Source organism: Oenanthe melanoleuca, chromosome 5 (assembly GCF_029582105.1).
Source record: "Oenanthe melanoleuca isolate GR-GAL-2019-014 chromosome 5, OMel1.0, whole genome shotgun sequence".
Classification (NCBI taxonomy): Eukaryota; Metazoa; Chordata; class Aves; order Passeriformes; family Muscicapidae; genus Oenanthe; species Oenanthe melanoleuca.
In genome coordinates, this window is record NC_079339.1 from 44,341,876 (window position 1) to 44,486,054 (window position 144,179).

The 144,179-nt window shown below is 38.3% G+C and overlaps 2 protein-coding genes across 2 annotated transcripts; both read left to right on the forward strand.

Annotated features, from left to right (window-relative positions):
• Window positions 1-31,275: 31,275 nt before the first annotated feature.
• On the forward strand, window positions 31,276-67,561 carry TDP1 (tyrosyl-DNA phosphodiesterase 1). The gene is made up of 16 exons (XM_056493494.1): window positions 31,276-31,348; window positions 32,001-32,551; window positions 33,999-34,042; window positions 34,708-34,763; window positions 36,723-36,819; window positions 37,327-37,361; window positions 38,449-38,541; window positions 40,045-40,215; window positions 41,796-41,874; window positions 43,148-43,333; window positions 44,071-44,119; window positions 44,813-44,879; window positions 47,778-47,885; window positions 49,365-49,467; window positions 56,490-56,604; window positions 67,089-67,561. The coding sequence occupies exons 2-16, from the start codon at window positions 32,005-32,007 to the stop codon at window positions 67,160-67,162; spliced, it is 1,824 nt and encodes a 607-aa protein (XP_056349469.1). The 5' UTR covers window positions 31,276-31,348; window positions 32,001-32,004; the 3' UTR covers window positions 67,163-67,561.
• Window positions 67,562-71,063: 3,502 nt separating this feature from the next.
• KCNK13 (potassium two pore domain channel subfamily K member 13) lies at window positions 71,064-114,464 on the forward strand. Its single transcript, XM_056493158.1, has 2 exons — window positions 71,064-71,473; window positions 112,878-114,464. Exons 1-2 carry the CDS (start codon window positions 71,134-71,136, stop codon window positions 113,768-113,770), a joined length of 1,233 nt encoding a protein of 410 aa, XP_056349133.1. The 5' UTR covers window positions 71,064-71,133; the 3' UTR covers window positions 113,771-114,464.
• The last annotated feature ends 29,715 nt before the right edge of the window (window positions 114,465-144,179 follow it).

Consider the following 144,179-nt stretch of genomic DNA (forward strand, 5'->3'; position numbering starts at 1 on the left):
ACAGTGGAATGTTTCATTCCATTTAAAAAACTGATATATGAATTTAATAACTGATCATAGACAGATTCATAAAGAAGAAATATAGCTGGCAAACAGATGGTCTAGTCTGGAACTGGAGGTCTGTGTTCAGTTACTGGCGCTTCTATTTGTTCCATGTGTGACACTAGCCAAGCCATTTCATCTATTTTCTGTTTCAACCTTCTTGCTTACAACACAGAGAGAATGCAACCCTTCCCTCCCCAAACCTGTCTCATTATACACATTAGGAGTGGCTGGAAGGTACTCAGATCATAGCCTGAGGACATAAAAGTTCCTAAGAAATTTATGACACTCAACACTAAGGTAATTCATAACGCAATAGCCTGAATTAGCCAAATCTTAGCATTAAAAATGCAAGAAAACTAACTTTCTGAATTCCATTGGCAGGTTTCTTATGATCACAGAAGAAACTGCTCATTGTTTTTAATAACAAAAGGGAAAATATTTACAGAAAATTAATGCAGCTTTTGTGCACTCTGATTTTTTTTCTTCATTGCTGATTGGCTGCTTGAAAAGCAGTATATGTAAATACAGAATGGCTAGGCTGCCTAATTCTCCCTGGAAAGTTAGGCACATTATGAAGGGAATTTCATGTTTGTAGAAGAATAGTTTCCCTGCATTTCCAAATGAGAAGATATTTTTTTAATTTGGAACTCCAAAATCCAGTTGCTGTAAGACAAAGAACATCATAGTTTCAGGATATCAATTATGATAAAATCAGTGTAATATTGTCCCAACTGAGATAATAAAAAAACTTGAAAACTTTATGGGAAAAGATAATATCTTTTATCAGACAGCCAGATAAATCAGGTGAGATTTCAGGCATACAAGTTCTCCAAATCTTGGTTCTTTTATTTAAAAAATTTCAGTTTTATACACACATGCACGTGCGCGCGCACACACACACACACACACACAACATTACATTCAAGATAATAATTTAAGTAGAAGTAAGATAAAAGGGAGTTTAAAAAAAAAACAAAGAAATTTTAAAAATGAAAGTAGCATAGGCTAGATTTTAGCACGTTTGGAGGCCACCAATGAAACTTCTTTTAAGTGTCACATTTACACAGCTATGGAACATAAAACATTTAGCTATAGTGAAAAATGAGAATGAATGGTCAAAATATTAAAAGATCAACTATATTTGACTTATTCAATTCTTACTAAAGCTAATAAAGATACTACTTCTCAATTTCTATGAAGAAACTAGATTTGAATTTTTATTTTGTTAGCATGTGACTATAATGGTAGAATGTTTGAAGGAAAAATGTTTGCTTAGCTTCATTCTACAAAAGAAATTTTATTCATTGCATCTGACCAGCTTTATCCATTTGTGAAGAACATAGTGCATTTAATGTTTTAGAAATTACACTTTCAAAGATCATCAGTCCAATAGAACAAAACATTGAAGTGCTGAAAAGCATATAGCTGTCCATGAATTCAGGTGGGTAATTGTGCAAGATAAACATTACACATTTGCAGCAAATGGTATTTACCCTCATACATTCCAACCCTTTTTTTTATAGAGACGAGTCATGCTTTTAATTTGCATATCCTCACATTTTTATTATGTGAACCAATGAAGCAATAAATTTGTTTGTATCAAAGGAAAAGTTATGCCTATTGAAACTTTAGTGATAGCAGCATCACAATTCACATTTAACCTGATAACTATGAAAGAGAACAAGGAAACTAAATTCAAAGACACACTCAGATAAAAAAATATACTGTTAGTCCTTTACTGTGACCTTCTGATTAGTAGATTGTTCACAGGTCCTAAGTTCAGTGTATTTTCCAATAGTTACAGCACTTATTAAGTATTTCTGTGCAGACAACATTGTTTAAATAATAATTTTTTGTATTAATTATTTTAGAGAAAGAAAAACAACCTTTCACATGTATGAATGGTCCAGAAAGCAAATATGCAAACTAATAAAAAAAATCAGTTTAAAATTTCATCATAGTTTGAAGAAATATGCTACCGGGTTCTTTTCCATTTATAGCGGCATTTGCAGCCCATTATCATTCTTTAATTTTTTCCTTTCTCTAAATTAGTATTCATCTTTCCAGACTATTGTTTAAATCTTCAATGCTGTTAAAGAAAACATATTTCCTTCCTTCCTTCCTTCCTTCCTTCCTTCCTTCCTTCCTTCCTTCCTTCCTTCCTTCCTTCCTTCCTTCCTTCCTTCCTTCCTTCCTTCCTTCCTTCCTTCCTTCCTCCCTCCCTCCCTCCCTCCCTCCCCTCCCCTCCCCTCCCCTCCCCTCCCCTCTGGTTTATTTATTTATCAGTTTATCAGTTGTTGCTCCAAATGCTTACTGTTTGGTTAGGATATTTAAAAGGTCCTTATTAAAACAAATACCTCATTTTGAGGCAGTGAAAAATTCAAGAGAGAGAGAGAAGTAATAAATATTCAGATTTAAGTGACAAAATTCTTGACGCACAAAATAAGACTGAAAAGGAAGGTCCAAAGAAGGTTTTATTGTCTTTCAAAATAGGACCCACTTCTGGAACACTTCCATTATTTATATTGCCAGGTATTTAAATATATTTTCAGAACTGAATTGAGTATTATTTTGCCTAAGTATAACAGCCTACACCCATTTTTTCAAAATGCAGAAACATGTTTGAAATTAACCCCTGTCTGACAACAGTGGAATTATTATTTTACCTTGTAGTGGCTTTAAAAAATCTAAAATTCAACTGGTTAAAGACAGGTTATTAATAGATTAATGAGATTAAAACTAAAATGGCTTGCTCTTATCATCTAGGCCCCAAAATTTCCAAACAAAAATGCCTCTGATGAAATAAATTACAAAGTTTGGCTTTACAACCAGTCAATCTTGTTTTTTATCTTAGATAAAACTGCTTTATTTTCACAAGTTTTGAAGAAATAAGAATTGCTTTCCATGGGATAGGTATCTATATATTCATTAAATGTTTTAATGAGCTGACTAAGATAAATTGATGAAAGGCAATGGCTTTGATCATAAAGTACTGTTTTACTCTTGGAAAACATCTCCTTCACCACAACCTTGAATTATATAGTTAAGGAATATCACTTTACATTTTATACTGCTAAGTTACAACAGAATCATTTTATACTGTTTATGTCTGAGATATTTCCACAACACCAATATGTTGCAAGTAATAAACATTTAAAAACCTAAACTTTAGTTTAGGAGACTCACTAGTAAGAAAGTTTTGTGGCGAAGATAAAGGATCAGACTGATTTACAAAAATCCACTCCTGAAACACATCTTGTGATGAGCAGTTAACCATTCTGTGGGAGGGCCCAGATGACCACTCATACCTCCCTGAGTCTCAGCTGTATTAAGAGCTAATTTTTTCCTCACAAGAAACAAGAAATTGGATACTCCTGTCTATGCACATCAACTATATAATTTAGGAATGTTTTAAAATTTTTATTAATATTATACCTGCTTCAGAAGTGGAAAAAACTCTGATTTTTTTCCATGAGCTATAACAAATTGCAATATAGAGTAGATGAAGTTAGTAAAGGACTTACTTAAACATATATTGAATGCATTCCATCCCTCACAGACCTTAGCCCCTTGAATGAAGAAATCTAAATTTAACAGTAGGGTTAGCTGCAGGCCTAGCTACAAAAAGTAACATTTTCTTTTCACATACAATTCCATGGTCATAGATAAAGAACTGAAGATACAATTCCTACCCAGAATCTTCGTGAACAACACAGAAATGAAAAAAATCCAGACACTTAGCACTACATATCAAACAGTCCAGAGCTCAACTATGAAACTGGTTTATTGGAGAAAAGCTAGTATAAACCATCAGATTAGATTCTGGTTGCAAACAAAATTAAATATTTTATTTGACTACTCCCCTCATCAGTCTCACATGCCTATAAACATGGAGGCAGAGTCTATGATGGAAAGATGCAAATTTTACTACTGATTTCATTCAGCATGTCATGATGTTTCTTGCATTATTTCTCTCATATGGTAAATTGAAGTAAAAGTTACTTCTTTAGACTGATGAACAAAGAAAATAAAACAAACTATAAATATAAGAAAAAGTATAAAGTTGTAAAAAAATGTATCAAAGATTTGGCACAGTCCCAGATCATCCTAAGAATGGAACTAATTGTGAACAAAGCCAACATACATAAAGCAAATGATTCCTAGAATGGCAGAAACTCACTAATCAAAAGATTTGCATAATAATCATCCATCTGTATGATGCACCATATGGCAAACAAGACTGTAATTTCACTAAATATGTTTTCCAGGGGAAACAGGTTGCTTGCGTTTTCAACTAAGTGAAAAAAATCCCCCAACCTAGTCATAAATGGCTGATACACCCAAGTCAGGGAAAACTTTTGATGTAAGTATGAGGAAAGCATGGAAAGCAGCATGTTGCAAGAATCACACACTCTGAAAAATATATTTCATGTGTATAACAGAATATGTAAAAAAACAATTTCAAGAGGAAGAAAAGCAGTGAGCTACTGGCAATGAATTACATGTTCTAATCTTCATTGTATTTGTTAACAAACATAATTTCAAATTACTAATGTATAAAACAATGAATTCCAGCTTTGCTTTTCAGAGTTGGATCTGTGCAAATAAAATGAACACTTCAATATTACTTTCACACACGCATTTGAAATAACAAAATATAATCAAGATTATACATGTAGGGATAAGAGTCAGAACTCCTGTATCTGTTTATGTAAATTCTGAGGATATTAATATTGACAGCTTCTTCAGGAAGAGAATCAAACTGTAGAATATCTATAAAAACCATGTACCAGTCTTCCTATATTTAAATAGCTGTGCTTCACCAGAAACATGAGTTCATTGATTTTATAGCAAACAACAATTTCAACAAAGCAATACTTTCAATATGGATTTTAGGAATGCTGGGGAACAGCACGCTTCCCCTTTTTAACCATTGATGAGACAGGCTTGTGGGAAAAATATTTAAACAGACTATTCTAGGCATTATAGCATATAAATCCATTGCTTGTCTTTTACAAATTCAGCTGCTTAGAGAAATGTTCAATCAAGGACACCTCAAGACAAGGAAAAACTTGCTTCCATTGAGGGTGGCAGAGCACTGGAACGGCTGCCAAGAAGGCTGTGGAGTCTTCCTCTCTGGAGACATTCAGAGCCTACTTGGATGAGTTCCTGCTCTAGATGACAGTGCCTTGGCTAAATTAGATCTCCAGACATCCCTTCCAATCCTAATGATTTTGTGATTCCTGATGATAAAATATTACTCAATTTAAACTATTATCCAGTAAGCTTTTATATATTACTAGTGTCTAAGGAAAGTATATTAGGAACATGGTTTTGAAAAACCTTCTTCTGACCTTTAATAACATCATATTTTTAATTTTCAAAATTGGAGCACAGAATTTCAAATTGTTATCAGGATCAGCAGAGTCCATAAAGGTTCTTCAATTTTAACCACTTGAAGAATTCAATTGTAATGCTTCTGGAGAACCTCAACATTTCCAGTACTTATTTTATATATATATATATTTATATATATTTTTATATATATATATATATATATACAAAAGATATTAATAGGTTTATGTGGACAAGAAATTTCCCATATTAAACTTGAGATCTTCAGCCATACCCAGTACATGTAAAAGAAACTGCTTCAGGCTTCACATTTTTCTTGTAGCTTGCAGAACTCCTGCTACTGATTATGTATCTTTATGAAAGAGAAGATGTGGGTAAGATAATCAGTATTGTCAGGTAATCATGAAAAAATACACACATAGGGCAGGTAGGGGATTCTAGCCAAAGAAAGTCTTTTTACTGACACAGTTTTCTGAACTTCTTATATGGTTGCACATATCTATCATGTTCATTTTAATGAGCTGAACAAAAAGGTTACATTTTTGACCTCCAGAGCTCGAAGATCAAGTTATCACAGTTTTACCTCTTGTTAAAAAACTCTGCAATCTATTCATATCATGGACATTATATGACCAATTGTTATAATGCAAATTGGGAAAATTCTGAAATGTGAGTCAAAGTAACATGTTGCCTACAGGTTCAGTGTCCATAATTGATCCATCTTTAAATAATTACCATATCACCTATAACCCTGCCAACACATGCTTTAAGACTCAGGATTCTCTGGAGAGAATTGTGTTTTATTACTAATTGCTGTAGAGAGAAGAAGATGGAAGGAGAAGGCAGCTGGCTTTAGCTCTGCTTCTTTTTCAATGGTAGCATAAAAAATGGGTAATTATTTCCTTTTCTGCTTGTCTTCAGTGTTTTTAGGTTTTATCAGTGCCCACCTTTATCTAACCATGTAGCAAGACTAACTGCAGGTTAGTACCAGGTCTCCAATGACAAAACTTCAAACTGCCTAATTTTAGCAGCAATGGTGAAGTAATTTCAGTTTGCACTCTACTTTGCTTTATGAGGAAAGTTAATGAAGGTGAGACACACACAGAACCTGAGGCAAAATACAACCCCCCATGTAATTATTTCAAAAAGATGGCAGGAACCATGCAGTAGCTCTGAATTTGTTTCCTTTTGCTAAAGGACATAGATCCATGCACACTGAGTAATAGAACAATGATACTGAATGTCTTTGAAAATGGATGTTATAATGGTTGGTTAAACAGAGGGAAAAAAGACCTGTCCTAGGAAAAGAGAATGACTTTGGGGTCCCTATATCTGTCAACACTCATAAACTCTGTGTTCAGTTTATGTTTCACCTACAGATTTTATGTGTTATCTTCTGTATGACTCATTTCTGTGACTCAGTTTTCTATCTGTCAAATGAGAATTAAACCCCATATTTATTTTCCTTCTCATTTCCCTCAGTTCTGGTACAATTCCATTTGAAAATATAACAATGTAAAGAACCTGGATATACTGTCATAGTTCATATTGCCTCTAAATGGTAGCTGTAAAAAGGATGGTCTTCCCTGTAACTTATAAAAAACACTAATGGTACTTTATAATGGTCCAGAAAGCTCAGTTTTGAGCCAAAGACATACCAGACACTTCAGAAACTTGTTAACCAAACAGCATTATTAAAACTGTATTTAAATGTCATTCCTTTTGTCCAAGCTACATAAGATGGGAACCCTCAAGGGCACTTATGCTTCATTATTGGCATATGACCTTGAATTTAAAGCAGACGGTTGGTTTTGACCCAGATCTAGAAATGATACATTTGCATCTCACAGGACTGTCTCACTAGCATCATTTACAGTGCTGCTGCTAGGAAAGATCTTGGCTATACATCTACATCATCCTGTGAGCCTGCTACAAGGGCCTGAGGAGTATCTAGAAGACATTCTCTGAGAAAGTGAGCCATGCCTATGGATGTGCTCAGAAGCTGGGTGCACCATTACACACACTCATAAAGGCTGTCTGAGGGTTACCACACAGATTAATATGTTAATCTGACTAATGGCAAGTGTTTCTAAAAGCAAAATGAACAAATTACTTGCCTTCTGCTACTGGAACTGCTGGCTATGTGAGGAAAGGCTGAATAAGCAAGTTTGCTCAGCTTTGAGAAAAGAAGGCTTAGAGGAGACCTTATTATCATGTTTCAGTATATAGAGGACAGCTGCAAACAAGATGAAGACTCCCTTTTTGCAAGAAATTGCATAGAAAAGATGAGTGGTAATGGGTACAAGTTACTCCTAAGGAGATTCCAATTGGTCACAAAAAGAAATTTTTGCACAATGAGAAAAATCGGCCCTTGGAATAATCTTCCCAAGGAAGTGGTGGATTCCCCTATGATGGACACTTAAAAGACCTAAAAAAAATAGGGTGTTGAAACATGCTACCTAGACTATGCTTTTGCCAATAAAGGTTGGAGACCAGGTGATCCTTGAGGTCCCTTCCAACCTGGTACTTTATGTACATGGTAGAGTTCTTTAAGACAATATTATAGTGAAATCACCCTCTGGGAGTAATACAAAATTGGATTCCCATTCAAAATCCAACACTTCACAGGCTAATTTTCCTACTCAACAACAGAAAAATTAGCCATCACATGGGTCCAGGAATGGACACAGAAGCATCACATTCTACTTCTTCTATCTTTGGTAAGGACTTTTATAAGCTGCAATTATCACAAGATTGATTATTCCCTCCAATCAAAGCACATGGCTATGTCTGCTTTAACAAACATGTTTTTAAGGAATCTCCTTCTTCTCGGGTTAGAACTACTGTTTCTACAACAGGAAGTCTGTTACTTTTGGAGAGATTTTTACTATTAAAAAATATATTATCAAGGAAGTTAAATGAAAGAGAATGTGAGGGTTTGGAAGTGCTTTAAGTCTAAATGCCTCTTATCAGCTCTGTAAGAACTAATACTTTACAGAATTTTTATCTTAAACATAAGCCAAATGTCTGGGTATTTTATTGCGTACCTGTGAAAATGGAATCCTGCCTGTGTTTCTTAATGCCCAGTTCAGAGCAGCATTTGTTGATCAATTGATTCTTGATTCAGCATATGCTGAAGTACCAGTGCAGCTGTTAAAATCAATGGATCTCAGTAAGAGTGCATCACTGATTTATCTATGTACAGGCCTACAATCGGAATATATATTTGTACAAGATTTAATGAAAGATTGAACAGTCGATCAGAAGTCAAATCCAAACTAGATAGTCATTATGGCAGAATACTTTTCTGCTTGCTGTTTTCTCTAGGCAACAACATGAGTGTGAGATGGCTAAGGTTTGGTAATGCAGCCTAAGCAATGAGATACCCATTTACAACTGATGAATACTGGCACAAATTCAGATAAAGATTGAATTTATACACAAGACTGATAAAGAAAGTCTTGGCTCTCTGACCTCTGTGACATCTGAAAACCTTTGGGTTTTCCAATGGCACCAAGTTTTCTATTGAAAATATTATTTACAACCTTGTCTCATCTATGTCAGTGCTAACATTTGGCCATTCTCTCCCTATATTTAGGAAAGCTGAAAGCTAGTTCCAAACTCAAAGACCTTTTATGATCCTTAAATATGGAGAAACTGTTTCGATGTTCATAGCATAACATTACTACACCTCCCAAAATCTGCAAACAAGAGCAAAGAGAAAAAAACAAAGCAAAAGAAAATGTTTTCTTCATCTGAAGAACACTAAAAAGATGACAGATATTTTACCATGAGATCACCACATTTTACTTATATGAAATGAAAGAAAGACACCCTCTTATACAAAGAGATTTGTGATGTGCAGATGAGAAGTACTATATACTAATCTGGTATTTTTTAGGAAGTTTCCACTAATCAGGCTCTCCAGAATAATATCTTTTTCTACCTTTGATTAAAAAATATTGTGTCTTCCACTAATGTTTACAGAGAAGTAAAAAGGCTAATATTTTATAGACTTTTTATAAAAAATTCTTAACCATTTTAAAGACAGTTAAGTGAATAACTGTACTATAAAATATTATTTCTAAGAATTAGAAAATAAGGCTTTAGGAGAAAAAACATGGACACACTCTTTGGAGAAGCGATGCAGAGACAGGCAAATTGGATTCTTGCTAAAAAAAATGGTTTTATTTCAAATGCTCATTTCCTAAGTAACTGAAGTAATTAAAACTCTGTGATAATTCTATGTTGCCAAATAAACTTTTATTGTGTTTTCCATTTATTATTTTGTGGAAGTGTTTTACATTTTTTTTATAGTCAATTCACATTTTCAAATTTATTTTCCCATAGAGTAAGCTATATTATAGTGAGGCATTATTACAGAGGAAGTTGCTGCCTATTTTTTTTCTAGCTAATGTTATAGGGAAAAAATCCATCTACAAAGAATAAAAAAAAGTTTAAATATTTGTCTCAACATTCTTTAAATCTGAATTTTTTTCACCATCTTTGCTTTTCTCACCTTTTTTGTATTTCTGGTTATTATCCATACCATGCCATGCACATGCCTTTTTCCTTTAATTACTTTTTGTACTCACTCATTCATCCACACTTTTACTGCCTGTTGCTAAGCAACATGCATAACATTAGGATATACATTCATTTATCTTTAAACACATTCTATTTCCTGTTTGTGTCATTCTTTTTCAGTATTTTTTTCCATTCCATCCTGCTGTTACTTCCACATTTTTTCACACCTTGTTCAGAGTAACTTGCCTATGAATACCCATAGAATTTTTAAAATAATTCCTAAACAGGCAATATAGTTTAGTATGCAGTGTTGATAGTATTTCTTAGATTTTCATCTCTTTAATTAAAAAGAAAGATAATGCACAAAATATTGTGTATGAAGAAATGTATCTGTTAATTTGGACCCAAGTGCAAAGCACAAACAAGAGAAAAACTATCAAAAATAGACCTGCAGGAAGGGTAGAAGACACCATGAGCTAGTACCCAAGATGGACCTTGTTTCATAAATATGAACCAATTGCTTCATCCATTAGGAAACAGAAGACTGGTGCCATATGCTTCTTTTAAGATACATAGAATAGCAAACAGGTTAACTTCAGTAAGCTTTCTCTGGAAGACTGTTAAGACTTCCTATAGAGACATCACAGGTGTCTACTTTCAAGCATTCATATTAATACTAAAAACTGAAAATTCTTGGCCATAAACCATTACAGAATATGAAAGAAATTCAATCACCTGCCATCCTTCAGTCTCCTATAACTCTATTCATTTATGTTCCCTGACATTCTTTCAGAGTCATGGAATAATTTAATAAATTCTCTTCAAAAAGCCACTCAGGGTTATAGCAGGCTAGAAGGGGGTTAATAAGGTTGTAAGGAATTAGCCTTGCCAATAAAAGATGCTGTCAGTATCAATCCAATTTTCTCTTCTAGAAAAAAATTACTTAGAGGAGCAGAAACAAGTTGTTTAATGAGTAGAGAAATAATGAATCTAGCCTTCCACAGACTTGCTTCCTCTACCTACCACAATAACCTGATTCCACAGTGAATTCTCACTTTACAACATTTCTAGTTCTCCTCATGTGTCTCAACCTTTTTTTTCCCTTGTTCTTTGGCTGATTAAGAAACACTACGTCATAATTGATTGAAGCTTTAGCTATGTTTAAAAATTTTAAATATGTAAGAAATGAGTAAAAACAGGCTTAACAGATAATTTGATTCTGTTTCTCAGACTGAATTTCTGCCTCAGATGGAAAATAATATATGTTGCTGAATTATAGAAACCTAGGAAGATTTAGCTTCTATTTGTCTGCAGTTTGGTTGAAATTGGATAATGTGTTAAAAATAATTAAGACAGGATAGGCAGAAAGTGTGAACGCATTAGAATTGCTTCCCTAGAAAACTAAAACGGTATACAATGACAAAAAAATAGAGTTCGTATTGATCAAAAATCACCATATAGAATGAAAAGCCAAGGTGTCTCCCTACTCCACAATAGGTAGCATGTTGCAATTTGCTCCAGCTACCTCCTTAAGTCCTTCTTCTACATGTCAGCATATACACAGTGCCTTCAAAGGGCTTTTAACTCTGCCTTTAACTTGGCACTGAATTATACAATAAAGATTGACCTCTTAAATCAATACAATATTCAAGCACTGACAAAAATACTCTGTACCCCTCTGTGAAAGCACGCCAAATGGCACCATCCACAGGCAATGAACAAGATCTTTAATAAATTGCAGTTATGTGATATGTCAGTCTTGAATCACTCTTTTGACACAAAGAAGAAAGCTTTATTCTTTGGCATGGAACTTCATCTCTACCAAGTTTTTCTACTTATTCAAAAAATCTTGTTCCACTTTATACATGTCTTCCTGCAGTAAGAAGCATTAAAACTTTAAAAGGGCTGAGGAGGAAGGTAGTAGAAACCAGAAATTCCATCGATACAACAATTTCTCCTAAGATTTTTTCTAATACATTATACCATTCACATGGGAACACTGTTTGGCAACCCCAGCCTCAGCAAACAAAGAAACCAAACCAAAGGTCCCATATCCCTCTGGTCACCAAAAGTAAATCACAGCTGGATATGGCTGGACATCTACCATCATGCTGGATTTTCCTGAATTTTCAGAAGTTTAAACCCACTTAAACTAAATGAACTTGTTTCATTATTCCCTTTTAAAGCTGCAGTCATTGATAAAATTTCCCGTAACATCTAAAAGGCTTTATACTATTGGCCTGGGTTTGGCAGAGATTTTTTTTCCCTAGTATAGCTGATACAGTGCTGTGTTTTGGATTCAGTATGAGAATCATGTTGATAGCACGCTGATGTTTCTGTTGTTGCTGTGCAGTGTTTGCCCTAAGCCAAGGACTTTTCTGTTTCCTGTGCTCTGACAGTGAGCAGGTGCTCAAGAAGCCAGGAGGGAGCATGCCCAGGATAGGAGACCTGAACTAGCCAAAAGGATATTCCATTCCATAGAGAATCATGCCCAGTATATAAACTGGTGGAATTGGCTGGTAGGAGCCAATCACTGCTAGGAAACAGGCTTAGTGTCACTGAGTGGTGAGCAATGTATTAAAAGTCACTTGATCCTCTCTGGTGTTATTCCTCCGTTCTCCTTTTTATTATTATTCCAATAATTATTTTACTTTGTTTCAATTATCAATATGTTCTTTTCTCATCCTGACTCACCACTCCCCTGGGGGTGCAGTGACCAAGCAGCTGTGGGGTACTTTGTTTCCAGCTGGAATTAAACTATGACAGTCATCAAGTCACAAGACTATGAAGGAGATGACATGAGACTAGGAGTCTGTATATGGTCTTTTGTTACATTGAAAGTTCATGAAGATCTGAAAATGAAAAAACATATGCACTAAATAAGCAATAAATGGATGTAATTGCCTCTGTAGGCTTCATTATGCATTCAGTTCATCAAGATAACACCAATTCATGCCAGTGGAAAAATCTAATCAAGTTTCATTAAAATCTTTTAAAGTTTTATGGCGTTCTCACCATATTCCTTGACATTAATTATTGAGTTCTGGACTTTAATTAGAATTCGTTGCTACTAAAAACTAAATTAAAAAAAGAATAGGAAGAAGTTATTTTCAGCTTCTGCATAGGTATTCCACCCCTAAAAGTGCAAGTATAAAGCAAGTTAAAATACAAAAACGTCCACTATTACAACCATTACTATGAAGAACTGTTAACATGTAAGAACAGCACTTCCCAAATCCATTAGTCTAACTACAGACACTGCTCAGGGGAAATCAATGATCTTTGAGTACTGATAATATTAGTCACTTGACTTCAGAAACTACTAAAATTCATAACCTCCTGAGTTATCTGTAGGCATATATGTGAAGTATGATTATTGTCTACTGTCTTCTAAGGGAGGGACATAAGAAAAGCAAAAGGAAATTCACTACGAGAGAGGGCTGATGGTGAAAATCCTGCAGTCTCAAGCAGTCAGGATTTCAAATGCATGAGAAACAGAGGAAAGAGTTTGTAAAACAGTATGGCTGTGCTATGTACATCCATGAAAAAAGCATAGCACATATTTACTAAAATAAATAGAAAAAAAGACCACTAAGATGAGGGCCAGAGAAGAAATTAGTTAATTAAGTCTTGTTATTGAGATGCATCTTTGACTCCTTACTGACCATTTTACTAGATGACTCCAGACATGAATCCATTTGAAGTGTTTATGAAGCACAGTTTGCCAGCATGAAAATGTTTATCTGAAGACTGTAATAATCTTCCAACATAAGAAGCCAGGAGGAAAAGAACAAAGAGTAGATGTTCTCTTTCTTTCAAATAAAGCATAATACGCCCTTTAAAATTACACTAAATTGCTACTGTTTTTTCAGAATTACTATTTTTTCACTATAAAATTAATATTTTAAAAATCAATTTGGTCCTTAAATGGGAATAACACTCATGCTAAAAAATTCTAGTCACAGTGTATTATGTATATCTATGCATAAGCAGAAGACAATGACACTATGTATTTACATTCCCTAACTTAGGTAAAGAATTAATATTACATTTGGCATTGTAGTGCATATACCATATTAACATTATTCAGGGGAGAAAAACCCAGCAGATAAAAACCAATAGAAGGAAGAAGAGATTTGCTGCCAAGTTTGTGATTTAGATGTAAGACAAGTATCTTAGAATTTATTAGATAAAGCAAGACACACAGTTAGTTGCAGCAGACAAGACAAATCAAAGCTATCCGTCAAGAAAACAAGGGCTGTTAATTTGCTCATTTCCTAGAATTATTTGATTCCAAAAGAGATTAACAGTGCTAAGAGTTTACAATCAGGGGACAAAGACACAATATAAGACAGTAGACAGACTGACTAAGAATATGCTAAAAATAAAAATCCTTAATACAAGGTAGTTACAAAAAAATCATTATTTTGCTATGGTAAATGTCCTTACTAGTAAAATTACAGAGATCATTGATTGCTTTCTCAACAGCAAAACTGCATTCTGAATAGAGGAATTGGCTTGCTTTCAATAAGGCTCATAAATAGCTTGGAGAATAACACTTTGAACCATGAAGAACTTGAAATTATTTCTTTACCTGTTTCTGCAGGCCATTTGGCAATATAATGTGTTGGGTTGTCTTGACAGTAAGATCTGAATTGGTCTCCATATGCAGTTTTGAGTGTAGAAACACAACCTCTCCATGTGTCTGAGCAATTCCAAGGTTGTTCTCTACTGCTTGAACAGTATAAACATATTCTAATGCCTTCTCCTTCTACTAATTCCAACAACAGGATTTCAATAGTCAATCAAGTAATTGAAACATGAAAAGTAAAACTTTGGCTTTCTTGAAATTGGTTTAAACTTTCCAAAACAATTATTCTGTACTTCTTTTAATCAAATTCTATAAAGAAAATACTTGAACTGGTACAAGAGACTCCACAATGGATAAAACCCACAGCTCTATTTGTGAAGGAAGTCTTGGTGAATTCTAGATTGTTAGCAGCCAGCTGGAACTTGAGAAGGAAAAAAAGAGGGGTATCTCTGCTTCTAAGCTAACCAGTCTGGGTATCAGCAATGTGCCTTAAAGCACTAAGCCTATGGGTACTTGATTATTATCTTAGAGGAAAACAACCTGAAAAGAGACAAAAACCAGATCCAAACTATTGAACTAATTTGTCAATATATAAAGTTAAACACAGGTATATACTGCATGAATACACCGCAATATTCATACAGTATACAAGGCATAGCTCATATCAAGATAGAAAGATTATGTCATGCCTAGTAGTCCTAACAGAGGACCCAGGGCATTGGTGATACATCAGATTTTTACAAAAGGTTAATTTTGTCTTGTTAATATCTATCTGGGTACAAATCTAAGTAATGAGGTCACATCAGTTTATTCCCATACCATATCATATGATTATAGAATTGGAAATTTAAAGCTTCAACAGAATTGGCAGGGCCTGAAAATAAATAAATAAAAATAATCAATTTAGAAACGACTATGCAGAGAATACAATTTCAGCTGTTGTTCAACTAATTCTAGGATACACAACCTGAACAAGGACAGTTCCTGACTGAAATGGAATATTGAGGAGCTAGGGAATCTTCTCTTGAAAATAAGTTTATTTCAAGAGAATTTGCAAAAGGTATAAGGGATTTGGAGGAAAATATAAACAGACACATTTAAAAATGCAGATATGTTAAACTTTCAGGATTTATGGCATTATGCTTTTCAAACTTCTGAGAGAAATATTACAAGAAAATAATATAAAGTTACTGATCATATCAAACAATTCTGGGAATAGTTGAACTAACAATTCCTGATTCCTTGTATATTTGTATGTTATGACTGACAAAGTATAGAATGAGATGAAATCTTTGTCTAAACCTTCTCCACAATTGGGTCTTCATGAGGTCTTGCTTCCATGAAGACTCTGGTGCTTGCTAAGGTTCATTAACTCATGTAACACCCCTTTCCTCCATCGGGGCACTTGCAGCATCTCTCTCTTCTTTGCTTACCTATTTTTATAAAACTTACAGAAGTAAAATAATTTCTTTGATTTTAGCTCTCACTGAAACCAGCCTATAAGCTCCCCAGGTATCAGTAGATGGACACCCATTATTCTAAAAGCCTCATAAGAAGACAGCTAAGAATCCCACAGATATTCTTGTAAAGTTGGAACAGGAATGTTTTAAAAAATTTTGCTCAGTTCAGGAATATAAGGATTTCTAAGAGCACAGATATAATTTAAATGCAATCAATAGCATCCATAACTTAAACTAAATACTTTAAATGCTAAAGATGAAGGGACACAGTGCAGCTGTGTTATAAAGAGTACATGCTGCCACTTAAATTTATTAAATTAAATAGTAACTTAGTTTGTCACGATAAAAACAAGTGCTTTCATCAGGTATTTTTCAAAATACTTGTTAGCTTAAGTTTTGTTAGGATAGCATTACAATGTCCTCTTTTTAATTGTGCTACATTTCTGACGTTGATTCATTTTCTCAAAATGCAGGAGAGACTGCAAGATAAGAGAAAAAATCTAAATCCAAAGAAAACTAGTTAACTATTTGGCATAAGACTGTTCTTTTATTATGCCATAGACTGGCTTATTTTTATTTTTGTCATGTTTTTTTCCTACCATAAAGGGACCCTGGACTTTGCAAACACTTCTTTGCTACTGCAAAGGAGTTATTGCTATTTATATTATTCATACTATTTGTACTATATTATTCTGTATTCTCTGTGGGGTTTTGCCTCAGTCTTTAACAACACTGGTGGACCTTGGGCTGCTCAGGCCCTTTCACTCGGATGAGTGTGGGAACAGTGAGTTTCCCTTTGTGGACAAAATTGTAATGGATCAGCAATATTTGCTGAATGTTCACAGGAACATGTGGCCTGATAGGATTCATCCCAGAGCTCTAAAAGAACTGGCAAATGTTATGGCAGGATCCCACTCTGTCATCTGCCAAGGATCTTGGGAGTCTGAGGAGTCCCTGCTGACTGAATGCCAGCCAATGTTACTCCTATCTATAAAAAGACTCTGAGGAAAGATGCATAAAACTACACTTAGTCTAACCTCAGTTCTTGGAAAAAATATTGAGATCATCATTCTTGGTGATATTGAAAGTTATTTATAGAATACCACAATCACCAGGCACACTCAGTGCAAATTCACAAGGACAAAGTCTTGTTTAAACAATTTGATACCACTCTATGATATGGTCACACACCTAGTGGATGAAGGGGAGGCAGGGGATGTAGTTTTTCTGGATTTTAATAAGTCCTTTTATACTGTTCATTCCAGACAAGTTGTCCAACTGTGGAATTTACAATTTAGAATGAACAGTTTTATTGTGTACTGGGTGAAGCAGTGGCTGAAGGGCTGAGCTTGAAGGGTAGTGGGTAGGCCGGCATCTGGCTGGTGCCTGGTCACCAGTGGTGTGCCTCAGGTTCAATTCTAGGGCCAGGTCTGTTCAATATATTCATCAATGAACAGGATAAAGGAATTGAATGTACCATTAGCAGGTTTACTGATGATACCCATCTGGGAGCTGCTGTTGACTCTCTTGAGGAACAGAAGACAATGGCAGAGGGATCTAGATAGATTGGGGCTTTGAACAATGACTGATAGGAGAAAATTTAACATGTCACAATGCCAAATTCTGCACTAGGACAGAGTAGGGCCAGATGCTAGTACAGTCTGGGACAAGAGTGGCTGGATATCAGCCCTATAGAGGGGGTGCTAGCTGGCAGCAGCTCAGCCTGAGTCAGCTGTGTGCCTGGGCAGCCAGGAGCGTGAACTCCATCCTGTGGTGCCTCAGCACAAGCAGCTGCCCAGCAAACATCGTTATCCCACTGTACTCAGCAGTCCTGTGGCCTCATCTTGAGTCCTGTGTGCTGTTCTCATCGCTCTCTCAGGATGGGGAATGGAAAGGGAGGTGCTGATCCCTTCTCCTTGTGATGCAGGAGAATGCAGGATGCTTTGAATGGTTCAAAGCTCCATCAGGAGACTTCAGACAGGGCGTTCTTTACCGAGAGAGTGGTCAAACCCTGCAACGGGCTTCCTAGAGAGGAGATGGATCAGCCTATCAGCATACATCACAAATTGCACTTCAAATAGAAGATGCAGAGCTTAGATTGAAAATAAATATTTAGTTCTTAATTCTGGAGAAAAACCTGTTTTTAATAAAATGCATGCTCTGAAAGAGCTTAAGTAATAATTTTCCATTCAGGGTAAAGGTTCAGCTTTGGATGAAAATGAGCATGAACTGTTGTAATCTAATGGCTGTTTAATAGTTTATTTGAAATGAGTTTGGTTGGGTCAGTCTTTTTTCCAGTTTCTATCATCCAATGTGATTAAAAAATCATCAACATCTGTGTGGATAGTCCCTGTAAGGACATCACCAAACTGAATAAATATAAGCTATTGCTAAAAGATTTAATTCACATTTGAGGCATGTTGGCAGGTGCACTGCTATTACCACAGATGTTAATCATAATAATTAAAAAAAAAATCCTTGATGTCTATTTTATAGCTGCCACATTCTAATAGTTATTATATGTCACAGTTTTATCAAATCTGAAAGAAAATAGCTTGAAAGAAGAGTCCTGAGGATATGACTGGCTAAGCACTTCCTATGACATTAATATATTTTAGTAAGTTGTACTACCATGAATGTATTATGGCAACTGACCACATGCATATCCCTACTTGAAGCAATACAAAATAAAATGGATTCATAATAAATAAGAATGGTCTCTGTTAAAACAATTTACTCTGAACCCAAAGGGCCAATGAAAGAAAATCAGTGTGAAAGGCAGGAGTGATAACCACGAGATAGGAACCTGTGGCTTATTTAAATTTGCTAGCATAATTTTAAATACTTGTTTGGTCATACTCTCAAAAATAGAAAGTACAAATTTTAAATTTAAATAAGAATTTAAATTCATAACTCAAAATTGAAACATTGATTTCATGTAGTAATTTTGTCTAAATTAGAAAAAATATATGTTGAACTATTTAGAAGGAATAAATGTGTGTGTGGCACACTGTATTAACACTCGCATGTTATGTTTTGCTTTCAAACCTGAAAAAATACATACCTGTACTTATGCAAAATTTTCTTTAGAAAAAGTAATAAGCAAAAAAGTTCAGATTTTTAAATGAATTTTCTGTAGGATTGGGATAACAAACAGACTTGGGTTATATCTGCTAAAAATTCTATGTAAAATTTTTGTTAGGATGTTTTGGTGTCAGATTTATCTATAGTAGTAGTGACTAGGATAGGGGCAATAGTTTTAACTGTTAAGACAGTAGATTTAGCTCTGCTGCAAGGAAGAATTTTTACAGCGAGGGTTGTGAGACACTGGAACGGGTTGCTCAGAGAAGTTGTAGATGCCCCACACCTGGAAACGCTCAAGGCTCTCATCAGCCTGGTATAGTGGAAGGTGTCCAAGTCCAGGGAGTTGGACTAGATCATGCTTAAATGTTCTTTCAATCTAAACCAGTCTATGATTTTTTTACGTCATACTCAGCAATTAAAGTTTGGGGAACAGACAAGGAAGGAAGGGAATTTTGTGGTTATAGAGTTTATCTTCCCAAGTAACAATTAGCTGTGCTGCTCTCCAGGAAGCAGCTAAACATCTGCCTGCTGATGAGAAGTTGTGAATAAATTCTGTATTCTGCTTTGCTTGCATGCACAGCTTTGCTTCTCTCGTTAAAGTGTCCTCATCACAACCCACGAGTTTTCTTCCTCTCGCTCTTCTGATTCTCTCCCCCGTCCCACTGTGGGGGTAGTCAGTGAGTCACTGGCTGGGGTCAACCCACCACAAATAGCAAAGCATCTTGTTAAGTAATTGGATGACAGAATTGGCAACAGAGTTAGAGATAAGAAAAGCAAAACAAAACTCATTAGTACTACTACTACCCAAAAGATATATCTATCTTTAGGTGTTAACTCGTGTTTTCTTGCAAAGTATCATCCCACTTACACAGAACCTGGGACAAATACACTCTTAATTAATGTGCTGGTTCCCTGTGCAATGAATTATGAAACAGATACTGCCTTGAAAAAGAACTTGTGTTAGGGTACAGCCTCTCAATACAATGAACACTCAATTCGATTCTTGCTCCCCATAACATTCCTAGTATTTTTTTTAGGTAAATAACAAGGATCTCCTCTTAATTCCCCAATTCCTCCCTCACAAACAGAGGGAAACAGAGGCAGTATTTCAAGACAGCTGCTGCATTTTTGTCCACTTCACAAATACCAGCTAAGAACAGGTAGGAAAAGTCGGATAAATTTTCCTTTCTGTCTTCCTTGGGTGGGATACTGGTTAGAGAAAACCTTTCTTAATTCTAGTCCCTGACAGGAAATGGTAAATAAAGATGCTGAGACAGGTCCCTTACATTCTGATGTGCAATCTGGTTTGTATCTTCTTTTACCAATGTTAGGGCAACGGTATATTATTTTTGGGCATGGGACAAGCTTTTAACCCATGATTGAAAAAAAAAAAATACACTGACATGCAGAGGTAGAGAGAAAATGGATCTTTTCTATTAGATATGGTCCTCAAGAGATAAGGAAAAAGACTTGTATAGGTGATGAAGTGTGATAATAGGAAAGGCTGCAAGACAGTTGCTTAAGAAACAAGAACAACAAAGGGATAAACTACTGCAGGCATCACCAGAGCTGGAATGACATTGTACTGTGTACTATGTTTCCATAGCAACTAGCCATAGGAAGATGAATGTCTCATATTCACTGTGCTCTGCAGTACATGTCTATAAATCAAACTTGCATAAAAGAGCATAAGATTTCTTCCATGGGGTGGCTCTGAAAAACAGGTTATTTTCTCATTACTAGATAATTATATGAAAGAAATATGAGGCAATTAGGTCATTTTTCTGTATGGAAAGTACCAATACATACAAAAGTACTAATATACTTCTGCTGTGAGACATATCAATCTAAAGGCACAGTAGCATAAAAAGCCGATCATGGATGCTTTCTTTTCTTCCTAAAGGTCTGAGTTATGCTTCCTAGATTTAAAAACTGTACAGGAATTTTCTGACTACTTTTGGTTTGTAAGGCATTCTTCATCATTTATAGGTTCATCCACATTGACATGTGGTTGGTTTTCAGCTTACCTCTGTTACTATTGTCATTATCATGCTCTAAGACTTCAGCATAAAAATAAACTGTTTTTCTGAGCAAATGTTACAGCTAGGACAAAATTTTTTCAGCATCTGTAATTAATAATATTGTATAATTCGAATATGACATTCATATTCATAACAAAAAAGGAAAATAGTTTTTTAAGAATTTGAATCCCACTTTAAAAGACATGTTCACTGACAGAAGGCCATTCATCACAAATAACTGTTGTAAAGAACTAGACACACTTCATATACATGTAGCAACTTGAAGATCAGCAGCAATAGTATAAAACAATTCTTCTGTGTGCTTCCCATTACAGAGAACCCCACCATGAAAGACCATATAATTTACCTTAGCAGCCACTTCTGCAACTCCTGTGTCAAGAATGTTGAGTTTTTATGGTACAATGGCATTCTAATCAGGTGCACATCAGGTGCATAATAAACCCTTGATCATTTTGTTGAATATGGTTGCAATATTAGATCAGAAACAAATGTTACTCTACTGTTCAGGCAAGATTACAATGAGTTAATACAATCAAATATAAACTGAAAACCTGTCCACATTCTCTGAACTTCAGCAACAGCTGTATGCAGTATATTACTGACATTTGTACAAAAACAACCCCTGAGGAGAAAGAACATCTACATTAAATATTATTTTATCAGTCTGAGATGAGATTAGATATGTTCCTCAAGAGATTAAAGTAAATTCAGTACAAGTAACAGGCCACAAACTCTGCAGCAAGTTTGCAAGGCCTGAGGCTTTTCAGGCTTTGCCTGAATTTGCTTGACCTGCCCTGGAGATTCTACTTGCCTATATCTGTTACAATAGTTCTTTCAAGGATCAGGCGGCTATGCCTAATTTGTTCTCCTTAACTTGATACAGGATAAACATAACTTTCCACAGATAGTAGTAACAAGAATTTCTCCTATGTAAAATTACATATTTATGTAGAGAAATATAGGCCTGGCATGACAGCAGATGTAAAGACGTGGCATAAGGAGTAGTAAAGGCATGGAAATTTAAGATACAGGGCACAGCCCAACACTGTAGGACCACGACTAAAAACTCATGGTCAGTTAAAGACATGCAGACACAGCAACTGGACAAAAATATTTTTATTTAAGAACAATATCTAAAATATATAGTATGTGCCATATATTGGAAATTAGGATGCAATGTGATCTTGTAGACCTCAGAAGAAAGAAGAAGATGTAAACTGGGTGGGCAATATATTTCAATAACCCAAAGCAGATGCTAGAGAGAGAAGAAAACATGAATATTATACTTCTTCTGGTGAAGAAGTTGGGATAATAGAAATTTACTCTACCATGCCTGCCCTGAACCTATCCATTTGAGGCCTGAGAGGAACAGTGGAAGATAGAGAGTAACTATAGAGAAAGGGATAGGTAATAGGAGATAACATAATTAACTGCATTGAGACATTTTGCTGTATAGTATTTTTTATCCTTTTTTTTTTCAGTGATTAAATCTGTACTAAAATAATTATTTTATTAGACTGTTAAGGTTTTAGTATATAGTAAAAATAAATACTGGCTTTAAGTGTCAGGTAAGTCTCCTTTGTAGCCATATAAAGATTTTGAGAATAACAGCAGCTTACAGGTGGGTTACAGAATAAGATAAGAAAAATATAAGAATAATCCAGAATAAACCATTATTCTTTCTTGCTATATTATATTGAACATTTAAAGATTTTTTCTTATATTAATATTGCATATTAATAATGCATATATATGAATGATAAATAAAATTATTGCATTTTCAAGCAAAAAGTTTAAAAAAATTAGTTCAACATGTATGGATGCCCTTATTAGGAGCATTTTGCATACCTACAAATCAAGTCTACTTTCTCTGAAAGCTAAATTACTCTGGTGGGGCCCTTCACTCCTCATGCAAATCAGTTACTGGTGTTATTCCTTCCTTGTGTTCTGCATAGGTTGAATACACTTGTTTCCAATTTTACATCTCAGAATATGTTGAGAATTACACTCCATAGCAGAAAATTCCCTGCTCTGTATGGTAAGTAGACAAGTTAAGTATGAATGTGCCTTTGACCTTTTTCCTACTTCCCTTCTGTTCCTGCATTTGTGACATCAGCCACAGACTTTGCTTATTCTGCAACATTTTACTTAAAGTATAAGAAAATAACGAATGCAACAATGCATTCCAAATTAAAGGAACCAGCAGCTGACAAGGTTTGAAGACAGCATTTCCACTAAAGAGAAAATATTATAAATGAACATAAAAAAACTAATTTCATTTAACAATATCAAAAACCTCTGAAACATACAAATTAAGCTTTTTCCCCTCTTTGCCATATATACCTATGTTTTCCTTTAGACTTGGAATGCTTTTTAAAGTTTAATTTCTCAGTCTTCATCACTGACTGTACTATGGGGAACATCACAGGGCTCACAGGATACAAACTGCATTTATTACAGATGAAATTAAACTGAAGGATACTCTCCTGGCACATACTCAAAGGACTTCACCTTCTAGGGATCAGTCTGTTGACCAGACTAGAATTATGCCAAGTAACCCCCTCAATACAGATATTGGGTCCCCATCATAAACTTTTTGCTCTACAGACCTGATCCCTCTGTCCTCTATTAATTGCTAATACACAGATAATTTTAGAACTCACATTTGATCAGTTATCACATTTATCATATCTTCTAAGTATTGTACATTATTTTACTTAACATAAAACATAAAAGAAATATTTTCAAATTATTTTCAGTCCCAAAATTTAATTTTGATCTCTGTGGTAAAAAGAGGGAAGAACAAGAAACTTATCTACAAATATGAAAATACATATGCTTCATTTGTTACAACAATCCATTGTAATATAGATTCTGTGTCACAAATACATGAAACTTCTGACAAATATCCATGTCCAAAATATTTCTTTCTTTTCATATGGAATTAATCCAATTCTATAGATCAATTTAGGGCAAAAGTCATAGCTCTGTTTCCCTAAATAAAGCTCAACATTCATACATTTGAACCAATCTCAGCTTGCAAGAAACCTCACCACTACTACCTTGCAATATGCACTCCTGTTTAACTTAATTTTTTTGAGACAGCTCTTGAACAGGGGTTTCCTGATGAGAGGAGGAAAATGTAAAAGCAAGTAGTTTTAAGCTTAAGAAACAGTACAGGCAACAAATTGCCTTCTGTACCTGTTAATATTTATTATTTAGTTATTATTTTTTAAAATCCTATTTATAAAATTTATGTTAATTATTACATTATTTACACATTAATTTGTGTATAATCTTTATTAATAAAGGCATTGAAACAGTAATAGCGCTGAAGCTTTTATCTTCAGCTGCATGACAGAATCTAATAATTTCAATTAACTGAAGCAACAAAAAGACTGCTATCTAGGAATATGGATCAATTTGTTAATCTTACCTGGTGGCTTCAAATATGATTTTTTCAGATAACTTAAGAGAAATGGAACTGAAAGCTCTCTTGAAGTCTTCAAAAGCCAAAAATCCTCTATCTTTTAGATCAAGAATAGGCAAGAGTAAAATAATGTAAGTTATGGTATTTTTTAAAACTAGTTAAAGCAATGTTTGCATGTAAGCTAATCAATTCCCAGTTCTGAAATGATGATAGATTCTAAGTTACTACATTAGCAAAATGTTTTAGAAAGGCTATAAAATAAAGATGAACAATCTAAAACAGATTTTATACTGACTATTCCCTTTTGCCACTGTGAACTCTGTTCAAAATTAATGTGCCTATGTCTACAACTCTCTATTTTGTCTTCATTTTAAAAGGAGACATTTTGAAAAATTAAACAAACAAATTGAAAATTTTGAAAACCTTTGAAAAATTAAACTATAAGATATACAAAACTACACTTCAAATCTACCCTTTTCATTGACAGCTTAGGTATTCTGAACATTTTGTTTCAGATTTTTTGTTTTTTGACAAATGTTACAATCCACTTATTCAAATTATTAGTTCAATTTAATACTGAGGAATGCATCACAGCAGAGCAATATCAGCTGATCAATTACTAAGGTTATGAATGAATTCACTTCCAGAGCCATCTGGAAAATCAAGCATCTCAAACAAGGCTACTGCATACTGTGTGCAGCAGACAGCAAGACAAATAAAAGCACAGTACTTGAAACAGTTAAGTCCTTTGAAACAACTCACTAAAAATAACACTTGAAAAGCTACTTTTAGTTCATGGAAAAAAGCTGAATGCATGCTTATCAGATCATCCCAACATCTGATCTGCCATATGCTTCACTTTCCCTCTTTTCAAGGACCATAGTCCTCTCTGAAATCAGGAAGGCAGAGGATCTGAAAATCCATCAGCTCAGAGGTTCCTGATAAAGTTTTCCCTTTTTCATTTTGGTGATGGGACATCCTCTGCTGTTTAACAGGAATAGAAAAGAATCTCCACATCTACTTCTCAATGAGAATGAGGAAAAAACCCTAGTTGCTTTGGTTTCCCTTCCTCGGTCTGTTACAAGAATTAAAAAAGATCTATAGCCACAGCCAAGGAAATTGGTAAAACCTGTGGCATAATCCAAGTGGGAAAAGATGAGTCAGAGACATAACGAGAGGCAGTAACAACAAATAGGTGGGGAGAATGGCCAGAGATTTCCTCTAATAGCTGGAGGAGCTCCTACTACCACAGAACTCCAGCTGTAGTAGCTGCAGTCCACAGACCCTGCTTTTATTCATAGTCATAGCAACACCATCTTTATTAGTTTAGTACTGCTTTATTTAACTTTTCTGCATGCAGGATATCTCGTCTTATTTCCTTCAGGTATTCTGTTTTGCTTAATTGCTTCAGAATTAAATTAATATTTCAAATATTAAGAAGAACAAATTCTTATGTTGCATATCAAGAGCTGTAAATACTTACTTGTTTCATTGCTGTATAACTGTGCAACCAACTTTGTGCTCATAAGATTTAACAAACTTTTCAAATAATAGACCTAAAAAAATGTAAAATTAAATAAATCTCGCTGCCAAAAAAAACCAAACACCAGTTTCATTTTTCTCCTTAAACATACACACAACTAAGGCCTACTGATTATGAATAGTTTTAATTATATAAATAAAAATAAAGCTGAAATAATAACGTTCAAAATTGGAGCATAATCATGAAAACATTTCAGTATAGTTTAATTTTTCTCACATATTTTCTACACTTGAGTATAATGCTACTGTTTACCTCTACCTTTTTCTTGTTACCTGCCATCTCATGTTCCTTTACACTGGAGAGAAACCTGGACTTTTCTAAGCCAATAGCATTTGCATGCCATGGATAAAGATCCATGCTGCATAAACAATCTACCTGGCATCATTCCCAGAAGCAAAGTCTGAAATAATGTATAACCCCAGTTACAGATTCCTGTGAAATTCATAATAAAATTGAGTGCAAAACTGAATTGGTTATTCCTTCTGTATGCTATATGAAAGTATTTACTTGCACATTCATCTTACCATTCTAATGAACAGAAAATTAAAGAAATTAAAATGTAAATCTAGTTTGTAAGCTCTTAATTGGCCATTTATTCCAAAATCTAAGTAAAACATAAATGTTAAGAAACAAAAATCTGACCCCCAAAAGTTAAGGCCTCTCCATAAAACATGCAAAAATCCTCATAGAAAAATTCAGCAGATGATTTTTTTTTTTTGGCAAAGGGATTCTTCTTCAGTTTCAATATGTAAACACAGATGAATACTCTTTTCTCATAATTTCTCATATATTACTTATGTTCATTTTAAACAAATTAGTTTCCTTGAGAAGGCAAGATGACTGTATCCTAAAGGAATTTTTCCTTTATCTAGTAACATAACAAAAGCTCTGCACTTCTTTTTCTTTTGATTCATTCATATTCTCTTCTTTCTGCAGTGGTTCAAAAGCACAACTCTTTCAGCTCCACCTGCTGTCTCAATTCAAATCTATCTACCAGTGTACAGATTTCCAGCACCACTTTGCTTATTTCTTCTTGGAAAATCATATATTAAGAACTATTACCATCTCAGTTTCCAGGATTACACAGTCTTGCTGCTCTCAACTGCTAGGTTCTGCACATGCACCATTTCTATAATAACAGAGGTTGTCCAAACATGCTGAACTTGCCTGCATGAGCAGCTTTCTATTCAATTGGATAACTGTGGAAATGAAACGATAAAAAGCAGTATAAGCTTTCCATCCATTTATTCCTTCTCTTTCAGAGTAACATAAGAGCCCAGAAAATTATAGTATACAATTTTCCTTTTATAGAATGACTCCTATAATGGAGTCCCGCCTATTCATTGATTTGGAGAGCTGCTGATTCATGTGCTACTAGAACAGGCTGTAAAGCTATGACAACACACAATAAGGACATCTAAAAGCCATTAGGTATTAATAAATTCATGATCTTTGTATCTTAGTTCACTATTTCAGGTTCATACATTCATGTGGTTTTTTTCTCTTGGGAAAAAAAAAAAAAACAACAAAATAAACAGTATTTATATTTATTTTGTATTTATTGCCTAAATTAAAGATTTACAAGTAAGGGTGTGTTTTAATGAGCACCTGCTTTAGCATCAACACTAGAGTAAACAGAAGCAGCTTCCATAATGCCTTTCAAATATATTGATACAAATACCTGTGGAGCCATGTGGCAAAAGGGAAGACGGAATTTATTAACAAAAGTAATTTCAGTTTTTTGCTACTTCATTTTTGTATTAATAATTTGTCCAATAAGACTTGCCACATGACCCCACAAACAGAAGTTTGAGTGTAATTGGTAAAGTCAAGGACAACAAAACCCAAGCAGGACTATATAAATGAAAAGCTTACTTATTGAATTATGGTGTAGGACTCCAGTATTTTCCCAAGTTAATAGTGTATCATTATAATTAAAATTTTCATCACTTACCAGCTTGAACACTAAAAATTACTAAATACTTTTCTCTGTCATTAATCAATATAATGTTGCTATTAAGAAATGCCACTTTGAGTGGCAAGAATAAGTTCAAGCCAAACATACCATAGAAGCACTAAAAGCATTACAAAACTATATGAAATCTCTTTAATAGCCAGGGTCAGCTCATTTATAGAATCAAGATTAGAATCATAGCACTATTTAAGTTGGAAAAGACTCTTAAGATCTTTTAGGCCAACTGTTAACCCAGCACAGCACCTCTACTCTGGATGTCAGGGTTTTCTGCTGCTGGCATCTTGTTACTCAGCAGCTGTCAGCCTGCTGGTGTCCTGTGAAGGTACAGTGTTGGGTGAAGGAAAACATTGGACACTGGGGGCCTGGCCTCCCAGGAACAGTGTAGAGAGTGCTTTAAGTGAGATCTAAATGTAACAGTACCAGGAAGGAAACTTCATCTTGGGAAATTATGTATTTTAAAGACTAGAATTCCTGCAGTTCCCTTTTCATTTACAAGACTAAATGCTAGCAGCTAGTTAGCTGAATGGTTGTTGAAATATAAGAGCATTTTAGATTACTTCAAATAATTTTGGGGGAAAGAAGATCACTGAACCAAACTGTTAGAGAAAGAAAAAAACCAAAGTCCCACAGACTCCTATAACATAGCTAGTTCCCAGAAATTACAGTATTTGTATGCAAATATACATACAGTATCAGTTCAACTATGAGTTTAATCCCTGTCTACATTTTTCCATTATTTGCCTCAGAAGGTTGAATTTTAAACATTAAAATTACATAAAGTTCAAAATTTCTATTAATAACCACACTAAAATAATATTTTACAAACAATATAGCTTTTTATAACAAATAATTTAGAAAAAATAAGGTGGATTAGGAATATGATTCAAATTCTTAGAGCTCACCTTTTCCAATGAAGAGTTCATTCACGACATCTAGTGGGTAAAGTTAGTATTACTTTTTATAGAATAAATGAAAATGTGACCAAAAACATGCAGCAATAATTTAATAAAAATTCAGTTGCTTGATTGCAGTTGATGATGTAAAGAAATTGCCATTTCTACTGAAAAAATTGTTAGTATGTAGCACGGTTGAAAAAGTTTCACCTTAAGAAATAATGCGTGCACACTATTTCCCATCTCTTGCAAAAGCAATTGAAAGGAGTCTCTTTACCAGGGCTGTTCTTAATTTCCAAAAAAATAGAAGGGCTGTTCCTATAGCCTAGTGAATTTTGCTAACAAAGCCATATGCACAATAACATGCTTAAGAACTGGATCTTAATAATCAACTTTTAGGATTGCAACATCTGTGTTTGGTTCCTCTTTGGTGCACAGAGAAGGTTGTGTTTCTTAGAACCAGATTAAAAACCACATGCACATTGAAAGAAACACACATGACCTAGTCATCAGCAAAAGCAAAACATGTGGCTGTGCTACAAACCTTACCTAATGCACCCTAGCAGAAGCCACAAAAAAAAATCTGCCTCCCCAGGGACCTTTTAGGGATCTTCACAATGAGCAGTAATTGAGTAAAGGGCAAGAGCTGCTGGAATTGGGCCCATTTAAGGAGCTAGCAAAACCACTAGATGACAGAATCAGCACTAGAACAAAGGTTTCTTAATTTTTATGCAGCTGCACAGACAAAATGGTCTAACAGGTGGTCACAGTAGTGCCTAAAGCCACAGCAGGTGTGACTTGGCATCTTTTCAGGAAGAAATAACTAAACCTGTATCTTCTGTCTTCCCAGGAGTCCTCTACCTCTATTCTCTTTCCAAGCAGATGCCATCAGTGACTCCTGCACAGAGTCTGCTCTTGTTTAAATGCCTTAAGCATGTTTTGAGTACTCCTGCTGGAAGAAACATCCAGGGAATTTGACAGAACACTTAATTTTTATATAGTAAAAATAGCTAGGAGAAGACAGATATGGAAGAAGCTGAGCATTTTTTGATTCATAATTCAACAGCTAAGACTCATGTTAGAAGCCTTAAGCATTTTTAGATCTGGCCATAGTTCATTGAGAAAATGTTTACCCACAACTGAAATGCATCAAAAATTCCTCCTTTCATAGTTTACTAAAACATTTTGTGGGTTTTACTCTAAATTATCGTAGATGGAATTTTGTTTACGACCTCATCAAGACAGTTTTTGTAAAATATGTATTTAATTTAAAAAATACTAATAATTAGTCACAAATGGTCATTGGGTAAGAAGATTGCTGAAGCTGGAGAAGAAAAGATTATTAATCCTTTGTACACTTTATATATATAGAACACTTCATAGTAGATTGGTCTCATTTATTGACATGCCATGAGAAAGACAGACTAACAGACACAGTGTGTATTCTGAAATCTTTTGTGTTCTTCATATTCTTTTTAAATTCACTTGTACTTACTTGAGTAAAAATCATACTGCTACATTCTATGTGCTTATAATGAAAAAGCTTTTTGCAAACTTAGAATACATACTACAGACTTCCAGAAAAGAAATCACATGAAATTTGCTTCTACTAGACCATAACCTTTTCTTGAAAAAAAACCAGATAGTTTTAATTCTCAGTTACGTCACTATACAGACCGAAACTGTGAGGAGAGAGTGTGATGAAAGTGTAGTCAGAAGCCATTAAATCTTCTGAAGTACTTGCAAAAAACAAAAAAAAAAGCATTTCTAGGGCTATACTTGGAGACTACGCACATAACATACAAAACCATCCAAGAGCATTTCCTACAGAACACCTTCAGCAAGGGTTGAGCATTTTAGGAAAAAGCAGTATACACAACTCTGAGGACAAGCATTAAGAAGAGACCAGCTGAATTTTCAGGAAAGCTTTTCCAGGAGTAGCCTGCCGTGCTGGCGCTTCCAGAATTTGTTACCTGCAGCCACAAGCTTACGATAAATTAAGAGTAACAAGAACTGCTCAGCAGCGCGCTTTGATGCGGGCCGCGCTCCTCCTTTGATTAATTTTACACCTGCCTTCCCGAAGTCCTCACGCAGTTATCTCATTAGCGGGGCACTTCAGACACAGTAATTAGCAGCGCGCCGAACGAACCATTATGCAAATTCCGCACCTGCCCATAACCAATGCTAAGGTCAAAGGAAGGCTGGTTAGAGTGAGCCCGCTCCCCGAGCCGTGCCCGCTTTGCCGGCGCAGCCCCCGGAGCCGCCCGACGCCTCACGGCGGCCGCGCGCCGCGGGCTCAGGGGCGGGGCCGGGGGGGCGGGGCTGGGCGGGGCCGGGGCCGGGGCCGGGCCTGGGCCTGTTCTCGCTGCACAGCGCGGACGCTGCCGGCCGGGCGGCGGGTTGGTGAGTGAGCGGTGGTGGGGGTTCGCCGGGCTGCGGGGCCGGAGCGGCTGCCGGGGCTCTTTGGTGCCTTGGCCCGTGCCGCGCCTCCGCCGGCCCCGGGCGCTGCCTTCGCTGCGGGGCGGCGGCAGGAGCCGCGGCCGCGCGGCCTGTGGGGGCGGCGGTGCCGGGTTCTGCCGCGCGGTTTAGCGGGCAGGCGGCGGAGGGGCTCCCCGGGAGCAGTGGGGTGACGGAGGGAGGCCGCGGTCCCGGAGTGTTCAGCAGAGGCTGCCGGAAAGCGCCGCCCCGGCCCGGCCCGCGCTCCTGAATCCGCTCAGCAGAGCGCGCTGGATCGCTCAGCCAAGGGGAAATATCTGTATCGTGCAAATCGCACATGATTTTCTGAATGCTTTCCCACAGGCGCCTCTATCTTAGCCCGTTTTCCATGTGCAGGTTTTCACATTTGCTGCTTCCTATTTCATGGTTGCCCCCATTGCACGTGTTTCTTTGTTTCCCGGGCACAGAAACAAGCCATGTACACGTTGAAATTTCTCGGAGATTCTGCCAAATACCAAAGGACAGTTTCCTAGTAATAAACAAATAGAAACTAGGAAGGGAGGCGGACTTGAGAATAACAAAAACGTACAATTTTTATTTTGTGTTTTTTCATCCCTAGGAACATGCTTCAGGAAGGCGCACACGGTAAATGGACAATATCTAGCAGTGATGAAAGTGCCGAGGAAAATTCTGATAGTGAAAAACCATGTACGTCTTCACTGTCAGATGCTGCATGTGGTAAAACAAGTGACCCACAATATCCGTGCTCTGAAGCTAGGAAAGCTGCTCACAAGAGAAAAGCTTCTCCCCTGAAGTTCACTGATACAAGTCTTTCCACAGAAACACCTCCAGCAGTAAAACAGCGACCAAGCCAAGAAGGCTCAGGCTGGTGTCTTTCTAGTAGTGATGAAGAGCTTGAAGATCAGCAAAATCATGCACACAAAGAAACAGTGAAAGAAGAAAAATATGATGTGCCCAAAGAAAATCCTTTGAATCTTTGCAAAGATGACAAACTCTTAGAGGATGTGAAAGAAGAGGAGTATAATGTAACACCCAGTGAAGCCCAAGATACCTGGGATTTGGTGACTGGAGGCAATCCTTTCAGGTTTTTTCTCACTAAAGTCAGTGGAATTGAACAGAACTATAATTCTGGAGCCCTGCACATAAAAGGTGAACAAGTGGCTTCTATTAGAAGAGAGCTTTTGGGAGAAAGCAATAGAATGCTTATTTTTACTTTGTGGGTATTTTTAAATGCCTGTATTTCTTGGTGACACCAAGTCGTATTCTAACATGCAAGTTTTTAGAAATTGGCTCTGTTATCTGGACCTTTCTCTTTTAGAAGTACTGTGTTAAAGCATTATTTGCTGATGCTTTGTTGTAACTTGAGTTAGGCTGCAGAAAGCCAACGTGTATTTAGCCAAGGTTAGTTGTGCTGCTTCTTATTGCTGTTTTCCCCTGAGCTAATCCGGGGAAAACGACTTGTCTTTGTGGCACTTAAAGGGGTGTTTTTCTTGGGTGCATAACTCCCTGAGTAGTTGCTGACTGGTTTGGACCTAGTAATTGACTGTTACTAGATGCAGTACTTCTGGAGTTCTGTGTCTGGGGTTCATGGAGCCATTTAAATTCAGCTGTCCATCAGTCAAGATGGAATGGAGTCTTTGGTGTACAATACTAATGCTTCAGGAATGCTCTGTTAGTTGTCATTTCATGTAAGGGGGAAGAGCTTTGTGCACCTGTAAACATCCCTGTAGTTAGAAATAAAATCTTATACATCACAAGACAGAATCAGAAACTAGTATTAATAAGAGAATTGTGTACAAAAATACAATAAAACAAGGCAGAAAAAACTGTAGTCTTTGAGGGAGAAGAAATTACTCAAGACCTATACAATTAGGTTGTAACTTTTCCTCAACCTCATGCCTGTTAGCACAAGCAGATGTCAGCGATTTCAGTTGCTTTACTACAGAATGTTTTTATATGCTTTGTGAATTTGTGGCTTTTGGCCTATCCTGCTAGGTGATTAGTTGAGCTGGTGGACAGGCAGTATTCTTTCTTTGTTTAACCTGCTAAACCAGATTTCTATAGAGCTAGGGCATTAAATAATTTGGGCATCCTGGAAATTACTTGTAGGGTATGTTTTAAAGTTGGTGCTGTGCTTCAGTTGTTATAAATCCCCAGCTGGATTAGTTTCCTGTGTTACTGTGATTGAACTATGGGTATACATATCCCACAATCAGTCTGTAGCAGATAAATAAGCATTAACTGTGCCCGTATTGCTGCTACCCTGCCACAGTTCCTCTATTCTTCAAGCTCACTAGAAGGAGAGAGAGTAGTTTAGTGCCACCTTCCCAACATGATGTTGGACTTTTTCCTAATCAGCTTTTAAAAGTTGTTTTCTGCTTTGAGAGGATTATTAATTTTTAAAAGCATATGATCCTAAGTGATTCACAGGAGAGTCAATGACTTGAATACTTGGAACAGTAAACTTGTGAATGTTCATAGACCTGGTGTAACAGAGGCAATCTGGCCCTTGTGCTGTGGTAGTTATCAAGCTGTTCAAGATGCAAAATGTTTACTTGAAGTCTTTTATTTATTTATGTTTTAATATTTTTAATAGATATTTTGTCTCCTCTTTTTGGAACTCTCGTATCTTCTGCCCAGGTGAGTTTCCTGTTTGCCAAACTGATTTCACTTGCTTGTTTCACTTCATTAATCTTAAACTTGATAATCCACACTTGTGCTACATAGCTGATACTAACAGGGAACCTCGTTAAAATACAGAGGGAATTCTAAATGTTTTCAGCTGTTGAACGATTTATTGAAATATAAACACCGTCTTATGTTCTGCTGTAGAATTCAGGCAATTGTAAGACTACTCCTGTTTTTGAGGAATGTGCAACTGAGAAGCATGTATTTATGTTCATTTGAATGAAGTTTTTTGAAAGAGAGAACACTTTGCAATCTAGGAATGGTATCTTTGTTATTGCCTAGAAGCTTTTGCTATCATTCATGATATAAATACATGGTGAAGAGATGTTCCTTGAACCTGAGCTTTTACATTATATGCACGTGATTCTTTTTTTTCCTGCATGGTAAATTTTATGAGCACTAATGCACACTTTTGAGAAATTTAAATTCATTCTTGAATTGTTAAAGAGAAATGAAAGGATGTGAAAGTCAAAAATACACCTGTTTTTAGAATCTGCTATATATGATGTAAATAGTAATGTGTGATGACTTTATGTAGAAAGCTTTTTTGCTATAGTTTATTGATCTAGCTGGTTTTTTCTTTTTAATGAGTCTGTTTTCTTTTTCTTACATACAAGTTTAACTACTGTATTGATGTGGGATGGCTTGTAAGACAGTACCCACAGGAATTCAGGTATGTTTATTTTACAAAGGTGAAATGATGAAATTTCCAGATAATTTCTGTTTGTACAAGGTCCTGTTATAACTGAATGGTTAACACTTCTTTGCAGTGCAGATGATTGTTACCAATTTGATATGCATACTCTTAGTTTTCTTTCTACTCTTATTCCACAGTTACAGTTCTCTGATTTCTTGACTCTTTTCCAGACTAGTAAATAATCAGAGTTCAGGATAGCTGGTTTCTAATTATTATTGGTTAACACTGAGGAGGTCCCATGGTGGCCACAATGACATGGCAGTAGATGACCTGTAAAGATGGAACAAGTAGCTTTTTGCCATACAGTTTACTGAGTCAAGAGCCAGGTAGTGCCAGTCAAGTGCCAGATAGAGAAAGGAGAGAATGTTGGAAGGGCACAAGAAAACTGTGTGTAAAGGATCAGGATGATTTCATGGATATGATCTAGAAAGTTGATGGATATTGTCATAAAAACAATTCTTGTATGCTTGAAATTCCTTTCTGATAATTGCAACTCCTGCAGATGAAGTGAGCATATAATATGCCTTTTTTTTTTTTTTTTTTTTTTTTTTCATTCTGCTGGGAATGCAGTAGAGCCAGAGTTCACAGAATCACAGAGTGGATAAGGTTGGAAGGACCACAGTGGGTTAGGCAGCACACCATTCATTGTGGGATCCTCCACTACACGTGTCAGAAAACTGTCATCGATGCTGTCAGGGAACTTCCTGTACTGTTTATGCTTTGCTGGTTGATTCTCCAGCAGATGTCAGGGTAGTTAGTCCCTCACAAGAACCAGGATCTGAGGCTGCTTGTACTGCTGCTGTAGAAGGCCTCATCCACTGAGTCCTGCTGATCAGACGGCAGACAGCAAACACCCACAACAGTGTCACTCTTACTCATCTGCTCTTTTATCCTAACCCATAATATCTTGATTGATATGTTTAAGTGTTGCTTCGTGTAGAAAGCAACTCCACTACTGCACCTTCCTGCCTTTCCTAAACAGCATGTAGCCCTTCATGACAATATTTCAGTTGTGTGAGCTATCCCACCATGTCTCTAATTACAATGAGATCAAAGCCCTGTGACCACACACAGATCTCCAGTTCCTCCTGTTTGTACTGTGGTATGCAGGTGCTTTATAGAAGTATTTGAGTGTGCCAGTATCCCAGTGGGGTGTGAAGGGATGCCCAATAGTCCTGTCTTGTGTTTATGTATTTGGCTGCTTGTACTCTCTGCAGTTATCTCCATCCTGTCCCACCATTCCCTGTAAAGGCAGGAGAGAAAAGAGCACAATTTCTGCTCCAGGTGTCTTGACCGGTTGTTCCAAGGTCCTGAGGTCCCTCTTGCTTGCCTGCAGTCTTGTTGGGAGTTTGTTGGTACTCACTTGAAAAATACATAATAATCAGTGGGCAGAGCCAGGCTGGGAATTTTCTTGGTCGTGACTCTTACCTGGATCCCAGAGAGGCAACACACCTCTATGGATTAGATCTGGTTGGCAAGACCAGGAGTTTAGTTTTAGGAAGAAAACACCCAATTACTGCCAGAATAGACCCTTTTCCCTATCAATCTTCCATCTTCTCTGTAAGATAATAATTGCTAAATTGTCTTAGATCCACATTGTATATATCAGTGCTTTTGTGAGCTTGTATTTGTCTGTTTCCAGCTATAGGGAGAGAAGTTTTTTTCATGATCTTGTAATAAAAGTTTTTATTTTCCTACCTGCTTTACTCCACACTTCTTATTTCCCTTTTTTATTTCTTTTACAATTTTCCAGGTCTGTTCTTTAGGGGTTCTATTGTAGTTACTGCTATTTTGAGTTAGTTGATAAGGCCTGTTGATTTCAGTGCCATCTTTCTGCTGGACTATCAGATTTAGCGGCCAGATTTCCGTGAAGGAATGGTTTAGGCTAATTGCTGATTCACTTGGTGTTTTAATGGTAATCTCCTTTTGTTTAAGGAAGAAGCCATTGCTGATAGTTCACGGTGAGAAGAGAGAATCCAAAGCTGAACTAATTGCACAAGCACGGCCTTATGAGAATATTAGCTTTTGCCAGGTAATTTATATTGTATCATCCTTTGGTTGAAGTTAAGCTGTCTCTTACACTCAGTCTTGTTACTGATAAAAAGACACACCTTATATGGGAAGTTTTTTGATACACTTTGATGTATATTCATACTGGAGTCATAGGAACATGGTAACGATGATCCTGGTCAGATGCCATTATGGTAGGCTTCACCCACAAATGTTTGTATAGAGCAGCTGCCCACAGAAATGTCACAGGGCTCAGAGAAGAGCTGCTCACCTTTTGTGGCACAAATTCTGGAACAGTTCCAGCAAAAGTGTCATTACCATTTAAAGTCTAGCTTGTAGTAATTGGAGAGTGCATTAGAATTATTGGAAGGAAGAGAATGTATTTTGTGATCTATCCACTAGAGAGCAGTGAAATTAAACAAAATAAGAAGCAATGCACAATTTTGAATTTTAATTAATTAATTGCATTAATTTTTCCACAATTAAAATTTGCACAGCAATTTTTGATTACCAACTTTTAATTTTGTAGGCTAAACTGGATATTGCATTTGGAACTCACCATACGTAAGTAACACTATGAAGCAGAAAGGTCTGCAGCAAAACTCAGTTTCATAGGTGTTGTTGAGTCTTAAAGCTTCCATAAACAGCTTCTATTTAAAAATGACAGCATTGTTGTAGTTTAATGAGACAAATTAACTATTGAGTAGATATGAGATGTGCAAGTTAAACAGTTGAAGTTGATCTGGTCTAAGACAGGTGGACTGCAGGTCCTGGCTCTTAACTCACGCGTTAATACCAAAACATTAATGCAAACTTAATCAGTCATGGGCATAGGACCGACACAACACTGATTTACTGGTCATGATTTTCAGTTCATATGAAGAATCTGTGAATCTGGGGGTCCTCTCAAAGAATAATCTTGAATTGGATGTAATAGAAGTGTCACAAAGCAAATTTTGTAAGTAGAAATCTACAGATAAGAACAGATAGTATGTCTGTTTTAGCAAAGGTCTTTTGGGCTCAGTTTTGGTTTCACATCTCATGCTTTGGGATCACATGGATATGTGTCTTTACCCAGCTGATGAAAACTTTGATATGAAAATCTGAGCAATTTTTTTACAAAAGAAACAGATGTGTATGTTTATCTCAGTTACTAGTTTTAAAATTCCTTTGTGCTATAGCTTGAGTTAAGAATAAAATATAAAAAGCCTTTTTGCCATCACAATGGTTAGCTATATACATACTTTCTTTTAAAGTAAAAGTCAGTTTAAGAGAAAGTAACTTTAGGTTTTAATGAATTCAGCTATAAGTAAAAGCCTTTCAGTGTTCCTTAGTTGTTTTTCTGACTCTGAAAAGAGAAATGTATCTGAGGAACTATACAAATATAGGAGGTGTTCTGCAAGTATTCACTTTGTTGTGGGTAATTAGTTGCATAAGATCTTAAGCTGTACTCTGGAATAAAATGTATGGGGATAGACTAATGACTAGCGTGTGAGCTTGGCTTGCACATGGATTAAAGTCTAAGTGCTTGCATGATGCAGAACAAATTTTTGAAAATAATTACCTTGGAGCTTTCTAATGAATTGCTAATTTATCTCCCACTCTCAGTATACTTGAAATAGATGAAGAGTTATATATCTTTTTTTTAAAGGAAAATGATGTTGTTGCTATATGAAGAAGGTCTTCGAGTTGTGATACATACATCCAATCTTATTGCTGAAGATTGGCACCAGAAAACTCAGGGGTAAGCAACAATCCCTGGCAGGTGAATGTTTAATACTTTCTATAGGTATTTGCTACTGCTGGAGATGTGTTATTATGTGATCCAGTATTGCAAGCCTTGCACTCTTAAGATAGAGCTATTCTAAAACAAAAATTTTAAAAATTGGACATAGAATGCTGGTAGCTAAGTCTGAACTCTGCTTGCTTTCTCCTGTTAACAAAACTATGTCCCAATTGGCTGATAGCTTAAAATCAGTCTGACTGATACAAAATTTTATTATGCTGTGCTGTCTTTTCATGAAAAACTTCATACCTATAAAGTATGCCATTTATATGGATGTGAAGTGAATATTTAAAAATTATCTTAATAGTGCATGAATAATGTGGATGTACAAATGTTCTGGTTTTGTTGTGATTGTATCTAGAATGTAGTCTGATAAATGTTGGACATGATTGGTTCTGTAATACAGTAGATGACCTAGTATTTGCCCAGTATCCTTTCCTGAGAAAGAATTTTTTTCCTTTTTTATTTTTTGGTAGAAGTTTTTAAACTTAATGACTAGCTTAGGACATAGTTTTGTTGAGAGCACAAAAAATTAAGTGGCATATTAATATAAGGGTCCTCAACCTCTTCAGTTTTTTGGCTATTTTTATGGGAGCATTTTTTAGTTAGATGACCACAATCAATCAGGGTATAAAGTTTCTTCAAACTAATGGAAAGTTGCTTTTCAGAAGTTACTGTCACTTTGACATCCATTTTGCTGCCATTAAATATGACAGGATTTTGAGACTACTTGTCTGAGACAAGCTCTTAGAGTGTCAAAAATAGCCACTGATTTTTTTGCCTTTAAATCTTATGGGTGGCTTTAGTATCTTGTGAAAGCTAAGAAGGCATGAAAATACCTACTGGGATACTTAACAAGTTCCTCTACTTGTCAAATATGAGAAATAGTTTTCTTTTTTAGCTTTTGCATACTGCAGTATTATGGAGTAACACAGTATGGTGATTCCGCATTTCAAAGCGTAGTATCAACACCTTGTAAAGTTGATAAAGCAGAATCTTTGGTCCCCATAGCTGCAGCAATGTGTGACTGGAAAGAAATGCTAAATGTTTTCCCTGTATAGTGCCCAACCTATTTTACTCTGATGGAGGTTCTTGAGAGGCAGCCTGTTACTGTGTGCTACTCTTCAATTGATATAAACCTTTCAGATGCTTTAACTGGTGATTTTCTATGCAGTTGTGGAAACCATTAGTTTAGCAGAGCACAATGCAGTTTTCTATTCCTATTGAAATTGTTGATGAGAGGATTGTTGTTTTCATTTGAAAGTATCTGTTTTATGATTTCAAGTATGAGCTGAATTTGTAGATGTGAAGACAAGACATCTATCATTAGTATCACATGAATCTGTGAAGTATTTGTTTAGGACCTTCAGATGTGCTTTACTCAAGTACTAAACCCATGTGTTATTAATGTGTGGTGTGCTTGTTTATATGGCTGATTTTTTTTCTTTTTTTTCTTTTAAGAATATGGCTAAGCCCTTTATATCCGAGGCTACCTAATGGAGCATCTGGTTCTGCTGGTGAATCTGCAACTAATTTTAAATCTGACCTAATAAGTTACTTGGCAGCTTACAGTTCTCCTGCACTCAAGGAATGGATAGATCTGATTCAAGAACATGATTTATCAGAAACAAGGTATATATAATGTTAAATTTTTTGTAACTTGCATGTATTGGCTCTTTTTTTTTTTTTTTTCTAAAAATTAAATATCCATGTTAAGATCTGTTAGACCTTGTGCTTATTTTTTAAGGTAATCTTGTTTCAGGCTTGAGTGATCAAACATGACTCTATGCAGTTTTAAAAAATTTCGCATGTGTCGATTATGTCAGATTGACCAACTTTGAATTTTATAAGCATGCATTTTAAAAGAAGAAAAGAAGATGCACTTTACAGAAGGTAGCTGTAAAGTAATAAGGACTTGCTTTCATTCGAGCTAGTCTGGATCAAGGATTTACTCCAGTAATACTACCAGTGGAAAAAAACCCCTGTGTTGTATACGGTTTGTCATGTAAGAGTGATTATATAAGAAAAGATTACTGGGATGGGGTTTTAGTCAGAATAGGTTTCTGTTAGAAAGGCAGAGTTTAATCCACATACATATCTGTAGAATTTTGCCTATAGCAGATGTGGATTGGTTTTGGTGGGCAGTGTTGTATCTAACTAGTCTTGGAATTGTCTTCTCTATTATCACATTGCTGGTATTACTTAAGAATAATTCAGGATGCTTAATTTACTTCTTATAAGTAGTTCCACTTAAATATGAGCATTTACTTCAGAAAGTATAAATCTCCCTGGCAACTTAATTGCTGTTTTATAATCTGAACAAAAATTTATGAAAAGAAAAGCTGAAAATGGTCAAATACTATGGTGGAAATAGACAGTGAAACCTTGTCTAGTTTATACAATAAAAAGTGCTTTTATCTTTACATGTAATCTTAAAAGATTGGAGAGGGTGAAAAAAAAAATGTATGTACTTTATAATCAGGTGAGCTAATAGCTGCTCTGATTGAATTGATCATCAGCATGAGTTTTAACAGATGAGTTGGGCCCTAGTTGATAGGAGTTTCTGCATGAGCTAGGAAACAGTCACTTGTTAGGATAAGGATTGCTATTTGATTTGCTGAGGGGGGCATTCAGTCATGAATAGTTAGGCATGACATGCATGCTGTAGGGAATAGCTTCTTAAAGCATCTGTTTGTTGTGACTTTAGGCAGCTCTACTCCCTATTTTCAGGGCAAAGTCAAATAGGTTACTAAACCCATTATTAGGAAGTGTTGAAAAAGCTGTAGTTTGCTTCTGAGCTTTTAGGTGCCCAGATGAAAACTCATACCTGAATCTGCTGATTTGGGTGTAGTAGATTTGCTTTATTCAAAATTACATGCCCGGTTATGTGCCAGACAAGCTATTTGTGTGTATTGCTAACATTATCTATCTTCTTCATTTTTGTACACTGAAAACATGTAGTTCTTGTCTCTGCCATAGAACAGCCTGGTGATGCATGACAGCCATTACAGATGCTGATAATAAATTATACAGCTGAAAATCCACTTTTCTTTATATTATAAATCCCATTTATAATGGGAGAGATATTAAATATTTCTGATTGCATTTGAGTATTCAATCGTGCTAGTAAGTTTTACTGAAATACTTTGCTACTTTACAAACTAAAGAACTTGAGATTTACAAAAAATCTGTTGTTTTTTTTCTTTTTTTAGAGTGTATCTGCTTGGTTCTACCCCTGGACGATTCCAAAGCAGTGATAAAGAAAAGTGGGGCCATCTTAGGCTCAGAAAGGTACTGAAACTGTAACCTTTTTAGTTAATGTCCCTTAAAATCTAAAAAGAATTTTGGAGGGAATTCTTCAGTTCCTTCCAATTTTTCCAGCTGTCATCATCAGTCTTCTACTACATTGTTACAGTTAAAGTTAGCAATAACATATATAAACTTGCTACTTAGATGTTAACTACATTTATTTAGGTAAGCCATAATGGTAAATCTTCAAGATTGCATGTATCAAGTGTGTATTTGTAGGGACTCTTCTTGTTTAGTTTGGACCCTTTTTTTTTTTTTCCTTTAGAATTTGATGAGGTATTTCAATTCATCTATTAAGTGCTTCTCATTATTGGAGAATTTTTAACTTGCACCTCACCTCCTGCTGAAGTGCTGAAGTCATTATTTCAAGTATTGTAGTGATTTTTATATGAAACTAATGCTGTCTGTGGCAAACTTCTGTGACATACAGAATATTTATGTATCACACTGCTTTTCAACATGAGGTTACTCTTCTAGAAGTCCCTTTGCTCACTAAGAGCTTGTCCTTTCTAGTCCATGTTGTCTGATATTTTTTGCCTAGTTAGACATAGAATGAAGAAAAAGCTTGTAAGGGAGAAAGATGGTCTTGTGGCAGATGTTTCTGTGATTTAAAAAGGGTTTTAGTGACAGTGCGAATAGGTGTGATGATACTATGGTGATGACTGAAGCCATTAGATTGTGTGTTTGCTCTAGAGTGGGGTAAAGGTAGCAACTACATACAATTTAGTATCTGTCTACATCCATCTGTTTTTAATGTGACTTTAAATTCCATTCACAGCTGAAGAAGTCCTCTAAAAGGATCGTTTCAATTTTCTCTTCAATTGTTCTTTTTTCCCCTCTTATTGTAGGCTTCTATTGTAGCTGGGTGCCATGGCTTTAGGATACAAGAGGAATTTTATGGCCAGCAACCACCAAATATAAAAAATGTTTGGTTGTTTTATTTATTGTGACTTCTGAAGCTAATGTTTTATGTTTTTAGAGAGAACTGCTAACATTCTTTTCACCCATTATTTAATGGTTGGCTTTGGTGCTTTTGGGTAAAACTTGCAATTCTTAATGTGGAAGTGAGTTTATTTGGAAAGCCTGGTGAATTTTTTTTTTTTTAATTGCAGAGTTAAATATGCAGTATGAATGTTAATCTCCTTCATTATCAGAACTGAATTATAGAGGATTTATTATATCAAAAGTGATATCAAACTGATTAAGGTATTCTTTGTGTATTGAAGTCTAACAGTGTTTTAATTCCCCTCACCAGCTTTTGAAGGAGCATGCTTTGTCAATACCAGCACAGGAATCCTGGCCTCTTGTTGGGCAGTTCTCAAGCATCGGTTCAATGGGAGCTGATGGGTCCAAATGGCTATGCTCAGAGTTCCAGGAGAGCCTGGTGGCTGCAGGCAGCGGTGTCACAACTTTCCGTAAATGTGATGTCCCAATCCATTTGGTATGTCTTTGAGATCCTTTATTTAACACTTACTAGTTTGTTTTGGATATCTTAGTCATTGGTTGCTTTTAACTTTTGGAAGACAGTAGTGGAGTTTTCATCATGAAATTGTATATATGCCACTTAATGCTGTTCAGCTGTGTGTGGTTTGCTATAAAAATGTACCATAATTTCCTAGATGATATATTATCTCATCAAAATTATCTTCTCATTCTATAGCTTGTTTTCCATTGGGTTTTATAGATGCAGCTATTTTTCCTACTGAGATGGAATTGAATCCTTAGTCATTAATACCTTTGGTTATTAGCAGAATTAAGGGGAGGAGCAGAAAAGTTTGTGGCAGGAGCTTGTTAAATCAAGGAAAAATGATGGTCAAACTATGCCTTTACCATGTGCTAATTGCCCCTGCCTACTCATCTCTCGTATTTGAAGTTGAGACTAAAATCTCATAAAATGATGCTAAGAGCTAGCTTTGGCTGCTCTTAAAGTGGCTGAAGCAGTATTGCTTGAGACTTGCTAGCTAATTTTTGTTAGCTGTGTAAGAGTGGTAAAAATACTAGACTTTGTGTTACTGGCACAATTATAGTTGAAAGCTGCAGTGTAAATTTATTAATTCTGAAAAATGAATCTTTTAATATTTTTTCTCAAGTTTTCTTCAAGGTGTTTGCTTGAAAATTGACGGCCTGTCTATTTAGAGCTGTGTTATTAAAGTTACTTTTTGTTTTACCTCCATGAAGGTTTATCCTACTGTGAACAATGTGAGGCAAAGTCTAGAAGGCTATCCTGGTAAGCATACGAATCCCCATTTATGATGAATTACATGACTTGGTGCAAATGAACAGTTCTGTGGACTCCTGCAGTTAGTGAATTCCTGAGAGTAGTGAAGCTTTTGTAATGGGTTCTTATGGTGTCTTCGTGTTGAATACAGTAGGCTTTGCATCATGCTTTTACTATACAACACTAATGTAATTCAGTATGCTTGGCTGATTCTTCTTAAATCTGTTTCAAGAAATCACAATGTGCATTAGCCAAAGGCCAAATCAATACAAATGTAACTTCATCATAGAAATTTGCTTTTTTTAATAATATTGTTTGGGATTTATAAGGCTTATTCTTTTTTCTGAAAGCTTGGTTTGTTCCCTCTAGTTCGTACGGGTATGGGTTTATTTTCTCTAGTTTGTATGGGTAATTCCAATCTGTTGATACCAAGTAGTATCATATAAAAAAAGCTACCCATAGTTGTCCCTATATATAGTTTCTGTTTTTCCTAGTGTAATGTGCTGTGTAGTGTTTAGGAACTTTCTAAATTATAAGAATGGAAAAATCCCCAGCAAGTATATACCATTTTATACTACTGGAGCATTTCACAATTTCTTGAAAGTAACTCATGAAGGTAGGACAGATAGCATATTCCCTAAGATGTTTGCTGCTTTTAGAATTTAAAAAATAAATATACATGTTCTATTTTTTTTCCTTAAGCTGGTGGCTCACTTCCATACAGTATACAGACAGCACAGAAACAGCTGTGGTTGCATTCCTATTTTCAGTAAGTAGAACTCAGTTATTTGGGTTGTTTGGTTGCTTTTTTTTTTTATGTAGACTGTGTTTAATATTACAGTGCTGTAATGTTTGAGTCTTAAAAGCAAATCAGTGGAAGTGGTTACAAGTATGATATTCCTAAACTCCTTAAAATAAAGGTATTTAGTTTCTTATCTGCTGGGTTAAAAGAAAACATGCTGTTTACCTATAAAGATTATATGGGATAATGTTGCTACTGGATTTATGTTTCTGTAAACTTTTCTATAATGTTTCCTTCTCTGAGCAGGAATAATGCTACTCCCTTTTTTTTTAACTTACAGTTGTTTTTCACTTTCCCCACTTGTGCCTCTTTATTAATGGGATTTCAACTGAGCCACAGGACTAGGGAGGCTTTTTTTGGTGGTTGCTTAATTTTTTTCTTCTAAGTACAGCAGTCTTGCTGCAAAAATTCTCAGTCCCTTATGGCAATATCTTTTGTTAAAGATGCCTGACATTTTCTATTAAGAATTTCTATTTCCATTTGCTACTAGTTGTGCCAAATTCTAACAGTCTGACACATTCCATGCCAGATGTCTCCCGCAGGCTGAATTGTTAAAAACTTATGCATGTTTAGAGAACAATGGGAAAAGTTGTTTTGCAAAGATCAAAAAACATTAATAGAACTTGTAACCTCTTACAAGACCACAACTTCCCATTCCTTTCATCAGAAACTTTTAACTCTTCTGGGCGGAAGTTGCTCTGATAAGAAAATTCACTGAGTAAGATTGTGTTCAGTTGGGTATATATTCAGGGGACTGAAATAGAATTGCTAGTGGCAGAGAGCATCCTCCATTCTAGAAAGTGATTGCTGCTGTGAACCTTGCTGGTCAATGTCTAAGGAATGGAACTCAGGCAGAAAGCAAGTGAGGCTTTGTTTCCTGCCTTTAAACTGTGTCCTTTGAACACATTCAGCAAAGGAAAAAAGCTGCAATCAACTTGAAGCTTTCAAGATTGTTCAGTCGTGATACAAAAAGCAAAAAAAATCGTAAATCTTGGGGTGTTTGTGCAGTCTTAATTCAGTTTCTATAGTCATACTTCATGAGAATCTTACTGCATAAAAGATTTAAGCTTTTTTCAGCTAGTCTCTTATTTAGTACATGCTGTCCTACTAGGAAAAACATGGCTGAAATATATGTTCCCCTTTCTGATCTTAACTTTCTAAAATAGAAGTTGCAATCACTTCTGATGAAATCAAGCTGCAGTTAGAGTACTTTAGGTAATATAAGTAAGGCACACAACTTATATCTGTCCTGAGCTAAGGAGGCAAAAAGGCAGTAGACTGAGATAGTATCTCAGAATAACTGCAGTTAGTGGTGAGGGGAGGAGTTTGTCCCAGAGTAAAACAGTAAAAAGCAAATTTATTTTAAATTCCCAGTTCTACTATTTTTCCTGGTTTTCATTTTTACAATTTTATTGGGGTTACCTAATTATTTTGGTCCCATAAACTTCAAGATGCTTGCCTAAACTGTCAGTTGTGAGAGAAGCTATTAACTGGGGTGGTTGAGTCATGATTCAGCCTTACAATCTGTATGTATGGAAAGTGTGGAGTTTGTAGGGGAAGACAAGTTTAGTCAGCTAATTCCTTATCATATATATCTTAATCTGTCCTATAGAAACAGATTTTGATGCAAGCTTGCATCAAAATATAAAGTCTAGTTTGCATCAAACATGCAAAGTGTTTCAGCCCTTTCCCTTTATGAATACAGGACCAGTTCTCAGAGGTTTTTTCCTTCATCAGGGGAGATACATTCAAGTTCTCCTAGAGAAAAACCCCTGTGTGTGTGTGTCTATGCTCTCTTCTTAGGTGACTTCCATACAAAACCAGCACAGGTTGTTAAGGTAACTAGGTCCTCACCCATGAAATACAAAGCCTCTTAGTTTCAAGTGCACTGTATGTGTTAGTCCTAAAAGTCAACATAGGTAAATAATTCCAGCCTTTCCAAGTCAGTCTGCTCAGGCTTTTAGAGGAACACAGTGCACTTAAGTTTTTCAGAGATAATTGATTCTTTTTGATTTGCCTATTAGAGGAGAATGCTAAGTTCGGGAAACAGGATTGTGACAACTGAAACCAGAATCTTCCTTCAAATCTGGGGAAAAAAAAAGTCTGATGTGTTAAGAAGCTTTCTTCCTGAATTTGGGTGAGGACTAAGAGCTGTTAACATAAAGTGCTTCTTAATGCTGTGACTAAACACCTTCAATTATGTACATGCATTTACTGCTTGGAGTTTAGTTCTGTAACATTGATACTGAGTTAATCCAGCTGTGGCTTGTTATTTTAAACTAGTTTTTTTAATATAGGTATATTACACATATATACACATAGGGAATACACATAGATGTATTCTCTTAACCCTCACATTTCTCAGTTGCTTAGAGGCACAGAAAGGGGAAGAGGAAGAGTAGCAGCAACAATCTACCAGTTGCTCCTGCCTTTATGTCATGGATAATAAATTGTAATAAACTTGGGAAATACTATGAGGTTTAGTTTGGTGCCAAACTCAGTTGCTTAAAGTCGTAATCACTGGTAGTCTTCAAAGAACATATATTGGCCAGAAGTTTAGACTTGTTTTGTTCCTTGAGTGCTATCTGGAATGGAGGAATGGAAAAAAACTTGTTAGGGAAACCTGACACACTGAGGAGAATATTTCTCTGGATTGGTTGTAAGGAAAAAAAACTGCCCTTCTGACTACTAGTAGAATTTTTAACAGTTCATTTAAATGTGGTGTTTTAAGATTTTCTCTAGGAGAACTAACTGTTGAGTATGACAAGTATAAGTAGTGTTCCTGAAATTATGGTGCTGTAGTATGGTATTTTTTAGACCTCAAAATAAAACCATGTATGAAAAGAATTCCCTTTGCTTTTCTAGCAAATGGTCAGCAGAAGTCACAGGTCGAACTCACGCTATACCTCACATTAAGACATACATGAGACTCTCTCCTGACTTCCAGAAGATTGCATGGTTCTTGGTAACAAGGTAAACATCTAACCAGTGCAGCTCTCACTTAAGAACTTCATATATGGGGGGTTTTTGTCAGCTGTAGGCCTGGGCGAGTTACTTCCATAACCCTCAAAACACTTCAATTAGTAATATGAATTTTTGTCCATATTTAATGTTTCTCCATTGCATTGCCCTATTTGAGGCTGCAGATTGAACTGATTGTCAGGATCTGTTGGTAATTACACTAAAATCTTGTCTGAGTTGTGACTGCCAGTTTTGGGGTTCAACACCAAGTTTCTTTAAGATATGCTGTGGTATGAATGTACTGGTTCCTAGAAAATTAGGTACACTTTGGGTTAGCTGAAGTAATCATTGGGCTGCCCTACTGTTATAAAATATACAGATACCTAGAATTTGGAATATGATCTTTTGTCAGATTGAGTTGTTTAGTAGTCTGCCTTGAAGTATAAGCTTTATATATCTGTGGTTTAGTTGTTAAAGAAGCCAAAAGAGGAAGCAAGAAATTTCTTGACTTGCAGGGAGAATGTCTTGTTGTGAGCAAAAAGTACAGATATATTTCAGTTTTGCCAAAACTGATTTTTATGCAACCCTATATTCTACAGATTATGATCTGTCCTTACTCTTAAATGCTCAGTTACCTTTATAATTTTTTCTCTTTATATTTGGTCTCTTTAAATTTCATTACTCATTGCTACTGTTGCCTGCAATAGTGGTAGCAATTAATGTGCTTTTTAAAAGGTTCTAAGTAATTTAAATGTGATGCTCACTCCACCTAATACAGAAATTCATTGTTGTTTTTTCTTCTCATGTGTCTTCTGTTCCACCATCTGCTGTTACCAAACATCATCCACTATGTCCATCATTTGAAACATAATGTGTAAATTTTGTATTGTGCTATAGAAGTAGGTTTTGACAGAATTGCATATATTTTTTACTCCCAAATTGATCTACTTTGTAGTAGATACTGATGAAAGATGGTGCTGAATAGCAAATTGAAACAACCTCTTTGATAAGTATTTGTTTTCATAAATAGATCAAAGAAAAAAATGCCGAGAGCAAAAGATTTTGTAACATTTTGTACTAAAATTCAAAATGCAAACCCACTCTGTACTAAATGTATTGTAACTAGTCATAATTGACCTAGCCTTTAATCTTCTTAAGTCATCAAATTTAAGCTATTTACCAGTACCAAATTCCTTTCTGAAATGTGCAGAGAAGATTCAAAAGACTGAATTTGTCTTGTAGATGTGTATGACATAAATAGGCTTGTATAATTATCCACATGTGTTGTATGAATGTTTTTTTATATATTGTCTCTTGCTCCCACTGTGCTGTAAAAATAGCAATAAGGAATAGCAGCCAAGTCACTTTTTGTGAGAAGACTATTCTGATTGAAATTAAGTTCTGCTAGAAGGATGTTGCTACACTATGTTATTTAAATGTTTTCTGCCCTGAAGATTGTGCCTCACTAGTAAACTTTGTTTCTTTTCACAGTGCCAATCTATCTAAAGCAGCTTGGGGAGCTCTGGAGAAAAATGGCAGCCAACTGATGATCCGTTCTTATGAACTTGGAGTTCTTTTCTTGCCTTCGGCATTTGTAAGTTCATAGTTTGAGCACAAATCCTGGGATATGATGAAACTCTGCAAATATATATGAATATAAGCATAACTGAATAATCCAATCAGTAGGTTCTGTATTTCCAGATTAGAGAATTAAAAGGAAATGGAATTTGTGAGGTATTCATGGAGTCTTGTTTTCCTACACAGCAGGTATGGATTTTGTATTGCTGCGACTTTTTTTCTTACTGACAGACAATAATATTTAAAATTGTAACGTATACTCTAAACATTACTGGAAAGGATGATCAAATCTCTTCTTTTGTACTTTTTTTAAACTAGGCTGTGAGTGCATATTCTCATTGAAGTAAGGTGTGTGTGTGTGTTGTAACTTGAGAAATGATTCCTAATGTTGCACCAGTCACTGTTCTTGCTCATTCTCTGAAATGCATTTGCAGTCATGTGACTGTCTCTTGATATCAAGTTCCTTATTGAACTACACTTTCTGGTTTTTAGCCCTCTAAGAAATCCTGTGGTAGAAAATTGTGGTCCTTAATTGTACATTGTATTTAAGAAAAAAGCTTCTTTTCATTGTTTAGGTTGGATTTTGTCTGTTACTTGATGGGAAGAGATGCAAGGTTTTTGTTACGTGGCTGATTCTTCCTTCTCTTTGGTGAGCTGACAGTACCAAAATGTTCTCAACAGCATTTAGTCTGTGATGACAAACCATTAAAACTTCTTCCTGAGTGAAATTCCTTCTTTCCAGGGAAGAAACTGCAGGTTTCTCTGGAAAAGCGTTTGTATGCTAAAAGTCCTTAGAAATATTTTGCTGATGAAGAGTATTTATTTTCTAGATAGTTCACAGATGATCACATGATGTTCTGTCATTTCTGCTGATTAGTAATGTAGTCCCAAATGAAAATTTACTAATATTATGACATTGTAAAAATGTTTGCCTACCCTAACTGGATAACTGTCGTCTCCTGAGAGTGCATATTTAGATTGATGGTTTCTGACTGCAGCTAAAGTACTCCTATATCTCACTCTTGAAATTTATAATGAGTTTGCATAGTAGTCAGGTCTCTGATATCATGAACCTTAGAGATTTTTCTCTCTAGCATGGTTTATGTGGAAGAAAACATGTTTATCAGAGCGAGACAAGAAAGAATCCTATAGCGTCTTATAGTGGGAAGCATTGTTATTTATATCAGTGAGCTCTAAAATAAGAAAAACCATTTGTATAAACAACTATTAGTAACAGAAAAATGAAGCACTGGGCAAACAAAGTTGTGGAAAAAATTGACTGGCTTTTCTGTCCATACTTCAAATAGGTAGGCAAAAAAAAAAGTTACTCATTTTAAAGTTTTGTTTTCTTGCATTGAAAGATGCAAGAACTGTGATGCCTAATCATCCTTTCCATACCTCTCCAGACACCTTTATCTTTGTCTAGACTGAAGTTCTTATCCTGCTGAGTTATTCCTGGAGGGAAGATTTTTTGATCAATTCTACTTCTTTTCTCAATTTTTTTTCCTCTGTATCATTTGGGTTGGGAGGGTGGTAAGTAGAGGGACAAAGGTTGTACTTAAAATGCAGATATAATTCTAAAGAAACAGATCCAGGTATAAAGCTATTACACAATGGTGTTCTCAAGGTTCTCCTCATTTGGTCTCTGTGGCCTGCTGTATTTTTACAAAGCAGTGTGTAACAGGTTAGCTAACCTTGGTGGGAATACAATGCTTTCTCTCTACAGCCCTCACTTCTCATCTTTGTGAATTATAGAAAGCTCCTATGCTTTCTATAATTTCTACAGCTTTTAGATGGCTGTACTAAAACCTGTCAGTGTGCACAGGACAGTCTCATATTTGAGTTTCAGACCTCTCAGAGCACAACTTAATTGAAACTCTTTTAAAACTCGCAAGGATATGTAACAGTACATCTTTTGGAAGAGAATACTTAGTTCTTTTTCTCCCAGTTTCCTACGTATTCATAATTAATTGTGAAGACTGGCAACTGGAAGAGAGCAAGTCTCTGGATTAGTCACATGTGGGAGCAAAGCAGGGAGAGACACTGCAGCTGCTTTTCTTTCTTCCCTGAGCAGTAATGCCTGCAGACTCTTGGTAACAAGGAGACAGTCAGACAAATACTGATAATGGACTTATGTACATGCAGTCATCTGATACTCAAGTTACACTGCTTAGTTTATGAATTTCTTATGCATATGCCCTGCAGTTAACTCTCCATAAAAAGTGCTTCTTTGATAATTTAGTCTGCTTGTCACACTGCTTTTAGAATGCTATGTGGCAGAGTAGTTAAGATAACAGAGAACTGGGAATAGACTAAGTTTTTTAGAAACAGAAATTTGTTTACAGGTAAAGTTATGTAAATTATAAACCACATGAAGTGCTTTGAAACATAACTGAGCTTTCCTATGCCTCGAGGGACTCACTATGCTCTAGCTATCAGAATGCTGAATTAATACTGCCAGTTTCTGATAGTTCTGTTTCTTTAGGTTATTTCATGCAGTTTTATCACAAAGTTCATTACACATATTCTGGTAGAAGATAAGACTTAGCATCATAAAATCACAGAATCATTTAGGCTGGAAAAAGACCTTTAAGATCATATAATCCAGCCATTAAAATATCCCTGCCAGTGGTGAAAGTCGAACCCATGTGCCAGAAGAGATTGGAGCCTTAATCCTGCACCTGAGACTACTTGGCCACACTACCCTGGTATATTTGCATAGCACACAATTCTTAAGAACTCCTCTAGCTCTGCAGTTTGTGCCTTCTATTTTTTGCTGAATACAAATTTGGAAGTGGGTCGTTCCTCACTTGCTATCAGCTGACTGCCAGTTTTTGTCTTTTTTAAAAAATGCTTCCAGAATTATGCTTTGAGGTTGGGTTCTGGCCTGGTGTGCTAATACAGATTCTCAGAAATATGTTGAATGGTTGTTCTCAATATAGCAGCAGCTGTTAACATTTACAGTTTTAGTGTTTAGACAAAAATCAGCTGATGCTGGCATTAGATCACAAGCTTCTTGATCAAAATACATATTGAGTAAAAAATAACGTTTAGAAGAAAGATTGTCCTGTGTTTGAACTACATTTCCCTTTCCATCTCTATTTCTCACCTCCTACATCTACACTCTCTTTTTCAACTTGCTCTTTCAGCTCCTGGGGATTCCTTTCCAGAGGCTGAGATAAAGTACATCTTTTAACAGGTAAAACATATAGTGAGAACAGAATGACCAAAAAGCATGGAGTTCTGGGAAGCATGTTCTAGTTATTAGTTTGTTTGAAAAATCTTAGAAGTGACTAATGGAAAGGCTTTTAAGTAAATGGTTCTTCCTCACAGCTTCTGTGTCTGATAGGATGCTAAGATAAATTAAGCTTGACCTGTAAATCAGTATAAAAATTTGTGAAATACTTAAATCTTTTTAGAGGTTTGAGATTTTAGAGGTTTAGAGGTTGAGTATGGCACTGGCTCAGTCACCTTTTAGAAATACAAGCTCAGAAAAATATAACAGATGCTATTAAACTGAAAACTTAGCCATAATTGCCTACCTAGTGCTATTAAATGAGATGTATTTATTAACATTTCGAAATGTAAGCAGCAGTCAAAAAGTAAAATAAAGCTGCAGAGGGAAAAATTCTGAAAGAATAGAATATGGCTGAGGAAAATGTACAAGTCAGACAAAATTATTTTAGGCAAGATCCTGCTGGTTTGTTTTTTGGAAACAGCAATGAGAGCTGTCAGCATTCAGGAAATGCTCAAAACAGACAAAGTGTGTGACTTACTTCAATTTCTGTGTGAAGATAGACACATGAGTTATTTTTAAAAGCATGTGAATCTCCTTAGAGAGCCTTGTTAAAGAATGTATTCCACAAGATAGATGCTTACTCCAGGGTGTTTTGAGGAAACTAAATGTCTTAGATTAATATTTCCTGAATGGAAGATCTCTATAAGTTAAATTCTAACAGACAAATAAAACAATTTTAGGATGAACTGGTAGAGTCAAGCAGCATTTGAGGACAGCATCAGAGTCTTTCAGAGGAGAGGAAAATATATTTGCTGAGTACTGAGGAAGAACAAGACAGAGGAAAGCAAAGTGGTAGAATAAGAGAAGGAAGCAAAATGCCTGAAAAGAAAGATGCTGAAGAAATAACAGGGCATGGAGTGTAGAAGAAATTAAGCAGAAACAAAAATATTGCTAGGTTGAAGAAAACAATGGATAACAGGGTGAAAAAAATACAAGCGAAAAATGTCCTTGCTTTGTAGGTAGAGGCTGAAGTAGGTTGTGTTTTACATTGTGCTTTGTGATAGCTAGGATTTCACAAATGTCCAACTCAGAATGGTGCCATGCAGCAGCTTTGTAATTTTGGTGTTGATCAGGCATATGAAGTTTGTTGTAGCATAAGAACTATCTCACAATACAGCAGAGAAACCTTCTCTGCTGTTCCACATTTCTTCCATAGGTGATGTAGAAGACAAAAAAAGCTCACAGGATGTCTGGGCAATCAAACCTCACACATGTCACATACATGCTGACAACTAAAATGTCATCTTGTGAGTAGTATCTAGGAATACACACCACCCAGACCCTCCCATCAATTGCAACCTGACTGCTGTGAGTTGTGAAAATAAATCTCTTGGCACCACCACCACTTACACAATTCCTGTTGTTTGTGAGCTATAGAATCCCTGGCGTATTCCATGTTCTTTCCACTACAAATGGTTATTTGCATTTTTACATGAAATTTCTACCAATCCCTGAGTGATTCAAATTCATTGGATGTAAGGCTATACAACTTGATCGTTTCATTTTGTCGAAGTAATTATAAATTTTTTCCAATCATTTCCAAACCCTTAGATGTTTATGAGCTTTCAAAAATAATCTTGCATATTTACATTGGTTCGTTTTGAACATATTACTTGTTACCTCAAGGCTAAACTCAAAAAAATGCTGTAGCCTGGTTTTAATGAAGACTTATCAAAATACCTGACTTGAATGGTATAAGAAAGGGAAGTTCAAACTGGATTTTCTTTCACGCAGTCCTTTAGCATGGACCTTGTTTCTTTGTTTCCTCTGTTCTTTCATTTAAAAGGCAGTGGCTTTTGCCTAGTCCTTGAAATAACATAAAATGTTTCTTACATTCTAACCTATAGTTTGCTCTTACTATAGGTCATGAGACCCAATATTCATCTATATTCTAAAGGAGAATTAGGACTGCTGTCTGACATTGTCTTTGTAAGATCTCCTTTTTCTAGGTTACTATTCTTCCTGAATATTAAAGAAAAGGCACAAGGCTGCATTGATTCCCATGCTTTGTGTGGTCATGTGGATGTTACTGTCTCCAACTTAAAAAAACATTTGATGGCGTAGAACTTCAGAGAAGAAAGACTTCTAGTATTATATATATAGATAGGACTCTAGATTCGGTGTGTGTGTTTGAATACCACAGGACTTTTTAGTGGTAGTTAGGATGCTTGCTTATACTATCACAAAACAGTAATGCTGTAGAACATATAGTGATGAACCATAGAGCTTGAATGAAGTGCAAGTTAATATTTGGACATGAGCTGGTGATGTGCACTCGCAGCCCAGAAAGCCAGTTGTGTCCTGGTCTGCCTCCAGAGCAGTGTGGGCAGCAGGGCAAGGGAGGGGATTCTGCCCCTCTTCTCTGCTCTGATGAGACGCACCTGCAGTGCTGCATCCAGCTCTGGGGTTCCAGCACAGGAATGACCTGTTGGACTGAGTCCAGAGAAGAGACACAGAAATTGTCAGAGGTGGAACACCTCTCCTGTGAGGAAAGACAGGGAGTGCTTGGGATTGTTCAGCCTGGAGAAGAGAATGCTCCAAGGAAACATTATTGCATCCTTTTAGTACCTAAAGGGGGCTTCTAAGAACAGTGAGGACAGACTTTTCAATAGGAACTGTAGGGACAGGACAAGGGGCAGTGGTTCTAAATTAGAAGAGTGTGTACTTAGACTTGATCTAAGGAAGAAATTCTTTACTGTGAGGGTAGTGAAACGTTGGCACAGGTTGCCCCGAGAAGTGGTAGATACCCCGTTCCTGGGAATCCCAGGATCGGGTTGGATGGGGCTCTGAGCAACCTGCTACTAGTGGAAGGTGTCCCTGCCCAGTGTACAGAGGTTGAACTAGATGATCTTTGAAGATCCCTTCCAACCCAAACTATTATTTGATTTTAAAAAGAAAAATAGTTGTCAGTAATATCTTATAAATAAATAACTTCATAGCCTTTAAATTTCTAGTCTGTTCTAATCAAACTGTACTTGATTGACAGCAAGCTATTTGAAATCTCAGAACTAAGAGATTTTGCTTTTGTGTAACTTGTTACAGTTGGGATCCAATTTCTCTGGAGAAGTAGCTAAGCAATACCATTTGCCCAAGTTACTTGAATCACTTTAATCTCTCTACCTTTGTACTGCATTTGCATTGCATTTTTTCTTTTTATAGTCCTTAACCTTGTTTGACAGTAATGTTGTCATTCTGATATAGGGTAGTCTTTGAAGCTTTTCTGCAAGCAGTTTCAAATCTTCATTCAATTTTTTTGTGTCCATGGATTATGTTACTTAAGATGTCTGAAAAGCATGGATTTGAAGATTGGCTTCTATAATGCAAAGTGATTTCTAGTTTAGTCTGTGCGACGTACTGAGCATCCAGTAAATGTGGTTAGAACGAAACTAAGCAGCAGAGAGAAATTTTTAGAAACTTTTTACTTTAGTTAAATATTAAACACCAAAGGAGATCACCTAATGAACATGAAAATAAATTGGTATGCATGTAAGGGCCTGAGAGGGCAGAATATATCCAATGTGGACCCACATCTGGGGCCAAGCCAATGGATGTTAGAAAAAGAGAGGAGCTGAAATAGAAGTAAGAGAAGCTGAGTTTTTAAGACATGAAAGTGCTTCATGAAGTATCTAATCTCAGTAAAGGAGGCAAAAAGTTTTGTTCATTAAAATAGCTCACTGAGAAAGCATCTACTGTAGATTGCTAATAAATCTTTTCTTCTATATGTTTCCCTTCTCTTACAGGGATTGGACAAAGGTTACTTTCATGTAGGAAGAAAAAAGTTTCCAGAAGGGAAAGACTCAGCAACATATTTTCCTGTACCTTACGACCTGCCACCAGAACAGTATGGAAGCAAAGGTAAGGTGTGACTTCAGAGGAAAAATAGGCTTGTAGTCTACATGAGGCAAGCTAATTGAGAACTGAGTCAGTTGAATACTGATGTGTTCCAAAGATTTTAGCTTTTTTATGGAGTGATTCTTATATGCATTAAGAAAATTGATATTCTTCATGGAATAAAGTGATTTTTTGCAGAACTAATAGGGGAAGGAGCGTTGAAAAGGGAGTGTTTGGAAGAGAGCAGGCATGAGCTAAAAACAGTCCTCTAGAAGAGGAATGTGAAAGAAATACTGTAGTGCAAATATAAAAGAATTCCTGTAAATCAGAAGAAAGAAGAGTTGCTTTTCCTCCATTTTATATTTCATAACACTTGAAGAGGTGTACAAAATATCAACTGTCGCAGTTTCTGAGATCATCTCTAGAACATGCAAATCAGGAAAGTGATAAGTGAGTGCGGCTGTGGGGTGGTGGCTGAAAAATATAAAAATATATTGAGGATAATGATGATGTGCAACCTGCAATATTTGGAAAGAGTAAATTTTTATATTTTTGTCCTTAAAACAAATGTCAAAAGACTGTAACTTCCTTTTTGAGAAGCCTTCTAAGGCCAAGACAGCATCTAGGAAAGCATCTAGCATCTAAGACAGCATCTAGGACAGAGCTTGAAATAGGAGTAACATAGTTTATAGAAACTCAAATGTTTCAGTAAGTCTTTGAACTAATGTATGGTGTGGGGAGAAACAACATTTAAAATCTAAAAAGTCAACAGACTTTATAATAAAATCTTACATAGTAAATAAAAGTGAAGGCACAGGGTGATTGAAGCTCTGCTGCAGGATCAGACTTTTGAGCTTGATACTACTTCCTGTAGTTGAAGTAAGATGGCTTCAGCAGCATATTCTGCATTAGGTGACCTGTAGTAAACACCAAGCATGAGGCTTCCTCTGTTGGCTTGACCTCAGTTTTTTACCTGTACACTTTCACTCATCTGTGCTTTTCAAACACAGCTCTGTGCAGTTGATCCACTTTTTTCTATTTGGTGGAAAGCCTTCCTTCCTTAGACAGTTTGTAGCCATTTATGGAAATGTCTTGTGATTCAGGCCACCAAGTTTTTGTACAGTGGCTCCAAGCTCCTGTTTGCTATCCATGCTGCATGCATTGGTATAGTGCCATGTCTGCTTGGCTGTTGACCGTGTCACTTTTTTATGGAACAAGTCTTAAGTGCTTTGCAGCATTTCACAGGTATTTTCCTGTTGGTTCCTAGTGAAGCAGCAGCGCTTGACCCTTATGTGTTGCTCAAAACTCCATCCTCTTCCACTTCTACATCTAGATTAAAGCCCTTCCTTGAAGTTCTGGCCAGCTTGTTGGCAAAGAGGCACATGCCCCACTTAGATGAATCCCTTCAGCTTCCAATAAGCCTGGCTTCTCACTGGTAGAAGCATGTTCACACAAGTCCAGACTTTAAATGCAGCTACATAGCCAAGCATTCACCTCCTCAGTATGATGCATATTCTGTAGCTTCTGGAGAAATGGATTGTTCTGCTCTAAGATATTAGTACTTACCTGAAAGACCTCTTAAGTGGTTTCAGTTTTCCCAGAGAAGAAATACTGTTCTAATGTAGAAATGATAATGCAAACTGTTATGATGTTTGATTCAGTATAAAACACAATCTGAGTACTGTTACTGTTGTGTCAGGGAGCAGAGGCAGGGATTGTGCTGGGCTTACAAGCTAATGACAGGGTAAAAATATACTACACCTATATCAATTGGCTGTTGTGCTCTGGGATATGTATGCACTGTCTGCTTGTTAACCAGTGCTCAAACCTGGTGGGTTTAGGAAGATTTTTCTAAGTGGTCATACTTAAATTTTTTGAGATTTTAAAACAGATTACCAGAATCCATGTATATTCTCAAATGTCTCATTTACTATCTTCCTTGTGCATGAATGTGCTTGTACAGTTGATATTGTACTTGGTTTAATTCCAACATTTAACCTATTGTGTCAGTAAATGTTATGCATATTTCAACTAAATGTAAAGGTTTTTTTCCAAATAACTTTTTTCACTTTCTGCATGGAAAACTTACTTCTCTAGAGAACTGGTTTGACTGTAGTTCTGGTTTTGGGTCTTAGCTTGCTCTGGTGATATGCACATATGTCAGAATTTAGATTGTCTAGGCTTTGGCAGTAGAAATGAAGCCAGCTGCCTATGCTGTTTCACATCTCTTTCCTGAATATTCTTTTTTCAGTTTGTCAGCCTCCTGGTGGAAATGATGTTGAAAGAATTCTCATGTTGAGGGAGGGACTCATAAAATAATCTGTCCTTAACAATACAGTTGTCAGCTCCCAAAGTCTCTGGAGTGTGATATAAATAGTTTTATTTTAATAAAGTCTTGAGAAGGAAAAATGCAAGTAATTACCCTTTCCCCAAAGAAACCATATTGACTGATCCTTATAATTGAAGGAGAAAAGGCTCTGGGGAATTTTCCTTGAACTCAGATTCTCTAACCACGGGAAAACAAAGTACATGTCACTTTCATATAATCAGAAAAATCCTACTAGGGGCAAGAGAAAGGAGAAGTGGGCAGAATAGTGAAGAGATGGTTAGGAACAGGGCCATGCATACATTTGCCATGAAGTTCTACTTGGAAGATTCCAAAATTTAAAAAGAAGACATCTTTTCTTGTACTTGTACAAATTCTAATAATGGATTAGATATACTTAGAGGAATCTATAATCTATTATTATATAATGTAACAAAATTAAAGAGAAGCAGTTTCATAGTTTGTGGAAATAATTTAATTGCAGGGATTCTTTGTCATTCTGTCACAAAGGCTTTCTGTGATGCTAATTGATGTTTGTCATATTGGACAGGACTTCAGCATGAAAATGGTTACATGTGAAATAAATGCATCTTGAAGAGATGCTAAAAGAGATGATTAAAATATATCTCAGGACATACAATGACAAACTTACCAGTAAATTATGTAAATAATTTGTTTCAGCCATAATAATTAATGAGGTTGATTCACAGTCTTTTCAAGTCCATTAAGTTCAATAGTAATGAAATAATTTGGCCTCTCTCCTACTTTTCTTGCATCAATATAACAGGGAGGAAAAAGATAAAGAAGTCTTGTCCTACTTTGCCTCATTAGTCAGTGAGTTTCATTCTAAAACTCAAGTTTTAGGCAAAACAGAAAAACAGGATCTCTTGGAGAAAGAGTCATGAAGATTTTCTTCTTGCTTTTCTTCCAGAAATTTCTAATGAGTATAAGTTGAGATCATTGTGAGACAGAACTTCTTGGATTTGTACTGATTTTTCTCTCCTAGAGAGATGGATTGTCCCTCACTGAAACATAGTCATAGGCTAAACTGTATTCATTGAAGGGTTCATTGATGTGTGTTAAGATGTCACCAGTAGGAAAACTACAATATTTAAAATGATAATATGACACATATTTAAAATTTTGCCATTGCTTTCACTTAATTTCCAGCTGTATTTCAGGCTTGCACAGAGACATGCTGTACAACACATGAACAGGTAAACTCTACCTGCTTCTGCCAGCCAGAGTCATTTGATCTCCCTGAAGCGAACAAAGAATAAAATTTACCTGAGTCTCAAACCATTGCTGGTAGCACCATAGGCACTTGAAGTTCCAGTTGGGAGTTTATAAAATATCTTCTGTGAGAGAAATCATACCGGAAATATTTTAAGTATCTTATTTTGGCTACATAGGATGATTTAAAAACAAACAAATAATCAAAAAAAGCCAACCCCCCCAATCATAGCTACCAGCAAACACAATAATGCTTGGAAAAATAGGTTTGTACCTAAAAATAGCTAGAAAATTATTATATAATCAATTAGCTCAATGAATAGCCAATCTATGGTTTGTATCTATTGTAGAATATATTGTTGTATTATAGTACACTAGTTTGGGCTACTTCATTTGGTGTTTTTCCTAGTGAGTTGCACTTAAATTTCTAGTTAGGGATAAGTGTGATGAGATTTCTGTTTAATTTGCTTTGTTTTCTGCTTTTTAAAGGGAGACCTCAGCAGGTGAAACATTCCTCTGCATTATTATTCTACCAGATTTTAGATTTATTAATCATGTGTACTTGCTGCCGAACTCTTAAGCACTATGGAAAAGGGGATGAACTAAAAATAGATCTATCAGCAGTTCTTTGAGTTATGACTAGGTTACTAGAAAGAATTTATAAAAGCTTTTTCTGAGCTTTTAGTCAAAATGCTCTGAAATTTCTTAAACCCTTTGGAAGAGAACCCTGTAAAATAGAGGGGTAAATGCATTCTAATATACAAGCTGTTTCTCATTTAATTTTCTCTTAAGTGTATATATTGAGATCAAAGAAAGAAACTAGTATTTGAATAATAGTATATAGAAGATAAATGTGTATGCAAGAAAATAAGATAGATGCCAATTCAGTTGAGATGACCCTAGAGTGAAGCTATGTGTTAGTCTCTCTACATGCCAATTACGTGAATTACCTTAGTTGTTTTGCCCTTTGTTGAAGATTTCTTTCCTGAATAATTATCACAACTTGTAAAAATGTATTAAGATGTATTTCATTATGTTCCAGTGGGAAACTCTATTTTACCCTTGGTAAGCGGGGGCTAAAGCTGTCAAATCTCATGCTGGAAAAATTGAGTTCAGACATTGTGCAGAAATTGACAGTCCATTTAATTCATTAGTTCTCTAGCTGAAGTTTTCAACCTCTGACAGCACTGATTTTGTTAAGGATGCACAAAAGGATCTTTAACCTATCTCACAAGAGTAGCTCTCTCCCTTGTGAAGGGCCCTGCTCACTGTTCAATGTTCCACTGCCACACTTACATGGAAAAGCAAACTCGCCTGTTTCTCATAACTTCAGATATTCAGTGCTTGATATTTTGTCTGATTTTCAATGAGTGGGAATTGGGAGTATGGTGAAATTACATTTGGTAAATATTTATAGTGATTTCAGGAAACTGTAGTAACACTGCATCTCATTTATTACATATAATGTGTTACTCTGGATAAAAGGAAAAAAGACTTCATGGCATATTTGCCTCCAGCTCTGGTAGGCTTAGGTATTTATGTTTAACCTGTTACCTAAAGAGTTGAAAGAATTTTCATTTATCCTGCTTTGTGCTAGTGGCACAGTTCTTTAAAAAAGAGATTGGTGTTTTGTCCAGTAAAGCTATAGGAATTCTTTGTTACTCTAAACTCCCTCACAGGGACCTGCTGTATCCTCAGGAGGTCATATAAGTTCTGGGAAAATGTCACTGTAATGGTCTCTACCTTTCTCTTGCCTTTGTTTCTTGTTCTGAGTTCTAGAATGCTCCACTACTTTCTCTGTCAAGTAGTTACATTTTTTTTTTTAAGAAATTAACATAGAAGACTTATGGGAAAGTAACTAATATATTTCAATAACCACCTTTTTTTCTAATTAATGTTGTATAGCTACTTGAAATCTGTGTACTTCCTAGGGTTTGAAAGAACTAAACTAGCAATGTTGTTTATGAATTTTTAGAGAACTTCAAGTACTTTCAGCGTGATTAATATGGTACAAAGTTTTAAGAGAATGTCCTTTCTTCTTAGTAGATGACAACTAGAAGCTAGTCTAGTTTCTAGCAATTCTAATGCATTAAACAGAAAATATTTCACTTATTTAATATTTAGAGCAATGGTAAATAGAAATCAGAGTATGTTTGGAAGTTTTGTTTTCAATTTTTTCAAGCAACAAGTGTATATTGCCACTGTAAATCATAGCCCAGGGTGAGGAAGCCAGTGTTGGAACCAGTCTCATTTCTATCGGTCTCAGTTTCCTTCCTTGCCAGAACCAAAAGCATTATTATTGAGTGCTAAACCTGCAGTTTGAGATTGAAGCTTTCTTAATGCAGCTTGACATCAGACACTGCCTCAGAGTCCAAGTGTAACATTTGAGTACACTTGTTCTCCCAGCTGTTTATTCATTACCACTGCATGAGAAGAAACTCAAGTTACAGAGTCACTATTTAGTTTGGCCACTTCTATGTAATATTATGATAGGGTTGCAGACCAGAAGGAGCCACTTGACTATCTGATTTGCCACATGTTACTAGCCAACTTCTTTGAGCTCAAAGCTTATGCTTGGCTAAGGGAGATGTGCTTCAGATTATTAGGTGAAAGCACTCTCATGAAATGGCAAATTCACCAGATGGTTGGTGTTTTGCTTCAATAGTTGGTCAATTCAAGAATTTTAAAATGCAGTTTGGTTTGGGTATTCTTTTTCATGGTAGATGTATGATGCCCAGTCTAGTTTTGGAACTTATATATGATTTGAGCCATCTTGTGCAGAATGCAAGATTTGTAGTTTATGTCTGAGGAAATTAACAGTATGACTGACATGCTGATAGATCAGAGTTAAGGTTGCACAGAGGACTTTTACCTGGACATTTTTCCTTTAGACTATTTCTTCACAAGTGCTTTAAATTACCAGCAAAAAAGAGTCATATTATGCATACTTGCATGTTTCCTTGCTGCAGGGAATAACATGCATATTTTTCATCTGGCAGTTTTAAAATAAAGAATAATATCATTCCTATTGTAACATGACAAAGGATCTCATTAATTTTTAGCAGGTAACATTTGTTGTGTGTACATGTACATTATTAACTCTTTTCACATTGCTGTTTTGAGCAATTGCAGTTGATTGCCTCCAATAGTCAGCTGAACAGCAGAAGGCCATTTGTTGGCAGCAGATGTATCTTTAGGGCAAAAAATTTAAAGAATTAAAAAGAATTTCTCGTGGCTGACAGTACTTCTCAATATCTAGATAAATAATTCATATAGATACACCAATCTGCTGAAAGCCTCTATAGATAATCAACAGATTCAGGCTGTCATAGTAAAAAGACTATTGCAAAGCTCAATGTATCAATGATACTAAGATAAATAAAACCTATAAACAAGCAGTATAATTTGAGAGTTCCTTGGAAGGGAAGCTGAAAATTATCCAGTCTGGTATTTGGGAATCATGCACACAATAGCCTATCTTACTTAGTAAGATACCATTATAAATAAAATTTCCTTGTGTTTTTAACAGTACTGAGATTTTTATTTTCTTGTAGAATCTTTTAAATGAGTACTACCATTTTGTTGTATAACAATATCTTCTCATTGAGTTCCTGTCATCACATCTCAGCTGCAATATTATTATTATCTCTCTTACCAACACAAGTTGCTTGCTTGGAATTCACTTCATTTGTGATTTAGGTATTACACAGTTTACTGACTGAGCAAATCATCTGTTGGGTGGAGGGAATTTGAAACTGCTAATTCATAATTATTTCGAGGGGTTTTTTATAACAGTTTGGGGAAGGTCTCAGAAAAGTGCAAAATACTTTTTTTTTTTTCTTCATCACATCAGCACTTTGAAACAGCAAATCCTGTGTTTAAAACTGCAGTACTGGATTGTGCTTTTTTTCTTTTTTTTTTTTTTTCCAAACAAGTGGTCATTGTCCTGGCCTTCAGAAACAGTCACTTTATTTGTGAATATTCATATAGATCCCACATCTATTCCCCATCTGCCTTTCCTCCTTCTTGAGATCTTTAACTATGATTTTTGCATTGAGAGGAACAAGATTAGTTCTTTTTCAAATGCTATGCTCATCCAGAGGGAGGGGACAAGAGAGACTGAGATGTAGTGTGCACCTTTTGCAAATGCTTAAGGAAGAACTTTCCAGATTCATGCAGCTGGGAGTGAGTTTGCCATGTGTATGCAGAATGACTTGAAGAACTCTGGTAGAGGTAAGAATGCAGTCTTACAGTGCAAAACACACCCGTAGGAAGAGGATCACTAAGGTGCTTTCATTGTGTTTTATACTTTTCTATACAATTGTATGTTTCTGGTTTTGACTGTACTGCCATCTGTCATATTTATGAGAACATGAAGGCTTGAGGTGGCCTGCCAGCCTGGATTTTTTGAGTGATATTCAAGTGTCACTCAAAAAGAACTTATTCTCCAGAGCCTTTCTACCTTTAAGTAAAATGTGGTAGTCTATTCAGGTGTGAGAGAATGTTTAAAAATCTGAGTATAACTGAAATAGTGCTTCACCTGAGCTTTCAGATAATGTTTAAGTAGCAGTGGGACTGGAATGGCCTCATTTATTTTATTGGGTGCTGACTCTACTGCTGGAGTTCTGCTGCTTGCAAATGAGGCAAGAGCAAAGCTGTGGTACCAGCCCAGTAGATAACACCAACTCCAGTGAGGTGCAGCTGAGACAAAGTTGGGGTATGAGAAATGAAGCACTGATGTTGAAGTGTGTGGAAGGTAGGTATGTTAAAGGCACTTTAAAAGTTATTTTATGGGGCTTTTGTTTCCTCCCCCCAAGAAGATAAAAATAATTAACTTTAAGAAACTTGGCAGTCATTTTCATGTGCAACAGTAAGCAGCTACCATCATATGGTGTTTGTATACAGTCATTGTCTGATATAGATCCTATTAAAGGTGATGAATAATTTTAAATTGAACCTGACATTTTATAAATAACTGAATTATAATTTGTATCAACAATAGTTCTACACATGACTGTTAAAATACTGTCAGCTGTTTTATAAAATCAACAGCTTCCCATTAACAGAACAAAGTTCCAAGTACAATAATAGCTACCTTGAACAAATTTTATTTAGATAGCTACAATTAGAAAGAACTAAATTAGGTATTGAGGCCTCTCAGCATGTGTTAAGGGGGGGACTGAAGTTATTTCTGTACATCTTAAGTTTTCTTCTGCCTGCATGTTTTGCTGAATTAAGCAGAGTAACTGCCAGATGGTAGGGAAGTAGGGAAGATGGATAGGTCTAAGCTGCATAATATACTCTTGAGTGGCAGATTCCAGTGCTTGAGTGGCACTGGATTTATTCTGATGTCAGAGATAGAGGTCAGTGTTCAAATCTGAACATATGTTTGAAATCCTTAATGCTTTTCCGAACATTTGCTTTATTCTGTTCCCATTTTTTTTAACTGGTAATGTTTACTGTCTCGTAAGGTATTCTCCTAAAATACAAAAGATACACATGACTCTCCAGTAGGAGACTGATAAACAAGCTCAGGGAAATAATGGTGCTTTTTTTTTCTTTTTAAGAGATGACTCAAAGTCTAGATATCCTGCAGTTGAGCCAGAAACCTAGAGAACTTTCTTGGCAGTACTATAGTACTATAGTTTCTTCCAGTTTCTGATGCCTTTTTTCTTTATATGCTTTGAAATCACCTGTCCATTCTAAGAAAAAGCCAGCCAACTACCCTCCTAGTGTCTTCCTGCTGACAGACACATTTTAAAACATTTGCGTAGCTGGGATATGTTTTACTGCAACATATGGAACTACAGTATGAGAATTAAGGACACTCTAGTAGTGAATAAAGATGAGCACTTAGTAGCAATGGTCCCTCTGCCCCATGTTTAATTGCCGTGGTACTTGTCACAGTGTGCTGTTGTGTAATCTATATAACCCTTCATTACTGTTTTTGTCACTTTCTTACTCTCCTCGCCACAATAATTCTCACTTCCTGTATTGTCAGAGTGGTCATTGGATCCTGTAAATTTAAAATTGGATAAAAGTAATCTCAGTCAATAGCTATTCCTGTCATACTTGGTACAATTCAGTTTAATCTATGCATATTACAGATTAATGTCATTGTATTCCTTCAGGACTCATTTTGTACAGGGAGAGAAGAAGCAGGCTAGATTTATATAAATTTCTTAATTGAGAAAACTCGCTGAAAAAATGATTAAAGGATTTTTCTCTATTTCAGTAGGAGTAGCCTGCAAGAAGTAGAATAATACCTTGGATTCACAGAATAGCTGCATTTCTGCCACATGTATGGTAGGATGAAGAGTACAGAGCAGATTGCAGAGCTAGCAGCATAGAGCAGGTTGCAGAGCTACCAGTTAATTCCTGGTGTGTTGCATTTTCTCTTACCCAAGAGTGGAAAGAGCTTCTGTGTTCTAAGAAGTGGGAGGGAGGGAACTGTGTGGTGCAAACCTGTTGCTCATCTGAAGGTGTAATGTTTAAGAAGTGAGGGGTAAATGTGAATTTTTCAGAGGTCAGGCAGTGTCATTCTGAATTCTTATTGTGACATTATTAATAAATTGTGAAAATATTAATATGTAATTCCATTGGGTTAAGATAGATGCAGCACAAAACTTGCTGGCACTAGACCAAACCAAATTTGGCTGCATTACTGTACTTGTATCTTGTCTGAAATAGAATTCTTATACAGCTGGTGAGCATATTGGGTTATAACTATATTTAAAATAATATCTGGGGGAAAGCAAACTGTATCTTACAGATTAAAAAAAAAAAAAAACCTGAACAAAAATTTCCACTGAAGTGAAATTGCACATGATGTTAATTGAAAATCGGTGGGAATTTTGACCTTCTTCTTCCTCCAAAGGAAAAAGAGGAAGAGAACTGAATTTTGTATTTGATAGCTTTGTCATGAGTGTGTTTTTGTTTTGGTTCACAGATCAACCATGGATTTGGAATATTCCTTACACTGATGCCCCTGATACACATGGAAATATGTGGGTTCCATCATAAATGTTTCCAATATCCTGTCATGTTCCACTTGCTGACACTGAGCCTGCAGTGCTACTTGGAAAAACTGCTTGTTTCTGTTCTGTAAGCTGTAATGTCTGCTATAATGGCTAATTTGTAGTTGAAACATTTAAATGTTAATAAGGGAGAGATTCTTGGAAAATCTATAACCATATTATTACAAGAGAACTTGCTTTTTTGATTACTTTTTTATATGCTTTTTCTTTACTCTGGTTCCTAATATGGTTTTCAAGATGAGAACTGTTCTCTGAGAGTCTCTCTGAATTTATAGCTGTAATTAATTTAAAAACTACTGTTCTGCAAGACTGTCAGTTGACTCCAGTAGCTGGAATAACAGTTTTATGTAAAACTCAAGTAAAAATAAAGGCAATCTTGTTAATATATCCTTTGTTCTGTCTTCTAAATGTGTACATTTCAGATTGGGTTGGAACTTGTATCTTGCAAGTGTACCACCAGGTGTTTGATAAAATCAACAGCATCCCAATAATGGAGCACATTGCTTGTATCAAAAGTAGCGTGGCCAGTGGGACCAGGGCAGTGATCGTCCCCCCATATTCAGCACTGGTGAGGCCACACCTCGAGTGCTGTGTCCAATTCTGGGCCCCTCATGACAAGAAAGACATTGAGAGGCTGTAACATGTCCAGAGAAGGGCAATGGAGAGGGTGGAGGGTCTGGAACACAAGTCTTCTGAGGAGTAACTGGAGAAGCTAGGAATGTTTAGCATGAAGGAATCTCAGTAGAGATCTTACTGCTCTCTACAATTACCTGCAAGGTTGTAACCAGGTGGGAATCAGCCTCTTCTCCCAGGTAACAAGCAAGGGAAGAAGATGAGCCTTCAGTTTCACCAGGGAAGGTTTAGATTGGATATTAGGGAAAAATTCTTCACTGAGGATTGTCATGCATTGGAGCAGACTGCCCAGGGAAGTGGTGGAGTCACCATCCCTGGAGGTATTTAAAGATGTGTGGATGTAACACTTAGTGATATGGGTTATTGGTAGACTTGGTAGTATTTTGTTAATGTTTGGACTAAAAAGAATTTATTTTTTTCTTTTCTATTGTTTTACAATTGTGCTAAGCCTCACTATCACCAATATGTTATCACTAAATGGCTGCACACACAGACATTAGGGAGCTGTGTGCTTGTGGTGCTGAGGGGTAGGGAAAACAGCATGTTAGGTGATAGTGATGCACAAGTGACTGTACTGAGGGTAATGGCATTGCATTCAGGGCTCAAGCTCACAAGATGTTCACTTTGATTTGGAGTTAATTTAAATGTCAACAACATGTTTAGCCACTTTTTTACCTGAAACTAAAAGTTACTTTTGTTTGGGGTTTTTTGGTTTTTTTTTGTTTTGTTTTGTTTTTTGCTTATGCCAGTGAACACACTGCATCTCTTTATTCCACCAGGCTGAAATGTTATGGATAGCTGACTGATTACACTGCACACTCCAGTTTTTCCAGCTATTTACCCAAGAGCAGTGTAATGGTGACCATTTTACAAGAAAGTATTCTTTAGAATAAACCATATTCTCGATTTCTTTTTCAAGATTCTGGTCAATATCAACTTGCTCCTGTTCTATGCTTTAATAGAGAGCACATCCTTTAAAAGCCACATTCTGAAGAGATGATTAAGTCACTGCCAAGATCCAAGTTAACAACTGAAGGGAATTAGCAATTTTTGATGATCAGTGACAGTAGTACACGTGTCTTTCAGAACTGTGCCAGATGATCTTACTTGCATTCATGCAATAACTATTTCTATGCCCAAGGCAAACACAAAAATTACTGTTCCACACTAACAAAATAATATGTAAATAAGGAAGAACTCAATAACCTTGAATAATTTGCCTTGGATATTCCTGTGACTAGTGTTATTGTTGTTCATATTCCTTTGGGCAATCACACTGATATCATAGTTGCAAGCAGCTAAAGGTTCTTTTTCCCACTGTGCTGATCCCAAGCCACCCTTGAGCAGATTTGATGGATGGAGCCATTGATGTGGACAGAGGTGCTCACTCAATTCTGCTGTCTTTGCTGGTTAAGAGTGTAGTGATTGAGTTCTGTCTTCCTTCTGACTGGCAAAGGGAAATTGGTTTCGTTGTTGTTTTTTTTTTTTTTTTTTTCTTCTAACAGGAACTGCCAATAATTTTAAAGATACATGAGCATTTTTTTTAATGGAAGCGTGTGGTTACCTTTAGCACTTGGCACAATCTGGTTAGTTTGGCTGGCATCTCATCTTCCTATTTTTGGCTATTTAATGTCTTCCAGTATTGCTGCTAGTTTTAATTTCCACACTAAAGTCTATGCTAAAGACTAATTAAGAGGAAAGAAAAACCTGCACTATGATGTATCACCTATGAATAACAACAAATAGGAAAAAAGTTAAAGATGGCTCCCATTTATCCCTGCTGGTTTACTGTCCAACATAAGAAAAGGACTTATTTTTCTCTGTGCCTACTGTTCTAGTAGTTGTTGTCACACAGGTGGTGATCCTCCCAAATGCTGGCATTGCACAGTGCACCCCTAGGGCTCAGACCAATACTCAAATATACCTCAGGCTGAGACAATCAATGGTTCTATCACAGAGTGTACAATTATCTGCCATTAAGGGAGATTTCTAAGATCTTAGTGTTCATTCCCATTGCATTTTCACTGCAACACAATTATTAGAAAATTGAGGGGGGGGTGGGAAGGGAAATGGGTGTTATAGTTCATTAACCTGCTTTCTAAAAAAATATATGTAGGTTGTCCGTCCCTGAAAAGAATGTATTTGTATACTATTATGTTTAGCAGAGCTGAATTCCAGTGCCCCAATTATTTAAAAGTACAAATCAGCACTGTAGCAATTACCAGATATTGCTGAGTTTAGCTTTTTCTTCTTATAGTGAGAATAGTATTTCCAGAAAATTTTGATCAAGAGCTCTGTTCCTTGAACCTGCAAATAACACATCATAAAACCACATTGCAGCTGGACAGGCTGCTTCTGTCTTCCCTAAACAATTTCCCTTCGACTACCATGCGCTGGAGGACAGAGATATAACGCCTTGTCGGGAAGGCAGTGGATAACCAGACCTGCGGAGAAGGAGTTGTCCTCCTTTGGTAAAGGCGCTAATTTTTATTGCCTTGATGGGTTAGGGTATATCATGGACTGGCGGGTTTCATGGCCGGTCTCTAGAAAAGGCCCCATTGCCTCGGGCTCTCCTCGGCCCCACAGCCCATGGCCGGTACCTGAGGGCGGGAAGGGGGAGAGCCCCCCGCTCCTCTGAGGGCTGGAGGCTGGGAAGGGGAAGAGCCCCCCGCTCCTCTGAGAGCTGGAGCCGCGGGGCAGCTGGCCTCGGCCAGCCCGCTCTGCCGCAGCCGGCAGTGGGCTCGGGGGCGGCGGCCGCGCCTCTGCTGATGGGAGCCGCTCCCGGGAGCCCGGCCCGGCCGGGCCCGCGGCTCCCCCGAGGCCATGGTGCGGCCGGCCCGGGGGACCGGGCGGCGGAGCCCCGCGGCGAAGCGGGAGGGCGGGGGGCGAGCTGCCGCCGGTCCCGCCTCGCCCCCCGCGGCAGGCAGGAGGCGCCTGGCGGTGCCTGTCCCTGCGCCCCGCTCCGACGTGCTCGGGGCGGGGGCAGGAAGGGGATATGAAAGTGGCGGGGACGGGAGCCCCGCGCGGCGGGCGCTGGGGCTGAGGGGCTCTTGCAAGACGGGACGGGACGAGAGGCTCCCTCACCCGCAGGATGCTCGGCAGCCCGAAGCGCGTCCGCCGCGGCGCCGTGCCGGAGCCGCGCCCTGCCCCCGGGGCCAAGGTGCCGGCCGGCTCCCGGGAGCGCCGCTCGCCGCCGCCGGGCTCCGCGGCGCCCTGAGCCCCGGGCCCCGCGCACGGCTGCCGGGCGGCGCCGTGATGCCCGGCGGCGGCAGCCGGGCCCCGACGTAGCGTGGCGGCGCGGCAGCCCGGTCCCGCGGGCGGAGGATGGCGTGTCGCGGCGCCTGCTGCTGCTCCAGCGCGGGTCGCCTCAACGCGGACAACGCGCGGTTCCTCCTGCTGGCGGTGCTGATCGTGCTCTACATGCTGTGCGGCGCCGCCGTCTTCTCGGCCATCGAGCTGCCCACGGAGCGGGAGGCTAAGGAGCGCTGGGAGGAACGCCTGGAGAACTTCACCCGGCGCCACAACCTCAGCCGTGCCGAGCTCCGGCACTTCCTCCGGGAATACGAGGAGGCGAGCGTGGCCGGCATCCGCGTCGATGACATCCGGCCCCGGTGGGATTTCACCGGCGCTTTCTACTTCGTGGGTACCGTCGTTTCTACTATCGGTGAGCGGCGGGACGGGCGGGCACCGGGGCGGCGGCGGGGCTGGGGCTGGGTGCCCAGCGATGCGCTGTTCCTCTCCTCCTCGCAGCTCGCAGCGGCTCGTGGCGGTGCCCGGGCACGGTCCGGTCTCTTCGCTGCTCCTTTTTCTGCCTTGTGCCTGTCGAAGAGCCGCTGCCGCGGGCGCGCCGCTGGCGGGGCGCCCCAGAAGCACCGGGCAGCCCGGCGGGCGCTGGGGCCGAGCTCCGGGCTGGCGGGGCAGCGGACCCAAGGATGCTCTTCCCAGGTGCCATTTCTGGGAAATGTTATAGAAAATCTTAGATCTCGGGTTTTCGTAGGTTGTACACTCAGAAGGGCCCTTTCTGAGGGTCGTCTGGTCTTAACAAGAACCATTAAATAGTTATTGTGGTGTCCAGCTGCAAAGTGTACAACTTGGAAAGACTGGATTTCAAACCACTCGGCTTTTTACTCCTTCAGGCTTTTCAAGGCAGAACCATCAAGTCGGTGGGCGCAGCTTATTTCACTTGTGAATAAACCCAAGTTTATTCAGGCTGAAGGAGCCTTCAGGGGGAGGTGATACTGAATAGAAATTCCGAGCAGTCTGACAGGTGTACATTAAGATGAAAAGAGATAGCACCGGGACCTGACATAGCACCCCAGGGAGCCCATCGGTGTCAACAGAGAGGCTTCATTTAGGCATCTGCAGACAGCTAAAAGCCTCGGAGGAAGGGAGCTTTCTGTAGTTAAAGACAGGCAATCTGTATGCAGTTATCACTGTGACAAATGAGGTCACTAAATCTTATTAATGGTATAGCCAATTCACATCAGTCTCTCTCCTCGAATGAAATGTACTTTGAGGTATGGTTATTTAATTCTTCAGGGAATCTCCATTAACAGGTTTTGGGTTTTTTGTCTGAAAAGGAGTGAGCTCCTCCAAAAGCTCACTTTGGTTTCAATCAACCCACATAATGTAGTGTCCCTTTTGCCTAGAAATCAAGTGGTAGTAGTAATATCTCAGGATGTGAGAGATCAAGCAATTTCTTTCTCAGTCAGGACTTGAAGCAATTCCTGTGTCTCATCCCAGTGCCCTGCCCACCAGGGAATAATTTTAAGGTGAGACTCTCAGTGTTTTCTGTTGAAACTATTCCACTTTGCATAGCCTCATAAAATATCTGCAGACCAGAAAATAAAACAAAATCTAAGTCCCAATTTGCACTTCAGCAAATGTTTATGTGTTTTATACAGAGACATACAGCATTAGGTAGGCTCTGGGTGTTCAGCAGCATTAGACTGTAGGGTCACAGTCATCATCAAGTGCTCTGATGTCCAAAGACTTCTGTCATACCTTGGCACTGTAGTGCCTCCAAGAAGTAGGGAGCTGGAATAAAATATATCTTGTAAAACCACGTGTCATGAGCAGCTTCTCAAACTGACCTATGATATTCCTGCCCTTTTCACAGGCCGCTGGAAGTTGGAGGGGATCCCTGGAGATTGTCTGGTCCAACCCCCACACTCCAAGCAGGGTCAGTGACAGCCAGCTGCTCAGGGCTGCATCCTGTTGGAGTTTGGGTATCTCTCTTGGTGGAGACTCCACAATCTCTCAGGACAAGTTGTGCCAGTGTTTGACCAACCTCACATTAAAAGAGGGTCTTTTTCTCCTATTCAAATAGAATTTCATGTATTTCAATTTGCACATGTTGCTTCTTGTCTTCTCTATGTGAACTGTGTGAACAGTGAGGCAAAGGAGGAAATTATATCATCTTCACAAAATGAGATACATTTTCTGCAGAAACTGTCAAAATTTGCATCCTTCCTCTCTGCAGAAAGTCACAGCAAATTGGGCTGGAGGTGTAAGGTCTTGGTACAAGGTGAGAAAAAAAATTTGTCAACTGATAGATTGCTGAGGCCCAAAAGGTAAAAATGTCTGGAGTAAAGGCTGGGATTTTTACCATAGACAGCAATGAGCAACCACATGATGTATTGTACAGAAGGGATAGAAGGAGACATAGCATCTTCTTTAAGCAGCCTCCTAGAAAGGGCTGCTGATGGAAGTGTTGTTTGCTATTAGGAAAATCTGTATGGAGTGAAACAATCACAGTGTCCATGTTACAGCCATGTCATGGAGTGAAGGAAGGAGTTCTGAAAAGCGTCAGAAAGTGCATTTCCTCATTTTCACCTGTCAGTTCAGCTCCTGCTAATTGGAGTTGCAGCTGTGCAAAAGAAAAGTGTGTATGATAATGCCCAGCAGACCACCAAGGTTGTTAAACCCAGAGGGCTGGACAACTGCTTGTAGCCTTGAGTTCACCCTGTCTTTCCTGTGTATAGACTGAACAAAGAGTGGCAGTTGCACTGAATGCTCTGCCTGGGGCCATGGCCAAGCTTACTTCTGGTGTCTCAGAGACCAAATGATCTGCTCTTACCTAACAGTACCATAATTGCCTGAAGTATTTAGAATCATAGAATTGTAGAATGTCCTGTGTTGAAAGGGATCCACAAGGATCATCGAGTCCAACTCCTGAATGCACAGGACATCCCAAGAGTCACACCATGTGCCTGAGAGCAGTGTCCACACTCTTATTGAACTCTGTCAGGCTTGGTTCTGTGACCACTTCCCTGGGGAGCCTGTTCCAATGCCCAACCAACCCCTGGGTGAAGAACCTTTTTTCTAATATCCAATCTAAATTGCCCCGACACAGCTTCAGGTCATTCCCTCAGTCCAGTCACTGGTCGTGAGAGTGTCTGAGGATCAGTGCCTGACCCTCCCCTTTCTTTCACAAGGAAGTTGCAGACTGCAAGGGGGTGTCCCCTCAGTCTCCTGGCTGAACAGACCAAGTGACCTCAGCTGCTCCTCATAGAGTTCCCCTCGAGGCCCTTCATGATATTCATGATCCTCCTTTAGCTGATCTCTAACAGCTTAATATCTCTTTTATGCTGTGGTGTCCAATGCTGCACACATGCTGCAAACAGCTCTAATAATTCAAAATGGTCTGCTTTAGCCATTGAGCCATAAGTAAGAAAGGCATGTCTAGAGCAAAAAGTTTTTTAGGGAAGCTGCAAGTAAACTGAAGCTGTTTACTTGTCTTACAGAGACTACCATGTAGTTGTCAACTCATTGAAGTTGTAATTGCCACCAGCCTTGGATTGCATCTGCTAATAGACTAGAACACTGCCCACCTTTGAAAGTGGATGCTCAAGTGGATGGTTTACTCTAACTTTACCAAAAGCTTTCTATAATATATGACAGATCTGTATAAAGCAAAGATGTAGAGAAAATGTGAAAAGGAGAACATTGGTTATAACGACAGGAAAAAAGCAAATCATGTTATAGAAAGGAGGTATAAAATTAAAGCAACCTGGAAGTCTTGCTTTTATAAGCAAGATCTAAAAAAGGTACACATGTGATGGTCTAGCATCTTCTCTCTTGGACACTGGTTAAAATAAAAGTTAAGCCATAGGGTTATAATCCACAAGGTTAGGGGAAAGGCCAGGTCTGGTCTCACATGTAAATTTTCTTAATTCTATTAGTGCCAGTCATCCAGTTTTACAGAAGATATCTAAAATAAATCACATGAATTTATATGTCCTAATGTGCCTGTTCCCTGACTAGATTAAAATAGCTGACGTGTCAAGTTCAAAGGTTCATACTTCTACTATTAGTGTTGAAATTTTGGTGAAATAAATCCCACCCTGTCAAAATCTACAGATGGACACTCAGGCAGCAGCAGAACCAGATCAGCAACCCACTGTTGACACTGTTGATTGTAACTTCTCTGCCACAGGTTCTGTCTCTCTCATTTAAATGAAATCAGCAAGTAGTTAAAAGCACTCAAACTCTGTAAAGGAAATCACCTTATCACTTAACACTCTCTTAAGAACATCAGGATTAGGTTTTGTGTGAGGAGTTGGCATGTTCCAGGGCATGACTTCATAATATTATGGGGATTTCTCTTCTTCCAGGTGAATATGCTGGGAGCTGAGCACGAATTCCCTAGTAAGCTTTTGAAACATATAAGCAACTTAAGAAATAAACGTTCCTGGTTTTGACTTTTACCTAGTAAGTGTAGAAGGCAACTTCTATGACCGTGGAGTGGCAGAGTTCATTATTCTTTAGAGGGAAAGGAAGAAGTACAGAAAACCAGGGGATTTTGAGAGCAAAACTTTAAATACAGACCTGCCTGCAGTTTGGAATCTCAGAGGAACCAAAACTAAAGAAAAATTATTTAAGGGGGACTATCAGAGTCCTGGACAAAAGATATGAATGCTGGTGGCTCAAGGGATCCAAATGTGAAATATAGAAGGAGGACAGGAACTATAGTAAAAGACAAATGTTAAATTTTAAGCTAATTTTTGTCACAAGAAGGAAACATACAGAAAATGGATAGAAAATTAGATCAGTGAAGGTGAATAAAAGTAATAAAATGGAAATAAAGGAACAGATACAAAATTATGCTATTTGCAAGGGGTGTCATGGGTAATGTGAATTGGTTCATCAGCACAATGGTGATGAGAAAGACTCAGAAAAACATTGGTCTGCTGTATAGAAAAGAGGAAGAGCTCTCAACGAATGATTCGAAGAAGGCTGAAACGTGTAATGGTTTTTTCTGTATCAGTCTTCTGAAAAGGTCAGCTCTGAACTGCTGTGTGGTACAATTAACACTTGTAAGAAAGGGGAAAGTAAAAGAACAGGTTAGAATCCCTAAATCTGTCAGATCTTTTTAAATCATTTAAGCTAATTCAACTGCATTCTAGAATATTCAAAGAAATTACTAAAGCAATGATGAGCACTTTGGCAAATACTCGAAGGGTTTGAAATTCCAGGCAAGTTAAAATGACAAACATATTGTCAGTCTTTAAAAAAGAAATGATGATAGGAAGAAATAGAAAAGAATGGGCTTCAATTGCAACAAAAAAGATTCAGATTGTACATGAGAAAAAGTTTTCTAGATGAAGTGAAGCAAGTGTACAGTGTAGGAATGACGTAGAGATTTCATCACCAAAGTCCTTTACACTCAGGTTAACCAGACACCCCACAAGAATTATGCAGAACCCTTAATTCCCTCCTTGTGCAGTGAATGGATGAGATGTCCCTTTTCTGTGTCTGCCAGGACTTTTTTCCCCATGTTCTGTGATAGTATGTGTTCATTATTCCTGTTATCCTTAAAAAAAAACCAACAACAAAAAAACAAGATGTTAATCACACTGCATATGGAGTCTTGTTCTTTGGCTGTTTTTTACTTGTATTTTTAGAATGCAGATAAAAAGGAATTTTTGACAAATTTACTCTGAATTTCTTATAAACCTTGAGGAAATAAAACAACATTTTAATACTAGGATCGAGCAGGCCTTGAGTTATGCTACCTTGCTTGGTATACGCCTCAAATCAAATAAACTTTAAACCAGCCCAAAATAGAACTGATCATGGACTGAGAAGTATGTACTTAATTAAAGCACTAAAATCAGATATAGCAGTATCTTTATGCTGCTGGAATGAAAAAAAAAAATAGTCACGGATGGAAAAATAGTCATCAAGAAACCCAGCTAAAAATAAACAGAATGGTACTTTGAAGAACTTGGTCCTGCAAGGAGTTAAGTACTTTTATGGAAGTCTCTGTTCTGGCAGCTGTACCTCCTGCTTGGTTTTGATATTCTGGTATGACTTGGAGACAAAGAGCATGAGGAAAGTACTGTTATTGTCTATTTGTTGTACAAAGCACTGCTGAAAATGGAATGAAGTCCTTGAGATGACATGCATCAGGGACCATGTAGCAGCCCTGTGTGTCTGAAGGAAATGTTACAAGTTCTCTGGGTGAGCATGGGCAGGAGCCTCCATCCTCAAGCTGTTGCCCTGCAGCCCTTGGCAGAAAGGGGAATAGATCAGGGCCTTTGCAGCTCCCTGGCAGACTGGGCATGCAAACACCAGGCTAAGGAAAGCCCCAGGAGGAGCTTCCTTCAGATGGGCCAACTGGAAAATGCATCCATCCCCAGCCAGACCACTCTCCAGCCTGCTCACGTCATGAAGTGATAGCCCTGCTGTTGTCCTACTACTTCTGTCTAATACTTACTTCTAAATATCTCTGATTTTCCAAGCCAGAAGTTTCCTGAAGAGCCTGCTGCAGGTGGAGCTGGAGATCAGTTCTATGAACTGTAACACTCAGCATATGAGGGTTTTCTGACTAGAGTGGTGACACAATTTTCTTATTTCCTGGAGGAAAACTTGCTTTTTTAATTGAAAGCAGAAGCCTAATCAGGGCTGAGCAGATTAGACATGCCATGAAGTAGGACAAACTGGATGGAGAAAAGAAGAACACTGATTTAACCAAATTACTTGCTGTTCATAGGAGCAGTCCTAATTTGTCCCGTGGATGATTTCTAGAAATAAAGAGGGTCTGAGTATGCTGAATAGTGAGGTTGGTAAAAAAAAAGAGACTATATTGACTTATAGACTTGACTGATTATTAACTAGTCAGTTTAAATAATTATATATATTATAGTTATTAATATAAAATAATTATTTTAACTTGGATTAACCCACATATACAGAGAGGGAGAAATTAATTTGCTCTAAATTATATCATAAACGCTGGTGGAAGTTGCAAACTTAAATCCCAGTATTAGCTGACTGTCTTTGACTGTCTTAACTGAGATTTAGAATAATTTGGTCAGGATATAAAACACTGAAGATAAAGGCATTGTCACTATTTATGTTTACTCATGGATAGTACTTTTGTCCAGTGGAATTATTTCTGCTGTTCAAGGTTCAGGTGACAGATATATCAGCAGTTCATATATTAAAGCTTTTTCAGCACATTAAGAATACTTAAAACCAGAATTGTTTCAATATTAAAAGTGAAAAGAAAGAACTTTTGTAGCTAAATAGTGAAATATTATTCTGTAATTTAAATTGCAGGAAAAATATATATAGTATTATAACATGGAGATTTTTATAGCATTCGTGAGACTTCAGCGTTCCATTGATTTCACTCTGCCATCCCTGAAGGCAGAATATGGCTCATGGAAGTGTTTCAGACTTCTTGACAAGTGAAAATTCAATATATCAGTCGGTGCTGTTGATTGCAAATACAGGCCAGGCTTTTTGCAACCTCGAACCAGCTTTGAGTTTGAGGTGGTTTTGTTCTCACAGTGCGAATATTAATACAACCCTAAGTGTGATTTTATTCACAAAGAACTAATATGCCTATTTTAAGTGTGGCTGTTTTTAATAGGAAGTAGTTCTGCTGAAAATCTGATAGTTATTAGAAAACTAAAGAAGTGGAAAGTATACATTCCTTCAGTGTAAAAACATAATATTGTAAAAAACTCCAAATCAAGTAGCAAAACATTGAATTTAAAAGTACTAAAGGCAGGTGCAGACTTTAAAAAAACCTGTTTCCTATTTTAAGCATGTATTTGCAATAATTTTGTGCTTTTCCACAAGGCTCTTTGCAGTAATTGGTCAGAACTTCACAGCAACAGCTGTCCAGCCTTCTTGCTAAAATAGACGGTTCCTCATGCACATCTGTGCATGATTCTCTCATTCATACCTGCCTGTAGGGGCAGCTGAGCTTTGTTGATTCTCTCTGGTTGAGGATAAAGCCTGCTAACAGGCACAATACTGTATTCCATATTCTTATGCACACGCATAAAGTTATATAGTCAAGCTCAAAAATTTAAACTACTTAGAGCAAAACCAGTATGTTCCATTAGTGGCATAGAAAAAAAAAGAACTATTATAGTCCAGTTAGAGGCAGAAATATTTTTCTTCTGAAGTTATTTCCATAAAGATAACAATAGGATAGTGCTGTTAGGGTAAAATCATCTCTATATATGCAAGTTTTCTCTCATATTGCATAAAATTCATTTTTATAATATGTCTTCCTTTTTGTAGTCTTCCTACATCACATCTCTTATCCATTCCCTGTATGCTATGCACTGGCACTGTTTTGTTGTTTGTTCTAAGAAAAATATTTTGTAATGGCCAGTTTCTCTTATTTTTCTAAGTAGGAGTTAATTTTATTATACAGGCTGCTCCTCTTCCTTTCATTTTTCATGTATAATGCTTTAAATAGAAATTCTCATCTGCTCAAAGAGCTAGAGCCTGCCTTGTCCCTCTCAGGCTGCAGTATTCCTAGTTTATCAAGTCAGCAGGTCCAAGTTTGGATTGTGGCTTAATAAGGAGGTTCTTAAGACTGTCTGCATGCACCAGGGAGCAGTACTGGCCATTCCTTCCTCTTTCACCACAAATTTATGCTGAAGGAGATGCTGCCTTTCAGACAATCTGTAAAGCAAAACCCTGTGACATTCGAAGAGTCCTGACACCCTCTGTAAAACTTTAGCATTGCCCATAGTTTAGTTTTGATCCTCCAGGCCAAGGTACATAAAAGGCATTTTTGCCATGTTTTGCTGTATACTGTATCCTGGCTGTTCTCTGATGCCCCATGGGGTACAACTCTCAGAAGTTATAGTATTGAAGTGTTGCAAAAAGAAATAAAATATTTACTCATGGGTGTCCTTAGTTACTCCTGAGGGCTCAATGACAGTTTCAAGGTTCCTACATTTGTTCCTTCCAATTTCTTTGTCTGGAATCCAAAAGAGCATAACAATAGAAGGTAGGAGGTAATAGGCTTATCATAACAAAATACTAAATATTTTGTAATTTATGCATCTGAAGCCACATTATAAAAAGCTTTGCAAATTGTCCTTTTATAAGGAGAAAGGTTCCTACTAGAGATGTTTTTTCTCTATTGCTCCCCTAAAATGAGTTATCTCCTGCCTCAAGAGCTGATTCAGGAGAGTACTGGAAAAAGAAATTACCTGAATGAGGTTTTATTTTGAACCATTTTCCTGATATGTTTAAAATTGAGCATGTAATAACAAAGTGGCTGGGTTTTCAATCACTTTAAAGGCCATCTGTTGCACTGTACTTCTATACGGATTGTAAGGTGTTTCACAACTCAAATCAAGGACAAAATACTGAGTTTGGAAGTAAGATTTTATTTAGTCTTCAAGTCTATGTCTTATCTTGGAGCACTGTTGCGCTGAGGTTATTGCATATAATTTCAATATTTTTTTAATCTTATCAGCATTCAAAGGGATAAATACTGTTTTATACAACACGTCTGCAGAGCCTTCTCACCCTGAAGAAAACATTAGTATGACTCAAAGCACACATAGATCTGCTTTTTTTGCTGGGTGATTTTACAGTCATGTTTATAACAAACTTGCACTTTTAATTTAGTTTCCATTAAATAAAATACATCCAATATCATCCATTAATACCAGTTCATGTATTTGCTCTTCCTAAAATTCCCATTATCTCTGAGGCTCATCAACCTAAATATTCTGTCATAAAAGAATATGTAAATCCTACTTTCAATCTTCTGTCCACATTAAAGGCAGAGCTACAGTAATCTGAATATCATCACTCTTTTTAAGCAGATGCCTGGGCATCAAGCTGGCAGAGATTAGGAGGGAAGGACCAATAGAGGTGATCAAGGGAACTGCAGACAAAAAGGATCTCCCTGTAATGGGCCAGTAGGCAGGCAGGTATTAAGGATGGAGATCCCAAACTTAGAGTCACCTGCTGAACTACAGCAGCATAGGTACTCACTGTGCCTTGCTCAAACTGGAGCGGTCGGCTGTCTTTTACTGCCACTGAATATTACCCAGGTCAATGTCTGTCCCTCATTCACAGGTCCTTCAGATATTTTGAAGACATAGGCCTGGATGAAGAGCATGCCTTTCAACAATGAAGCTATACTCCAAAATCTTCTGCCTTGTGTATTCCTGGACTACTTGCTTTAATGGTTTGGTGGTGCCCTTGCTGGTCTTTGGTTAACAGTTAGGCGCAATGATCTTAAACTTCTTTTCTAACCAAAATGATTCTGTGATTCTGTAATCAGTCCTAAGATAGATTTTTGTCCCTTACACATGACAATTAGGGCATTGCACAGGCGCTTGCTCCTACAACATTTAATTTCTTTATTAATGACCTTGAGCTTGAGGCCTTGTTGCTAACTTCCTAAAGAGGAAAAGACCTTTAACATAATGAAAGGATCCATTCATTAAGGATGTCTGTCCATTTATTTCACACAGGAAATGCCTGTTTTTCTTCTCACCATTTCAGTGGGAAGCATTTTAATCCCTTAGAGCATTTGCAGAAAATATCTTCACTTGGAGTAGGTGCAGTTCATGTTTTCTTTGACTGTGGCAAAGGCTTAAAATTAGCATAATCTCATTGTAAACAAGAGCTCAAGCTAAACCTTCATCTACATGTATGGGTAGGGGAGAGATCCATCCTATGGCCGTTGTAAGAATTTCTTGAACAAGGAACAAATATGATCCAGGAACATATATTTAGGATGAAAAGGATCTCTCTCTATATATATAATTTCTCTCGTCTCGCCTTCAGCTTGGCATTTCTGCTTAGAACCTTCTCCTGCGCTGTCCCAAACTTTCTGCACAATGTTTGTTGCAGTGATACAGCTCACATTGCTACAGCTACACCATGAGTGCCATTGGTAGGATCAATTTTAGTGGCACAAAATTCTCCCCCAGTCTAAGGAGTCACTTTACTCTGAGACAGCCAGATTGATATTTAAGTAGTCACCAAAGCTGATGAAGAAAGAGGACAAGTGTGTTAACTATCACTGATTCTGCATACTTTTGGGGCATCCTTTGTCAGTCTCCTATGTAATCCTAGCTGGAATTCAGCACTGCTCTGATTCAGTGGGGTCCTGGGGTCATCCTGCTGTCTTCACACACACCCATACACACTTATACCCACACCCCACTCAGCTGCTCAAGAGAAAATTCCTTTGTAGTAGAGCAATCTCTCTGACCATCTGGGGTGTGACTGTCCCTACTAGGGTAAATTAAGTGCTGGTTAGAATAAATTACTTAAAGTAGTGTTTCTTCATATTTTTTTCTTTTCCTGGACAATATCAGCAGCACTTTAATTGCAAACAGATAATTTTTTTCCATGACATAACACGTTTCACAACAGCAACGTAATAGGGAGTAGTCCAAATCTAGCAAAGACATACAAAAATACCAGCTCATTTTTCTGTGTTTATTTGCTGCTGGAGCTGTGAGTTACAACAGTCTCATACCTAGAATTACCCAGTAGATTAAAAGGGGAGCATTGGCAAGTGTTTGCAATCCTGACAAAATTATGCCAACTCCTGACATAATGAGTAAATTTTTTTTAAAAGTGTGGGATACATTTAAGTATTAGTTTGAGATATTTTTGAGTTGACAGATAATTAGCACCTTATCAGCATAAAGAGAAATGAAAGCAAAAAATATGGGTGAGCAGAAGTGCTGCTCTGATTTCCATAAGCCTTTCTCAGGATATGCTCCCAGTGCAAGCTAATGGTCTGAGGTACAGTTCTCTGCGGTGAGGAAGTTCTGAGGGTCAGAAGACAGGTTTTGCCTTGCTATGATAATAGAAAAGTTGGGTGACTAAGCTGTAAGTTAAAGGAGCTGTGGAAGAAAGGTAAAGGGCTATGAGTTTACGGGAAGAGAACGAGTATCCGCAGCAGAGGAGACTTCTCTGATTGGGCTGAAGCATTAAAATTGCATCCTTTATTTACCTTTCATGTTAAATAGCATCTTGATTGGAAATGTAGTTGCCTTTCTCTCTCCTCACCCTCTGCTGTTTTGTCCTATCTACTAACTAGAGCTGTGCCCAAACTGTATAACTGGAAAAATGGAGCCCTTATGCCTTGATTGATGGCAGGACTTGTGAGAAGGAAGCTGCAAAGCAATATGTAGGACCACTTATCTAATACTGTCTCTGTGGGAGTCTTCTGTAATCAGGGATATAGGATCTGTCTTACTGGCTCTCAGTACCCAGCTCACTATTTCCCCACTGCCTCAGGATTATGCCTCTTGTGGCTGAAGAAGGTCTTGGTTGTGGTATAAGTATTTTTTTCCTTATTCTTCATTTCTGTTCTGCAATTCTTATTTTCCATGTAATGCCTAGTGGGCCCTGGCCATTTACTCCACTATAATGCCAAAATCATGGATGCAGGTAACCAGCTACAAAGAGATGGGTATTATGGGGCAATCTCCTCCTGATACCAGATGAATGTAATCTTCTGACCTGGAATAAAGAGTATTACTTTTTATCTCTTGTAAATCCAAAAAATTTGTCATCATTTTGTCTACCCTTTAATGGTAAATTAGGCTGCAGAATGTCTGTGGCTTCATTTCTGTAGAGCTACTGCATGATACAGACCAAGGTATCAAATGGAAGTGTTTATTAGCAAAACTGTTTATAAAGCAGACACTCAAGTTACTGAGGAAGGAGCTGGCTGATAATTGGTAACTGGCCCAGTAAAGTCCTCAACTCTGCAACTGTTCCAGGACACAGTGTTGGTGCTCAGAGTGCCACAGGACAGTTTGCAATAGCACTGTATTCAGAGGAGTTACATGAAGCAGGTGGCCTCATGGAGCTAGTTCAGGCTCAAGATACCATTCACACAGAGACTCCAAAAGTTTCTACAAATCATACATAAAAAGTTATCTGCAGAAATACGTGTTTTATTCTCATTTTTCAAAGCAGCATGGAGCAGAGACATACGTAGTGCCAGGGATTGTGCACGCTGCCGAGTGCTCCAAAGACTTCACTCTCTGAATCAAATAAGGAGAGTGGTTTCTGGAACCCTTCTGGTATTGGGAAAGTTGGGCACCTTTTCCTGGAATAAGGATAGTTTCTCCCCATGCCAAAGGGAGCCTGAGAGGTGCTTGTGTGTCTGAGAACTGCCAGCACAGCTGGGCTGTCATGGGCCTTTGGCTCTGTGACAAACTCATGTTGGGGTTATTAGTTACTTTTGACTGGACAAGCCACAGAATGGGGCTGTCCCTAAGCCACATGCAAGGAAATTAGGGCTCTAGCAGACCACTAAGGATGATGGCTGCTCAATTGTCAGGAGTCGTTTTCTGTTTTGAGAAAAATATGTCAAAAACAAAATGTTTCTGTGACTTGCTTGGGTTTGAAGCTTTGTTATATCCCATGAAAAAATATTTTGTTAGAAAATTCCTAGTTTATTCTACTACACAGAAACAATTCTAATATAAGTAATTTTCTTTCTTTGTTCCCTTATTGTTTTTCACTTTTCAAAGATGCTCTATTTTTAAAATTAGAAATGAATCAAGCCATTGGCAACATGGGCTTTTCTTCACATCAAGTAACTATTATGGGACTTGGTGAGAAGTCAGTTTGTTCTGCCTGATGAAGTTCATCTATGGTGGCCAACAAAATCCTACTTAAATCCAGAGAAAGCAAACAAACTTTTTTGTTTCATAAAGGATGTCAGAAACCTCTGCCTTAAATACAGAACCAAATTCAAATTCTCCTTGTTAAAAAACCCAACAGTGCTAATCAGCATGAATGTAAGAGAGTGAAGTCAGCCTTCCCCACAGTTTCTGAGGCTTGAGTTCTTGCATAGCTCTAACTCAAACTAGATCATTCAAACCAGTGATAAAACATGGATGTAGTCCTGCAGAGAGGTGTGTAACTCCTTTCCATAGCTTTAATGAGACTTTGTCCAGAGCAAAACAATAGGATCCTGATACATTTTAAGTATTTTGTAAACTTGGCTTGTAAGAAGCATTCTGGGAGTCATAAGTTATGCAGACATTTCATCTCTTCATATATAACTGCCAGTTAATAAAAGTGTTAAAATGGAAGAAATAACTTTACTTGGCTTGAAAGAAGCATCGTGAGAGTCATGAGTTATGCAGACTTTTCATCTCTTCGTGTATAATTGCCAGTTAATAAAAATGCTAAAATGGAATAAATAGCTTTACTGAATAATGCTCCCAGCAGCAATGAGGCAGAAAATGTTAAGGTTACAGCATTGTGTTAGCATGCAAGAAAGGAAAGTGGTGATGACAGACTTTAACAATATGCTTTGTGTTAGATATAAATGTATTTGGCTGTCATTACTTCATTAATTAAGAGGTGATCAAAAGCCCTATAGATAGAGAGGGGTAAAAGCCTCAGTTACATCAAAGAGAGCTTTTAAGTACTTGGAATAACAACCATATCAAAAGAATGACAAATACTTTTGAAGCATATGACTACTGGTGTACTGTCTTTAACACTTGCCCTTTCAGAGGAAATCCAAAAAAGTAAGTCTATGCAAGGCACCACAAAACTAAGCAATGTAAAACAAAAAGATACTCAGCTGAGTAGATGCATAATCAAACACTGGATCAGACTCAGAAATAACATGAGTTGGTTAGGTTTTGTTTTCTAAAATAATGAAATTCAGTTTTGTGTCTAATAGCAGCAATAGCAGTAGAATTTCTAATTTCAGAAGTTTATTTCTAAAATGGAGAATGTTGTGTTTGCCATTAGTTTGTTCAGAGAAACATATCCCTCTCAGAGCTTTCCTGGGTCTTGTTTTTGGTTTCAGGACTCAGTAAAGCTGTGGGCTCTGAAGTCAGCAGAAGTTCAACAGACAGTGTTATGAATGGCTTTTCCACTTTATATTAAACTGCTTTCAACAATCACAGACTTTGCACTCAATCTTCCTTTTTTCCCCCCTCTCTGTTTACTTGTTCATTTTTTCCTGACCATTACCTTGCCCCTGATAACAACACAGGCATGACTGTGGGTTTCAGGCTGTGTTGAACTGGATCTTGGCTTCCCTGAAGAGTGCTTTTCTAGGACAGAGGTCTGAAGAAACACCCTCAGGCTTTTACCTGAGCCAGTTGTCCTGTGGAATAATCTAGGAGGCTGTCAGGAATGGTTTTTCCAGAAGCAGATTCATGGAGAAGAACCCTATTTTCTTAGGGCTTGGATGAAAAATGACCCCTCACAACATCAGTGTCAGAACTTTGCCATACTGGTAAAATGAAAGAGAAGGCAACACAATCATTGCCTCCACAATCATGTCTCCTCCTGTAAAGCTGGCACCACTGCACAGATTGCCTAAGAAGGAACAGAACAGGTTCAGTCCCAGCCTTGTGTTCAAGTTGGTTGGTTTAGGTACTGCTCTGGGGAATGAAAGCAAAGCTTGAAGCCTCCCTGTGAGTTGAAGCTTCTGACTTGCCAAGTGTTTGGTAATTTCAGTCCTTGCAATACAATAAAATCAGGCAACTCCACTAGTGGTTTTGAACAGAATCTATAATTGCCAGTGCCTAGTAGTAGTGAAGTCAACAAATATGAGTCATGGGTACAAAGAGAGTTTGGACATCTCTCTACATGACTCCCGGTATGCAAGGTTTAGATAGTCTGGCCAAATTTCTTATTCATTGCAGCTGGTATTTAGTCACTTTGGGTACCTTGTGGAGTAACAATGGAATACAGTATGAAATACAGTCCAAATTTATGCAAATGATTAATCTTATGCATCCTTAGTAATGACTCTGAAGTAACAGAGCTGCTTGTTTTCTTACTTGGGGGAAGTAAAACATATAAACAGGGCTCTGCTGAAATGAGTTTTAATTTTTCTTTCTGCAGTTATACACAAAACATAAATGTAGTTAACATTTGGTTGTTTGGGGTTTTTTTTCTCCATTAATTTCTTCACAGGACAATGAAGTATTGCTCATTTTCTTCATACTAGCATTTTTTTACAGCAAGGTGAAACAGAAGAGCAAGTGTTCTGTAAAACCTCAATCTCGGTAGAAAAAAGCAGCTATTTTTTAGATTTATTAGATTTCAAGTCTTTAGTGTCCATTTAATTTTACATTTAAAATTTTCAAAGTATTGTGACAAAAATATATGGGCTTGAAGTTCTGATGTGTGAAGTAAAGGAAAAACCTCAGTTTGTGCTCTTGAGTAAATCCTCCTACTGTTGATCTGAGGACTGCAGAATCTGCCAAAACTTATAGGAGCACCATGAGAACTTCTGGACCATCACAGGGTTCAGTGATTACTGCCAAAACATGCACAAATTAGCAATTAAAACAACAGCCCTGCAGCGTTTGAGAGATTATTATCTCTCTTGAACTTTTCTGGATTGCAGCTGATACCAGTTTAGTTTCATTAAATTAAGAGCATTTTGTTGGAAAGCCCATATTGTCCCCTTTGACATAACATAATGAACCATGACAATAAGTTTCATGGTCATTAGTCAAAGTCCATGCCTGAAGTGTGAAGCCTAAACTGGGAGCCTTTCTGCCCTTACGCCACAAGGCAAAGCACTGCCAAGGGTGCCCAAATGTGTCACCAGGAGCCAAAGTGCCAAGACCACCAGGCCTGCAGACTGCTGATCTGCAGAGCTGTGATTGGCTTAGTCTTGGGCAGAAACGACTTTTTTTCAGTGCATCAGCACTTAGAAATCTTCTAATCTTACAGATTGCTTTCTTGCTGAAGCTAACAGAGAAGGCCTGCCCAGGCTGTTATGACACCTCTGTGTGAATGTGTATTTGACACATGCCATGCTGTAGAAGAACTGCATTCATTTACACACCTACACTAAAAAGGGAAATAATACATAAAGATGAATGAAACCTGCAAATTTTCCCTCAAATTTATCAGTATTTGGTATGAGAGTTTCCTGTTTTCAGATAGGATGTTTTCATGCAGAAACCATATACGTCATGTAGCTGACTTTTGGGTTTGTTAAGCCATCAAAATGCAGGAGTAATACCCTGTATTGAACATCAAAATGTGTGTACTTAATCCAAGTCATACAGATGACTGTCAAGTGATGACTGTCAAGTTCATGTAGAGGAGCTGAGTTTAGGGGGTAATTTTAGTTCTATCTGTACCTGATGCACTCACACATCTGGTAATAACCTCAGGAAAGAAAGCAGCGTTGTAACTTACATTTCAACTGGACTGTGGATGTATTAACATCACAAATGGCCTGGTGTTTGTGAAAATCTACTGAAACTTGATAAAGATTGTATCAATTTTTTCTGATTTCTTTTTATATTTAATTTTTACTTGAACTGGCTTTCCTTTGATTTACTCCTTTCATTCCTTCAGCCAACCCACTCTATAGAAACTGTTAAGTATCTTCTGATCTCCTTCATTTCACAAAAGTCAGTACATGCTGTGTCTTATGAAGTTACATTGCTAAATGTTAGGCAATGTGAATATGCTGATCTCTGTCAAACATAATGTATAGAAGTTTTATCAGACTGCTCTTGTTTTAGAACGACTTGAATTAGCATCTCTGTCTGTCACCTAAACTCACATTGTCAGAAAATGTGTAGGATCATAATTATCTTGGAGATCTGTCAGAGACTGATCAACAACTCCAAAAATTACTGAAGCAGAGTATGACTGACAGATAATCAGAGAGATGGAGGCAAGTGTGCACATAAGCTCCATTTTATTGCAAAGCCCAAGTAATACTATAGATATGCCTTTTTTTTTATGATGCCATCAGTACTGGATATTCCTATGCCAAGCTTTTCTTTAGATTTCTGAAAGGTTTGAGCTTCACAACATATTTTTGAGTGTAATTATTTTTTCTAATACAAAGTTAGGCATGAAAATAATAGTATGTAAATGTACACATAGATTCAACAGAATTATATAGAGGGCTTCTCAAGACAGAATTAGGTAGGGATACCATGATCTTTGTCTAAAAATGTTTTGCTTTGTAAATAATAATTATCTAGATACAGTAGAATATAAAGGATAAGAAGAGAGGATATAGACTGGATATTCACACATACTTGGATTAAAACTTGAGCAACTTCTGAGCTGGAAGTGGAAATGGGTAAGACAAAATGACTGAGATGAAACTTTACTTTCATTTTTAGAAACTAGTATATGGCATCCTTATTGTCACTTTCACAATTTTTTCTGCTGAAATACTCAATTTCTCCTCATTGTTATGGGACTATGAAAAATCTTACTGTGTGGAAATGGAACAGCTGTGTTTCTCTCCTCCATAAAATCCAGTGAATCATATTTCACTCTTACACATTGCTTATGATCACATTTAATGAAAATCAAGAGCAGGATGGATCTTCCTCAGCAGTTGTAAGAAAAGAGTTACCGGAGAAAGCAACCTTTGATCAGTTGAGGCAAATTTTGTGGGGGAGATTCTCACTCTTCCATCCCCCAGTGTAAACCTTGGGCTCATAAATTATCAAAGCTTTCACTACCCAGTAGGGAAAATCCAGGGCAAATAAACCCTGAAATGTAAAGAATGGAAAAAATACACTAATTCATTTAGTGTAATTCACTAATTCATTTATTTATAGTTTTAAAAATATGGAGCCACCATTTAGAACCAACATAACACACCAGCTAGAAAGAGCAGTATCACAGGCATAGGCAAGAGAAACTGCTGTCCTTGGGATTTTGTCAGTTCTAGGAAAAGAACACTGCTAATGCAGTGCTAATAATATGAGTGTGTGAAGCTAAGTTTGCAGCTCTTAGGTTCTTGTTTTCATATTGAAATGCAAATCATCCTGAGACTACTCTGCTTCAGGAGCCATATTGCAATGAAATTAGTCGCTCTGCCATTAGGGAAAAAATGGTGATTGCACCTTTTACAATGGAAATGGTTTTGTTTAGCACATTGGGGTAAGAAATTTGCTGTTAATGGTAATTTTAGTTCCTCTCGTATAGAGGCAGTGCCACTGATTATTGCTGGGAACTGAGTATGTTTTGAGTCACAAGTCTATATTCTTAGATTAGAGCCTGATGGTAATTACCTAAGCCTAGAAAGTCCTGAATTCAAGAATTCAGCAACACTTATTTCTTGCTAGTCAGTTTGTAATAGGTAAGGAGAAAAGGCAATATCTCAGTTTCCCACCTACATAAGTTTGGATTATGTATTTTTTCTTTATCACAAACTCTTCATTAGTAGATGTATTCCTTGAGAAGTGATGCTTTGTTCTTAAAAATAAACAAGGAAGGAAGGAAGGAATGTATTTAAAGAATGTTTTCCTTAAAAAAAACACAACTAACACAACTGGATGCATCAGCATGAAATTTAATATTTTCATGCTGATGCATCCAGTTTTGTTAGTTGTGATGGTCTGTATTTAGTCCTGAAATATTTTAAGATTGGCTCAGTGCTTTGGCATGGGAAACATGCCAATAAATCAGCAAGCTACACTTGCCAGATATTGCTTGAAGGGGTGACTTGATTGAGGTATTTACAATACTGCATACAGTGTCATCTTGGAAAGATGTCTCCCTTAATAAAGTATTTTAAGTAGGAAATTAGAATAAAATTCCCCTATTGGACTATATGGACTTGATTATCTCTGTGCAAGAGATTAGACCCTAAAATTAATTCTCACACTTAAGCAGATGTGTCAGCCAAGATGTTGCTGTCAATCTGTTACAGATGGTCTTGAACATTAAAATTAAAGTGGACTATGCTATAATCTGAGTTTCAGTCACCCTAGAGTTTCTGTTTATGTAAGTCAGGAATGATTTGCCAGCTACTGAAAATGAGTGCTTAGTTATCTCTGAAGTGATATTTTCCTGCAAATCTTTTTATATTTCCGAATTTGATCTCATACTACAGTGATATTTGGGGCATACCCTTCCTAGAGTGAAAGCAATGAGTGCTTTGGCAGACAGGAAGGTGAGGATATAGGTAGGGCAGAAGGACTTCTCCACACCTTTTAAATGCTGTGGGATCTTTATATCCCACTTCCACAGAAACCATGCATAAATAGAAGAAACACTGGCTTAATGTCATGAGAAGCACTTACTGCTTTCTGGCCTTACAGAAATACAGCAGGAGTAAAATGCTTGTATGAGTTTAAGGCATCATATATAGGAGTTACATGAGATAGTATACATATGTCTGTGTATATAGTGTTTATGATGTATTTGTGAGGGGTGAACATGTAGTTGTTATACACACATTCTTCATGTTTTGCAACATGTATAAATGCTGATGATTTGAGCCCCCAGTCTTTACCACAGTAGGATTAATGGTCTGCTGATGTCACTTTTCCCTGGTTTCCTAAGAAGCTCCCTAACAAATAGAAATAATTTGTGATATTCTGCCAAGTTAAAAAGAAATCAGGAGAATAGTGCTCACCCTCATGAGGTATTCATCCCACCTCTTACCTTGCAAGGATGAAGCATTTTTTTATCACAGTATGCCCTTAAACAACAGATAAGAAGAAAAACTGGAGCATTTGGATGTTTGCTCCTTACCTGTTGGGATGGTTTTGCTGCTTGCTTTTTAGGGATTAACCACTTCATCACTTGGAAACTAAAGACAATAGAAAGACAGAAAGAGCATGAAATTTTCCACTGAAAATGAGCAAGTGCACCAGAAAATAAGGGGGAAAGTATTTTGTGTTTGTTCTCCTGGAAGACAAAGCATGGAGTTTGGCTTAAATTCTCAGGGAATGGCTGGACATAATTTGTTGTTGAAATAATTCTCTACTTAAGAGACATACATACAGTGATGCGTTAAAATATTTTTTTTATTATAGTTTTTGCTGCTTCTTCCATATACATTTTCTCTTTTTTCCCCCACAGTCTGATGTTTTTTGTTTCTTCAGGGAGACTCTTTACTGAACTATTCTCTTGGCAAAATTCAAGGTCCTATTGTGGTCTCTCTGGCCAAAGATAAAATCGGGGGCAGACCCAGTTCATGTATGCAGTTTTAGATGGAATTAGATCCAAATGCTGTGTTGAAACACTCTTGAAAGCTGCAACCGAAGGGGCCTTGGCTGGCAATGCTTTTCCACAAGGAAAAAGTCAAAGGTGGGTAGTAGAAGTAATTCATACATGAACAAAGGGTTTAGGTATCTCTGAGATGAGGGCTTGTAGCACTGCAAAATCCTGCCTTAAATAATGGGGATGCTTTCACACTTACCATAGTAACAGTAAAATTGCTAGTGATAAAATTAACTCAGCCTCTCTATACTTTTTATTATTGCAATTTTAGAACTTGGTATGCCTTTTAATTTTGCCCATGGCCAGAATATATAATGGAATCAGAAAGGCTACAGTGTAAGTAGCCCTTGTTAGTCATTGTAGCACATAAATATGAGTGGTGGTTTGGAATAGATGCTTTGAATTAAATTTTAATTCGTTCTGTCTTAAAAAAAAAAAAACAAAAACCTGAAAAAATTCCATTTAATCTATAACACAGGCTGTTTGGATGGATAAATTTACTGGTAACTGTTTACCACTGAAACTCTGGATTTTGGAAAGTCAACACAAGCTTTAACAGGGCCCTACATACAAACTTTTCTCCTAAGTGCTCATTAGAGCTGCTCTGAGTTAATTGTAGTAGATCATTGTTCAGAACATGAACATCAATGGAAATTGAGTTTTAGAGCAAATAACAGTATTTATTAAGCATGAGTTTCCTAACAAATATCTTGGTGCAATTATTGTAGGTATGGATACATCACATATTCCGGTAATTTTGAAAGAACTCTGAGAAATCAAAGTGACTTTTACAGACTTTTAAAAATAAGCCCACACTTTTCTAAGAAAGTATTTTCTTTAAAATAGAACCCAACAGTTCCCTTCCCTGTCTGAGTCACAATCACTAGAAGCACTAATGACATGTCCTCATGATAAATGCTTTAGTGGCAAGATAATACAATTGTTTTTTGCAAGTCAAGTTATGTATTTCCATTGTACTTCTAGAAAACTCAGTTATTGCTTAGTCAGTTCACTGAGTTTTGTGAAGGTGACAAGGAGCTAGAGGAAAGATATCCATCTCCTTGCTCTGCAGATGTCTGCAGTCAGGAGCTCTGCCTCCCTCATTTAGGTAGCAGGGTAGTGCCAGCTCTTGTGCTGCCTCTCTAGGCACAGACCCTCTCTAGAAAATCTTCAGGCTGATGCCTCTTGAAGTCCCTTAGAACGTTGTTTGGATAACAGAGGGCTTCACAGGGTTTGGCAGTGGAGCAAACAGACCATCTGCCACCATCCCTGTCCAGAACCAGGCAGAGGAGAGACAAATGGTGCCAGAGGGTGGGCAATGAGCTGGGGCAGCTCCCCACCTCAACCAGCCCCAACCAGTCCCCCACACACCTGGCCAAAGTGGAGGAGGCTTTTGGGGCTCTGAAGTGCTTCCTCACAACTTCATCTGGGTAAACACACAGAACTTTTTGTCTATTTTTTTCCTATTGTAAACAAAATTGTCACCAAGTAAAGAGAGCTTGAGTGAGAGCTACACTGATTTCCAGCAGGATGAGATGTGAATAGATTACAGGATTTAAAAAGGCAAATATTAATTGCATGGTAAGAGTCCATTATGTAGCAGCCTGTAAATATTTGATAGTACAAGATAAACTGGTGACAATCTACAGGTATTTGAAAACATAACCTTATGGGAAGAATGGATTTAGTTAACATGAAAAATCATGATTAATAGTAATGGGCTAATATTAAGCAAGAAAAAGTGTATGAAAAATATCAGGGAAAAATTTGGAAATTTTATTAATCATTAGATATCAGATTGTGGTTTTGAATCAGCAATAGTCTAGAAGATGCTTAGTGTTAAGTGTCCAAGCTGTGTGGCTTGTCTGTTAGGTTATGTGCAAATCAATTAAAATTTTTGTGACTGTTTTCCAATTATTTTCTTACAAGTTTTTAGTGCCAAGTAGAGTATGAGATGGACTACAACTGCAGATGCTGAGAGAACTGACAGGCTCAGTCATAAGCAGAAGAGGAAGCTATATAACATCTCTTCTAGTAAAATGTAGCTCTTGCACAGGAAAAGATTTTTGATTATGTTATGAGTCAATGAGGGATATTTTCTTAGATGTTTTGCAGATCCTACTGCATGTTACATTTTAGCCAATTTAATAACTTCAGTGAGTTAGAAATCTTGATATAATAAGAATCCTACTTTAAATTCAGGAATATCGCGTAACTTTAACAGAAAAGCTATGTCCAACGTGTAGCTTTCAGAATATTAAATATTTTCATAATTTTCTATGTAATGCAAAAGTAATATGGCTGAAGTACTATGTAGCTTATTACTCAACTAGCTGTTGAAATGATTTGGGGATTTTTGTGCTTTCCCCCAATTTTTGGCCGTATTATGAGATAATATTTATTTTATTTTCTAGATACTGAGTCATTTGTGCAAAGTTTTACATCTGTTATTGACAGCACATTTATATGTCACTAAATTTTCTGTCTTGGTGTCTGAATCACCATTGTGTTTCCCCAGTGTAAACAGATTTTTTGTAATGGAGTTATAAAGGCATAAGAAAGAGGTGACTAAACATAGACAAACACTTTGGCTAGTGTAGAATTTTCCTCTGTGGACATCCATGCACAGAAGATAAGAATACATACAAATAGAGTTAATCATTTTATAAGCTGTGTAAATAGCTATGTTTGGGAACTAAACATCTCTGTAGTTGATATAGACATACTGTCTTATAGGCATCTGGCAGCAGTCCTTCCCTTTACAAAGGCTGAGTACCTGTCTGTTTTCAGAGGTGGGAAATACCATGTTGGGCCTGCAAACACTATAATGCCATATCGATAATCCCTGGGAAACCAAACCATAACTCTGGAGTGGTGAAGTGAACATCATTCTAAAAACATGCTTTTGCCCTTATTTCATGCCATTTACAATCTTTGCCCGCTGGAGATGTGGGGCCTCCATGCTGAGCATATTGCCTTGTTTTGTGTAGCAAGCAGAGTGTCTGACCCTCAGTGCCTGAGCCACTTTTAGGAGTGCAGAAGTACTTAGGTGGTGTTCACATGAAGTGGGGGCATCCACAGGTAACAGCCAACAAACCTGGACTGGGCTGCAGGGTTAACATGCTGCCTTTCAAGGGAGGCTGGAAATGTAGGAAAGGCCAGGAAGATGTGAGGCTGTTGCTGTTCATGGCCTTTTGCTATACATCCTTTCTGCTCCCACAGCACATAATAGGGCAGCTTCAGCTATGGAAGTGGATGTGCAGTCACATGTAGAGTAACCTGGCCATGGGAAGTCAGGTCAGCTGTGCTGATGCCTTATGCCAATGGGATCAATTTGTTAGGTGCTATGAGTTGCAGTGTTTTTGTTGGTTTTACTACTTTAATATACTTTCCTGATAAGCTCTTGTTTTATACTCCTGGTACATCTGTTTAGTCAAGGAATTAGTGCTGCAATTTGCTAAAAGAAAAGAGTGTCATAGTTTTGCCACTAGCTTATAGACTTTACTTCTCCTATGTTTTAGTTTAAAACATATGACAAATTATCTAATGAAACTGCAGTGAGAGTCAGTAAAATCACAATGGAATATACATTCAGTTTCCATTCCAATGGAATAGAATATTTGAGTTTATGAGTTATGAAAAGTACAAGCAAATACCAGTGAAAAGCCTTGTGAATCATCATTTCATTAGCTTCTGCAGTTTTCAAAACGATTCTTTGCCATTGAGTTCAGCCAAGCCAAGATTTTACTCCAAATGCAGGGGGTTTGTACACTTAACCCAATGGAATAGGTTTTTAAGTTACCCCATACAGGTTTAAAATTATTAGGAAATATTTTGGAAATTCTGTGCCTTACCTGGTTTGAGAATAAATAACGTGGGGGCACTGAAACATTTGTTATGACAGACTGTCATTCTAATTTATGAAAAAGAAAGAGGCTGTGATTCTTTTCTGCTTGCATGAGAAACAGAAAAGGGATTATAGATACAGCCAGTCTAGCAGTTGGGTTTGTATCATTTGACCAGCTTAGGCTTTCAGTGTGTCTTTTATTTCAGCTTTTGAAGGTATGGAAGAATTTATCCATCAGCATTGACAGAGATTAATTCACTTAGAATTTATGAAGAAAGGGGATCTTTTTGCTGCTGAAAATTTCATTACTTTCCCATGTCAAGAAGTATTGACAGCAAGAATATTGATATCATTCCAAGTAAATGACTATTACTTTTCTTAATCTAAACAGTTTTGTTGCTTTAAACATAATCTCCCATCTTACATAATGTGTTTCCTTTCAGACATGAACCGTTTTGCTTTTTTATCTGTCATGTTTTCTGAATTTCATGTGATACATAGGGGGAAAGTGACTCCTCCCATATATCTCTGCATTCTAGGCATCAAACTACATGAGAAGATTCTCTTTGGCAGGTATTTGTCTCCAGCTTCTAAAGCAGAAGGCTAAATAATAGAAAGAATGTTAGTCTAATGTTTTACTTTAGCCTTTAATTACCACTCCATCTGCTGATAAACATATTATTGTAGCAGACATGGTGATTATTTAATGGAAATATTTTTAAACCATCACTTTTTTGTAGTGTTTGCAGCCAAAATATTATGGCATTGTATATTGCTGCCCAGGAATCTGTCCAGTGGTAAAAGCAGAACTCACTTGCTTTCATTAACTGCAAACTAACTAAAAAAATTCTCTGCAGCACCACAGATGGCAATTACTGAAATGCTTTCTTGTTTTTCTCACTTTCAGTAGTCTAAGACTGTGTAATTAACAAATAAAAAATAAATGCTTGAGTTGGTTTTGATTTGTATTGTAGAGAAAAAAGTTTTCTCTGAGAGAACCAGTTATAACTCTATCACAATTGGTTTAAACCATTAAAAAAATGAAGAGCACAGAAGATATCAGACCTCTGTATCACTGAAAGAAAATGTGAGGTCCATCCATTGCAACTGAAAGTGCAGAGAAGAATCATCGGTGGGATTGAATGGCCATCCATTGGTTGATTCATTTCTTGAAGCAAAGACCCATGCACTGCAATTTGTCATGGCTTCAAGCCTGCAATTTCTTACCATGGGATAAACTAAGCAAATATGCAAGTTTCTGAAAGTAGTGACAATATTTTCAGTCATTCACATTTTGGTGAGAAGCTCATGGGGAAGTGTGTCTTTGAGACTCAGAGTCACTGGGCTCATTGCACACCCGCTTCTTATCTGCACATGCCATCAACAACTGCTTTTCTTTCTAAAAGAGCTGAAGTTCATGTTTCCTGTCTTCACTTTTTTCAAGGCATAAGCCACACACCATCTGTGCACATTCATTGAAAGGCTCTAATTCTATCTGTCAAGCTAAAATGAAGCATTCCTTCATAGGAGTACAATATTGCTTGTTGACACTCAGTGGGATTCATCCTAGAAGGCAGGAAAAAGTTTTGTCAGAAAAGGAGAAATTTTAGAATGTGTGAAAAGAGCTCCAAAGTATCCATTGCCCACGAGATACTTAACTTTCTATGATGAGTAAATGGGGCAATTTCCTGCATCCTGTTACTTTAAATTGGCAAGACCAAGCTTTCATTGATAGAACTGTTCACTTGTTCTGCAGTGGGAAATGTTAGCAATTATTTCTTAATTATTGGTGCCAGTATTGCATTTATCCAGAATGCCAAACATAGCACTTCATCTGTGGATGTGCATGTGCTGTGCATCTGCTTTAAAGTGAAATCTTGCTCTGTTCTGTATTTTGTGTACAAAGCTGTAATTATCCCTTGGAATGTTCCAGTTAGTTTACCTGCACATAAATTGTAAGGAGATGAATCATATAAGGTAAAGAATGTCAGATTGTTGATTTCTAGCAAATTATGCCAGTATCAAATGTGAGAAGAGAAAAAAACAGGAGCAGGAGAGCTGAATGCTGTCTTCAGGTAGAATCACATCTACTTAGAAGCTGTCTCAGGTTTCTGTGAGCTGCTAGCAGACTTTCACTGTGTCTGTTTAATGATGATGGGAAACATTTGGAGACCTGAAGATGTGACAGTAAAGATGTGATTTAGTTCAATTTATTGAAGTTCAATTTATTTGACTTGGATACAATCATCCTTTATTGAAAAACTAGCAGTTAAATATAAACTGTCAATGACTATTTAACTATAAGTTCTTCAGAGAGCTTTATTCTATTCTCTGGGAAATAGAAGAATAAAATAAATGATATGATATGATATATGATATATTAAAGACCTCCTTCTAAATTTCAGGATAAGTTCTTGTTAATCTTCACAGTCAATTTCTTGTCTTAGAAATAAATAAAGCATGAAACTCAAAGCTGCACATAAATAAGGTTTGGCTGAATTAGATCCAAGGAGACTTTAGACTTACTTGTGTTAAAAAGTGAGTAATTTGGCATACTTGAAAAAAAGGCTGATCTAGCAGAACTGCCATCTTATAAAGCAGAGGTGGATGGAGTCTAATCTGAACAAGTGAGTCCCAAAGGAGACTATTTGTGTAATGTCCATGTAATTACTATTCGTGTAATTTGTGTAGTTCCTCCCTCTCCTCCTGAACTGCCTGGACTTCTGTCAGTGAAATGCCTAAGGAAAAATAAAACAGGCAAGCAAGCTAATCTAAGCTTTATCTTGGATCTGGGAAAAGAAAGGAAACAGCAATAGGATGGAGTATTAAAATAAGAAAAATCAATTACCTGATTGTCCAGGTGGCCTTTGAGATGGAAGCAGCAGTATTGCACTCCTGGTTCCCCTGCACCGGTATCCACAGGAGAGACTAGGACAGCAGGAAAAGGCAGACTGGAGGACACAGAGGAATAACACTGTCACAGGTTTCCAGCAGTAGCATTGACATGCATACCTGTTACCTTGCTTTCACAGAGCTTTCTGGCTCACTGCTATAGTTGTGGAAAGGCATGGTGGCATGCATGGATTGGTCCATCTTACACTCCTAAATACAGATGCAAAAGAACTGGAGATAAAAGTCAGCTTTTTGTGGTAATGGAAGTAATGAAAATTTTTCTTCAATGATGGTTGCATGGAAGTGTAATCTGCTCTTTTCCTGGACAGCTGAAATATTCAGGTTAAACTGGCTTGTACAAATACCTGTCACACTCTGCAAGAGAAACTAAATTTCTCTAAAATAACCTAAAATTGAATTTCCCTAATGGTTATAAAATAACAAAACAAAAACTCACAAAAAAAAGTGCTCTGTTAGATGTGAGGAAGGTAGTAAATTGACATCTGCAGATGTCAGCTTCTGCTTATCTTTCACAAGAGGAGAGAAGACAGCAGAGGAAGGTGCAGAGCTGACTGCTTTGCTGTGCCTCTGCACCTCTCCATCTGCTCCCCATCCTTAGCAGCCTCATTTTAGAAAGGATGAAAACTCACATGTACTTCTAGGAGCAATAAAATAACTTTTGGACTGCTGGCACAGTGGCTGTAGCTTTTGGAATTGCTAAAGAGCTTGAGATAATGTTTTATCAGCATTTACAACCTGCTCTGAGAGCTGTTCCTGCTGGGCTGTTGTTTCTACTCTGCACCATCCCCCCGGGTTTCTCAGCCTCTGCCTACGTTCTCCTATACACAGTTGCCCTTAGCAACACCCATTTGAAAAGGCCCCCGGTGCTGTCATCTCCCCCGGAGGGCAGAACAGGAGCTCTGGCAGTGGCAGCAGCAGCACTGGCACAGCTCAGCTCTCTGGGCCTCCCCTGGTAAGCAGGACTGAAGGAAACATACCTCCAGAAAACAACAGTTTCCAGGAGTGAGAGGGCAGCATATGCAACACCAAAAGCATTTGATGAATCACTTACCTGCTAGGAGCTGGTCTGGTGGAAACACCTGTCCCTGATGTTCTTCAGAGTCAGTTGTCCCAAACCCCTTCCACACCCAGAGCCACCTCCTCTCTCACACCTGCCTGCTTCTTGTGGGATTCTGCAACTAGCTGGATCAAGACTGAGCTGGCTACAAATACTCTGACAAAAGGTTCATTTTTAAACTGGAAGAGAGTAGTTTTGGATTAGGTATTAAGAAGAAATTCTTTACTGTGATGGTGGTGAGGCGCTGGAATGGGTTGCCCAGAGATTGTGGACGGCCCATCCCAGGAAGTGTTCAAGGCCAGGCTGGATGAGGCTCTGAGTAACCCAATCTAGTGAAAGGTGTCATGGTAGGGGTATTGGAAAGAGGTGGTCTTTAAAATCCCTTCCAGCCCAAGTCATTCTATGATTTTTAACCTCTCCTTTGGATCAATGTGAGGGTACAGCTGCACTGGCACAAAAAAGCTGGTGCCAGGGTCAAGTGGGCAACTGTTGCCATTGCCACTGAGATAAATTCTTATCAAATTTCAGTGTAAATTGAGAAAGCTGGGGGTTTTTATCAGTGTAGCTGGCAACTTCTGCATTTATGTGGCAATGCTGGCATAACTGCAGCAACAGGACTCGAGCAGAACTTGGTAGGTGGGATTCACTTACAGTGAGATCCACTGGAGTACTGCACTCAAATTTGCCATCACCTGAAAGTATAAAGGATTTGGTATAAGATGCCCAATGCTGATACAGAGCCAGTATCTCTCAAGACTGTTCCCAGAGATTCAAATCCCAGCCTCTTTCAACATTGCTATTGGGATGTTTGGACTCAGATCTGCACTCTACATCAGGCCATTTATCCTCACTCCAAGCTTCTTCCTCATTCTCTTTCTTTTCTTCCTTCATCCCCAACATATTCTTGTTCTAGTGAAACCATAGATCTGTAGCTTTTGACCCATCAGATTGCACAAATTCCATTTAACCAGATAGCAGAACTGCAACAGCAATTAACAAGGCTAGATGTGGCAAGATCTCTGATCAAGAAGAGTGAAGTTGGTGTATCATTACTCAGAATAGTGGTGCAGCTCAAAACTAGGTATTGAGGCTTCAAAATCCTCTAGCCTGCCCCCCATCAATAGTAATAATGCCTTCATTTTCTTATTTGGTGTGCATTACCCTTAATAGGAGGGAGTTATATTATTACTGTTCTTACAGCTATTGCTGTTCTAATGACTAGATGCAAATCAGAAAAGAAGTGTGCTTGGCAGATCTCTAATAAACATGGTAAATTAGAAATATAGCTTCTCAAACTGAATGTGAATTCCTACTGGTCATGTAGAGCATAGGTTTTAGAGATACTTGGAAAATACCAGATGTGTAAATCTTGGAAGAGAAGCATATGGAAACAGTAGTGGGAACCTAGATTTTCCTTAGCTAGTGCAGTGGGTAGAAAAGCTTACTCACAAGATGCCTTCCTACTCAAACCAGTGAACCCCTGGTTAAGATTTTAAATTTGTTCAGCCTGTCAAATTGTTTGTGTTCCTGACCCAGCTCTTGGGGATCAGTACAGGCTGCACTGTGTGCTTTGGCTCACTCCAAAGAGAGCACTGCTGCAAAGGGTTGTGTAAAATGGGGAATACAGAAGTTTTAAAATTATGTGTTCACATCTTACAAGCCAAAGCAGGAAAGCACATTTCATTTTTAAAGACATCTGTACTGTACCAGTTGGTATCATTGTGTTGAGGTAGACCTGATCCTTGAGCAGACTGTGTTGGCATGTGCTTACTCGTACAGCACTAGAATAAATGTCATTTCCTCACACCTGCTTGCATCAGTAAGTTGGGACTATGCTGAATTACCTGCCCTCACACTGCTGAGTTTAAAAACAGTCACTTCAGCCTGTTTAAAATAAAATTAATTGGAGGATATCATAATAAAACCTCAGAATTTACTAGCTGAGGAGAAGAAATAAAGCAATATTAAATTGTACTAGAAGTAGCATAACTCTACAGTCTCCTTAAAAGGGTGCTTTTTATGGTGATATATAAAAGGTGGCAATCTGGGGTTTTTTAAAGTTGCATTTTCTAATGTACCAAAAGTAATATACCATAAACATTGATGTTTTCAGTAAACCTGAGGTGAGCAACATCCCTGAAAAAAATAATTCCATGTGCTGAATAGGCTGCAAAGCAAATGGTGTCTTTGCCTGAATCATTAGAGATCTCCTCAGATGCAGTGGTTCCAAGGTAAAATTGGTAAGGTCTTAAATTGAAATTGTGAATGTTTTGTAGAAAGACAAGAGTGGAAGAACTTCACATCCTCTTCCCCACAAGCTCCAAGGCCTTAGCTGTGGCAAGACATGTAGGAGGTAATCTACAGAGCACTGTGTGTTTTCATAATTGAGTTGTGACTAAAAACTGAAATACATGATTATTTTGTGTTGAATATGTACCCTAACAATGTATGGAGAAAATACAGTAATTTGCCATTCAAACTATGTATTTTTAGGCACAGAATCCTGTTCTCAAATTTAAATTGACATGCAGTAAAGTAAATCTGGTTTGCTAATATCCCTTAATAATTTTATGAGAACAAATTGGTTCTCACATTAAAACTTGTCTGGGAGGAAGTACCCAAAATTCAATCATGTGCATGATGTCAGTTAGCCCAGCCTCCCTCATGTCTATGGTTTTTATTGTGTCAGTAAGTATATTGAGTTTAATCTCTATGAAATGCTGGAAGCTGATTAATGAGATTTTTCTAAGAACTTTCATAGTAGCTATTTTCTACTATACATGATTTATTAAGTAATGAAGCAAGGTAAAAATAGATTTTCTGAGCTTGAATTTTTGCTAAGGAACACAACAGAAATATGACATCTAACACAAAATGAAAGGAGAAAGTGGGAGGGAGGGAGGGAGGGAGGAAGGACAGAATGTGCAGCAGAGCTGGAATAACATGCAAATCCTGACAGAGCAAGCAGGGAAGCAGGATTCCTATGAATTACCTAAAGCTTGTCATTGCAGTTCTTCTGTTAGGAGAACTATTAGCAATGCATTTTGAAAAAAAATAAATCATAAAGCCATAAACATGTCAAGATTATATAAAAACACATTTTAGCAAGGACTTTTTAGTCCTTTTGTTATTTCACAAAATACTTTTGTACTGGACCAGCTAATTTCATCATTCAACATTCTAATGTTAATATATGCTTAAGGCATATTATTCTACTGACAACAGTCTGGTGTGGTTTTTTTTAGGGTTTTTTCCTACATTTTGCACTTATGGGAGTTTGGCAGCTGTGGTCTGCCTATGCTGCTGGAACAGGGTTAGTTTTTCTCTGTCTACATCATTCTTTATCATATGTGTTGAGAATTTTTTGAAAACTCTACACATAAAAGCATGATCTTTTCCTCTTCTTTTAAAACTCCTTTGGAGAATGCGACTCATTTATCTGCTTGTTAGAAAAGTTGCTGTGACTCTGAAAGCATTAATTTCTCCAGCTCCTTGCTGGGTGACTTTTTCTGTGTAGTTCAAAAACCTTTCTTTCACCAGTCTGATAGACTGTCTCTTCAAGTACTTCACTAACAGGCTTTTTCTTTTAGGAGAGAATCCTTTGTGGCACAGGGTTTTGTTCCTATTTTTCAGCATGGACGTTATATGCCTTTTCATGTATGGCAAACTGTTTTGGACTAAGCTTACAGGAAGCCATTATAGAGAGACAGAAGATGGCACAGAGTCCTTTTAGTGCAGAAAGGACTTGATAAATAGCCTCAAAACTTTCATATTTCTTTTTACACTGTTAGCCACTAGACACTTAGAGTCCTAAGAAATCCTATTATTTAGTTATGTGCTTCTTTTCCAAAGCAAAATGTACTGTTCAGCTGGGGAATAAGTACTGTGAGGTTAAACCTACTACTAGTAGAGGTGGCATCTTCAAAACTTCTAGAAAGAGCCACGACTTTACTTTGTCATTTTTTCAAGATTGTATTTGGAGTAAATTGGGCATTTTTTTCTTCCTCTGGAAGAATATTCAATGAATTAAACAGGCAATACTACTATGTTTTTTTGGATAAACATAATTAGTAAAAGCTTTCTCAGCTTCACTATTTTCATAAGCAGATTGTGAAAAATAATTTTAATTAAATTTAGTTATTTAACTGATCAACATTGACAGTATTAAGTAAACCATGCCACATCTGTGAAAAGAGTATATATATACAGAGCTGAGTGTTGTCCATAGGCTGCCAACCACTGCACCATCATACTTCCAGGTTTAACAGCTTCCCAAAGATTGGGAAAAGCTGTCTTCCAAAATAATCTGAAATCTCTATGATGATTCTTGTGATAAAGTTCTCTTTGTGCATTTTAAAATGCATTTCCTTCTTTAAACAATAATGTTTGAACAGATGGGCTCTTCTGAAGTCCCTGTTCCTTAGCATGAAGGCCAGGACTTCAGGCTTCAGGAAAAGGAGCAGCACACTACATTGCACTCCAGAGTGCATGTAACCTTTTCGAAGTTCAGCCAGGCATTTCATCCACAAAAATTTTACTCTTATATTTTTCAGTTTTATAATTTCTATTCAGGGATTGTCATCAGAGAAGAGCTCACTTTCCCTGGAGGCTCTCAAATATTTTGCTGGAAATAATAGCTGCAGATACTTCTGGGCAGAGAGGAGAGCTCCTCTAGAATGGCTCACACTTCCAACAGCAGTGCACTAATTGCTCACCAAAAAAAAGCTGTTAATTCAGTTAACCCTCTTGCAGAGAAAAATCTCATAAAGCAGAGAGAAAGTAAAGAAAGATTTATTCAAATAAATAAATAATTTAAATAAAGATCTTTAAATAAAGATGTCAAAAGCTATTATGGACCATTTAACTTTTAATCAAAAATCAGAAAAAGTTTCACAATTTTACCTGTAAAAAGCTTCACTGCAGTTTTATATTTGCATATATGAATATTTCTGTTTCCAGGCATCATTAAAGTGTATGATCCTTATTTCCACAAATCTATAAATATCTGACTGGAAAGCCAGAGATCCCTGTTATCCTTTAGATAAAGTCCCATCCAACTGGGCACCTACCATGCAAGGGAGGCCTTGCTGAGCGAAGGAGCTGGACTAGCCAGTCTCCAGAGGTCCCTTCCAACCTTAGCCACTGTCTGATTTTGGGATGCCCATGGTACATCACTTGTTCAGTTATATCAGAAAATGCCTAGCTCTGTAGCTTTTAACTACTCCTTAACATCTTGCTATAATCTCATTCAGTTCTGCCTGCCTCTGCATGCCTGTCTTGTCCTTGTTTAACTGTTTGCGTGGGTAAGGCAAATGCTGAGACTTGGAATATGCCTGATGCACAGGGAGCAGAACTGATCATCACCCAGAGAGCTGAGAAGAGATTCAGCCCTTGAAATAGGTGTTGTGTTGTGGGTGTTTTTACATTTGCAATGGCACAACACTTTGACAGCCAAAATTACTGTGGAGGATTTGGAGTAGCAGAGCATTGAACCTCCCTGTCATAATTTACAAATGGGTCCTGTTTTACATGAATATTTGGACCTGTTAAAATCATGTGAGTAGACTTGATCACTGAATTTATGCTTGTCTTACAGAAATTTGCCACTAGAGCTCTCACTAAAAGAGCATCTCTGGCCTCATAGGAAGGGACATTTGCTTTAGATTTAGGAAATCCATGAGCCAGGGATTTAGCAAGTCCTTTTACATTTTGAAAAAGCCAGACATTTCAAAAACAAAGGTACACACCTTGCTGTTCTGTGGATAGAAGCCAGCACAAGGTTTCAGCAATTACTTACTCTTTTCACTGAGCCAGAATTCACTGTGCTTTCTGCTGCTGTCACATCTCTTTGATTTTTTTTCCTTTGTTATGGTATCTTAAGTTTGTCTTGACATTTTTGCACCTGGTGCCAAAAATGCTTTTGTTTTTGGTAGGTGGTATAGTCTTTGAAGAATCTCAGCACTATTCAGGTTGAGCAACCTGGTCTAACAAGTGTCTCTGCCCCTGACAGGGGAATTGGATTAGATGATCTTAGAAGGCCCCTTCCAACCCAGACTATTCTGTAATTTTATGATTGCTTGACAAACTCAGATTTTTTCCCAAAGTGTCCACCCATCAGCACATCAACACCCCCCACTCCAGAATAAATGTTTGCTTTCAAAATGTTAAAAAAAAAAAAAAAAAAAAAAAAAAAAGCCTTTGCCCCCTTCATAACTCCTGGCTGTTGAGACACAGATTAACAGATAAGAAATTCAGAGTTAATAAAACCAAAGCTGAAGTTTATCATCATATGCTCCATTGCAACCACTCTCAGATATGTCATATCTCTGTTACCAGTTGTCCAATGATGACTATTTCCTGAAATCTCTGATAATATTTTCTGTCATCATTTGCCAGTTTTTAAAATTTTAATTACAATTACAATCTGTTTTTGCTTTTGTATGGAATATTTCAAAATCCTTATTACACACAAGACCAACAGCCTTTTCCCTATGGTGTGACCTCATGGGCCTTGTTTCGTATTTGTAGCTCCTGCAGCACCTGCTTGAGTACGATGACTTTTTTTCCTTTATTCTTAGCTTTTTGGGGACTTCTGTCAGTCTCCAAGAAACTAAAGCAGTATCTGTACAGTCTTTTATGCCATGGTCTTTTGATCTGTCCTTTAGATTGGTGTATCCAAGCATCAGGCCAACCTAATTTTCTGGGTGAGGTTTTTGTTTCCTGGAAAGTAGCAATGCTGAGGCCCTTGGCTACCAAACTTCCTCTCTGACATCCAGATAAGGCTTGATATTGCTTAGAAAAATGTAATCACACAAAAACACACCTGCACATATACTGTTTTTGCAGCTTACCAAAAATAGGTTCTTATCTGTAATCCTGCAGATGTTTTTCTTTACTTTTTTGAGCTTAATACAGCTGAGATATTTTTGCTTTACTTGAATCACAAGTGACATTGTTGCTTTAAATTGTTGGTATATAAAGCCAGGGAAGAGCTTTAATTTTGCACAGTCCCCTCCAGTGAGATGCCCCTAACAGTATGTCCCCAAGCTCAGGTTACCAAGACAATGCAAGCAGGCACCACTTGATTTTTGCCCCTGAGGGGGCCAAAAAGCCTTATTTCCCATAGTTTTACCCCTAAATGAGAGGAAATGCTAAAGCTTCATTCCAGAGAAAAGCTGTATATGCCAGCAATAAAGTAACAATAAGCAATTTTAAACTAATCTTTGAAAATTCTTGAAGTACAGCTTTGTATGATTCAAAAAGGAAAATTTTAGAGAAGGTGAACTTACAGCTTAATGAGTACACACTATTAAGTTCCTATTCCATGAGTGGGGTTATTATGTTTACACAGACTGAATGACTGCAAACAAACCCTTGAAACAGTGTTAATTAGATTCACAATTCAGATGAGCTATTATCTTGCCAAGATGAATTACCATTTGAAGTTACTGCTATTTTTTAGTAAGGTAAACTATTCAACAGAAAAGAAATGTTTCTGTTCAACAAAAAAGAAGTATATGTATATGTATATGTATATATATATGTATATGTATATGTATATGTATATGTATATGTATATGTATATGTATATGTATATGTATCTGACTGTATCTGATGTCAATTTGTATATTTTTCAGTTTTGCATATATATATATATATATATATATATACACAAATCTTGTCCACAGAACTACCACTCATCAGTATTACTGTACCCATACCAAGGCAAAAGCTGTTAAGCACATTTGAGCACAGGATTTCAGGTTTTCTTGGAGGCACAAGTGCAGGCACATGTGCCTTTTCACATATTAAAATGAAAATGTGATTGAATATTAAATACAAATGTATTTAATATTCAATGTATATTATATAATTAGATTCGTGTTTATATGTTTTAAGCCTAAATAAAAACCTTTAAATGACTGTTCAACAAGTTATGAAGTTTGAAAATAGCAATAAGGTATTTCAAAACTGAACTTTGTGCTATCCTTCTAGTAACACAAAAGCTGTACAGAGGTACAAATCTATCTAGGGGTAATGGAAAGGACAAGACCTAGGACCTCCAGCATCAAAAACTACATAAAAATTATAAACAGAAACCTTAAGGTAGTCATAAAACATTTATACATTGAATTTATGTTCACACAGCAGTTGTTATAAGGCTGTGTACATTTCTTAGAGATGATGTGAATGTTAAGTAAAATATATTCTTAATTATATAAAACAGACTGACAAGGTTTCCATAAATAATCTTATGTGAAAATCATGGATTAATGAAAATCACAGTCATATATTCTTTAAGGACTACACAGACATGACAACAGAAGTGTCAACAGATCCCTCATGATGTCTATTAAAACTATTTTTTGATGGCATTGTTCATTTAATGTTGTCCCTTTTGCATTCCTTCTACTTGTGTCTCTTAGATTCCTTAAGATTGGAAGCTTTTCTTAAGGTAGGTTTGTTTTCAAGGCAGAACATGCAGTTTCCCATATGTGAAATGAGAGAAGGGCAGTAACAGGCATCCAGCTCTCCAGACAAGGTTTAACAATGACACTCTGTGAGCTGAACTTTGCTGTGTTAAATAGAGACATTGCCTCACACACTAACACAAAAACAGTTTTTCTTATGTCTTCTACAACAAATCGAGATTTTGCTATTTCTAACCTTGAAGTCCCATTCACACACTTGGTGTGACACTAACCCACATCTCTGTCACAGGGTTGGGTTTACAGAAGCCTTTTCTCAGAGGGCAAGAAATGTTATGCCCAATCTCTTACACAAGTCTTCTGTCCCAGTGATGGCACAGACAGAGCACAGCATCCATGCAGTCCTCCAATCATTATCTCCAACCAGCCCTTCAGCCTCACTGAAACAGTGCCAAGAGTGCTGTCTGTCAGGTGTGATGAGTCTCCAAACAAGTTAGAGAGGGAAAAGATCTCATATATGCATTGTTTCATCAAGACATCCCACACTGTTAGTTCCAGCATCAGTGTTGTCCTTTTGGAATGGACTGAACCCTGCCAGGAGGTCTGCAGAAGGTTACATCCCTCTCATCCTGCCTGTGCATGACATAGCAGGTGCACTCTGGCACAGATGGAAGCAGCAGCAGCAGCACTCAGGGCAGGTCCCAGATCACCAAGCAGCTGAACACTCATCACAGCAGTCTGCATTTATGACTCAGCCCAAATAGCCCTGGAGACATTTCCAGGTATTACAGCTCTGGAGTGCTGCATATGCTGGGCAGGAGGTGCAGAGGTTGCTTGGGCAAATCCAGAAAGAGAAGGGCAGAGAGCACAAAGGAATGCTGTTATAGCCATGTATCCCTGCCTCTCTGGGCAGGCTGAGCATTTCCCACCACTCATCTGCACAACAAAATAGCATTGGCAATTAAATAAATGATACCACAACCCAGACTGTCCCGATAAAATATTTTTGTCAAATAATTGTTGCATTAAAGGAAAGTTTCATGGCTAGCTCATTCTCCCTTCCTCATAAGAGACAAGATCAAGATGGTGAAATTAATGTTTAAGACGACATGCATGGATGTATATCTCACCAGCCAGCCATACAGTTCAGAGGCTGATCTTCCACTGATGGGAAATCAGAGGTGTCTGCATGCATATATTTGTGTGTGTGTGTGGTTTTCTGAACAGAGTTAGCAAAATCAACAACACTAAAGGTATTTTTTCATATCAGAAACTGGACCTAAGTGCAGCTTTGTTGCTGTCAGGTAGCTGTGACAGCACCATGCCTGTTTCCATCCATGTGTCCTTTTATACAGTGGAAGTCTTCTCAGAAATGAGGCTTTTTGTTCTCTTTCTGGAAAGAAGAACTTAATGTCCTCCTTCCTTTCTGGAACAGGACACTTTCAAACTTGCTAACATAGCAGTGTCATGAGGGCAGCAATGTGACAAGATTTGAGAGTCCTTTAGCTGTTCCTACAAGAGTCTCTACAGGTGAGAATTACTCTAGCAGAAGTAGTTTTGTTAGGAGTACTTATCCTGCTCAGAGAGCACCAGAGGAAGTTATCATAGCAGAAGTGAATTTTGCCTAAATATTGGTGTCTGCACACTGTTGGAACAGTGCAAAGTAGAGGTCATTTTCTCAAAGGAGTCTTTGAAGTACAGCTTCTGTTGGAGTTGTTTCTTCTGTCTGTTTTAGAAGCATAAAACATCCTTATGTAGATTGTTCAGTACAAAATGTGTCTTAAAAAAAGAGGGTCAGAGTCTTTGCAGGTTTCTAAGACTTCCCGTATTTCTCTTTACTAATTATTATTTTCTTGATTTTTTTTCACTGCAATTGAAAGTCTTTGTCCTATTTAGTTTGGTTCACACCTATCATGAATCTCAATTATTATCCATTGTCTATTTCACTGGAAATTCATCATTTCCCCAGTGACTGTCTAAACCAAACTGACAAAGATAAAGAAATAAATATAAAATACATTAGGAATACAGACACAACATCACAAAGAGCTCTCATTGTAGCCTAACTGGAATGCTGTTTTTTGTTGACTCATTACTATAGTGTTGCCCCCTCTTTCTGCCTACTTCCTCTTTGTGGGATGGGCAGGAGCAGTGAACTGCACACATTCAGAAAGGAGATGAGACCTCTCAGAAAAGAGAGATATTTTTCAGAACAATAGACCCAATTTCATGATCTAAAATTGACTGTGAAATGCATATGTCTGTCCCAGTCTCCCTACACATATGCTATATGAGGCACCCCAGGCTTCATTTGTGAGGGATTAGGACTGATGAACTATTTCTCATACTTTTTCATGGCACGAGGTGCACCAGGAAAAGAAAACTGAAGTTTTAATTAATGTGACCTGTGAATGTCAGGACATCTAGAATTAAAACACAAAATGCCAAACCATGTGTCACCAGACAGAGGGTGATGAGTGTGGGTAATGACCCACGAGAAACACTTACAGCAGTTGGTAGCACTGGAGTAGTTTGCAACAGAAAAGATGGAATTGCCTAATATTGGCCTGGAATAGGCAGTTGATGTCCATTTCGTCTTGTTAGATTTCAATACAGTCTTTTTGCTTTCAGATTGAGATTAATATTTCTTGATGCTATTCATTGTTGGCTTTTGGAGGATTCTGCTTTAGAACTTCCTTTTGGACCTCAGTCCTTCTTATCAAAGTGGCAATTGATGAGAATTATAGCTGCTTACTTTTCTCCATTTATACCCAGTACTTCAAGAAATAATGAAGTGTGATAGTACTGTACTGTCATTGTGATTTTCCTTTTTAGTTTTTTTTATATAAGTGTACACTTTTGGTTACCACAGAATATAACCTGAACACACAGGTTCACATGGTGGAGGTCATGACTTACCTATAAGCCAGCCTGTACCAAAAATAATCATTAAAACTAGAATTATAGAGGGATCAAGTCATGGAACAGAAAGTGAGGGTGGAAAGCAAGAGGAAATACTTGTGTACCAAAGGCAACAACAGGAAAAAAATTCTTGTGAAGAATGTTTTGTCTGTAGTTTATCACTTGTCTTGTTGTCATCTGCACCACAGAGCTGCAGTCCAGCTCTCCCTAGCAGAGAAATATAGTGAGGAGGCTGGAGCCTCCTTAGGACCACTTGATGTTTGATTGTGGATTCAGGCAAAAGTCCAGTGACCCTGGAGAGCCCACACTTGGAGCTGCTGTTAGTGGGGGTTGAGCTGGAGGGGTGAGGGTGAGCGCTGGCACTTCACAGTGTGATGCAGGACAGGTGTAAGAGAGGAATTTCTGCTGGCAGCAGGTTGCTAGTGAAGGGAAAGAGGTGCAGTTTGGCACTGTTGGAAACACGGTCTTTTCACATTGCTCTTGTCTTATCTTTGAAGTACAAGTGTGTCATACTGATTATATTTTCCTGTATTTCTCAGAGCCTAATATCTTTATTTCATAATTAGCATCTCGTAGTTGCAAAGAGAAGGAAAAAACCCAGTGATTTTTCTGTCCTGTCAACTAAAATGTTTTTGCTTAGTTGGTCAGTTATGTAGCCCATTAATAGTCCTAATAAAAAATTAATAAAACACTAGCAAAGATTTGTCATGAGTGTTACTCTAATCTGCTTAATGCTGTTCTGGACATCTTTTTATTTTTTAGCAATATCTTATTAAATCAAGATTGTCTTATCAACAGTTTTAACCAAAACAGAATTACTATTTTCAGGCTTTAGGATGGGAAATATTTGAGAGTAGATTAAAGCACATCTGGCCTGAGAAATCCCATGTAAGGGAATCAGACCAGAGGAGACTTTTGATAAGATCCACATGCAGACTTGAGCTGTGGAGTGGGACACAAAGAAATAGAAAAACTTCAGAAATGCTAATTTAAGAAGGGAATTATGATGAGTGACAGACAGCTGAGTCAGATGCAGGACATCTTTAACTCCTACAGGGACACTGATGAAGGGCTGATGGTCCTGTCAGAGGCTATGTCATGCGATGTGTGCTCCCAGCCTGGGCTTCCAGAGCCAGGCTACAGTGGGTGCTGAGTGCTGGGCGATGTGCCACCTGCACTAACACCAGGAGTCTTGAGCCTCAGAGAAATTTCACCTTGTGTTCCAAAGACTTGGTGCAGATGGATCTCTGGAAGGCAAGAGCCACCCCTGGCACAGAGCCGTGGTGCAGAAAAGCATCACACTGAAGAAAGCAGCTGCAATAACCCCAAAGCCTGGAAACGATCCAAAGCACAAAGAGAGAAAGAGTGAACCTAGCAACCAGACCAAACTTCAGACCTCCTCTAAACTCCCTTTTCCTGTCTATGTGTTTTGTTCTGCTTTTTTTTTCATTCTGATTCTGGAGGAAATGCTGGCATGTGTTCCTTCCCCTTACAGCTCAGACATAGTCAAGCACAAGTGGGTAACATCTGGGGACAATATATTTTTTCTCAAAGCTTGGCTGTAGCACAGGGAATTGCTACCAGTTCATCAGTCTTGCACGTGATGAAAGTCCTAACATGGTACCTACAGGTTTATTTTTTTCAACTGTTCTTTTTTGTTTTCCAGGGTTTGGTATGACCACCCCAGCCACCATTGGAGGCAAAATTTTTCTGATATTTTACGGCCTTATAGGATGTGCAGGGACCATTTTGTTCTTTAACCTGTTCCTGGAGCGCTTGATCACTGTCATAGCTTACGTCATGAAGTCCTGCCACGAAAGACAGCTGAGGAGGAAAGGGGTTCTCCCTCACAACGGCCGGCGGGGCTCGGGGACCTCGGAGGTGGACAGCTTGGCAGGCTGGAAGCCCTCTGTGTATTATGTTATGCTGATTTTATGTGTAGCATCCCTCATCATTTCCTGCTGTGCCTCTGCAATGTACACACCGATTGAAGGGTGGAGTTACTTTGACTCACTTTACTTCTGCTTTGTGGCCTTCAGCACCATTGGCTTTGGTGATCTGGTCAGTAGCCAGAACATCAGGTATGAGAGCCAAGGCCTTTACCGCTTTGGCAACTTTGTCTTCATACTCATGGGGGTGTGCTGCATCTACTCCTTATTTAATGTGATCTCTATTGTCATCAAGCAGTCCATAAACTGGATATTAAAGAAGTTTGCCTGCAAGTGCTGCCACAGATGCCAAAGAAGATTATTTCGCTCACGGAGGAACGTGGTGATGCCAGGAAACGTGCGCAGCCGGAGAAACATCTCCATCGAGACTGATGCTGTCAATGAGAGCGACACCGATGGGCGCCGTCTGTCAGGAGAGATGATCTCCATGAAAGACTTCCTGGCCTCCAACAAAGTCTCACTGGCCATCATGCAGAAGCAGCTGTCAGAAACTGCCAATGGGTATCCAAGGCAAATGAGCTCTAATTCGAAGCAAAATGGATTCTCTGGTGGGGTTGGAGCCCTAGCAATTATGAATAACAGACTGGCAGAGACAAGCGTGGATAGGTAAAATAGTCACAGTAGTAACAGTGAAACAGTGTGAACCATTCAGCAGGTATTGAAACGTGAATCAAGTGAAATAGCTAGGGAGAGAGCACACCAGAGGGTGGGATGGCTGAAGGGCATACCTCCTGATGGAAGACCTCTTGAGTTTTTAGGGGGCTGTCGCCTAATGTTTTTTGCGTTGTCCTGGCCTTCCTTCTTCCCCATCATTCTGCTCCTCAAGCAGGTTACTGCAGGAGGATTTTAAGTTAGCCTTCAGATAAAATTTCCATGTTCTGTTCTTCTCTATTATGTGATATACAGATTTCAGGGTAAGAAATCTGTGGGATGGGAGGAAACCAAATGTGTCTACTGAACACATTCCTAATTCAGAGATTGTTTGGAGCCTTCTGTCTTACTCTCATCATGCCTGTTTGCTGGAAGTGACTTATCTGAGACCAAAAGATGAATCAGCCTTTATGATATTGCAGGTGTAATTTGATGGAAAAAAGTAGGAAAGTTCATGGGTATATTCTGGGCTATTGTAATGTGAATGGGGAGAGAATTTTGCCTTTAGAATTTATTTAGTCTTTTCTATAAGAGGATACTGTCAAAAATGATAGAATAAAAATTTATCCTTCTTCTGTTTACTTTTCTTCATTTGCGAAATGTGATTATTTTCCAGGGATGCTTTTTCTTCTAGAATTTAATCACTGTGCCTGTTTCAAAAATGTCAAATTAAATTGAAAATTGACATACTGATGAGTGGTATGAATTATTCCACAATAGCAATCAAAGACTTTCCAAATTTCTGTTCATATTTGCCTCAATTGTGACTGAAGCATCAGGATTGTGTGATGCAACTAGTAGCTGAGTTTACACAACAGTCTGTAGTGTGCAATTAGATTGCCATGCCAGCATCCAGAGTGTTACTTTAAATGACTGTGATCACAGAATCACTTTGGCAGTGTCCTTTTTCTCTTTCGTGTAACTCTGTCATTCTTCATCTTTTTCTCTGGCTTTCAGTGATAATAATGACTGGGTCTTAATGAGGGAAATAGAAAATGTTTAAACTCCCTATTTTTCTCAATGAAATGCTCTGGGTGTTCATTATGACTAGAGAGGAAATTTCAATGAGAAGAATAATAACAGTGAGAAGATCATGAGAAAAGGAAAAGAAGTGATCTTTAATGACAGTGAAATCATCTTTTGTATTAGGTAACTAGAGAAATAAGGGATTAAATTAACATAAAATCTAGCAAGAATTTAAGGAAGACTGGACTGAATTCCTTATTCTCCTTTAAACATGCAACACATTGAAGCTAAACAATATATGAGAGTGTAAATAAGCAGAATTGGTCACAAAGGACCCCATCCCCTGGAAAGAATAGTGTATGCACCAGGTCTGAATGTTTTTTCACAGCTGGAAAGCCTTTCAGAATAGTGCAATATTAGAAAATTTAGAACATAATTATGTAGTTCTCTCATACAGAACAATGCAGATAGCCTCTTCAGTTTAATTTGTATTAGGAATTACTGTCACAGCCTTTTTCGTCATTCTGGCCTAAGGTTCTTTTACTTTGGTTTCTAATATTGTAGAATAATATTTTTATACTCATTTTATCAATATTTGAATTTGAAAACAAAAGCTTGGAATTCTTTCACATAATTCAACAGATGTACTTAACTAGTGAAAAGATTGAAAGCTCTTTTTACATTATTAGGGTAAAAATTCCGATTTAAACTCAAATCCTGCTGTATAGTTACAAGGAAAGCTTCAAGCTGAAGTCATCAGTCCAAATTCTGATACCTGTCTACTCATCTGTGCAGCAATGGAATAATCTTAACAGTACCCCTTTATATTTGCATCCATGTAAAATCTGAATCAGCTTCCAAACCCTAACTTCTGTGAGAAAAGCAGTTTTATTTGGTTTTTTTGGGGGGTTGTGTATTATCAAAATTTTCCACTGAGCTATTTCAGATGAAATTATAATACCTAAGATCCATTACACTGTTACACTTTTTTTAATCCCTTTGTCTCAATCTCATGGAATAAAAATACTTGGCTATAAAAACAGAGAAGTACTGCTCTGAAGCCTTCTTTCCAAATTCATTGGGAAACCCCTCTGTTCACTGCCTGTAACCCTAAGACCTCATTGCTAGTGATGTACTCCTCTGCCAACTAGCAGAAATAGTATAGAACTGAACTCATTGCTTCAGCAATCATTAAGAGGATCTTCAGATGGTTTCAAGACATGAGACAGTTGTGTTGCTCTGTTCCAATTTTTCTGGTAACCAGCCTTGGTTTCTCATCACCACAGAGTAATCTTTGTCAGCTATTTTCAATAGGTCTGAAAAACAGCTATGGTTATGAAAACAAGTGACAAATAGTCTATATCAAGGAGACTTGACAAGGCTGTGAAGGATCTTTGGTGTACACTAGCTCTGTTTTCATTGATCACCCCTGACCTTGTGCTCACTCAAGCACTCCCTCATCACCCAGGCCTGCCAGGTGCAAGATCTCTGCACTGGTTTTGTGGTTGGATTTCATGTCCACTGAAGATAACAAGGGAATAGCTGCACTAATCTTCTCTATTCAGATGTCAATTGCTGGAGATGAAGGACCAGCATATTCTGTCCCTGTGCCATCTTGTACCATGATGTCCCTAAGAGACCTCTGGCTTTGCTATTGAACTCCCCTTATGGCAGCCACACTCAACATCAAATGAGGTAACTTTGCCAAGGAGACTGCAGAATTTTTAGAGAATATCTGCGGATAAATAAGACTTTTAAGATGAGGGAGAGACATTTCCAACTAGTATCGTGGTACTACTAGAATTGTTTGTCTAAAGGCATTGAAGAGAGAAATCCCCAAAAGCTCTGTTCATAATGTAATATCAAGATATTAAATTTGCAAAACAAGTGGATATATAAATGTCCCCATACCAAGCAGAATTTAACACAGGAGTGAAAAATGCCCATTAACTGTGTGAAAAGTAAATTACAATAAAAATACAGATAACATCACATTTCTTGCATTACTTTTTAAAGTAGCAGTGAGGAATTAAAGGAGATAGTCAGGGACCTATTTTCAAAGCTTTTCAAAATTTTTCAAAGTGTAAATTTTAATGCTGTATCACTTAATACTAAAATCTCTGTCAATAAGACCGAAACTTGTTTTCAAAAATACTGAGGCCATGAATTTTCATTGTGGCTATTGAGATATGGGGGTGAGGTTTTTAAAGCAAAAATGCTTGGGGGAAAGCCTTGGATGCTTTTTGATTCTGAATCTGCTCTTAAAAAGGTGAGGAGTAACCCACTACTAGAATCTGTGGGATAAACTGCAGGTTGCAGCCTGCCAGGCTGAAAGTGAAAGTCCTTAATGGAGCAATCCTCTGAAATTTAATCTTGTAGTTATGCCACAACTTAATAATATCATTATTGAACAGTATAATTATTTACATCAAAAGGAAATATCTAGTGCTAACCAAAATACAATCAAATGAAAGTAGAGGTAGTTCTTAGGGTTTTCTTACTAGTTTATGTTTTGTAAAATGTGTGCATCAGGCACTTTGCTGGTAGGTATTTGTGAAAGCAGATACATTCTGCATGAAGGACATGAGCCTCTTTTTGCAAGGACATGAATAGACCCTTCAAAGGCATTTAATTCCTGCTGGAAGTCAATTAACTTCCCACCACATAGCAACTTTCAGTAGAAGTCAGGTACCTGATTCTCTTAGGCAATTTCAGAACTCCAGCCATGTATTAGGTTTTGAATCTAAAATGACCTGACAGTGTCCCTGAAAAGTTCAAACAGTTGGAGCAATGTTTCAGTCCTGCAGCACTCTAAGAGTGGAATTAATTTATCTAAAAGCATTTTGTGGTGAAAGCTTTGCATCAACCAAATAACACAAACAATGTTTATGTTTTGTTTGATTAATCTTGGCCTCTGTCAGTTTTAATTATATTTGACAAATTTACAAATTGAAGAACAAAGAGAAGGTTTGGCTAGGCATAAAAAATAAACCAGCTCCATTTCTCTGACTGAATTGATCAAAAAAAAAAGGTCAGATTGGGAAAAGAGATTCTTGATTAACATTATGTTTGAATAAAGTTTTCTGGAGGTGGAGGGCATTAAGTTGTTTGGATGACTTCTCTCCAACAGCTGTGGAAGTGGAACTGTTTGTGTAACCCCCTGATGTCCCCACACTGGGAACAGAAGCTCAGTGAGCCCTAGCTTAGAGAAGGCTCAGCATTTCCAAGCAATACAGTTGGAATCTTCTGTTGTTTTAATTTAAGCTACTAACACTGGGCTAACAGCACTTTCTAAGATTCTTCAAGAAGTAGTAAAGTTATTTTATCTAAGTTCATGTACAAACACCCAGTGTTTTCTTTCCCCTAGGCAGAAAATGCTGCCAAATATGCAAGTACAATATGTCTGTTTTAGAATGATCACAGTAGTTTTTTGCTTAATCCAGGAAACAAGAATACAATTCCTTCTGTACTCCTTATTTTCCAAACATCTATTGGCAGCAATATCTGCACAATACTCTGCTTATTGCTTAAAAGGCCACATTTCACTAGGAAAATTAAAGCCCTTGCTCATCAAGGTGGACCATCTTATTTTTTATTAGATTTAAGAGAAACTGTGAACACAAAGAATGGTATTTCACATCCAAGTGGTCAGAAGCTTTTGTATATAACCTGTGTTTTATGTCAAACCAAACAAACACCACATCACTGCAGGCTTTTAAGAGCATAAGTAAGTCTAAGAACTTTGTGGATTACATACACTAGGCTACATTTTGTTTTTCTACAGTTTCACTCTAATATGTGTCTTTGGTTTTCACTATTTGAAATTATTTGTGATAATAGAATAAATAAAATTTTGCAAAGATTTTTGAGAGCCACAATAGTAAGATATGTTTAAAATGAAATATTATTTTCCACAGGCTGCCTAGCTTTCTATAAAGGGGAAGTTTGATGAAAGGCAGAATCAACTCTTTCCAAGCAAACTTCTGGACTCAAATGGATTTCCTATTAGGTACATGCAGAAGTTCCCAGAGGGGCAAGATGGCTTACTTTTCAAAAATGTTATCATTTGAAATGCTTTTCAAAGCTATTCCCTGTTTTAAAGCCACAGAACACTGTCAGTGTTTTTTGTTTGTCTTATCTGAGAAAACTTAACCTTATTTTTTTATATATTTAGAAGAAAAAGATGCACATGAAGAAAAATGAAAATGACCTTACATAACCTTTGCATGTATTGCTTGAAGCTGCAGAGATCCTCCTCTTTATCCTAACTCAAGTTTACACCAGAGTAATTTCTCCAGCTCACCAAAGAGGTTTGGTCTTATTAGTGAGTAGTCACAGTTTAAATTAAAGAACTTTAAAGTCATATTTGTTCATCTGTTTAAATGAGGCAATGAGCTTATGGTCTGAGCAGTGGGTGCTGTTCTAAGTTTGTTAGCATTCAAAAAGCTGGAATCACCATTGTTCTCATCTCTGCAATGTTCAGGGAGACACTGAGCAGTGCCCTTAGTGCTGCATTATCAGCAATTGCTGGCCATTAAGCTCTGGGTATCCTGTGGTCTGCACTTAGTGCCCTGGGCCAGACCTAGACAGAGAGAATTATGTCCAGAACCACCAGTTCAGAGATTCACAAAATAATTTACTATGGAAGTTGCCTCTGGATGCCACCTGTCATACTTTTTCAAAGCAGGTCTAGCTAGTTCCTGCCTGTCTCAGTGAATTTATCTATTATTCACTTCTTCAGCACTCTGTTCACAATGTACTGACAGTGCCCCTTTTGCCCCTACCAAGAGAAAGTGACAGATCTTCCTCTGAATCGTTGCATTTGGGCAAATACTTAGCTCTAAGTTAAACACATTTATTTGTAAATAGCATCCAGACAGCTGCTTTTCTCAGCCTCATACATAGCAGATGGGTATTTTGATCCCTAGGTATCATTATTGTTGGCAGTCTTATTTGAGATGGCAGAGACTGAAAAGGTCAGTCTGTCTGTCCTAGACTCCTAGGCAGGGGTATTACTCTTTTGGCAAGCAACCTATGGCACTTTGGCTCTACATATTGGATTTGGCTGAATTCTCGCTCAGGAATGGATTCTGCTTCACTGAAATCAATGGAGACTTTGCTTCTGGATCCTTTAGCTGACATTTTGCACAAGAATTAATTTCACTTTACAAAATAATCCAAATAAATGTGACTAGCCTTTTGCTTTGCTTTTACCACCAACTGTGCAAATGCTGTTCTATTCGTGCAGTGCTGTGTTCTGCAATAAATTATTGCCCAGCAACCATTTTTTGGTCTACAAAATAATAATATAATTCTAAAGAAGACCAATTTGAAATTGAAAGTAGCCAGATTATTATCTCTAAGAATTGTTTGGTAGTCATTCTTTTTCTCAGCTGAAAAAACTCTTAACAAGTAACACATTTTCCATGAAAATTCCTGTGGTTTTGCAAGGGTAGATTTTGCTCTGTGCTGACTGCTTGTGTCACCTTGTTCTTTCTCTAAGCTTTCTGCTCTCAATCACACCTGCAGGACCCTTCTCCCTCTTTTTTTTCCCCTTTCCATTTATCCTTTTTCTTAGATCATCAAATTCTTCTGTTAGCCAAATATACTGTGGTATATATACCACACAAAGCAAGTCAGGAGGAAAAGCAAGCAAGGCACAGAGAGTTCCGAATGCCCCATCAGCTGAGAAGGTGTCAAACAGAGCTTACACCTCCTCAGACTGCAGCATAGATGCAAAGGGTAAACAGCAAGTGTTGTGATATTTTAGCATCTCTAAAAAAAAGATCACTTTAATCTGCCAAGATTTTAACTTCTTTATTCAGGGTTCTATCACTGCCTTTCCCTCTTTTACTTTCTCTGGATGCCTAATGCTTTAAGGCCCTGTGCATGAGCAACCGAAACTACAGAAATGTTTCACCCCATTTGCAGAAGATTTGGTCCTTGTTTGGCACCATGTATTAAGTCTGTGCAATAGCAAGAATTAGAATCTACAGGCCACAGCACATGATGATAAGAAAATGAAGAACTTTGTCATGCTTCTAATGAATTTCCAGTGTTAGAGATTTCAGAGTTGTCCCAGGCAACCTATTGCAAACCTACTGCAGAGCATCTTAATTTTAAACATTTTCCCAGGCGCTTAATTTAACTCTCCCTTGCTACAGCTGAGGCACATTGTTTGCATTTTGAGCCCTGCTGAATATGGAGAACAGAATATTCCCTTCCTTTTTGAAAGGAAGGTACATTTTACAAAATCTCATCTCAGTCTTTTCTATCTCAGGCTAGAAATATCCCTTTCCTTATGTGGCTTTTTCTACCATTGCCCTACCACGCTCCAGATTGTGCTTCATCTCTTGGTCATTTTTCCTTTCAAGTACAGTTGTCAAAATGAGATACAGTGACAGAGAAAATATGTTGTTCATAGAACATTGAGCAGCATGATTATTTTCCTCATCTTACCTCCCTATCCTCTTCCTGTGTCTGGACTGGTAATTGCTATTTTAAAACACTGTTGATTCATCTTCAGGTTTACATATTATATCAATGCCAATTTTTATTTTTCAAAACTGTTACGTAAACTATAGTGCTTCCAGTTATGCAGGTGATTATTCCAATGTACCATCTTTCATGGATTGCTATTGAATTGCTTCTGGTTTTTCAGACCTCTTTCCCATATCCATATTGGTTTGAATCCTTGTCCTTCAGCATCTTTGCCACCCTGACTGTCTGGAATCATCTTCAGACCAAAAATTGTGTCCTGTATTCCATCATCCAAGTTAGTGATAAAAACATTGATCCAGTGTTTTTGTAAAACCCAGTTGATACTTTTTTTCTGTTTCAAACAAACTATTGGTCTGCACCTACTGTTGTCTGAACACTGTTTCCCAATCAATTTTACACTCATTTCGTGTTAGTTTCATCAAGTGTAAATGACAGTAAGCTCCAATCGCAATATTTTTATTCCAAGCAGTCATATATGAGCTAAAAAAGTTTTAGGTTTTATATCCCAAGGGAATTTGCACAACTGATTAGTCGATGTAAAATTTGTTAAATTTTGAAATCATAAAAAAGTAAATCTTGATTTGCCAAGTCTCCAACATAAAACTCCACTCTGTCCTTTTACAGGTGCATATTATAAAATAGTCGTGTTCCAAGAGCTACAGAAACAGATGAAACTAATAGGAAGATCATCTGGAAGAATTCAGTCTGAAAAATATAGAAGTACTTTGGCAATATATGGAAGGATTTGGTTTGACTTTTGCACATTGTCTTGGTTTGAAAGTCAGATGTCTGCCAAGGAACACAGGAACCTCCCTTGGAATGGAAAAAATATGACACCCTTCCCTCTGAATTATTACGGCTTTGAAATTAAGAGGGTCTCAGACAGAGATATTGAGAAAGGAATAACAGTTATTTAGGAGAATGTGTATGTACATAACAAGGCAAACAAAGAGCAGCAGGCAGAACAGGAGCCCAGTGCCAGCCTCTCTTGGTGTTGAGCGCTTTCCCCTTGGTGCAGTTCCGCTCACAGCCCCAGGGGCGCTGCTGGCTCCCGGCTGGGCAGGGCGCGTGCGGGGGCTCCTCGCGCCTGCAGGGGTCGCTGTGGCGCTGGCCTGGCCTCCCTCACACAGCAATGGCAGGCAGGCTGGGTGGTGGAACGGGCTGGGCTCGGCCTCCCTCACACAGCAATGGTGGGCGAGCTGGGTGGTGGAACGGGCTGGGCTCGGCCTCCCTCACGCAGCAATGGCAGGCGGGCTGGGTGGTGGAACGGGCTGGGCTCAGCCTCCCTCACACAGCAATGGCAGGCGGGCTGGGTGGTGGAACGGGCTGGGCTCGGCCTCCCTCACGCAGCAATGGCGGGCGGGCTGGGTGGTGGAACGGGCTGGGCTTGGCCTCCCTCGCACAGCAATGGCGGGCAGGCTGGGTGGTGGAACGGGCTGGGCTTGGCCTCCCTCGCACAGCAATGGCGGGCGGGCTGGGTGGTGAAACAGGCTGGGCTTGGCCTCCCTCGCACAGCAATGGTGGGCGGGCTGGGTGGTGGAACGGGCTGGGCTTGGCCTCCCTCGCACAGCAATGGCGGGCGGGCTGGGTGGTGAAACAGGCTGGGCTTGGCCTCCCTCACACAGCAATGGCGGGCGGGCTGGGTGGTGAAACAGGCTGCAGCAGAAACCACAGAGCGCTGACTGAGACAGCAGGGACGAGCAGACCCCAGAACAGGCAAGGAAATGTACCAGAAACTCCACAGCTCCTATGTCCAGCAGGCAGGGAGTGTGGGTTAAGTGCAGCGATGAAGCCCAAGACAGCAGCAGAAAGCAGCAGGGCTTGGCAGCGGCAGCCGGGCTCCTCCTATCAGCTGCCGCACACAGCTAGGGAGACCCCTCCTGCAGGTCAGGGTCCTGAGGCACCTGAATAGATGGCAAGGGTCCTTTCCAGTCAGGACGGGTGTTAGAAATGTCCCAGTTCAACAGCTGCTCTAATGAGCAAAGGCTCACCCATGGTAGGAGAAGCAATGGGACAACAAAAGCTCCACAGGGGCAGCAGCCACAGACCGTCTGTGCCTCCTCTAATGCCAAATGTGAGAGAGGGGAAGGAGCAGAGCCCAGCCCACCACCACCTGGCCAAAATCTCGTGGTAGAGAAAACTCCCCAGGTAAGAAAGTAACCAGCTTCACCTTCCCCTATTCTTCCTCCTCCCAGCCATATCTTTTATTCTCTGAAGTATTGGTAGCTATTGTTTCTTAGCAACAGATAGGACAAAATCTCCCAGCACATGTGTAAAACACAGCATGTATTTCCATTCTACTGATTAAAATCCATTTAAAAAGTCAAACATCAGCATGGAATATTTTTCCATAAATATTATTTTAATTTATACATAAAATTATGTTTGTAGTGGAATTTTGCTAGGCATATTTAACATTATTGGCTACAAGTACTGAAGCACAAAATAACTATCTTTGTGTGTGCGACAAAAAGGTTTTTCAAGGACATTCTTCCCTTGATGTGTCAGGTTGTTGATTATCTTTTTTCAAGCAGTGATCTCCTTAAGGACAGGAGGAATAGAGCCGTGTGACCAGCAGGTGATAGAAGCTTCTTTGCTTCAATTCCGAAGCTATGTAGATTTATAATGAATATGCTGAGAGGGAGTTCATTATTCATTAGTTTAAGGCATCTTGGCTTATGGTCCAAGCGAATGCTCTTCTGACAGAAAAAAGGTGTTACATGTATTTTGTGTTCCCATCAGGTACCCATCATAAGCAAATCCTTCTTCCTGGAAAGATGACCTGAGCTAAGGCTTGCTGGAGGGAAGTTGCTGCTCCCTCTCTGAACTCTGGAGAATTACACATTAAATATACAAAATCAGCTTTGTATGAAATAGGTCAGTACAGTAAAGCCATTCACTCTCTTGATTTTGATAAACTTTGAATGGGCTCATGAGAGGAGTGTACCACAACTGTTTGGCAGCAGCAATAACTGCAGTAAGCAATTTCCAGCACAGAGCTAAATGGGGCCTCTGGAGGCAAATATAGGTTAACAATAATAACAAACAGTAGAGTCACAGGACCACAGAAAGGAAAGTGATGAGATTTGACTAAACATACTCCTCATCTTCTTACTGCCATTGGGAAGTGGCACTGGATGTCGAATACTGGATGCACGTTGGAGCTTTTTAGAAGGGAAGCACTGATGTCCTTCCTGATGGCATGCTAAAGTGGAAATTTTTAGGCCTTTAGGTTTTTAAGAAATGTGTGTGCAAATGTTGTGGCAAAAACCAGGACTGGTTAACATCCTTAGGTCTTGTCAGGCCACCTCTTCTGAATGTGAAACAAGGAAAATTCAAAGCTATATTGAAGCCAATGAGCTGTAGAAATTGTTTTTCTCCCCAGCAGCCTGGACTGTCTTTGGTTATCAAAGTAAGACCCTGCAATTTCTGTTCACCAATTATAGCAGCTACATCTCTTCCAGAAAGGACGCAGAATTCTCATCAATCTCAAGTGGCTCAACTGAATATTTTCACGGGAAAAATTATCTGAGTCTAGAGAAAAAGACACAAACCTCCAGAGAGCAGCTTGGCTCTGATAAATACAAAATGGAACTCATAAGAGGAGGGTGATAATTTAATCTCTTACTAAATTACTCATTTGTGTTCTCCGCTTCTCAGATAAACACTTCAGAAGGAAAATGCTGCTTCTCCCTGATGGATGTTCCATTAAGTAACTGGATCTTCAAATGTGTGTTCATATAGAGACAGCTGAGCCATAGTGGTGAGTGCTAGACTGTCTATGGTTAACCCAGGTGACTTAGAACTACAAGTTTGAAGGTCTCATTTACTGATCAATAATATTTCTTCTGTGATGTCAGCTGGAGGCACTTTTACTGCCAACTGTAGTGAAAGAGTAGCAGCTGATTTTCAGTTCCAGTTTGTTCCAATCAATTGGTGTGCCATCTCCCCTCCTTCCACTATTCCATAGTTGTGCCAACATTTCGAACCTTCCCTAGCCTTGTCAACTACAGACCACACCTGCACCACCCCTTTAGTCCAGCTGTATTCTCAGTATGTTCCCAATCCTTTCTATGTCCCTCCCCTGTATGAGCAAGGAGGTTGCTAAGCCAGACTTAAATGTCATGTTCCCACCTCTAATTTGTGTTATGCTGGTGACATTTGTCATTTGTAGCCTTCAGCCCTAGCAGCTTTATTGTCCACCTGAGCACTTCTGCTGCTGTTTTGTGCTTTGCCTACACACCTCCTTCTGGATGGGAGTGTTCTTCCTGAACCTGCCTCTGCTCAGAGCCAGCTCCTGGTGTCACGGTGATCTAGTGCTTGATACTTACTTTTTCCCTTAATTATCTTCTCAGATAATGCAAGCTTACAGAACAGTGCATTGACAAAGAAAAAAAAAAAAAAGACATTTTAATTGTTTTAATTATAAAAATCAGATGTTGACCAAATGGTCACAAGTAAGTAATAAAACCACCCAATTTATTATTGCTAGCCTTGATAGTGGTTTATAGTTCCTATGGTTGCAATACATGGTTCTTGAAAGAGGTCTAACTTCACATTGCACCAGTACCCCAAGTGTTCAATTTTCCCCAGGAGTATATTGCTGATAACCCATTTTTCATATACAGACACCTTTTCCCCCATGAACAGGATATGAAAACCTGGTATTTTACCTGCTAGATTGCCAAAGAGGCCAAGCTCTTGTACTTTGACTGTTCAAATATTCCATATAAATATTAACATTTAATACAGTTTCAATAAAAGAAAGGGAGAAAAAGGGTAGCCTGCCTTCTGGAAATCAAGTGATGCACCAACAGATGGGACATCTCAGGCCTCTAATCTTCCAGAACCACCACTTCTTTGCGAATTGTTCTTCAGCTAGTTATTGAAAGGTGAAAAAAGCTGATTTAAATTTTGTCTGTGTTTTGCCTTTTCTTTCATTCACTGCTGGACATGAGGGAATCATTCTTAAAGGGCTGCAGTTCACCGATTCTGAGGTCTGCTATCAGTTCTGTGATTATGGTCACTGTAGCACCCCACTTCCCACTCAGTCAAGGGAGACTGAATGACAATTTCAGTGTAAACATTGTGACATGCCCTAGATGCAAGAGTTAATATTCAAGTTTTCTGGCAGGTTTGTGCAGTCATTGCTGGTGCCTGTCATAGCTTTGCTTCTGTTGTTACTCAGTTAAGCTGTATAAAGGCAGCCTGGGCATGATAATCCCATCCAACTCCAACAGACATGTCTGGCTTCAAAGTCTGCTGTCATGTCGGCGTCTTTCTTAAAATAATGCCTTTGTGTATTTTAAAGAATGTCAAGACTTGCATAAGAAAATTTTACCACAATTTTCTTCTGCTCTACTTAAAATCCAGTTTCCTTTTCCATGCCTTTAATGGTGGAAATTCTTTGGATGTGGTGATAGTTTTTTGGGGTTTTTTTATTCCCTGAAGTGTAGTTAAACTATGTATATTATAAATTTAATGAATTTGAAGTAAAGAGGTGGTAGGGATCATCTTGAAACAAAAACTTAAAAATCATAAATTTTCCAACTCCTTGTCTCATTCCATATAGTCATCCCCCTAAAGAAATTCCAGAATAAACAACTAGGATTTTATTTTATCTTTATGGGAGAGAATAATACAATACTGGAATATAGATGAATAGTGTATCAAATCTGTGTCTGACAGTAGCCAGTGCAAGGTGCCTTAGAGAAGGTGACTGAATTCTATTAAACATTACATAATTTGCTTATCTGGGATCTATCTCTTTAATGTCTTTCACTTAGAAAGTAGCTTATTTCCAGGAACAGTACAGTGTTTATTGCTAAGAATATTGTCCCATCTAATACCAAATTGTCATGTTACTGTTTTACTTTGTTCTGTGTGAAACTTGTATCCGAGCTTCATGGGTTGAGTGGAATCTTTTAAACATCTACACAGAGTACGTATGACAAAACACCAGTGTGGAATAAGACCAGTGATCCTAAAACTGGGATGTCTCAAACATTTCTAATAAGTATTTTTCTATTACACCTAGGTGAATACTTATATCCCTTTCAGCTAAACGCTTTCCCAAGTTGGTAACAAAGTAAGACAAGATAACATATGGCTACAACTTAATAATAATAGTAAAAAGAACAAAGATATTTTGTTGTCTTCTTCTAAGTGTTCTTCATATAAAAAAAAACTACCTAAGTTTTATGAACTGTGTCTAAATTATGAATAATTTAATTTTAAGGTGTCTGACAGAATTGTGTATTTCAGTTATTGCTTTCTGACTTCTCATAGTATAATAGATGCACACCCTTCATCCAAAGGACAGATCTATTGCTTTGAAACATTCTTTTCCCATTCTGGAAAATTCACATTTCAGTGTTTCCATTCTGTCCCACCTTAAGCCTAAAATTAATAGCATGGTGGGCATGAAGCCATTAGATTCATGTGTACATCAATCAGCAATGTACTGATTGATCTAACCTTGCAAGTGGCTAAGGAAAGCCGGATTCATTTTGATGTTTATACATTTCCCACTGGTCAGGCTTCCTGATGGCAAATGCCACCACAGTATTTCGAAGAGAAAAAAGAATCCTCCTTTATGGCTGGGAACAGTGCCTACAGTGCACTGATGAGCAGACCAGTCACATGAATTCTGAGGATAATGGGACTTGACCCTGCAAAATCTTCAGCCTGAAAGTTTTAAAAAAATATTTCATTACAAAGATGTATGGCACAGCCGTACATTAAGTAACAATAGAACATTGTTCTACATACAGAAAAAGCATGCAGGTGACCCATTTAGAGGGTTGTAAAGGTGTTTATTGCTCTTGGAGCAATCTGATATAACCTGCTACAAGAGCCTCTTTTGTCCTCTTTGGTGTGACCCTGGAGTAATAAAAAATCAAAATAGGTAGCTTTTGAGTACTGTAAAGAAGTACAGAAATGAGTGCACACATACACACTGTGTGGGTAATTTAGGGGCTGAAAGGCTGACACTGTAGAGTGAGACACTCCAAGATATCACAGCTTTGGAAGTTGTGTCAGGCACAGACACTCACCACACTGGTGTGCTGGGTCAGTGGTCATCAGCACTTGGTTTCAAGTAAGTTTTCTCAGCTTTGGCTCTTGGTCTAAAAAGTTCTTCATAGAAATATTTGTGGTTTGGCATTATTTGCTCTGTGCTACAAAGTCCCCTTTTTTTATTACTACTCCAACAAGACATGCTGTTCCAGGCTTTGTTCATGGGTAATGAAATCAGCAGATGACTAATGCTAAGTCGAATGAGAAGAATTTCAGCTCCTTGGGAAAGATACAGTGATATCTTTCCCCTGAGTCCCAGCAACTGTATAGTCATTGCTTATCACTTCAGCTTTCCAGTTTTAACATGAGGGAAGGGGGAGTTTTTGGCACTTGTTTATTAAAACTTGGTCCCATGTTTGCAGTATGTCATAGTTTACTGTAGGCAAAATCATAAGTGAGGAGTGATAATGAACATCATCAGTGTTGCAGGCTGTTACCTTAATTTTACACCACGACTTCCCAAACTGTCTTTGCTGTGTGCCAGTCAGCAGCTCTGCAGTGTAGGGCAAGGTCTGGGAGGAGTGCTACAGATGTCACAGATATTTCTGGCAAAAGCATTGAGAGGGGTCAGGCTGTGTCTCCCTAGTCCCAGGTTATCTGGAAAGAGCATCATGAGACTTTCTGCCTTGCAGAGACTGAAGGTAGCAGTTGCTCAAACAGAACAGACCTGCATTTCAGAAATAATTCTAAGACCACTATTTTATACTTTTCTTTCAATACAAGAAAATGTGTGTATCAGGTGTCAGGAGTGATTTCAGCAATTAAATGAACGATGAGGTTAGGTGAATGCTTGCAAAGCCTCACAAGCAGCTTATTGATAAAATGGAAAAAAAAAAAAAAAAAAAAAAAAAAGATAACCTAACTTTTCTCCCTGTGGCTTCAAAATCAGCTAATATTTTATGTAACTGGATTCCGTAAACTTAGGGGTTTAGAACCTACTCAAATATCTTTAAATTAGCGGAGATTATATAACAGTATTCTAGTAGGGCTTCGCATTGCCAAGTTTATACTGCATAAGGACTGTGTATGTAACATCAACAGTGTGCAGTACACTTCACAGTGTATTAACTCTGACCTCTTCACTGCTGAAAATGTGAAATTATACCAAGTCTCTCTTCCTGCATTTTGATGGTGAACTATGTCTCTAACAGTTTTCAGCCAGTTCTGATTCACCTTCAAGCAGTCTAATTTCCTTAGGTTACTTATGAAAATATTGTGGAAAGATGGCATCAGGGCTTTGCAAAGGTTTATGGTTTCTACCTTTTCTCCCTTAGCTAGAAGGGCCCCTCTTGAAGAAAGGAATTACATTGCTTTGCCACAATTTGTGGCTAGCATACCCATGCAGTTATGCTTCATCTGCTTGCAGCTGAGAAGTGGGTCTACTCTTTGCTTGTCTTTATAAAAAAATTCTATAAATACTTACGGAAAGTTTGGGTTTTTATTTGCAAAGAAAGGTCTCTAGTTCGGGCTATTGAACTCTCCCAAAACTCATATAAAATAAAAAATTGTAGCCTAATGCACTTGATTAAGGAGAGAAAAATCATGACCAGAGAACTTAGAATTCTAACAGTTCTGTGCTTGGTTTAGCAGCTCCAGTAGATATTTAGTTATGTATTTTTAGCCAAAACTTGCATTAGACATTCTCCTTTAAAAGGTACTCCAAAGCGCTAAAAGTGGGGATTTACAATGTAATGCTCATTCTCTGATTTGTTTGTTGTATGTCTCCAGAAAATTAGAAGATTATCAGGACAAAGGTATGTTCTCTTGTCCAAGTTCCTCCCTGGGTTGCCTAATAAAAATAATTACGGATTACACCAAGGATAAGCATTATTTTCTCTGAACAGTGTATTATCCCAGATTTTCCTACTTAAATGTAAACAGCCTAGATGAGATGCTCTTACATTAATAAAAGCATTAACAAATCCAGCTAAAATGGGACTGACTACTTGTGCATACCAAAGCAGGTCCATTTTATCAACTGAGCTTACAGTGAAGACCTTGAAAGTTAAATTTTTTGTTGACATTCTTATCCAGAATTTTTACTTTTTACCATAAGGTAGTTTAATACAGAGCATAGAAAGACTGCCTTAAAGTGAGTAGTGTAAAGATTGCTAGAAAATCATTAGTTAATTTTCTGTGTTCTGTGCAGTTCTGAGAAACTCTTTGGATTTTTTTTAACTCAATTTTAGGGCCAGTGCTCTTTAATGACTAGAGTACACTGAAAGTTCTCCTCAGTCTTACTTCATGAACTGTGTTTGGTTAATGAACACCCCCAAGATATGGAGAGGCCACCTCCAGCTCTGACAGGTAAGGCAGACTTGGTTTCAGGAAGCATCCTTGCTCATTCTGCTGCATCCAGCCTCTGTTCACAGTGTCCCACCAGCAGGCAACCCATGGGCGAGGTATGGCAAGGGGTACTTTGACCAGGGCCACACAATGAGTGAATTGCAGCCTAACTCCCCTGGCTCAGGGAGCACTGCCCTGTCTGCTCTGCCACTGCCAGACCCCTACCAGCTGCCTCGGGCAGGTTGTGTGACTCAGAAGGACAGAGACAGGAAAGACTTCCAGAATGCCCTGGGGCAACTTTTGTCCAACTGCAGATAGTGCTTACAATTATTTCCTTTTGAGCCTACTAACTGAACTATTCACTTTGCTAGATGTAAATAAACAGGACAGATGGTTTTTACACTATGAAGTATTGGGATTTCAGTTGAGAAGCTGTTAATTTAGCTAAGGCAAGCAGGCAGGTCCAGAGGCAGAAAATCACTTTACTTGTTTGTTGTTTATCCAATAAAATTATTTTTCCCTGTGGTAACTTTAATGTCTTTGAGCTCAGACATAGGAAAAAAAATTATACTGCTACCCTAGGGATAGCTAGTGAAAGAACCAAATGTAAGAGAGAGCACATCCTTCCCCTGGAGCCCAATTATACCAGTCCTTCCTGGGAGGGGGCCAGAAACGGCATGCCTGGTTATAACTGTGATCAAATTGGATTTTGAATAAAACACTGTCAAAAATTGTAGAAGAGAAAGAACTTTTTTTTCCCTCCACAGCTGAATGTGTTAAAAAATTAGTTTATTCAAAATCGGGATTAGTTTCTGCTCTATTTCATTATTCTGCACAAATTTAATATTAATGATGCTTCAATTAGTAATGTAAACAGTTTTAAAGCATCTTCTTGTGATGTATTTAAAATACAGTTATGAATAAAAGGTGCAAGAAAGAAGCCAGAGTTACAAACAGGTGTTTTGGCACTAAGCAAATTGAGGGCCAAATAATGTAAAACTTTGATGCAGGTGTTTATACAGTTCAGCAGATTTGTGTATCAGTAGTCATTTGGGCTATGAAATTTTTGTGACTTTTAAGACCTATATCCTGAACTTCAGGTACCCCATTTTTTTTCCCTCTATGACGCTGACTCATGGGATGAAATGGTTTGTGTTGCCCTGTGAAGAGTGGACAACCTCTTGTCTAGGCTCAGAGCTAGTTGGGGAGACACAGATGCAAATACCAGTTTGCAAATTTCTCTCACACAGCCCAAACACATTTGTCAGCCTTTTCTTAAAAATTTGATTTAAGTGGAAATGTTATTCTGGAGAGTAGGAAGGGTCTGCCAAGGGATCTGTACAGGCTGGATCAATGGGCCAAAATCAATTGTATTGAGGTTCAGTGAGGTCAAGTGTCAGGTTCTGCCCCTGACACAACAACCTCACACAGCACTAAAGGCTGGGGCAGAGTGGCTAGAAAGCTGCATAGTGGAAAAGAACCTGGGGTTCTGGTTAACAACAGCTGGACATGAGCCAGCACTGCCCAGAGACAAAGAAGACCAATGGCATTCTGGCCTGATTCAGCAATAGTGAGGCCATCAGGGCCAGGATAGAGGTTGTTTCCTGGTACTTGGCACTGGTGAGGTCTCATGTCAAGTACTGTTTCCAGGTCTGGACCTGTCAATTCAAGAAGGAAATTGAGGTGCTGGCTTGAGTCCCCATGTAGGGCTGCAACTTTGCTGTAGCCATCACAGCAGCTGGTGCAGAGAACAAAAATCAGCAGAAATACCTGGTAATGCCTCAAGAGTGTCTGACAGTTTAGGTGGTGATGATCCTGTATGCTTTATAGCTAGTGTTAAGTACAGACTCATAGGATGGAGAAAAACTTCACGGAGACTGCTATAAGCATTGCTCAAGAAGGATGGCACTACCTTTTCCCAATGACACTGCATTGCTCTTAGCCTGTTGCATGAAGGTTCTGCCAGCAGTGTGGGTCAGATAGTACTGAAGACACTGCATGCCACGCAGCCCTTGGTTGTTGTCCACATGCCGAAAGGCTATGTGTTTACTACATCTATTTAATACCCAGGCCCTCAAGCCCTGGGTTTCATTCTGACATTCATTCTGAGGATATAAAATTTTTATATAGTTTTCTAAAATTGACATTAATTGTTGTGTGAAGCTAACATTAATAGCTAATTGATAACATTAAATCTTTGTGAAGCTTCTCCAAAGTCCCTAGCTTGGCTTTGCAATTCCTTGTAATGGTTCTGAGGCTTTCTAAGGACAACTTTTAAAAATACTCTAATTTTGGAAAATCTCGGTTATTCATTGTGTCTGACAATGTTTGTAACTAGTAAAACAACTTCATTGCTCATACATAATATGTCATAAATCTTGTCTACTGTTCATGCGTTTTACAGCCTAGTGAATTGTTTCCGCCTCTCAATGGGGTTGTTTAGAGGGACTGTCATCAGGATAATTAGAAGCAACCCCAGGATCTCCCACAACCTACTTGCTAACTTAGGACCTCTGAGGCTCTAAGAAATGCACCATGCATGCTCCTCTGGGCAGCTCCCAGACATTCTGCTTTATCACCAGAACCCTCACACTTAATCCTGAATCCTTGATACCATGGATGAAGAAGATGGCATACAGCCACTACTGTGTTCTCAGTGATGTCAAGGGCTATCAGTGGAACTAGAGGGAGTAAACAGCCTTCCTGACATTACCAATAAACAGGGGCAGGCCCTTTCACATCAGGGATCAGCTAGTTTAGCCAGTATCTCTTTGTATCACCGAAAATGACTGACTGGCTGAGACGCTAGTGCTATCAATGCAGAGGACTAAACCTCCCAATATCAGCAGCTGGAAGTTATCAACTGAAAGATGAATCATCCTCTGTAAAATCTGGCCCAGTCTCTCAGGATTTGGTGCTTGTCAGTCTGCTGATTTTTAAACTGGTGATGAGGTTCTCAGATGCCTTGGCAATGGGCAACATGCCACACAAGCAGCTGAAGCAGTTGAATAAATGGTGAGTCAAAGAGTCTCAATAAAAATGAAACATAATGGCTGAAATCAAATTTAACATCCAAATACTTCCTGCAAACTGGTGCAATTGAAGCATGACATAGAAACAGGAATGACTTTGTCGGATATGGGATATATCAGGTTCTGAAGCAATGCAGACTGGATTGCAGGAAGCTAATTAGGTGATGCAGGTAAAAGCTATGTGTGCTTGGGAAGAAGCAAGTGTTCCCCCTCTGAGAAAAGCCTCCGTGATCCCTTGTTTAGTACAAGCAATTTGTTCTATGGCAATTTGAAAAAGGGGAAGTCTTGTCCTCAGACAAATACACCAAAATGCCCTACACTGGTGACAGTTTCCTCAGTAAGGCGCAGCAAAAGCTGTATTTAATTTGCCTCTTGCTGTGTTTCCTTCTGCCCTGAGAGGTGAAAGGGTGATGGCAGCAGCAGCATTATAGCCTCTTCTGCTGTGGTCTTTGTGTTGAGACACAAGCAGGTTGACCTGCACCAAGAGGCTCAGTGCAGGGAGGGAGAAATCCCTCAGTCTTACCAGTTACCACTCTTGCCAGTTCCTCAGAGAACCCTCAGTGTGTCAAAGGCTCATGAGCAAGTGCCAAAGTCCCTTTTGGCTGTAGGCTGACTAACACCTCTCCTAAAACATACCATGAGAACAAAAATTATTTTGATGGTCCAAAATAGTGCAGAAACTGCTGTGTTGTATGAGACGGGGAATGGAGCTGGCCTGTGACATGGGGCAGGTTTGGCAGAGTGAAATGCAGTGAGGGATGCAGCAGGAGGATGGTGTAGCACTGGTGAAGGATGTGAGAGTACCTGGCCATAGTGCAGTGGCTTTTTACTTGATGTGTCCTTTTACTTGATGCCAAGAGAGACAAGTGTGCTTGGGCTTGTGAGAAATGGGATGACAAGGCTTGCTGGTAGCACGTATAGTGGGGGAAGGAAGACTTTGAGAAACCTCATTATATGCAGGTAGCTTTGATCAGGATGATGGAGGTTGAGACTCTATCCACTGTTTAAATATAGAATAATTACAGAGTGTCCCCAGGGATGTAATGACTGTTTCATTGATCCAAGCCACTGGGCCTGTCTGGGCAATTATTTCCTGCAATACCAATAATAGTGGATGTTCTTTAAGCAGAAACGTTCAAAATTTTTTTGTAACAAATACACAATCAGTCACCAGGTCTCATTTTATAATCTATAGAATACTCTTCTTAAGGTCTCTATTTGGGCATATTTGTGACTGAGACAGCTTGACAAGATCAGTCAGACTAAACAACAGCTTGCTGCCAGAAGGGAGGATTCTTATCCACACTCCAGGCACTGGAGAAAAGAACCTATTCACTTAGAGCAGCAGGAATCCCAGCAGGACCTCACCAGAAGACTCTGTGGGAGCCAGAGCCATGGTGAAGGAAGCAGCAGTGGGAAGGTGCAAACCCTCACCTTGCAGCACACAAACACACCAATGCACCAAGGGCTTGGGAAATTGGTAGACTGAGCTCCAAATTAACCTGGTAAATCTGTGTCTTGAAGCACAACTCTGCTGCTTTTCTGTGTGTGACTAGTACCTCATGCATTATGAGTATGGCCTGAACTTTGCTTGGATAATGCTGCTTCTGAACATTTGGAAATGTAACTTCTCTGCAATTTGCTTTCTCCACGTCTACAATAGTTTGCAGTAGCTCGCTTTTGTGGGATGCATTAGCATGTACAAAAGGAAAGCACCAGTGGTAAACAGCATTTATGCACTGCAGTTGTGCATTAAGAGCTTTTGATCTATATTTATGGACCTGAAAGCAATTACAAATTTTCTTCCCAAATTAGTATAATTGTTGAGAGAGTATATTAACTTCTCCATTCCAGTGTGTTCTTGTGCTTTTGCCTGACAATTTGAAGACTTTGAGATTCTTAAGACTAATAAATAGACCTAAATAGAGTAGGAAATGCAGGGTTTCTGGAGGAAACCCTGTAATAAAGACTGCATGACTCAACAGCAGAGTCCATTTCACATAGGAATCAATGTGCTTAGTTGTTGAAGCATGGGATGCACAAACTCTTCTCATAGCAGCTGTTAATTTAATGTTGACAGTTTGGAAGTCCCAGGACAAAACCAAAAGCCCTCCAGAAGGGGTTATTTTAATCTGCAGGACCTTCACCTCACTGATGTGTTGACTGTGACCAAACAGAAGAGCACTTTGCTCTCAACCAGTCAATCTCAAATACATCTGACTGCGTTGGCAGTGGCATTGTGCCAGAGCTCCTCTCTTTTGGATGTGGATGCTTTGATTCATCCAACCAGGGGAGTTAAATCAGACCGATGAAGTCAAGACCTGCAAAAGGCTTGCGGTGGAGTCCAAATTCTAAGAATTTTTTTCCCTAAATTTGCAGCTTTTATATGATTTTGTTGAAAGTTTTTAAAAAATGAGAGTCTCAGCAAGCTGTGGGAGCATACGGTGTCCTTGCAGGATCTGGCCCAGGATAAAGTATGTTAATTGTATATTTTCTGCATTTTACTGTGGTCTTTAAAGTGCAAGTGCACCCCATGGGAGAAACAAGCTCCCAGCCAAAGCACACTGTGATCCTTGGAGGTGACAGAATTTCACAAGAAAGGTCAAGCTGAGACCCTAAGGGATAAAATCACTGACTGACCTAGGTCATTGTACAGATTAAATGTTTAAATAGGTCTTCATGCCAATTAGTGTTCTGCTTTTATACCCATGGTAACTCATACCATTAATAAATAAGCAAGGGGGGGAAAGTACTGTTTTCTTTCTTGATAGAGCATTTGATCCATGATCTGGAGAACTGGAGTCATCAAATACGTTGATTGTTATAATGCTATACTGATACAGCATCTCCTGTCAAGGTTGAGTGAGGGGAAAAAAGATAGAACTTTGTATTAATGACAGAAATAAAACTACAAACAAACAAATAAAAAAGAAGAAACAAAAATCTCAAACCAAACTAAAACAAAACAAAACAAACCCCAAACTAAAACAAATTTAAAAATCCCTGAACAAGCAAAAAAAACCCCAAAACCAAAAAACTCAAAGAAAAGTTTTTCTCATGCTCTCAGACAAAAACTTATATGTCTATCCTCTTTGATCTAAAGGGAAGTGTTACAGGGTTGGGTAGGACATGTGGTAGTCCATTTTCATGTTTGCTCCCATGACATGAGCATCACAGTTATTCCTTCACAACTCATTCAGTGTAGAGCAGGCAGATTACCAGGGAATATGCTAAGGCATGAACATTCAGCCATTTGGCTTTCCACCCCAGTTGCCCTGCCTGCAAGGCTGTTTAACCCCTGCTGTTCAATAACCAGGTTGAACTGGGATCAAAATGACATTTATATTGAAATTCTTCATTTTCCTGTGGGTTGTTGAAGTGATTGAGCCTCAAGTGATAGATGCAACACACTGATGAGAATCTGATCTATAATGAGACCTTCAGAGAATTTGGTACTGTAAAACTAATTGAACAGTTTCCCACCCCGGAGAGAAGTGGAGAAACTGAAGATTGGAAAGTAATTGGGTTAATTTAATAGTCATGTAAAACCAAAGATTCCTTAAGTAATAAGGAACCGAACAGAGACCCATAATTTTAGCAACAGAGAGGGGGGAGAATCTAACTAGCAGTTACATTGTCATCTCTTGTTCCAAAATTTGCATGAATTGTACAATGAAAACATGCACTGAGGAAAGTGATTGCAGTAGGCCATGTTACAAAGCCAGATGGCAGATACATTATTTCCTCCAGAAATTGTCAAAAATGTGGCTTGATTCCAGATATCCAACTCTGGAAGATGTCTGGGAGTTAATATCTATTTTGCATTTAGTTTGGGATGTTTCCTGTCCTGTACCAACATCACTACTTATCTGCCCAGGTACATGGTTCTAAAACAAGGCCACAATTGTTAATTGGGGTATGAAGGGAACCTTGATTTAGGGAGGTAGCAGCATATCCATAATCTGCACACCAGAAACACTAGAATTTTGTATAACTTTTGTGAGAGGCTGTTCTTACCATCTCCTCAATGAGTACAGATTTTTTTAAGCCTTTGGGGGTAGGCAGAAAAAGAGATGTCTGACATCCAAGGCAAAACAATGTTAATAGCATGTGCTCAAAGTGCTACATTCTGCCACATTCAGAGGAAGGGTAGCTGAGAGGTCCTACTCCTCCCAGTCCCACTCTGTCCCCAGCCCAATCAGGTATGGTCCAGGAACACTGGCAGGGAAAACAGCAGCTAAACGCCCCACAGTGTAAACCAAGTGCTCAGCCAAAATGCAGCTCCTCTCTCTGAGGTCATAACAATGAAGCTTCTGCCAGCCATCTCCAGGGCTGGGCAGCAACTGTGTTTAGCATCTCAGACTTTCTGCTGTGGTCTTCTGTAGCAATTTGGGCACATGAATCCTTTGTGAATCTGTCGCTCATGCAAACAAGTCTGATCCCATGAAGAAAGGTTAAGAGAAAAATTGGGACCAGAGAGTCAGTGTTGGCTAGATACCCTTTAGTGGGTTAACCATTACTCCACTGTGAGATCTGTGTGGCCAGGGAGTACAAGCAACAATTTAACTGATCCTTTTTTAAAGAATTCTGAAATTTTAGGACAGAAGCTGGGATTTCTGCTGGGAAGTTTAATTTTACCAAACCTTTGTCATGATGATAAAAGTTCTGTAGTGGCATGACATTGGAAGCAAAGAGAAATCACAAAGCAGAGAATAGGGGGCCAAAGACACTTGTGCCTGTTAGGCCATGCTAGCCAGGAAGCCAGACACTCTGCCTTTACACAGCTTTCCCAGGGAATTTTTGTAAATATCAATCCCATATTTTGCAATGCACAGAATAACCACAGCTGTGTGATTAGGCTGACATCATCTATTGCCTTTATTCTCATTCCCTTGGGGCTGCTAAAATGTAAAATGTGTGTCTCTCTCTCATCATTCTGATGTAGAAGTATTTTGTTTTTGCAGAAGTCACACATTTAGCTCCATTAAACATAATGGCATCAGATTGATATGAACGGTCTTTTTAGCTATCTGTGTGAGTGCTTTTGCCTTGGAGCAGGGAAATCCTCTCTCTAAAAGCTTCCATTCTCACACTGTGCCGATGGATGACACCATCAGGTACCAATGGCAATGTTGCTGCACTCTGGGGAAGTGGCTGTGCCCTGCTGATATCAGCTTTGGTGTTGTCCACACCTCCTCAGCTCTGCACCAGTATGTCAAATTTCCTTCAGCATTTAAGAAGGTTATCTGTAAGCTGGGTAAAATTATGCCCCTTTGAACAGTCTTTCTGGGATCCGTCATCTATTCTTTGAGTTGGTTTTTCTTGCTAAAACAATCAAAATCAATACCGTGGCATGTTGTGAGAATTAACAGATGTTGCAGAACAGCTAGGGACATGGAGTGCAGGACGTTCACAGCATGGTTGTCACAGATTTGTGAGGCAGTGCTGTCCTTGCTAGACATTTCAAATCCAAATGCTTTCCCCAGCTGGCACCCTGAGCAGTGGTGGCACATACACCTGAGAGGATTTACCTGTGCTAACTTCTCAGAGTGATTTCTAGAGGTATGAAAAAGATGTAAGGTTGTTCACTGCGCTTAACACTAAACCATTCACACCTCCCAAGGACAGGGAGATGAAGTGACATCTTGTACTTCAAAATCCTGGGAGCTGGTCTCCTGTGGCAGGCTCTTTCCTTCATGCTGAAGTCTTGGAGGTTGCTGCTATGGGAATTAGTTATTCCTTCTGCTTGCCTCTCTAGCTTCAAGTACCTTGAGGACAGTAGCAGCAGCTGCTGCAAATTTAGGGGTCAACAAAACATAAAAGCCCTTGTATTACCACCGTTGTTATTTCCGTCCTAATGAGAAAAAGAGAACCAGATGCTGCAGAAAGATTGGTGACTGCCCTCTCCCCAGGTATGGCAAAAAGTGTATTCCCTGGGAAGCTCAGGCTGATCTGTGCAGGTCTAATGTATAAAGCAAGAAGGCAGCTGAAAGATTGGGAATGTCAGGACTGCCCTTGTTGTACTTCATCATTGCCTTCCAGTTTCCTCTGGGTGAGTGTTTCTACAGACACTCCTGCTCATGGCACTGTCTCTGCCCACTGCACACAGAACACATCCTTCTAACACAGCCCCTGCTGAAAGACCAGCCTCCACTGCCTGGTCAGCAAGTGCCCCTGAGGTTTATTTGCAGCACTGGGGAACATGGTGATGCTTTGGGCCTTTCCAGGCATTAGTGGGGGTTGATACTCTGCTGGACTTCATTTGGTCCTTCTACAGACCAGTTATCTCTTAAGAGACTTCAGATTCTCTCCGTGCTGTGGCCGAGATATGCTTCATGAACTCCAGATGAATCAACAGGAATTCTATGTTGTTCAGTGGAACAAATGGTTTCAGAGCATCTTTGTCATTTAATTTTAATTTGCTTTTTTTGAAAAAGATTCACTGTAGTTTCCATTTACGTTTTGAGCAAATTTATATCAGAGTGTAGCATGTGACCACATACTAGGAGCCTAGGCTTGGTAAAATATTATAAATTGGCAGGACACTAATTAGCAACACAGCCCTGCTCTCCCATTTGCCAACATGGTTTCTGGCTTTGTGTGAAGAACCAAATCAAGTGCAAGTAAACAATCTGGAATATGCAATCAGAAATGCTTGGTTACAAAGCTGTTTGACAGCTTGGAAACATAGGGACAAAGATGGCAATACAGTAACAAAACCATCCAATTTACAAGCAGAGAAAATTAATTGAAATTCCCTGTCACCAAGTGACAAAAGGAAGAATCTGTAGAGGAAAATCTAAGATGAAGGAGAGATAAGCTGCTATCAGTTTCTAGATCAGATTGGCATGTTCACCCATTAAAGAACCACTGCTGCCAGGACTGTGGTGACTCTCTCCATATCTCCTGTGCTTTTTTGCTGTGGCATGTTACAGTCCTGTGGAGTTTTGGTAGTGGGTACAAAAGAGTTTATATTTATCACAGGAAATGGGGAAATATTTCCAGGCCAGAGCTATAGCACAGAGGATATGCTTTGGAGGATTCTATTGTGTGGCTGCCTGGGGTCATAAGGACTGGATTGCATGATCCAAACAGCCCCTTCCAGCTTTTTGAAGTTGTTGGAATATGTTACGTGCTTGTTAGTTCTTTCATTCTGATGCACAAGACAAAGTTTTGCTTGACTCTAGAACTAAAAATCTTGGGGACAGAGGCAGCTGAACCCTGGCCATGCCTGACTCAGGACAGATGGGTGCTGAGATGCCAACACAGGAGAGAGGAGCACGGGCCTGCTTTGAAAAGACTCTGCCAAGTTAAGGGAACACATTTCACTCAGCAGTGCCAGCAAGCGAAAGGATTAGATTGTAAGGGGAGGTCACCACTGTTTGCATTCACCTGCACTCTCAGCTGCAGAGAAGTGTGCAGGCAATCCAGACAAGTAAATTAATGAGCTTTGCTTAACAAACTGCCCCAAGGGAATTCCTGAAGCAATTTACTTCTTAAATATATGGGAGTGAAAATATAAAAATTTAGACTAGCTCTTTATAAGGCGTAAAATAGCAAGGGATTTGTAGCAAAGAGGAAATATGACTTGGTAACTAGATAGGAAATGAATAGCTGAGCTAAAGGCAGAGTTCAAACAATGAACTGAAATGTTCTTTCAGGAGGATTTTTCTGTTAAGGCTAATTGTAACAATAGCTGCTCAATGACATAATCCTCAAGCAGCATGAAATGCTTCTGGTCCCATGCACTTAAGTTTAACTGAAAGAATTTACAAGCCTCTAATAGAGCTGCAATTTTTAGTGAGAAAACTTCCAGTATTTGTATTATTGCTGCTCTGGACTTCCAGAGCTCTTAGCTCTGGCCACTCTTACAGTGCAGGCAGGCTCTTACAGTCAGCTCTGATGCAAACTTACTTTTACAGAGTTGAATTAGCCTAATGACTAAACCTACTTCTAGTCCTGAATGTTGCACTCATGCTTGGAGAGGGGGAGGTTAATTTTCAATTAGCTGTGTAGACAAAGCACTTGAGAACTTCTTTGCTACACCAGAGGTAACATGGAGGTTACAAAAGGCACCAACCAGCTCTCAAGCTGTTGAAGCTCACACGCTCTCAAGAGTTATTGTGTTTTTCACATTCTCACAGTGAGTTACTATAATAATGAGTTGCTACAAGCCACATGAGAAGAAATTCTCATCTCTTATTTTTCTCAGCAGTGTCCCCATTCAAAATTAAATCAATATGTCAAGTGGCCCAACTATCTATGTCTATCGTTGAATAGCATGTGCAGGGAGCTTCCAGGCACACTGTAGATGTTACTGTGTATGTTTCCATTCCTCCTTATTACTTGTCAGTTCTGCAGAGCTGGGACCACCAGGGTGACAGTCCATGATTTTCCATTTAGGCTGGTCACCATAAGTTTCCAGGCAGCTGATGAGTGTGGATAATTGCAGCACCTTGTTCCTCTGCTACTCTTTTGGGAAGTGGGTTATTTACTCCCAGTTCATCTGGGGCTAATGATCCTACCTCATGATACTTTGCAGCTGGTATGCTTGGCCATCACCTGAGATGAGGATAAAGGATTAAGTGAGATAGGGTCATTAAAACTGAACTTCTCTCTGGAATTATATCCTCAGGTCACACAAGTAGGGATGAAATCTAGGGTGTCTTTTGCATGTGTAAAAATCTTCAGTCACAGGGTTGTCAGTGAGTATGTTGAGCCTCATATGATGCATGGAGAATGGAAAGAAGGAAAAAAGACCTTCTGGTCCTCTCTGTGTGATGCTGTCTTTCAGTGCCAGCAGTGAGTGCAGGAGCTCTCCAGTAGCCCTGAGTCACTGGGAAGCCTGTCTAGCATGGCACTATGGGACATGAAGCGTTGTCAGGATATTGCAGCCCAGAGCCAAAACTGTATCTCTTTTACCATGGGAGCAATCAATTGCAGCAATTTTTGCCTCCTCCAAAGAGTTTGAGAGCACAGAGATATTACATTCCTGCTGGTTTTATGTTAATTGGATTCATGTCAGACCTCTGCCTCCCTCTTTTTTATTTGGGATGCATGCAAACAGTGACTTTCCAATTCTCCTACCACAAACTAGTGATGAAAATTGAATGATGTTCCCATTTTTTTCTGTTTATTGTTATACATCTCCTCCAGACTTTTACTTTACTCTTATAGAAATACCTTCTCTGGTCATAGGTGTCAAAAATCAGCTGAAATCCCTTTGTACTTCAGCCAGCAACCAGGCAGCACAGCTCTATAAAACTCTGCTCCCCTGCCTCTCCTTTCATTGCTTCACCTATCGTAGCCCTTTATCTAACCAACAAGTTCTTACTGTTTCATTACTGCCTTGCAAGGTCTGTGCTCCTGAAGTGATCATCAGTATTAATGGAATTTGTCAGCACCAAGATTTTATTGATGCATTGAGCATATTGAACACTTTCCATGGAATTCCCAGCCCCTGTGTCACTGTCATCTGGGAGAATCTCAGCTTTTATAAAAGAAAGTACTCTGTCATGGTCACAAAGGAAAGCTGGAACACAAGGTTCTGGTGCACTCTGTAAAGTCATAAAGCTGTGGGCAGAGGAACCATTAAAATGTGTTTCTAAAAATAGTGGAAAATATTGCAGTTCTCATTTCAGTGTTTACAGCATGGCTTTGGGATTTGGGGTTGGAAGTGCTGTGAATGTTACACACAAGCCCTGCAGTGAGCAATTGTTAGCATGGGACTGACTTGTCTGCAGCTTCCACAGAAGAATTACCAGGAGGAGGCAGCAGAAAAGTCTGAGAAAAGCTTACAATGGATTTAGCCCCCTTAAGGGATTGAGTGGACTCTGCAAACTTGCAGGAACAGAAGGTACCCAGTGCTATGAAAATGCAGACTCAAGCGAATGGTGCTGGCTGCCTGCCTGGAGGCTGCACTGCCCTCAGCCAAAACCTTTGCCCTCTTGGTGTGGAAATCAGTGACTTCTGACTCTGCAATTCAAACCTGGCTTCTGCCCTGAGCAGCCTGTGAACAACCCATGCACCAGCCTCCCATAGCTTGTCCAGAACTCACACTGCTTCAGATTCAGATGAGACACTTCACCTAGAAGGGATCCAGGTCTGCTGCCTTCCCTGCCATGTTTGGTCTGCTCATCAAACCAGGTGTCCATTCCACACACAGTCAGTGCTCTACAGAACATGATGGGAACATCGGACATTGGGCTATTCAGAGGAAGACAATGAAACAAACTGTTATTTCAGGATGTCTTGTGGCCTTTTCATTGGACAACCTTAATAAAAAATGGTTATGTTGCACAGGAAATCTGGTTAGTCTCCATGAAAGAACCTCTCAATTGTTAATTTCATTTCTGCCAGAGACTAAAATTTGGCTGCCGTGATCATTGTCAGACTGTTGATCTAATATTCGTAATCATATCCGTAATTACACAGCCAATCACTTTTTAACAGGCAGTAGGACCTCTGAAAAATGTATCTGGTTGGGCTAGCAAATCCACCCACTCT

Bases quoted from the DNA above. Each gene is read 5' to 3' on its own strand.
- TDP1 (XM_056493494.1), top strand. From the start codon at position 32,005: ATGCTTCAGGAAGGCGCACACGGTAAATGGACAATATCTAGCAGTGAT. The intron at 37,362-38,448 runs GTAAGTAACACT...TTTTTTTTAAAG, and splicing joins GCATTTGGAACTCACCATAC to GAAAATGATGTTGTTGCTAT. The intron at 49,468-56,489 runs GTAAGTTCATAG...CTTCTCTTACAG, and splicing joins TTTTCTTGCCTTCGGCATTT to GGATTGGACAAAGGTTACTT.
- KCNK13 (XM_056493158.1), top strand. From the start codon at position 71,134: ATGGCGTGTCGCGGCGCCTGCTGCTGCTCCAGCGCGGGTCGCCTCAAC. The intron at 71,474-112,877 runs GTGAGCGGCGGG...TTTGTTTTCCAG, and splicing joins TACCGTCGTTTCTACTATCG to GGTTTGGTATGACCACCCCA.